This window comes from Spinacia oleracea, chromosome 3 (assembly GCF_020520425.1).
Source record: "Spinacia oleracea cultivar Varoflay chromosome 3, BTI_SOV_V1, whole genome shotgun sequence".
Lineage (NCBI taxonomy): Eukaryota > Viridiplantae > Streptophyta > Magnoliopsida > Caryophyllales > Amaranthaceae > Spinacia > Spinacia oleracea.
The window spans coordinates 6,087,813-6,231,991 of NC_079489.1; the positions used below are offsets into that span (position 1 = coordinate 6,087,813).

General features: G+C 35.2%; 12 protein-coding genes, 1 long non-coding RNA gene and 3 other non-coding genes across 26 annotated transcripts in view; 4 read left to right on the top strand and 12 right to left on the bottom strand.

Annotated features, from left to right (window-relative positions):
- The window catches only part of LOC110783144 (stemmadenine O-acetyltransferase), an 11,029-nt gene extending 8,170 nt beyond the window's left edge, over positions 1-2,859 (top strand). For 4 of the 5 annotated variants that reach the window (XM_056838457.1, XM_056838454.1, XM_056838456.1 and 1 more), the window contains one exon: positions 1,329-2,859. In XM_056838457.1, coding sequence (XP_056694435.1) covers positions 1,553-2,422 — 870 coding nt within the window. In that variant the 5' untranslated portion in view covers positions 1,329-1,552 and the 3' untranslated portion in view covers positions 2,423-2,859. The other variant, XM_021987447.2, reaches the window with a different exon arrangement.
- A 1,777-nt stretch (positions 2,860-4,636) lies between these two features.
- On the top strand, positions 4,637-6,952 carry LOC110783038 (F-box/kelch-repeat protein At3g06240). 3 transcript variants are annotated; one of them, XR_008931351.1, is made up of 3 exons: positions 4,637-4,822; positions 5,137-6,625; positions 6,724-6,952. XR_008931351.1 is itself a non-coding variant. In XM_021987333.2 (2 exons), exon 2 carries the CDS (start codon positions 5,160-5,162, stop codon positions 6,378-6,380), a length of 1,221 nt encoding a protein of 406 aa, XP_021843025.1. In that variant the 5' UTR covers positions 4,637-4,822; positions 5,137-5,159; the 3' UTR covers positions 6,381-6,952. The 3 variants fall into 3 exon arrangements, 1 of the variants encoding a protein (XP_021843025.1); XR_008931352.1 differs by having other exon boundaries at positions 6,745-6,952; XM_021987333.2 differs by having other exon boundaries at positions 5,137-6,952.
- A 1,620-nt stretch (positions 6,953-8,572) lies between these two features.
- LOC110783067 (uncharacterized) lies at positions 8,573-12,693 on the bottom strand. Its single transcript, XM_021987363.2, has 6 exons — positions 12,026-12,693; positions 10,274-10,376; positions 10,107-10,172; positions 9,395-9,550; positions 9,036-9,132; positions 8,573-8,939 (listed from the first exon to the last, which is right to left on the bottom strand). Exons 1-6 carry the CDS (start codon positions 12,516-12,518, stop codon positions 8,826-8,828), a joined length of 1,029 nt encoding a protein of 342 aa, XP_021843055.1. The 5' UTR covers positions 12,519-12,693; the 3' UTR covers positions 8,573-8,825.
- A 589-nt stretch (positions 12,694-13,282) lies between these two features.
- On the bottom strand, positions 13,283-29,141 carry LOC110783145 (separase). Its single transcript, XM_021987448.2, has 26 exons — positions 28,298-29,141; positions 27,483-27,645; positions 27,257-27,391; positions 26,657-27,159; positions 26,241-26,334; positions 26,011-26,145; positions 25,014-25,307; positions 24,815-24,940; positions 24,493-24,711; positions 24,281-24,391; positions 24,022-24,162; positions 23,552-23,920; positions 23,371-23,460; positions 22,828-23,088; positions 22,591-22,714; positions 21,808-22,479; positions 20,074-20,302; positions 17,804-17,906; positions 17,516-17,713; positions 16,704-16,750; positions 16,369-16,598; positions 16,048-16,282; positions 15,535-15,931; positions 14,506-14,742; positions 14,078-14,165; positions 13,283-13,963 (listed from the first exon to the last, which is right to left on the bottom strand). The coding sequence occupies exons 1-26, from the start codon at positions 29,002-29,004 to the stop codon at positions 13,443-13,445; spliced, it is 6,429 nt and encodes a 2,142-aa protein (XP_021843140.2). The 5' UTR covers positions 29,005-29,141; the 3' UTR covers positions 13,283-13,442.
- A 14,936-nt stretch (positions 29,142-44,077) lies between these two features.
- LOC110783146 (luminal-binding protein-like) lies at positions 44,078-48,461 on the top strand. Its single transcript, NM_001426353.1, has 8 exons — positions 44,078-44,414; positions 45,255-45,522; positions 45,626-45,840; positions 45,952-46,194; positions 46,290-46,769; positions 46,863-47,017; positions 47,419-47,501; positions 47,597-48,461. Exons 1-8 carry the CDS (start codon positions 44,357-44,359, stop codon positions 48,099-48,101), a joined length of 2,007 nt encoding a protein of 668 aa, NP_001413282.1. The 5' UTR covers positions 44,078-44,356; the 3' UTR covers positions 48,102-48,461.
- Positions 48,462-49,821: 1,360 nt separating this feature from the next.
- On the bottom strand, positions 49,822-56,389 carry LOC110783148 (acyl-CoA-binding domain-containing protein 1). Its single transcript, XM_021987450.2, has 6 exons — positions 55,523-56,389; positions 53,771-53,876; positions 53,566-53,669; positions 52,219-52,310; positions 51,300-51,397; positions 49,822-50,329 (listed from the first exon to the last, which is right to left on the bottom strand). The coding sequence occupies exons 1-6, from the start codon at positions 56,068-56,070 to the stop codon at positions 50,150-50,152; spliced, it is 1,128 nt and encodes a 375-aa protein (XP_021843142.1). The 5' UTR covers positions 56,071-56,389; the 3' UTR covers positions 49,822-50,149.
- A 5,577-nt stretch (positions 56,390-61,966) lies between these two features.
- Positions 61,967-62,050, bottom strand: TRNAY-GUA (transfer RNA tyrosine (anticodon GUA)). The gene has a single exon. It is a non-coding gene; the product is annotated as a tRNA-Tyr (tRNA).
- A 139-nt stretch (positions 62,051-62,189) lies between these two features.
- Positions 62,190-62,263, bottom strand: TRNAM-CAU (transfer RNA methionine (anticodon CAU)). The gene has a single exon. It is a non-coding gene; the product is annotated as a tRNA-Met (tRNA).
- Positions 62,264-64,052: 1,789 nt separating this feature from the next.
- LOC130470639 (uncharacterized) lies at positions 64,053-66,427 on the bottom strand. The gene is made up of 3 exons (XR_008931353.1): positions 66,002-66,427; positions 65,283-65,346; positions 64,053-64,278 (listed from the first exon to the last, which is right to left on the bottom strand). It is a non-coding gene; the product is annotated as an uncharacterized lncRNA (long non-coding RNA).
- Positions 66,428-71,008: 4,581 nt separating this feature from the next.
- Positions 71,009-74,056, top strand: LOC130469318 (uncharacterized). 3 transcript variants are annotated; one of them, XM_056838462.1, is made up of 3 exons: positions 71,009-71,229; positions 73,485-73,693; positions 73,767-74,056. In XM_056838462.1, exons 1-3 carry the CDS (start codon positions 71,091-71,093, stop codon positions 73,890-73,892), a joined length of 474 nt encoding a protein of 157 aa, XP_056694440.1. In that variant the 5' UTR covers positions 71,009-71,090; the 3' UTR covers positions 73,893-74,056. The 3 variants fall into 3 exon arrangements, with proteins under 3 accessions (XP_056694440.1, XP_056694441.1, XP_056694442.1); XM_056838463.1 differs by having other exon boundaries at positions 73,770-74,056; XM_056838464.1 differs by having other exon boundaries at positions 73,491-73,693.
- TRNAG-CCC (transfer RNA glycine (anticodon CCC)) lies at positions 72,585-72,655 on the bottom strand. Its single transcript has one exon. It is a non-coding gene; the product is annotated as a tRNA-Gly (tRNA).
- LOC110783149 (thylakoid lumenal 17.4 kDa protein, chloroplastic) lies at positions 74,045-78,139 on the bottom strand. Its single transcript, XM_021987451.2, has 4 exons — positions 77,946-78,139; positions 76,372-76,493; positions 75,285-75,531; positions 74,045-74,485 (listed from the first exon to the last, which is right to left on the bottom strand). The coding sequence occupies exons 1-4, from the start codon at positions 78,061-78,063 to the stop codon at positions 74,262-74,264; spliced, it is 711 nt and encodes a 236-aa protein (XP_021843143.2). The 5' UTR covers positions 78,064-78,139; the 3' UTR covers positions 74,045-74,261.
- A 592-nt stretch (positions 78,140-78,731) lies between these two features.
- LOC110783151 (uncharacterized) lies at positions 78,732-84,142 on the bottom strand. Of its 2 annotated transcripts, none has more exons than XM_056838461.1 (3): positions 83,949-84,142; positions 80,316-80,425; positions 78,732-79,525 (listed from the first exon to the last, which is right to left on the bottom strand). In XM_056838461.1, the coding sequence occupies exon 3, from the start codon at positions 79,511-79,513 to the stop codon at positions 78,965-78,967; it is 549 nt and encodes a 182-aa protein (XP_056694439.1). In that variant the 5' UTR covers positions 79,514-79,525; positions 80,316-80,425; positions 83,949-84,142; the 3' UTR covers positions 78,732-78,964. The 2 variants fall into 2 exon arrangements, with proteins under 2 accessions (XP_056694439.1, XP_056694438.1); XM_056838460.1 differs by lacking the exon at positions 83,949-84,142 and adding an exon at positions 80,840-80,981.
- Positions 80,645-84,364, bottom strand: LOC110783150 (shewanella-like protein phosphatase 2). Its single transcript, XM_056838459.1, has 2 exons — positions 84,192-84,364; positions 80,645-82,202 (listed from the first exon to the last, which is right to left on the bottom strand). Exon 2 carries the CDS (start codon positions 82,177-82,179, stop codon positions 80,992-80,994), a length of 1,188 nt encoding a protein of 395 aa, XP_056694437.1. The 5' UTR covers positions 82,180-82,202; positions 84,192-84,364; the 3' UTR covers positions 80,645-80,991.
- Positions 84,365-103,169: 18,805 nt separating this feature from the next.
- LOC110783152 (uncharacterized) lies at positions 103,170-108,196 on the bottom strand. Of its 2 annotated transcripts, none has more exons than XM_056838465.1 (8): positions 107,810-108,196; positions 106,089-107,204; positions 105,901-105,991; positions 105,649-105,806; positions 105,488-105,539; positions 105,023-105,102; positions 104,812-104,905; positions 103,170-104,721 (listed from the first exon to the last, which is right to left on the bottom strand). In XM_056838465.1, exons 2-8 carry the CDS (start codon positions 107,166-107,168, stop codon positions 104,177-104,179), a joined length of 2,100 nt encoding a protein of 699 aa, XP_056694443.1. In that variant the 5' UTR covers positions 107,169-107,204; positions 107,810-108,196; the 3' UTR covers positions 103,170-104,176. The 2 variants fall into 2 exon arrangements, with proteins under 2 accessions (XP_056694443.1, XP_021843147.2); XM_021987455.2 differs by having other exon boundaries at positions 106,089-107,252; positions 107,810-108,195.
- Positions 108,197-143,043: 34,847 nt separating this feature from the next.
- Positions 143,044-144,179, bottom strand: part of LOC110783040 (histone-lysine N-methyltransferase ATXR6) — a 4,006-nt gene continuing 2,870 nt past the window's right edge. The window contains exons 5-6 of the mRNA XM_021987335.2: positions 144,084-144,179; positions 143,044-143,389 (exon numbers count right to left, since the gene is read on the bottom strand). The exon at positions 144,084-144,179 is cut by the window's right edge and continues 117 nt beyond it. Of these exons, the coding sequence (XP_021843027.1) occupies positions 143,230-143,389; positions 144,084-144,179 (256 nt within the window). The 3' untranslated portion in view covers positions 143,044-143,229. The remainder of the gene's footprint in view (positions 143,390-144,083) is intronic.

The following is a 144,179-nucleotide window of genomic DNA, read 5'->3' on the forward strand; positions in this document are numbered from 1 at the left end:
TTATTTAAGAGATACACTTGCCATATTTAGTAACTTATCAACCCCACCATCTAATTAAATAATACATTTAATTTACCCTATGATCCACCATCCTATTAAACAAATAATTTCATAAACTCACCCCACCTCTCACCTCCCAAAAATGACATGGTCCCCACTTGTTTACTTATTAAAATATCTATCCAACCCCATTTGCTTTATTATTTTATTTCATTCAATTATTATTCTTAATACCCGTGCCCGGCCAAGTGTATCTCTTAAATAAATACGAAGGGAGTAAAAATTATAAAAAAAATAAAATATAAAAATATTTTTAATAATTATAACTATGATAATGATGATAATAATATTATACTACTAACAATAGTAATAATAATAATAATAATTATAAGATGAATTGAACTGAACTGAATTAAACTGAATATTACTGAAATTCAACTAAAAGGAACATGGTTGAACTCTTACGAAATACTCCCTCCATCCCTTTAAAGATTTCCATTTGACTTTTTACAATTTTAAACCCATGACTTAAAACGCATATATATATATCTAATTCTACACACTTAAGTAATAAAAAAAATGGTACTCCAATAAGATCCCACAACACTAAATTATTTATTTATAGATGAATGAGAATTCATTGTCAAACTTTTTAAGTTTTGACATAATTAAATAAATGTAAGGGAGCAGGGATTGAGGGAGTAAAAGACATCAATCAAGAATGGCAGAAGGTTTAATTATTTTTGAAGAACTTCATGGGGAGAGAGATGGCTAGTCAAAATTTAAAGAATAGAAATATGACCATTGGCTAAACGAAACGGTGAATTATTTAAGAAGGTTAAACGAAATAGTAACACACGTTTATTGAAAGATAATTGAATTTAGTTTAATCATCTTTTTATATTGGTATGATTAAAAAATGACTGACCACAAGGTCCTCAATGTACCAATCTACCAACCATAGATGACATTTTGACAATAAACTTTGGTATTGTGCTGCCAGAATTCTATATAATCGTTAGGAAAAAACAAACAAGAAAAATAACTTAATCCTTTGTTGATAAACCTTAAAAGGCTACAAATGGAGCATGAACCTGAAGTAAAAGTGAAAATAATATCCAAAGAAATGGTAAAACCATCACTTCTACCACCCTCTCATCCCACAACTTTCACCCTTTCCTTCCTCGATCAAACCTTCCCTGTGTTTCCCCCAGTACCATTGCTTCTACTCTACACCGCCTCCACTGCCTCAACACCGCAAGGTGTTGATATACGCGGCCTGAAACTTTCTCTTAGCCAAACACTTGACCGTTTCTACCCTCTTGCAGGTCGACTCCAGAACGAGTCTACCATTTCATGCAACGATGAAGGTGTACCCTTTATTGAAACTAAGGTCAATTTTCCTCTCTCGCGTATCTTAACCTCACCTCATAAATTCAAGTTGCTTACTAAGTTTTTCCCTTCTTCTCCGGATCTCATCCCCTTTTCTATTCAAGTTAATGTTTTTCTTTGCGGTGGGGTTGTTATCGCCTGCTACTGGCTCCACAAACTAATGGATGGAACTTCCTTAGGAACTTTCCTTACCCATTGGGCTGCACTTTCTAACAAGCGGTTTACAGACCTAGTACAACCTGACTTTGACGCTGCAGTCAATGCGTTCCCTCCGCTTCCTAGGACTGATCAAGACCTTGTTACTGATCTCAGTATGAATCCCACAATTATGCAATCAAATCCTACCATTGTTGTGCTCAAGAGTTTTGTATTCAGCCAAGCTGCTTTAACAGACCTGAAGGCCAAGGCTACAAGTGAACGGGTTCCTAAACCCACTCGATTTGAGGCTTTGTCAGGGTTCATTTGGGAGCAGGCCTTTGCTGCTGCTACACATAATTTAACCATCCCAGTTGAACATAAAGAACTCGAATTTGCTGTATGCATGCGGAGGTGGTTAACCCCGCCACTCCCTAGGGAATCAATGGGTAACCTTTTCATCCTAAATGTAAAAGCAAGAGCCGATAAAAGAAGCAGACTTCAAGAGATGGTTGAGAAGATCCATTCATCCCTCTCCAACATTCAGCAGAAAGTTACAACAGTTTATCAAGGGGAAAATGCAGGGGACCTTTATTTGTCAGATCTGAAAGCTGGTCCAACGGAGTATCACGAAGGTCTTTTTCGGCTTAGCAGCATGTGCAATATGGGTTTGAAAGAGGCAGACTTTGGGTTCGGGAAACCAGTTAGTGTTGTTCGCGCTGATGCCAGGGAAACTGCTTCAGCTGCTATGTTTAGAAATCATATTGTCCTCACTGATTATAGCCATCCTATTCTTGGTGATGGGATGGAGGCATTTATATACATGGAGGAGAAAGATATGGTAATTTTAGAATCCAACCCACATTTTATTGCTCTAGTTTCTCCTGTGTCATAATTCGTATTCCTTTGATCTAACAAGCGAATGGAGGCATTTATATACATGGAGGAGAAAGGAATGTGGGTGTGCAATATGAGGCCGGCAATCAAGGGCCAACAAGCAAAACATCAATTATGTTTGTTTATAATGGTTTGCGTCTAAAGTGGTATGTAAGAGCCAGTAGAGCTCATATTAAAAGCTTCGGATGTGTAAAGGTCTTAAACGGTCTTGAAGCTTTCATAGTTTGTCGTTGTAGTTTCTTAATTTCTTTTCATTAATGTATGTTTAAGCCGATTTCAAAAAAAAAAAATATAAGCGAACAGTTTGGTAATCTGATCTTTTTAATCGACTTGCAAAATGAAAATTGTAATCCAACTGTAGAACATATTACATGCACTTGGGTGCACCGTGTATCGTCTCACATTTCTCCTTATATGTGTTTTACATAAGTTCAATATTAGCAACAATTAGGGTAAATTAGCGGTTAATGACTAACGACGTTAGACTTTTGTTACGTTCAAGGGTATTTCGTGCATTTTTGAAAAAATAGGGGTGTGTTATGTTTTTTGAAAATATAAGGGGTATTCGGTGCATACCGTGAACCTCGGAGGCATTTCATGAAAAAAATCGTTGAATTTATTCAATTTGTTGTGATGAAATTGGCGACTTGTTGATTAACATGATTCCAATGAGTAGTTTTTTTTTTTTGACAGCTCCAATGAGTAGTTGATAGATTTCTCATCGAAAATAAACTTTTGATTGAAACTTATTAAAAAAACATTCTCAAATTCTCAACAAATAAATAAAAATTATTTTTGACATAGAATAAAAGAATAGAATCTACCCTCTGTCACTCTATATAGAACATATATTAAGGTGGTAGAAGGTGTGTATAAGTCAAAATATGAATAATTTAGTTATCAATTGATAATAATCTGAATTTGTTAGATGAAATTGGGACAAAGGATCTTAACTCCACAAAGCCCGTACTTTAACGGGGCTAAAAACTAGTTTTATCTTTATTTCTTACGTCTAATTATCTAAATTTGTTACCCAATATGGAATCAGTAGATAAGAGACGAATTTAGAACAAAGAATCTTGACTCCATAAACTCCGTGATCCACACGGCAACAAAAACTAGTTTTACTTTTACATTTCTTACTATTTACGAGTAATTATCTAAATTCGTTACTCAATACGAAAAAAAGTATACGAGAGACAAATTTGAGAAAATAAATCTTGACTTCACGAAGCCCGTGCTTTAACTGGCCAAAAACACTAGTTTTACTTACATTTCTTACCATCTACCATCTACTCCCTCCGTCTCTTAATACTCGCACCGTTTCGACTGGACACGCTTGCCAATGCACATCTTTGACCACCAATATCTTTAACTACATATTATAAAAATTTATAAAAATATTAATATTTTGAAAATATATACTTCCTCCATTCTTATTTAAATGACACAATTGTACTTTTGGCACTATTCATATAATATACTTTGACCATCAATTGTGATTTATACTTAACAAAAAATATAGTCATGTGGGGTCTTGTTATAATCGTCTCATCCTATAGTTTTATAATATCAAAATTTATAATTTTTAGCCATTGATAATAAAAGATATTAATTGTTGAAATATTGCATTGGCAAACGTGACAAAAAAATTGTGTCATTTAATAAAGAATGGAGGAAGTATTAAGATGAAGCCAACAATATATTATATACTAACATTTATTTTCATATACTAGAAATAAAATAGAGTCAAAATGTATTATGTAAATTGTGCAAAAAGTCAAAACGGTGCGAGTATTAAGGGATAGAGGGAGTACGTAGTAAATATTCTCTTTCCTCATTTTACCATCTTTAGTCTTTACTCCCTCTGTCCCGGAATACTCGACCCGGTTTGACCGGCACAGAGTTTAAGGGACTTGAATTGACTTATTTAATTTAATAGATAGTAGTTGATAGTGGGGTATTATTTTAATGTAGTTAGTGGGAAATGTGTAAAGGGGTGGGGTTGGGGGAGAGTAGGGGTTGAATTTTTAATTATTTTTTGTATGGAGTAGGGGGTAGGTGGGTTAATAGGGATGGAGTGAGAAATAATATAATATTTTTTAGAATATTTCCATTTTTAGAAACAGGTCAAGTATTAAGGGACGGCCCGATAAGGAAAACAAGTCAAGTATTCCGGGACGGAGGGAGTAGATTCTTAGCCACCCCGCATCAACGGAACCAACCGCGCACCACTCGAACAGTAAAACCCTAAGACACTTTATCAAACCACTCATCACTGGTGTCGTTCAGTCGCCGGCCACCGTATTCTCCGCCGCGTCACCGCAACCGGAACCCATCTATCTTCTCCCGCTCTCGGCTCTCCGTGTCTCTTTCCACCAGAATTGCAGATTTTGAGGTAAATTCTTCCCTTTTCTGAAATTCAACTCAAATAAATTACTTAATTTGTGACTTTTGTTGATTTCACCATGGCTAGGCGTAATTCTTAATCATCCAATTCTCTTTTTAACATTACTCATGCTCAAAGTTGAGCCGATCATTCGTGACGATTGATGCGCATAGTAACTTTTTAATACTCTTTTCATTGCACGATTATCTAGATTTTAATTTCCTTTATGATATCATATTGTAAAATTGCTGTGAAGTTGAAGTGGGAAATTGTGTAAAATTGTTCTTGACAATTGGATTTTATGATTTTGTGTTTTTTGACAGAAAAGTGCAAACCCTAATCTACTATGAAAAAACCCAATTACTATAAAGAGGGTCCATTAATGGGATTATCAGAAGATCTGGTTCTTGAAATCCTGTTTCGGTTGCCTGTAAAGTCATTAGGAAGGCTAAAGTGTGTATCAAAAAAATGGGATACCCTAATCTCAGACCCCGGTTTCGCCCTATCACGTCTCGAATTTTCAAAGTCTACTACTCCACCCTTAACCACTGCTATGCTTGAGTATAATAACATATGCTCGCTTAATTTTAGAAGTTGTACCGATATAACTAAGGGAGTAGACTTAATCCCATGGGACCAACAATTCGACGAAGCTCATATGTTCAAGAATCGTCGCCTTTACACGATTGGGTCATGTGATGGCCTTCTATGTCTTTACATTAAGGAGAAGAAGAGGAAGTTAGCTGAAGATTTGATCTATATTTGGAACCCTATCACCAAAGAATCCAGAGAAATCTCATTGCCTGTTGGAGGAAGTTCGACTTTTGCTCATATAGATTCTTGCTGGTTCGGCTTTGTTCACTCCTTAAATGACTACAAGATCGTCTTGATTTCTACAGTGCATAAGCCAAACCATACAACGTACATGTATGTGTACTCGTTGAAGCGTAATAGATGGAGACAGATACGTGTTAGTAATGGAGATTTGTCTTCTATTTCAGGATGTGACTCTGTTTTCATAGATGAAGCATTGCATTACCTTGGTCATCGCCGAAGCATACTTAAATTTGATTTAGTTACCGAAACTTTTAAGACGATACCCTTCTCATTTGTGCCTGAGCTGTTACCGAGTGTTGATCAAAAGTTGCTTGGTGTTCTTGATGATTGCCTATGTGTTATGTTTGTACATTACTCCAATAGGGACACTGGGGAACACTACGAGGAAGATTCTGAAGAAGATTATGAGGAAGATTCCGAGGAAGAATTCAAGGAAGAGGAATGGATGTTTGAACTCTGGGTGTTGGAGGAACATAACAACTGGAATTCTTGGAAGAAGATGTATAGAATTGTCTTGGAGGAGGAGATCTCTAGACATTTCACCCAATTTTTAAGTCTCAAATACAGTGGCATTATTTGCATTCGAGCTGCGAATGACGGGCTTGTGGTTGTTGACCCAAGTTCGGATCCACCTTCCTATGTTGTTGTGAGGAATTATCGTGCAAAGGTTTACAAGATGGCTGATTTTATGGAGAGTCTTGTTTCTCCTTTTTCTCCTTTTCCTCTTTGACGTTGCCGGTGGTGGTGGTGGTGAAGTTAATTTGAGTTTGAGTTTGAGTTTATAGGACTTCTTTGCTTTTCCAGTTAAACTTTGTAGTGTGCATTGTGGATCAATTAACTGCTTTTGTAGGATCCTTAACTTTAGAAGGGTTGAATGTTGCGGAGGAGGTTTGTGGTTCATCTTCCTGATTCTGGAGTTGGAATCTGATGCTCTTGCTGCTGAACATGGCGTTACAAGGATGATGTATACAGAAGGTAAGATCATGTTTTGTTCATTGTTCATTGTTCATGGTATCTTCTCTTATGTTTGTAGGTTTAATTTTTATTATGAGTAGTTTATGCATTTGTGATAGGAATCCCTTTTCTTTGGTTAGAAAACAAGGCTTCGGAAATTGTACTTTTGAACAAGTTGGTGTGATTCCTATAGAGTACTTGTGTTGGGGAAGATCAAAACAAAGCCTGCAGAAGCTTTTCTACTCAAATTGTACTTGTTAATCCACGTTTTCAAATAGATTAACAAAACAGAGGAAATTGTCAATAATTTGATAACAATTTAGGGAAACTACTTGAACTTTGTCTTTCTTGATATTTCTACCCCTGCATGTTTTAGATGTAAATCAAATCTAGTACTTCTCAGAAGAACTTCCTCTATCGTGGAAGGAAGTATACACCTCAAACTTCGCCACCAATATCGTCTTTTAAGTTTAAACGTCTACCGGTATCACTAAGGCTCCGTTTGGTAGGTTGTAAAACGTTTTCAGGGAAAACGACTTTGAACCTCTAATACCGTTAGCGGTTTTATGTTGATTTTTTTTTTAAAAAATTATACGAAGCATCTATACTATATATTAAAAGGCGTTTATATTACAGCTTTGATTATGTGATTAGTATGGAATGAATAGATGAGGAGTAAAATTTTGGTGGATACTTGAGCTTTGATTATTGTTTATTCATGTGTTTCGTTGTCCATTCTCAGCTTCTGCTAGTATGGTGACTTGATTATCTGTATGATATGTACGGTGAGCTTGATGCAGACATAATGTTGTTAACTTAGCTATCACGAGTCCTGTCATAATGTTAGTATTTTTCCTGTTGTTGTTGTTGTTGTTGTATGGATGTTCAAATATTTCTGATATAATTCTGGAACTGTAAGCTCAAAATGGTAGAGCGACCAGGTAACAACCTGGTAGGTTGGTGGTTCGAGTCCACTCAGGTCCAAAATAAAATGAAACATTTACACAAGGATAAAAGTCATAAATTTGAATATCTGATGCAACACTGGAATTACAGTATCTAGATTGCTGCAATAATAACAAAACTCATGACAAAAATCTTAAAGCAAGCAAAACAACATCTAAATTGCACGAACAATCCAACAAATTAAAGGGGTTTTGAAGTTTGGGGCATTTGGTGAAATAAGTTTTCCGAATAGGGCCGTTTGGTGAATTAAGTTTCAGAATAGGGGTATTTGGAGAATTGGAAACTTGGCTAACGGCGGACTTAACAGACCGTCATTAGTAAGGGTATGGTGGGTATTTGTACAGATTGTGAGGGGTATTTTATGAATTGTTGAAACTTGATGGGCGTTTGGTGAATTACAACAAAACTCGAGGGCATTTCATGAAATATCCGTAACTAAAATTATTAATTCAAAACAACAATTTCAATACTGATGAAAATGAGAGGTTTTCCCGTTCATGAACTGAGGTTAGGTCTTTTCAAAAAAAAGAAAACAAAAAAGAAAAAAACGAACTGATTTTAGGGCCACTTAGAGCATCTCCAATAGTAAGCTAATTTGATAATTAGCTTGTTATGCCACATAAGATTTCAAGCTATTTTATTGTTTAGCTAATTTGTGCTCCAATGGCTAGCAACTAGCTTGTTATTTAAATTTGTCCCACTTGTCCACTTGTCCACTTGTCAATTAATTATTTGGCAATTTTGAGAGCTAATTGTCAAGCAAATTAGCTTGTTTTAAGCTAATTTGCTTGGCCAAGCTAATTTGCTTGGCCAAGCTAATTTGCTTGGCCAAGCTAATTTATTAGTTTCACTCCAATGATCTAGCTATTATCTTGAAACTTTTATAAATTTCAAGCTAGTCCCTAGCTACAACCATTGGAGATGCTCTTAGGGGAGTAATTAGAAATCCTCTTGGAAATATTTTTACTCTTAAAATTCCTATTGTAAAATTTTTAGGTGTACTTAGAGTGCTCCAGCCTTGAGGCCAAAGGGTGTATTTATGCCATTAAACGAATTAATTTTTGTTGTCAGTTTTCAAAATCAACATGATTGCTATCACTCTACCAGTATGATTATATTTAGTTTATAATTCAATCTAAATCATATGACTTACAAAATTAAAAAAACAAAAACTGAAAAAATTGACAGTGATACCGGACAAGCCCTACGTTATCCTCATCTATATACGCAAAATTTAACAATGGTTAGCTAGGCTTCAAAGCTCATCATGGTCATCTTCTTCATCTCCCACATACACACTTTTGTAAAATTTATCTTCATGTTTCAAAATTTCACCGAGGGTTAACTTGTGATCATGATTATCATCAACCTAAAGAATTAAAGAAAATAGAGGTTTAGAGACGTACCATTTCATCTATTCCGAAGTACTTTGATCTTCATTACAAATATTATAGAAATATATTACCTCGTTCATTAAATAAGTTGCATAATATGAAGCATGATCTAATACTCCGGGAAAAAGAAGTTGTTTAATAGGCTTCAACTCTTGGATCGTCAAAAACCTATTAAAAGACAGTTACTATTAAAACACACATACTACAGACGTAGGATGGTCTATTCTATTTCACTTATTTTGGCTTATTTCATTTAAAATAAGTTTAATAAATTAAGTTTTTCAAATATTTTCACACACAAATATGTCTATTTTAAACAAAATATTTTTTTTCCCAGATAAAATAAGTTCAGACAAAAAAATGTCGAATAACGGAGCCGTAGTACAAAATACAAACTAGAGTACTGAAGTGGTAAAAGAAATTATGGTACCTATCTTTGTTTAAATCAAGGTTAGAAAATTGTAATTCTGGCGACGGAACATAATCATTGTCAAAACTGAAGTGATAGTAGCTCTTGAAGATATCATAAGCATTGTCACGAAATTCCTGGAAGTTTAGTTTGCCGTCTTTGTCCCAATCCATTCTCCTGATAATAGTAACACCAAAAATTTCAAAAAAAACAATGGAATTTCATTTAAATTTTGAATTAGAATCTATAAAGATGGTCGTGGATCGAGTTGGGTTTTGAGGACGAGCCCACAAATTGTGGGCTTAAACAGGTCGGGCCCACCCAGGCTCACTTGTAGTGTGTCGGGCTGGGTAAAAAAATTCGAAAGTGAGGCCAAGCCCATGTGGCGTGTGTCCTCGTACCAAATCGGATTGACTAGCATGTCTAAGCCTAATTTATTAAATTTTAACGTGTTTGTCGTTCCGGGACGAACCTTGTCGTGCTTTTCCAAACAATGTGGCTCGTGCCGTGCCCGATGTCCGGCCCACAACCATCTCTAATCACATGTTCTATATACAATATGTAAATGCACTTGAAACTAATATTTTCAATGCTAATATGTTACTCTGCATGCGTTACGTTTTTGAAATTTGAAACATACAACACTTGCATTTAAATCTAACTAGCATATAAAACAACTTGAAGAGGAACCATTCTAGAAATTCTAGTGTGGATTAACATCAAATTTACTTGCCTTATTTTCTCACGCATTATCCAATCTTCTACCTTTTCATTTACACTCTCTTCTGGGTGCAAGAAGCTGCATTTAAAAACAACTATTTTTTCTTAATATTATCCATATATGTAAAAACAATAAAATAAAATATTTCTAAATATAGAAAGAAAAAGGAAGAAGCATACTCTTTAAGCTCCTCTAGGCTTAATTTCCCATCTTGATTGGCATCGGCATTTCTGAATTGTTCCATCCACCAACCAGTTTCCCCATGCCCCGTCTTGTTTATCCCTGTGTGTGATATTTGATTTAGCAATATTACACTATGCGGGGTAACACAATAATTAAATACTTACGGACATATATATGTTCACAGAATGTTATGGCCTAGTGAAAGTGATTTCTATCTTCCAATCCAAAAGGTCGGGGCACAATCCTTACTAGCTAGGAGTACTTTGAGATAAGGGTGAGCATGGATGGGGTACCCTGAACTAGAGCTGTTAAAAAATGACCCGATTTGAGAAATCGATCAGAACCGACCTGTATTTTTAAGGACTCGAATCCGACCCGAGACCCGAAATATTTTGTTAAAATAGGAAACATGTAACCCGACCGTATCAAACCCGTTAAAACCGACGACCGATTTTGACCCATACGTTAATGCATTACTCGGACCCGAACGTGGCACCCGACGGAAATATAACCGATAACAGAACCGAGTCAGCTTACCCGACCGAAAAAAGACCCGAAACCAATTATAACCCGATGAAACATGTTATTAACTCAATTCGTAACAACCTGTTACCTGATTTTACGCGACCTGTTGACAACCCGATTTGTCATTGACCTAACTAAATAATAACTTAAATCAAGTTAATATTATTTTTTATAATTACCTAATCTAGAACAAGTGAAAAGCCCGAATTTATAAAAGTTAATTATAAGGTTAAAACTTAACTAGACCTGATCACTATCGTACCCGGTCTTAACCAGTGTCCGATAGTGAACCCTACTTGAATTTTAACTGACCCAGTAATTATCCGATCCGAACTTGGCCCGACTCGTTAAGACTCGAACCCGTAATTGTACCCGACTGGAAAAAGAACGCGACCCGAACCCGACCTATACCGTAATGAAAAAATAACCCGACATAACTCGACAAATTTTCAACCTGACCGAACCCGACCTGAACCCGCCTTACAGCCGGGTGATAAAATGACACAACACAACCCGATCAGATCATGACCCGAGATGACCAGACCCGAACCCGACTCGAGTAACCGTTTTGACAGCTCTACCCTGAACCATTAGCATTATCGGATCGGGTAACCGATAACCAATAATGCAAATATTGATATCCATGAACCGAACCGTTAAGTTCGGGTACCCAAACTTTCGAATCGGATATGGAATACCCGTTATGATATCCAATTAGAAAAAAATAGACTTTATAACTAGATTATTGTGATATAATTCAACACTAAATACCAATATTAGCACATGATTTTGACTACATTACTAATGAAAGTACAATTTACTAAAATTATACATTGATTATTAACATTTAAGATTTTAAACTCTTGGGAAAAAATATTTAAATTGAGAAAAAACTGAAAAAATCGGCTTATCGGATCGTTATTGGGTAGCCGTTATTTATAAAAAGATATCTGTAATCATATCAATAACTGAATTTCGGATCGAGTACCCTAACCGATAACCATATCGGTTCGGGTACCCACTTTTTCGGATCGGATACCGATTTGGGTTTCGAATTTTTGGTTTTAGGATGGTTTTACTCAGCCCTACTTTAAAAGAGGGTTTTTCTTACTATTCTCTCCACTCTTAAAGTGACCGGGTTTACCCGTGTGCAATATACGTACGGTATTTCTTACCAGCCGGTGAAAAGCAAATAAATTACCAAAAAATATTAAACAACTTACTTATTTCTTCCTCTGAAAACTGAGGGAATAACTCATTGAAAGAAATAAAACCATCCTTATTCTTATCATTGAGCTCAAGCTCTTTTCTTGTAGAATAATCCAACCCTTCTTTAGCTTGCATGATATTCCAAACCCCAAGCTCCCTAAACTCAACATAACCATCCTTTGGCGAATTATCAATCATGGGAAACAATGTTGTCAATCTCAACGTTAAGTTCATCTTCCCATCCTTCCCAAAATATACCTTATCCGCCTCCTCGACCTCCACGTCCACCTCCACGACTTCGTGCACGTAATCTCTGGATAAATGGTCATTTAACCCCTTTTCTTCAACCTTATGCTCAATTTTCGTGACAAGTGGGTCGAAATACGTGCCCTCGAATAGACGAACATGGCGGCTAGTACCGTTATGGGATCTACTCGAGGGAGGGAGGAGGATGAGGATGACGAAGGCGGTGGTTAAGAGGGTGTAAATAACCGCCCCCTTCGCCATTTTCGTGGAAGAGGATTCGGAGAGGGGAATTGAGGGGAAACAAAACAGGAAAGGGTTGGACTGTTTTTTTTTTTCTGTTACATTATTGTTTAGTTTCAGGAGATGATGATGTTAGGTTTCAGACAATATCTGGACAAGATAATGCAACCTCAACTCCCTCACAAAATGATTAGATCGATATGGTGGGGAATACAGTTATTTATAGTTAACCGTTAGCTTGGAAGGTGCAATGACAATGTTAGTTATATGTCAGCCTGTCAAAGGTTTTTTTTAACAGAAAAGTTAAAAAAACATCAACAGCTAAAATGACCATAAATAAATAGGAAAAACTTGAAAAAGGCTAGACAGATATTCAGGGGATGGAATAATTAAAAAAAAGATAAATTCTTATTTACAAGTGGGGTACAATAAATATTTTATATCAGAGTAAAAGTTAACTAAACTGTTCAAAAATTAACCCAATATATATATGTAAAAGTTATCTACTTTTTAGTGATAAATTTTTTTCATTTTAATATTGAGTACTCCTTTAAAATCATTGATAATGTATAAAGGTAACTATTTAACCATTTAAAATGTTTATCCGTCAACTTGTGATCTAACAATGCAATGACAATGTTAGTTATTGCCATCAGTCTGTCAGAAGAAAAAAAAATTAACAGAAAAGTTAAAAACATCAACAGCAAAAATGACCAGAAATAAATTGGAAAAAATTGAAAAAGGCTAGACAGAGAAATTCAGGGGATGGAGTAATTAAAAAAAAATTGTGGTCCATGTAAAAAAAAAATAATTAATTAATAACCTGTGATCTTTTTATGACTGCTTCATTTCTGTACAACTTTTCTTTCCTGTTTTCCTCCCCCTGATAAATGTGCTATATCTAAGGGTTACAGTGTGTTACACTGATCAACAAGATGTTGAAGACTAAATTATATCTGTCTTTTTCCTTATACCTGTAGGAACACCATAACAAACAGGTGCCGCCCCGATCAAGAACGGAAGTTTACATGCTTTTCGAGCTTGACTGACGAAATATCCAGCCCTTAACTTATGTCTGTAGCAATATTCACCTGAAACTTCAGGAACAGGATCAACTGTTTTCTTCTTTCCTCGACCTTTTTTAGGGTTTCCTTTGTTCTCGTTCATGTTCATAGACTTTAATTCTTCGGCTAATAAACTGCATTGAATGCAGTCTGTTGAAGACTTTGATCTTTCTTCCAGAAATGATTTAAGAACTGCTTTAGCAAAACGGTCAATGTCCAAATCTGTTACTTCCCACAGGTTGGCAACCACGATTGGGGCACCAGCTAACATATAGGAGAGAGACGTGCCAACTGGAGCGTAGCACCCATTTAGGTTTAAAGTTCCGCTGCTACATCCCATAAGAAGTAAAGCAGAACAACTCTCAAGTTTTTGGATCTTGTCTCTTGGCATGTATTGTGCCCCTGTTGTAATCACAACGAGCAGCAGCATAGTCAGTGAATATGGGAGAGTGGAAATAGGGAGTAAAAAAGAGTAAGTTTTACAGCATCATGATGTAAAAGAATATGGAAACACACCACTTCCATGGCCAAAATATAGGAAGAGATCATGGTTTTCCAAAGCTACAGTCAATTCTTCAGTTGACGGAACAACTCCAGCTTTTCCCTGAAAGCAAGGTAAAATATGAACTAAAATTGACCATAAAAACATGGAAAAAAGAAATATTTGAAGCTCATCTGAAGAAAACCCAACCCATTGAGATCTTAACACAATAGCACTTTCAGCGGAAAAGTTACTGCCTTTGTCCTTGTGCACTTTTTTTCTTTTCATGTGCACTTTTTTTTTTCTTTTTTTTTTTTTTGATAGTTTGTCATTATTGACTTGATCATAGGACATGAATGGAAATTCAAACTTGTATCTGAACTTCGGTGTCAGTCACTTAAGCGTTGCCTTATATGTCTTTCAATCATCTATTTTAGTCACTATAGCAGCAGCAAGAGCATACCTGTATATTCTGATGCCTAAACCACTCCTCAAATTCAGATTGTGTGCGACTTAAATCACCACTGGGATTCAGTAAAAAATATGCATCCAGTGGGTCTATCAATGGAAATTTAGTACCAAGCCTGGCAACGTTCTCTAGGACAGACCTCCTTTGCAGAGCCATAAAGATACTTGCAACAGAAGGCATGCGATACACCTCTTGCTCCCTCATAATTGGCATGTTTTCCCAAGGCAACATCTGCAAATAGTAAATTACACTCAACAAATGGAAGAAGAAGGAAAGGGGCAAGACAATAATCACCCAAAGTACACTTAAAACCACATCTTACGAGCAGATTTAGATTATATGTCATTGCAAGAAGACAACAAAATTTCCACACTCAATTGATTAGAATTAAAAAAAACAGCTATCAAATCATCGTTTTTCCAGCCAATTGATTCAATCACCAGAAATTTAAGCATGATAAAGGTCGAGATTGAGCAATTGAAGCTATTCCATGAATCCAATCTGTAATGATGTCGTCCCCTAACTAAACACTTAACCATTTTGTCCTTGACAATATTCTTCAGGAACTCAATTCTGATCAAAGTACCACAGAACTCAATTCTGATCAAAGTACCACCGAATAGCAAACTATTATAGAAGAAAATTGCAAACATATCACAATACAGGAAAACACAAACAAGATTAGATGTCCAATATGTTGTGATTAAAGTTTTCCTAACACTGGTTCTCATTGTTGTATATCAGAATATTGCTATCTTGGGTGCTTCTTTAAATTGTTTATTATACTCCATTCTTATTAACTTTTTTCCCATAGGTGAACGGATAAAGATAAACTGGATATTGAGGTATAGACACACTGGCACCAGAATTACCACAGGATCTTGACCCTTGCGTACAGGTCACTCATAAGACACAAGGTAAACACTTGACAAAAGATCCTACACTTCAGGATATTTATTCTTTTTAACACCAGACAGCAGGTTAAGAGAGAAATACATATAGCAAGATAAACAAAAGACATACCTGAACATTACTGTCTAGCACAAGAACAACAGGCTCTCTACGGGTGCAGTATTCTAGCTCAACCTTGTTTACTGCAGCAGTGAGTGAATCTGATACATAATCTACACCATCATATGCCTTATCCAATGTACTACATCTTCCTTGAACAGACTCTACGATGCTTCCAATATAGCAACCTTTCTCAAGGAACGGCTTTGGGATTCTCACTTTTTCCATATTAATAGACTTGATGCCCCCCATAACAACCTTTAAAATACTTTCATTTAAATCCAACTTGCATCCCTCTTTTTTAGTTTCATGCAAGAACTCCTTCACGGCACAATTGAGGGGGTCAGTGTCCAACCATCGACCTAGAAGCAAGTATTTCCACTGGCCAAACCATGTTTCTTCTACATCCCTAACAAATTGAAACCCAAAAAGAAATAAGGAATTGTTAATTACTTGCTTCGAGCAGGATGAGGCATGCTTTCATTTGAGAGTTCGATAAAAGAAAAAGTATATAAAAAAGCTCACCGCAGTAACTTATGCAGGCACTTATCAAGATTATCTCTCCAAGTCCACCACAATTCACGGCTTCTTTCAGTGTGTTCGTCAGGAAAGCTTGAGCAAGATAAGTAATTTCCTCGCAAAATCGATTTAAATAAAGGAGCTACATCGTCAACAAGGGCATTGGAGCCCCATGGTGAGTGCCATTCCTTTTGTACAATCTTCTCACCAAAGATTGAGCAGCTAGTACTTGTTTCCTCCTCTGAAAAAATTAGACCAAAAAAGCAATATGTTTAGAATCCTCCTATATAAAATAAAATTCTGTTGCCCTCTAAGTAAAGATATTACCTTGAAGAACTGTATTTAGAGGCAACACTATCACTGCCGGCTGACTGTCAGCATTCAAATGGGACAAGAGTACACAGCCAGAAACACCAGAGGGATAACACATCAATTCTTTTAGAAGGCTTGCAAAAGAAGCGTCCAGTAAGCTCACACATACTATTGTGGTATTGGGAAGGTTTTCAAAAAACTTAGCCACATACAATTCCATCTCTTTAGTTGATTCAGGAACGGTCCTGAAATAAGACGTTGCCACGAGGAAATCAGTTTCAGAAGTACTAGAAGGAACCAATATAAATATGAGATCAATCATGAATCATCCATAAAAGTGACATCACCACCTGCATGTATCTGCGATCATGCTAGTCGCATCAGAAGCTTTATAACCCTGCATTTGTAAAAGACCAAATTAATCACCTTTAAATACAACATGAACCCAGCTATAAAGACATTTGGAAAAGCATAAGCTCTCTGACAAGAACATGAAATTCAAATCAAACAAAGCACTATGAAAATGGTGCATATACCTCCTCAAAGCTTGCTTAGTATAGAACTACTTAAATAATTAATGCAACTGGCAACTACCTGGTTGTTTAGACATTATTGTATAGTTACCCATGTGTTCCGTCCACAGCTCTACTAACCACCAACAACACAAGTGACGGGAAATATAACAAACAAGGGGAATGTAGTTATCCATATCCAGATAGAACTATCAGAATTTAGAATAACCAGAATGTCCAAGAAAAAACCATGGTATTGGAAGCAGAGCATGCACAGAATAGGAAGATTAAAAACAAAGACTCTTCCAGTCCTCTGATTGTAAAAGAGAATTGCTTATAAAATAGATAATAAGCCATTATAATGCAAGAAATAAAAAGTTCCAAGTCACCTTATCCTAAGAAAAGATACTAAATTATCATCGGAAATACTTGTTGGATTCTATAGATTTGATAACTTAAGTACCTAGGTTTAGGACCTACAAGCTACATTTTAATCTAGGAATACAACAACAGAGAAATTATAATGAAACAGAAAAAACCATCATCACAAATCACCAGCTAGACCATTCATTGACAGTAAGGTGTGCGTTTATAGCACCCGAACACCCATTAAAGTGTTACCCTAACGGAGCTAAACCATGAAAACATACCTTTTTTTTAGATACCATCTGGGATCCGTGCTTCAGAGAAATAGCTGAAAGGAGCTGCAAATCGTGATGAGTTCCAACCGAGGCTTGATGAAAATAAGCAGCCCAATAATTTTCCGAAAGCACATTGCAAGAAATAAGAAATTGATTTTTTTCCCTGGAAGCTGAAACCACGTAAATCAAAGCAAGCAGCCTAGACACCTGTCATAGTTCATTTACACCCAATGGTAAATAAACACCCCAAAAAATGCAACTGCATCATATGTTTAAATAAAATGTTTGGACGCAAACCTTTTGAAATAGCAAAGGAACCTCACGACTCAGCACAAAAGATAGCTTCAGTAGGGAAGCTACATGTGATATTTGGATCGAGCACAAATCACAGCAAGTAGTCCTGGAATAAAAAGAAGAGTGGTTTACATAGGAGGACAGGACTGCAGATTTGCAGTTAGTTATTAATATTATTCCAAACATGCACACTTGGGCATCTCATAAATAAGGAATATGACTGAATACATTGTATGAATCTGCTTTTAATGCCATGGACTCGATTCCTTGGGAGTGCATAATTTTATTAATCACACAGCATAGCATTTCACGCTTACATAATAACATAAGACAATAACTAACAATACATGACTGGTGGCAACTGGCAAGCAAGGCTGATTGAAGTAATACATACAGAGTAAATAGCAAAAGTAGGAATAACAAACTCATGTACAAAATTAATTCAAACCTACTTTCTAGCCAATTTGTCAGATCATAGCCTGAAAAGTTTGCGAAATTTCGTCATGGCAATGGTATTCTGCTGGAAAGTAGCATGAGCCAGCTTGAACACATAAAGGTTGGCAAGCAAAGATGAATGCATGGATATCCACGGTAAACAGTCCAAGAAAAAAATATTCATTCAAACTCTGTTAGTAATTGATCCCCGTTCAGATGGGATCATGTGTTTGACTTTCCTGTTGTTTAGCATTAGTAAGTTAGTGGGAGTCACTTAAGGTTGATTGCAAGCTACGGAGTATTAGTTTCAATTTATTAGGAAACGTGGACCATGTTCCACTTAGGTGTTGCTATTTCTTAGTTGATTCAGTTTAATTGTAAAGCCTATATAATAGGCTCCTTTCATTTGTTGCTAGTTGAAAAAGAATGCAGTAACATAGTTTCAATTCAAACGTTTATTCTCTCTTGTTTTGCTTTCTTATTTCCAACACAGCCAGCAACATAACTTAATATTTTTACATTAGCTAACAACTAAACATCCCTCCATTCCTTAATGGTCTACACACTTTCCATTTGGGGGTGTTTCATAATGTTCTACTCACTTCTTTTTTACTATCTTACCTCTCTTTACCACAACATTTAACTGACTCTCTACCCTTACTATATTCACCTTTTTCTCTACTGACACACCTTTTAACTACCATGTCAGGCTGTGTACACCACTAACAACACCGTTCCCGTCAGCCGGTGTACACCAGTAACAACAAGGTGTAAACTTGAAGTTCATCCCTGCAGGTTTTTATAGGTGTAAACTTGAGGTTCATCCCTGCAAGAAGAAGTCACTAGACCAACTACACATCACCTCTCCTGTGAACAAAAAAGTCCAGCAATTGCTTCCAAAGGTATCTCTATGCGACCCCTAGAAAATGTAAAGTCAAAATTCACAACCAAGATCCTTGATACTTTAGTTGAAAAGTGAAGCTACCACCAAGAGCTATAAACAGGACATGCTATTAAAACAGGAAAAATACTAATTATCTAGTTCCCCAAAATCAAATGAAGTGTAATCTTCTGGATTCCAGCATCAAATGTAGAGGTATATGTAAGTCTAAACATATGTTTTCCAGTTAGAAACTAATAAAACACTGTGTCACAAATTCTGACTCCCACAATCTAAACAAGTGCTTACTAATTAGAATTACAAGTAAAAGCCATCCTGCCATCCTGTGTCAGGAGAACAGGGATTGGTCAATGGCCACCATCACAGAAGTAACACTTAATCAGGTCAGACAAACCCAGATCCATGTCCCAAGAATCAAGACACGTCTGCAACGATGGTCAAGTATAAGTCTAAGTGCCAACAATGGATGAAATGTTTATGACCTATAGAAACAGATGATAACCATAACCGTCAATGCGTCCAGTCCACTACCCATCAAACAAACTTGTGTATAATTTTATGGAAAAATCAAGCATGGTCCCTCAAAATAAAACTTGACATAAACCATGCAAAATTAAAACGCGGGTAAAATGGAGGTATCCCATTATGCTCTGAGAATCCTGATGACAAAAACGTGCTGCTTTAAACAAAAGAATAAAACAGATCAAATGCATATATAAGATGCAAACGCAAGATCATAGTCTCCTAATTCTTAAACCCTGAATATTTCTCTTGAATTCTCACTAACAACTAGCACAAAGCCTTCAAATCTTTCAATCACAAATTAAATGCACATGAACACAAAAAACAATTATACAAGAAATACAATAGCTGGTAGAAAGAATGCTTGAGCCCAAATGCATGTCTAGTCTATGAAGGATTAAAGCAACTGTTATACCTGATGTCCTCGGAATACAAGGCTTTGAGGGAAAGCAAGCACATACTGTAAAACACTTCTGCACGTTCGCTGACCAAAATATCCCCAGTAATTTCCTTTGTAATAGAATCAAAATCAAGAAGGGTAGAACTCGAACAGTGACAATCATTTCCTCCCAGAAAAATAGATATACATTTAGAGTATATAGTGTGCAATCTATGAGTTCCAGCCAAAGCTCCCTGACATTTTCCTAGCCACAGAAACATTTATAAAAAAGGAATAAATATAGAAGCTGTAGTTTGTGTTATGTTACATAAAGTACAAGGGAAAAAAGAGGAACTTCAATTATGTTTTCATAAAATAATACTCCCTCCGACCCAAAATACCTTACCAAATTGACTTTTTGCACTATCCATGTGCTTACTTTGACCGTATTATTTTTACTAATATATATTTAATAAATGTTATTATGACAATATTGTTGGATTATTTTCAATGTATATTTTCACAATATCAATTTTTATAATTTTTTGCAAATATATAATCTTAGATATGAATGATCAAAGTTGCTTGTAGGCAAACATGGCCAGCCAGACTTGGGTAAGGTATTATGGGATACGAGGGGGGTATGTGAAAGCAGCGGCTTTGGACCCTGACTTTTCCCAAAAGGCTTACCCAAGCTGCTAGCATGTTACATGCATTGGACTTAAAAATATACCAAGTACTGTATGTTTTAACTGTCACTTCGCCTTGTAAAGCATATATGCTATTACATGCTCCCTTACCAGTCCAGCCAGTTCCAGTTAACCAAATCCGTAACCATATTATAGAAAATATATTCACATATGAGAATTCTCTGCAATCATTTCCGTTATGTATATCTTTACAAAAATAAAAAAATAAAAAGGGAACGCAAAAACTCTATTCAAGACAACCTGACACGTCAATAGATAATGAAACACGTCGCCGCAACCAAGCATACATACATCCACAGGGAAGAGAACAGAAAGGAAATCACTGTTGCAACTTGCAAGAGAATGCAATACTATTATAAACCAGTTGTGGCGTAAGACACTAAGACTGTACGAGTACATATATACAAAAACAACAGAGCCCTAATCACAGAAGGATGGTGTCGATTAAATGAACCAAGATGTCATCCCCGTCAATGCTCATGTAATTACGTAAATCCTCCACTCAATTATTTCTAACACAATGTGACCCTCAAAACCCAATTCTTTTCACCCCTTCCATCCAGGTCATCCTTAGATTTACCTTGACTTCTTTAATATTTCCATCATTTCCACCCTCCATTCTTCAGATGAGTTGCCTACTTATGTCGACATTGGAAAAAAAATATTTTACTTCATTTCATAAAGCTAAAATATAAAGCTCAATCCACAACACCAGTTCATTCAGTAGGCCAAGACTTCTTAAAGGAAGAGAATCTAAAGTCTGAAATACTTTGCAAAAATACATACTGTGGTTATGCATATGATTAATCAATTACCATCTTAATTTGAATTTTTCAATCAACGACATTAAGTGAAACAGATAAAAAAAGAATCTCATGACATGGGTTTCTACAAGCTATAAGACCATGAATTGAAATGTAGCTAGGCCAATGGGTGGTCTCCGTACTTATGGCATCCTAATACGAAAGTATCAATCAACAACATAATATGAGTGTCAGATATTCAAAACAGCCTCAAGATGTGGGTTTCTAAAGGCTAAAAGAAATGAAATGAACAGTACCTAAGCCAATGAGTAGTCTCAGTATTTGTCGCCTGCGAACAAACTCCCACTTCATATGAATAAAACAAGCAAAAGAGCCAAAAGTATTTAGTTCCCTTGGAAAGCATTTCTGGCAAGTAATTCTGTTAGAAACAATCGCTGCTTCAGTTTCCAGCTGGACTGAGGTGTGGCTAGTAGAAGCATTATTTTCCCCTTCGACATAGGCGGACTTGTTTCCATAAGAAGACAGCTTTCTAGAACGAGTTACCCTGGAACTCTGCTCAGCTTCCCTGATAACAGTAGTCTGAGATTCTAATTCCTTTTTGGTCTTCCTGGACCCTTTAACTACTTTTTTAGTCTTTACATTTGCAGTCTTTGATATATTGTCAGTGCCTGAAATAGCTGCAGGACCTTCATGCACAGAGTAAGCTGCACTGGCTCCCTCAAGCCAGACAGCAAGATCACCCCTTTCGAGTGATATCAGACTCAGAATAGATGATTCATATGGATTTACTAAAGCATGATAGACACCCTTTCTGTACAAGTTACCAAATTGTTCATTAATATTACTTTCCAACATTAGTAAACACCTAGAACAAGTCACAAAGTTCCTTTCAACAGCCAACTCTTGCTCTGAAGTAGCTAATTCTTTGTGTGCTAAGTCCAAAAGGTTCATGCCGTAGTATACTTTCCCTGCATTAAGTCCAAGAGCCACAGTCAATATAGCACAAATTCCAACAACGATGAGGAACAAAGCCTATACAAGACATAAATTAAAAAATAAACACAAGTTTATTCACGTGCCTAAACAAGAGGAAAAACTGACAATGAATCGGGGCAAGCTCTGCAAGCAGGAGATACTCTTGCCTAATATGAACTGAGCTTCGGCCTCAGCTACATTTCCAAGTCTTTCATGGATGATACCAACCTAATATATTATTACCATAGTCAATACAACGTGGTGTAAGATCAATAATTGAAACATCTAGTAATGCTGTTTCAAATACTATACATACGCAGTCAAAATAAAGATGTGAAAACCTGCAGCGTGCTCTCTAGATAACAGCGGAGCACATTCCATGGGGTAAGAGAAAAGCTGTCTAAAGTCGGTGAGATAGCATTAGTGGGCCAAGCTGTAATAGCTACTTGATGTAATACCGAGAACTGACTCACAAAAGTTGATCGTTTCCTTATAGATTGCCCAACTTCATGGTTTTCTTCATGTTGTTGAATTGAGAGAGAAAAATGCTCCTGTAACAGCTTACCACGCAGCCGGTGAGCTTCTTTTGCACAAAACAACGCCTACAAGAAGCAAAAGAGCGTTAATGCAATGGTTAGACCAGGAGAAAGATAATTTAATGATACAAATATTATGAAAGAAAAGTTGAGAAAGATAAAGCTGACAGCCAAAATCCATTATAGAAGGTAAACCTAAACAGCAAGCAATTTTATCAGAACTGCTCGTCGCCAGAAGGGAAAAGGGAAAAAAAAAAAGTTAACACTAAGCAGCAAATAAATCTATCAGATATGATTTCCAGCACAAACTGTATATAATTTGGGAGAAATTATGTGTATAAAGCATACCTCAATAGTCCTTCCACTAGCACAAAGCCTTTCACTCAAATCATGATATAGATATCCAGCTAGAAATGCTGAGGAACGAGTTATAGCAACCTAAATGAAGTAAACATTTACGGGCAGTTACATATATGGTACATGCATGAAATCATAATTGTACACTGTTTAGCCACTAAATTAACCTTACATTTGAAATAAGATTTGATGCTAACTCTTTCACTTCATCAACAGAGATCTCTGATTGCAAAGAATGCTTGCACTGATTAAAAGCCAGGGGGAACAGAGAAGACAGAAACGAGAAGTTTTGCTGAAGCCCAACTAATAGTGGCTGAGAATCCTTCAAACTACTGATCCAGAAGTCAAGAGACTCCGCCTCTTTACCATAATTCTTTGAGAGAGCCGTAATTAATGTCTCATTGATAGGTACAACACAAAGTGCGTGGTTAACCCTACGTGACTCCCACAGTAATAACAGACACTTCTCAAATGAGACATTCATCTGTTTAAACACTTTAATGATCACATTTAGTGCATCTGAATGAAGAGTCGTGTCACCCTGGAAACGAAGCAAATTGCCATAATCAGAAGATAGCGTAATTGGAGCCACACAATCATAAATCATAATACCAGAATGCCATAAAAGATTTCTCAGCACACCTTAATGGATAGTAAGTCAGCAATGTGATTTAGAAGCAGCAACACGTAATCACATCCCATCTCACTATTTCCACTGGAAGAACAAGGAACATCAATCCTTAACCATAGGTCTACAGCTTTACGGATATCTTCGAACATTTCCTGGCCAATGAAGAAATCCAGATGAGATCATAGGAAGGACCCACGCATATCTTCCAATTTGAGATAATACTCTTGCAATTCTAGAAATGTATTAGTCAATTATACAAGGAAGACAGACCTTTGACGTTGGATCGGCTTCATAAGTGGAAAGAGCACGCAAGCAATACATAACAGCTAATTGATTGGACACCATGGCAGATGTATCAGTAGTTATGCCACAGGAGACATCCTGTTGAATAAACTAATCCATGTCAAACACAAAATAAGAACCAGAAAAAGTTCATATGCTTGATGATGGATCTGAGCAAAGAACTGAGTGAAGGTACTCACGACTGATTCAATTGCTTCGGACAAACAATGGATACAAGAGTCCAGACCTTCGATTCCAAAGGTCCTTGATAACATTGCTTTCTTAACTAGAATAGTTGACCTTTGAACACACTTCCTAGAGTGATATACTTTCTCCAAGAGTATATCAATAATTTTTATTTGCATTCTCTGACAAAACATGGGATACAAGTTGCTCATCTCCTGGTAAACTAAAAGTTCCTGAAACACAAATTTCAAGCCGTCTTACGCATTATAATATAGAGATGATCAAGAAGAATAGATCAGCAAATACTAGAAGGAATTCAAGGCAAAATGTCCAAACCTGCTCTAAAATGGTCCCAATAATTTCAGTTGAGAAATTATTTTTCACCAAGCAAGGAGCGCAGAGGAGATAACTACCCAAGATTGGAGCAGTACCTTCAATATTCTTATAGAATTTACACTGTATCTGCAAAAGCAGAGGGATTAAGTAGCAAGAACGGTTAACTGAAAAAAGACGCCAAATATTTTCCTATAATTACCTTAGCCCAATGCTTGATCAACATCAAAGGACAAGGAAGATGCCCTAAAAGGGTTCTGGCAAGACACCACTTTAAAAGTCCAAACTCTACTGCCTTCTCTACTATACAGCTATCAACATGATGGCCAATGTCCATAAGAAGAGTATTAACTTTACATGCCTCATTCACGGACTCAGCAATCATAGTTTCAGATATGTTGTCATCAAATCCCTTATGCTTGCCCACGAGTATCTCAACAAAGAGGAGACAACGATGCCATGATGCTCTACAACATAATTCTAGAGCCTGAGAAGCCTGCATAGATAAGTAGTAAACAGACCAGCACCGTGAGAGCAAAACAAATGAAAGTTCAGCTTCCCCCAACATAACCAGGTGCAATTAACACAAAAACATAACTTTGAGGGGAAATAAGTAGTTACATGGTACTGATGGTAGGTCATTTAACAAATGGTGATTGGTGAACTAGATGAAAACATCATCCTCTTTTGAAAATCCGAAATCAACAACAGCCTCAGGAATAAAAGTTAATGGTAAATTGGTAAGTTCGATTATATAGGCAATTAGAAAATTAATTTCCAGATTTTTTTCCGGTTGCAAAAATCAACAATAAAGTTACTTGGTTGGTTAAAACTTAAAATCATTACATAAAGTTTACATGCTTTCATAGGATTATAAATTTCTGATTATTTCCTGGCTAAAAAAAGAGGGCCCAGCAATCAGAAAGATGAGAAGACAACTGCACAACAAAACTGAAAAACTAAATCTCTCTGCATGTTACACCTTGGAGGGGGAAGAGGGGTTAAAAGAGGCAATAAAATCTGAACCTATCCCACAATAACTGCAGTCAACGAGTAAGTAACAGCAATACATAGACTTCAATAGAAGATGTTATCAACATATCAGAAACCAAATGGTAAAGCACAATAGAAATAGATAAACAAGGCAAAAAGAAAATGGTGGAACACCAGAATCAACACTACAAAAGAAGAAAAAGGACCTCTTCCAATCGTTCATGCCTGTAGAATTCGACGAAGTTGTTGTGAAGCGAGGCTACTATGTATTTCAACATTGAGGGCCGTAACAAGGAAATACATTTATCAGAAAGAATATAATTTACAAGGCTTGTACTTCCCTGAAATAACAGGGCAGAAGCAATTAGGTGATAAAAACAAAGAATATCAATATAGTATTTTACACAGAATAAGTTACAACAGACCATTGAGATACCTCGGTGCCGAGATTTAGCTTCAGGGAGAGAGTAAAACATGCCACGGAGATGCTGAGCACAATCATGTCAATTTCAACACGAGATTCGCAACTCCTGTGTTGTGTATGACCAAAAAATTTAGAAACAGAAAAGGCTTTACAAAACTCAATGTAGCTGGTTCTATAAGATGAGTTTCCTGTGGAGGAAAGTACTTTACTTTTTCTTCTCGTTTAAAAATTCAAGAGAAACAAAAAGAGTCAGAATCAAAGAGCAGATTTTTTTAGTAAGTTTGTCATAATATTTAGCCAATGTTTTAATGTGATTTAAAGCACCACAAAAGATTAAAGTATAATCCTTCTTTCCAAAACTAAAATGTTAATAGGCAACAGACACAGTAGAAATAAATAGAATAATCAACAAAATACCCGCTACTTACTGCTGACAGTGAAGAAAGAGATAGCTGAATTCAAGGAATGCCTCTAGGATACGCTTCAACGCACTTACTAGGGGAGACTCCATGTCTTCCATAACTATCCTTTTTCTTTCCGAAGTTACAAAGTCAGCAAGTGGCCAACACAGGCACTTCAAGGCATTCAGATAAAAAGATAGATTTGCTTCTCCATTGGCTGACTTACAGGATTTAGAAACCTTACAATCAGATCTTGAGACTATAGATGCTTTCTCAACAAAATCTTTGAAATCATGACTTAGTGGCTTGTCACAGAACTCTAAGTGGGAAGGGTAGTAGTTTCTTCCATCGCTCAGCAAAACTGATAAATCTTGTAGCCCATCCCAACCTTTGGGCATGAGTCCCGAAGAACAAGTACCTGTTGAGCCATCTGAAGCTGAAGACAAACAGATGTTTGGTTCAAAAGAGAACTCAAAGAAATACAGCCCCAAAGCATGAAGCCTCTGAATAAGAATGAAGTACACTAAATCCTGCCCAGAAAAATCACAAGCAAAATCAACATTTGTGCTAATATACGTAGTATAAAACATGATGACAATTTTATTTGAGAAGTTTCAAACATTGAACCTGAGAAAATTTGTCTGCAGATTTGTACAGATGCATAGCAATGGAGATGCGGATATTCTTGCACGCTGACCGGCATTTGGATGTACAATTGAATACAAATTTTACAAACTCTTCGATTTCTTCGTTAGTTGTGCCCTGGATAATTATAACAAAAAAGACTTTGTTCACAAAATCTGTAATTTCCAACAAAGGCGGTAATAGTAGATTAACTTTAAACAACAAAGACCTTATTCAATAATTGCATATACTCATCTAATACAGCTGCACAGAAACGAGGTACTAAATCCCCTTCGAAATGTGCAACTTCTCTAACCATAAACAGCACAGCATTCTTCATTTGAGCTAACAGCTTCCACTGCAGCTTACTGCGTACACTATTTTCCAGATGCCTGTACGCACCAACAGATAGCCAGATACTTCAGTTAAGGTACAAGTAATTATCTAAATCATCAATTTACACCATGTTTTGTACATCAACGTTTAAAAGAAATTTCTTTTCAAGACTCAATCCTGTCCACACTGTTTAATTGTACATGACAGTCAAGTCACCATATAACTTTTTAACTATAATCAACTTATGCATTCCAGTCAAATGCACTACCAGATACTGTTTCACAAAAAAAATCAATTCTGAAGCCCTTGACATTTTTCAACATTTTTCTGAATGCATATCCACACGGTCTCGCAATTTCAATCCTGAAATATTCCATCTTTTCTGGTTTCTACATCCAACATAGGCCTTGTTCCTTTCATATTCAAATTTAAGTTTCATAGTCAGATAAAATCAGTCCTAACTTCACGTTCCACAATCTACATGTAACTAAACTCGGTTTTTACTAGTAAACATTATTTGATTAGCAAAAATCAGCTGAATTCAGAAATATCAGCTCAATTCAGTAAATAGCAGCTGAAGAGAATACGATTATGGTGTTCAATAATTTAACAGTAGTAAGAAAATCAGCAAAATTCAGGATTCAGGTAGAACTTGGGTCAGAGAACAACAACAAAATTACCAAATTCTAGAGTAATCAAACAACAGACCTGAACCAAGGGCGAACTTCTTCAAGCAAAATCAACAAATCATTATATTTCTCGGCATCTTTATCCTTACTCAACGACACACATTGTGCAATAGAAACAGCCAAATCCACAATTAGGCGCACAATATCACCCTCAATTCCCCCATTACCATCACCATCAACGACAACCAATCGCGGAACGAGCTGGCCCATAGAAACCTTCCAGCCACAACCTTCAAGCTTAACCCCTCCAATATCCTTCAAAACCCTAAATCCTTCATTAATTGCATCCTGATACCTCTCCCACCTGATCAAGCAATGCACATACCTCCCTCTCTGCAAATGAACACAATACGGCTTACCGGAGATCTCAGAAGATAACGATTCCAAACAGTCCAAGCACAATTTGTAACATTCGAGCAACTGAGTCACGAATTCGCTAGTTTTCGGGTGCTTTGGAGATTCGGAGAGGCGATTGGGGAGGAGAGAGAGGGAACTACTGAGGAATGGTAGAAATGTCTTCGCGAGGGACCGAATCGACGAAGAAGGAGAGGATTGTGAAGGTTTTTTGCTGCGCGAGGGTTTTTTGCTAGGGTTTTGAGGTGTGGGGGAAGTGAGGAGGGAGAATGGTTGCAGGAAATCGGAGAAGAGGATGTTGATTCCGGTGAAATCGTAGGTTCCGGGTTTGAGTTTGGAGAGGAGAGATGAAGCTTGGGTTGCTGCATCCATGGCGGATGAAAGAGGAGGAGGGGTGGTGGAGGAATGAGTGAAATGGGGGTACTGGGGTGTTGGTTTGAAAAAGGTAGGAGCAGAAAACGAGCGCGAATTATTGAAATCAGTTTTCTACGATGGTGACGAATGTCTTGGCGTCTTCAGTACTCTTCCCAAATCTATCGGATAGGGTCATGGGTGTGACTGCGAGACGGTTAACTCGTGACAAATCGTCTGTTGGGTTGGTTTGAGTTGATTTTAAAGCCCTACTATTGAATCAATTATTGTATCATGCAGAAGTTATCCCGACTTAAACATTGGAATTCTCTCAAATATGGAAATATTTAAAATAAACTGGTCATTAATCAAGAAAAGTTACAAAATATGGAACAATAACTACAACACCACCCTGATAATTGTCATATCGAACAACATCTTACAAGACTTGTCAAGCAAATTTTGAGGTAATTATGCTTGAAAATAATGGCTAACTCAAGGTGATCGCAATTCTCATTTTTTCCATGAGAAAATGAAGATCAAGAAAAAGAAAATCTCAAATTTTTTGACTAAAATATGATATGGATCAATGGGCCGGGTGGATTCTCCCAACGCAATTTAGAAGGTGGACCATGGTGCACATAGAGCATGGTGCACCTTAAGAACACTAGTATATAATTGAAAGAACATCTGGTTACGAGAAAAGAACATGAATATTTTTTTTATTTAGATTTTTAATAAATAGTTAAATAATATTATTTTTGTAACAAAAAAGTGAAATATTATATCGCATGTTCTTTTGCCGAAGTGTCATGTTCTTTTTCTTATGCACATATGCTCTTTTGGTGCACCATGCTCTATGTGGATCACGATCCATAGTCCACGGATTAATTCTCCCAATGAAATTGCAAAGTTAATTTTTAACGAATTCTCTTCTAGATTTAAGTCAGACCATTCTCACTATCGTAACATAACTATTCCATGGATACAACCTAGTATTTCTACAGACGATAATATAGCCCTAACCCAACCGTTCCTAGATGATGAAATTAAAAAAGCATTTTTTGATATGTCACCCTATAAAGCTCCTGGTTCTGATGGTTTTGGACCTAAGTTTTTCCAATATTATTGGCCTATTATTGGAAATAATATATGTAAAGCAATTCGGGGTTTTTTTCATAACGGAATATTATTACGACAAATTAATCATACAATTATTACGTTAATTCCGAAGGTTGACCACCCAAATAAAGCACATCAATTCCATCTCATTAGTTTATGTACTACTCCCTCCATTTCTTTTTGATGTATCCATTTGGAATCTGGTGTGGTTTTTAAGAAAATTGGAATATTGGTTGGGTATAGGTGTAATGATTGGGTGTAAGAAAATGATTGGGTGTAAGAGATTATAATAAATAAAGGAGTGAGAAAATAATAAAGAAATAAGGTAAGAGAGAGGAGTGATAATGATGGGTGATAAAGGGGGTGAGAGAGTGGGTACATGGGGAAGGGAAAAGAATTAAATATTATGGGTGGGGAAAATTAGGTGGGATTATGGGTATAATCTTTAGGTATTTTGGTAATTAGATAGAAATGTAAGGTTATTTTAGGATAATATGTATGTCCAAAAATAGAATAGATTCTAAATGGATACAACAATATGAAACGCTTAAAATGGAAACGGATACAACAAAAAGAAACGGAGGGAGTACCATTTACAAAGTCATAGCCAAAATATTAGTCAACCGAATCAAACCTTACTTAAAGAAAATTATAGGTCCTTATCAAAATGCTTTTGCTCCAGATCAAGCTATTCAAGATAATATTTTGTTAGTGCAAGAGATCCTTATAATATGTATAATAAATCAAAAAATAAAACAGGTTGGCTAGCTTTAAAGCTAGATATGGAAAAATCTTATGACCGTGTTGAATGGGACTTTCTTTGGGCTACGCTACACGCCTTTGGTTTTAATGAAACTTGGATTAAATGGATAAAAGCTAGCTTGTGTCACAACAGTTTCATACTCTCCCACCATAAATAACAACTCTACGCCATTAATCACGCCCACAAGGGGATTGAGATAAGGGGATCCTTTATCCCGGGTTCTCTTTGTCATGTGTATGGAAGTTTTATCTCGAAAATTACTTTTGCACTCACGTGAGAGAAAATCTGGCATTGGCATTAAGAGAAAATCTGGCATTGGCATTAAAATTACTTTTGCAGATGATAGCTTATTATTTTGCAAAGCAAAATCTTCTACGTGTGATAAGCTATGAGACGTACTTGCAGAATTCTCGTCCATGTCAGGACAATTTATTAAATTTCATAAGTCTTCAATTGTATTTTCAAAAATGGTAAACAATGCTAGAAAACAACATCTGGCAAGTTATTTCAATATGACATCTAAAGATTTTTTGGGTCGATACTTAGGCGTTCTTTTCAACTCTACGTCGTTTACCAAACAGAATTTTAACCATTTAGTCATAAAAGCGGAACAAAAAAATGAATAATTGGTCTTCTAATTTAGTTTCAAAAGCAGAGAAAATAATTCTAATTCAAAGTCACTTAGAGGCCCTACCTTCTTATGCTATGACGACAACTCGTCTTCCAAATACTATTTCTAACTCTTTAGATCAAATTAATCGTAATTTCTTTTGGAAGCGATCCCCAGAAAAGAAAGGTTTTTCTATGATTTCGTGGGATAAAATTTGCCTGCCTAAAAACCAAGGGGGTCTAGGACTGCGAAAAACTGAAGTTGTTAACTCTGCTTTCTTGGCAAAGTTAGGTTGGAAAATAATTTCAGATCATAATAATTTGTGGGTTCAGACTATCCATGCCAAATATTTGCAACATAATACTTTTTTTGAATGTAAACCTCAAGCAAAGGATTCTTGGATTTGGAAAAAAATCCTCCAAATCAGACCCCTTCTCCTCAAGGGTCTCAGGTGGAAAATAGGCTCAGGATCTAATGTCTTTTTTTGGCTCGATAATTGGTGTTTTTCTACCAATTTAGTCAATCATTTGAACTTGGACATTTCTGTAATCCAAAATCTAGATCTTACAGTCTATCATTTTATCACAGATGATCGAACTTGGGATATTCCTGCCCTCTCGTTGATTCTCCCTCCTTATGTTGTGCAAACTATCAAAGGAATCCCTTTACCAGTAAGTGACTTACCAGATGAACCTTGTTGGGGTTTTTCTAGTAATGGTGATTTTACAGTTAAATCTGCTACATTGCTAGGACATACTCCCTCCGTCCCGGAATACTCGACCCGGTTTGACCGGCACAGAGTTTAACGGACTTGAATTGACTTATTTAATTTAATAGGTAGTAGTTCATAGTGGGGTATTATTTTAATGTAGTTAGTGGAAAATGTGTAAAGGGGTGGGGTTGGGGGAGAGTAGGGGTTGAATTTTTAATTATTTTTTGTATGGAGTAGGGGGTAGGTGGGTTAATAGGGGTGGAGTGAGAAATAATATAATATTGTTAGAATATTTCCATTTTTAGAAACAGGTCAAGTATTAAGGGACGACCCGATAAGAAAAACAGGTCAAGTATTCCGGGACGGAGGGAGTAATTTTTGTTCCCCCACTAAGTGGGAATTTTCTTGGATATGGAAACTAGATATTGCTCCAAAGTTAAAAATTTAATTTTGTTTGGCAATTATTGCATAACAACCTCCCGACCCGGGATAATTTATCCTATCGTCATATAAACATTCATAATAATTGCCCTTTTTGTACTACTTCAAGAGAAACGCAAGACCATTTATTTTTGCATTGTCCCGTTAATTGTTAGAGAATATTGGGATGCAAACGCCTCAGTTCGATGGATTGGTACTCATCTTCGATCTTCTTCTGTTCTTTCTCTCTTCCGTGAACTTTCTACTAATGTAACCTTACCGGCTAATTAAAAGATCATAACTTCCATTTGGAGTATTTGGAAAACACGTAATGCTCACATTTTTAGACAATCTCATGTCTCATCAATGGGAATATACAGTAGAGCTTTCAGGATCCTTATGGAATGGAATATGCGTACACGTCTTGATTCTTTGGATGTGATAATTCTCTTTCAAAGTCTCCACGTACCGCGCAAGTGGCTTGGACACCTCCGACACCTGGTATTATGAAAATTAATTTTGATGGGTCAGTTCGTAACAACTCTGGAACAGCTGGTGTAGTAATGAGAGACCACTTAGGAAATAATATTGTTAGTCGAACCTACAATCTTGGAACTTCCTCTCCGATTCTTGCTGAAGCAACAACTCTTCGTATTAGTCTTATATTAGCCATTGGACAAAATATACGACATGTTTTCATTGAGGGTGATAATTTATTAATCATAAATATTTTGCAGGAAAAAACTCAATGCCCGTGGAAGATAAAAGTATTGATGAATGATGTCAAACAACTTTTGAAGAATTTTGATAGTATTTCTTCTCGCCACATTTATAGGGAAGCCAATTGCGCTGCAGATTATGTTGCCGCATTATGTCATCACATACAAACGCATCAAGAAGTTGACAGATAGTAAATTTTCTTATTTTTTAACTTTAGATAAGTTAGGATACAGTCTTGAGAGAAGACTGTACTAACTTTTATTGTATCTTTCTGTTTTAAAAATAAAAAAATACAAAAAAAATTGAATTTAATTTAATACTATTGAATTGAAATAATTGATGAATAATAAATAAATGAAAGATAATATATCATAAATAATTACTTATAAATTATAATGATAGTAAGTAAATAAATACTTTTTATATCTTGATTGTCAGTCTTTTCTGAACTCTAAAACAATCCAAGATAAATACGCTTGTCATATGAATCGAACCTATGTAGGTAGGTGAGAGAAATAATGAAAAGGTTTAATGGGGATAAAGGTTTACATGGGAGTAACCAAGTGGGGTATTTGAATATTTTTTAGGGTGTAATGGAGAAATGTTGGACAAATAAGGAAAGATTCCAAAATGAACTAATAAATAAAAACAACCCAATACAAAAAGGGGACTAATATTCAAGAACACATGGAGTACTTACAATTATTAATTAATTACAATAATAACAATATTTTTCAACTTGACTTAACTGAAATGAAATGAATGCAAAAGAACAAAACTAAATTGAACTGCGCGCACTATTTCTGAAATTCAACCCAAAAGAACAACACAAATTCTTATTTAAAAGTGGGTAACTAAAATTGCTTAAAAGTTACTCCGACATATGTAAAATTTATTTATTTATTTGTGAAAAAAATTTACAATTAAATAATTATTCCTTCAAAATCACTAATCTATTACATTGTACTAAAAGATATACCAAGAGCGACACGTGTCACTTCCTGGTGTAAAATTTTCCCTCCAAAACTTTTCTTTATTTATTTATTTATGTATTTATACATCTCAGTTAACTTTTATGGAAAAGATTCAGTATTTTGACTAGAATTTTATCTTTCCCTATTTATTTGATTTGCAATATAAATATTCACCTGTAATTAATTTTATTCTCAAAACAATATTTGTGAAATCATAAACTATATCATAACTTTATTAATCTTTTGAAAATTTGCAACATCGTTTGTACTTCGTACTACCGATTTATTTTAACAATTCTTTTGTTATTCATATATTTTTCAAAAACAAATGGTACTACGTGCATGTATGGGATCTAATTTAGTAATGTATAAAGGTAACTACTTAACCCTTTAAAATATTTATGCATCGACTTTGTTTTAATGACATAAAAATTAATCAAAACACATTAAAAGTTACAACAACAAAAACTAGGTAAAAGTTATCCTCGTGTACATTAAATTTATTGTACACCTGTTCCATATAATATCTTTTTAAAAAATAGAGTCTGCCTTGGATGAGAATATTACAAGTGTAAAAGGTTTGAAACTTAAGAGTGAACATTTATTGTTTTGAATTCGGTACTCGTGTATATTCGGGTTAATTTATACTCCCTCCGTCCTTTTTAATCTTTGTGTTTGGTATCATGTACACGATTTATCAAATAATTATTGTGGGTAAGAAATTTTTTAAATTCTTTTGGCTTAAACAATGAAAATTACATTTATTAATAATATTACACTTGCATTCAAAATTTGACATCGTAAAAGTGAGAAATATATAATGTCCCACTAGGAAAGTTGAGCGAATTTTTAATGGCCTAATGAATTTGATTTATTAAAATAATCAATTGTCACAATCATTGCGAGAATATTAGGGGCATTTACGTTACAATATAAAAGAAAATATTAAAAAAATGTAAAGATTAATATGGGACTCAAAGCATAATACCTACGAGAAGAAAAAAGGAAAAGAGAGATTTAATGCACGAAATGTATTGGGATCATGTCTATCATTTATTAATGTGGTTCATGCATGAGTTGGCGTATGCGTCATGTCAATTGACCCTTATTAATTAATTGTCTTTTGTTATATGATTAAAAAAAATAAGAGTTGAATCAAATGATGATCGGTCGTGCTCGTGTCAAATTTCAAAATTGATGTACATTGATTCATCAGTGTGACCCTCATGTCTTGCCAGATTACAAGTCGATCTTATAATTTAACAGGCTCCTGTCATGTCGAGCCAATTTCATGTCAAATTCGAACAATCAGTGTGCCTAGTCAACCATGCCCTATAGGGCCTACATTTCTTGGGTTCAGTCTACTTTAATTTTATTTTGAAATTGCATTAAGTCTGGCTTGGTGTGCATTGCACTCGGCCCATGACGCACACTTCGTTTTAGTCATATATACTAGGCAAGAAGTTCGTTTGATACTTTATCAAAACTTAAAAGTAAATTGAAAGTCTAGAGAGAGAAAGTAGTGTCCAAGGTTTATCTATTATTGAATTGTTATTCATGTCTAAGTGATTTAAAGAAGTAGTTTTTGCATGTGATGAATATTATTTAATTTTGGAGTGATTCTTTGCTGATTACAAGTTTTATTTGTTCTTTGTCATGATCAATTCCTTAACGACCTTATGACCACACATCTTTGTATTTACGATTATGGTGAGCAGTCACGTAGGATTATTAAATAGAAGTTAAACTTCGGCGAAGTCATGAGTCAACATTTGGGATTGAGATGATGATAGTTTTTATTTCCTACATTAGCTTAAAAATTTCTTTTAATTACAGTAGGTTTTAAAATAATGCTTGAAGAATGTTGTATTTTATTTAGGGCCAGTTTATGGTTCTAACTTGTACGGATGTTTCTGAATTAATCCGCTGCGTAATTTTAATACAAGACGTAATCGTTATCACGGGGCGGTAATATTCTAGTAATTATTTATAATTTTAGTAAAAAAAAATTTAAAAAAGAAGAGAATTACTCCGTAATTACTAGGGTCTTACGTCCAATCCATAAATTAATGGGTTACGTAGTTCCCATATAGGAAAGGAATGCTCTTGGGCCAAGCATATATACAATGCTTCTACACCACCTGGGAAGTACAGATGATGATAAGATCGAGATCATCGATGTACATGACTTTTCCATAGTGAGTTTCTCCATTGACTTGGGAGAAAGAAAAAGTTGTGGCATTTGTGATGACACATTGAATGCTGATATTATTTCCACCATACTCAACAGAAGGACATGGAACTTGCATGTTGGAGATTGGACCTCTTGAACCTTCTGTTAATTTATTGAGAGTTTGTGATTTAATTTAATTAGTGAAAGTATATGATTTATATATAAGTTAAATTTAAAATTGAAAAATACTATATAAATTAAACGGTGAATTAATATTTAGTGTTAAAGAGAGAGATAAAGTGAAAGTGGTTGAATGAATATACAAAAACTTTTGTGTGCCCCCGATCTACGGTATTTTACTGTACATCCAAATATAAAAGTGAACCAGACCAAAGATATAAGTGACCTTATTCGAGTACTAAAGTTACCTTATTCAAGGATAAATGTGACCCTAGCCGTTGGAAAAATGTGACCCTAACCGTTGAAAAAATGTGACCCTAACAATAAACAATAAAGTGCCCTGATCAAGAGTGAAATGCTTGTTACAAGTTATAGCTATGACCAATACAACACCAACAATGAAAATATACACCAATACACAAGTGTAATATAGGTAGTAGGGTACTTGGAGTTTGACCCCACACCATGTACAATATTATACATTGCTCTACTCTTTGATCTAATAGCTTTGAAAATAAGGTAACTTATAACTACAATAAATAAAACTTATAACATCAATAAGGGTAACTAAAAGAACAGAACATGTGCGGATAACCTTCCTCTTTTAGGCCGTCACACAATATATTATCGTAGATCGGCCTTTCTGAAAAGTTTGTGATGAACATATATGAACTAAATGGTTAATTGATGTTGAATAAGGATGATTAAGGGTTCGTATAAAAACTGAAAAATTGGGAAAGAAAATTAATATTCCATTTTACTTAAGATGGCATTTTAAATAGCTAAAAATTATAGATCATGAGATTTACATCAATTAATACTTATTAAAATACATATAACAATACATCACTCGAGGCAATAATTAGTAATACCAAATCTAAAATAAATTATGTTAATCACCAACTTAAAAAATATATAATCACCAAATTATATTAATCCCAACTTAATTAGTACCAAATCTAATACAAATTATATTTTAAAACCAGGTTTTAAAAATGATTCAATTAAAACATTCAATTACAGGAAACCATTTACGAAGTTAATAAACTATTTACGAATTTACATAAAAAGATTTACGAAATACAAAACAAAATCAATTTTACATGCAAGTTTGAAAATCCAAAAATAATTTTTTAGCTAAAAATACTTGTCTCAAATTATTTTATATAGTTTCATGTTTTAATTAGTTTTAATTAAAATTAATCTTCAAATTATATGAAATATCCCGATGAAACGCTTGAGTCAATAAATCGTTTTTGTATTAAAATAAACTTAATACATGCGGCATAGCATATTCAAGAATGCAAAAAGGTTATTATTATGAGGCCAAAAAATTGTGATGATCGATGCGCAAGGTTAAGGTGGATTTTGACACGGGACTCGTGCAAACTTTATCAATTTGCTAATTCATTTTATTAATCAAGTTTACATATTTTTGTTGAAGTTATATTTTTTCATGAAACTTATGATAATAAGTCGAAGACGACAAATTTTTATCGTTTTTTTTTTTTTTTTTTTTGTATGTTTAACAAGCAACAACCTATGATATACTGCATTATCTCGAGGTAGATTTATGTCTTTGTAATCAAACAATTATATTTTGTCATATATTCTTATCTGATTTTAAGTAATTAAACAATAACACTTGGTTAATTAACTTTTTCATTTTTTATTCATATTTTTGTTCGTAGTATATTTGGTGATTTTAGTAAATATATTTTAAATTGATTCTAAAATAGAGATTTTTAAATTATAACTTTTCATAATTTTTTCTCATACGAAATTGAATCTAATAACGATCAAATATTGCACTGGATCCCTTTAAAAAATGAAACAGAGCTAGTACAACAATTAACGCTTTATATCCTTTAAACTCATTTACGAACCCCCATCAATTAATGACAAAAAATGGTAATTACATGAATTTAATTATGAAAACAACAAATTACGCTAGACTATTTACGTGCTACAAAAAATAAATTAACAATTATATAAAAACCATATATGAAGGTATATATAAAACCAATCGATTTAATAAAAATAAATTGCAAGAAAACCATTTGAGTAATAACTATCTAATGTAATCTAAGTATATATATTTTTCATGTCAGATACGCTAGAAACTCGTCACGAAATCTTACTTTGACGGATAACCGATGAAAATTGGGGATAAATATATAACAAATCGTATATTCCTTGTGCAAACAAGCTCAAAAACACAGTTTCTAGGAAATATATAAAAAGATGCTCATATTCAAGATTAATGGTTGGAAATAATTATATAAGTTCAACAGCTTAGGAAATAAATCATAAAATTTGGCTTTGCGTTAAGTTATTACATTTAGTGTTTTGATCATTGGTTAGTACATGATGGTGTACCCAAACTCACGTGAAGATTTTACATTAGAGAGACATACGATACATAATTTTGCTTCAATTCATTGAAGGCTCCCGCATTTTCAAGTCAAATAACATGTATTGATGAAAGACAAACCTCAAATGTAGAATTATAATACCATGTAAAGTATTATTGGTGTGAAAGCTCGAGTTGTATCTTTATTCATGTCAAAGTATTTATAGTGTACATAAGGAAATTAATTATGGTAAAATACAAAAACTAAGAAACAGTTATAATGGTTATCGACTACTTCTTAGATTGGATACAAACATATCTTTTGATATTTTGCCATATCTTAACCGTTTCTATGTTAGTTTGGAGTCATTGAATTAAGTGAGTTGCAAATATATAAAGTCTCTTCCCCAGCTTCTCGTGTAATATATGTAGAATGGTTTTTTTTTTTTTTTTTTTTGCTTAGGTTTACCAACTGATCCATTGAGGTGGTATACGTTTGTGTAGGATATGATTGAAGAAACAATATATGGATTTCGAGACGTGTTTTCTCAACCACGGATTATATATATTTTTTTTAATTATTTATATATGTGTACATCTAAGAAAACAATGTATTATTTGTAATTATTAAAACATTTTTGTGTTTGAAATTTAAACTTTATTTAATAGTTAAACACATTTGATTCTTAAGCTCCCCTCAATTTTTTATACTAAAACAACTTTGCAGAATTATTGAAGTGGATAGAGAACAAGGGTTGGATTCTTAGTTGCTTACAACTAGGGGTGTGCACGGTCCGGTCCGGATCGGAAATTGGATCGTAACCGGACCGAAATTGGACCGGACCAGACCAAACCAAGAGATTCCGGCCCGGTCCTCGGTCCTTTAAAATATACGATTTCGGTTTTTCGGTCCGGTCTGGTCAAAACCCGGATGTAATACCTCGTATTTTTATAATAATTATAAATATATTTTATTTTATTTATAAAGCATTTTATGATTTTTAGAATTTATTTCGCATTTAAATATTATTTAAATGTATTTTAATTAATTAGAATATTTATTATTTTAATTAATTACGAAACGAATTTAATTTTCGAGTCGGGAAATTTAATGGGTCGCAAGTAATTTTAAAGGTTTGGGTTTTTAAATAAAAGTCCAACTCGTTTTATTAAACGAGCCCAATCAAAAGAATTTAATTCCAAACTCTAAGCTAGCCAATCATTTAATTTCCAAGCCCAATATCAAATTCCCAAACCTAGCCCACTAGGGATTTGAGAGCCTATAAATAGGACTCTGCACATTAAACGATCCCCTTATTTTTCATTAAAGCCTTCCTTCCTTTCTTGCCCCACACTTCACTTTTCTCTCTCCCTTGTGCCCGGCTCACTTCACCCGCACACGAGCACTCGTCGTGCCATGCTCGTGCTTCCGTGCCGTGCCTCTTGCACACCCCTCGCCCCACACTCGCCCTCGTTGCCCGCGCACCCCCTCCCCCTTGTTGCGCGCTGCTGCGTGTGTGTTGTTTTTGTGTGCGTTGCTGCCTCTCGCCCAGCCACACACCACTCGTCCCTCTTGCTCGCGCCCAGCCCACACTCCCTCGCCCTCTAGTCCCGCGCCAGCGCCCTGCTGCTGCTGCCTTCGTTCTCGCCCGCGCGCGCACACGCACAAGGTGTGTGTGTGTGTGTGTGTGTGTGTTCTTGCTCGTTCATTCAATTCTTTCGCCCAATCACATTTAATTCGTGGTTGTTCCGTGCTATAGGCCGGATTGGTATAATTCTATTTTCCTTTATCTATTTTATTTCAATTCCGTATTTCAAATTATATTATTATTATTGTTTTGAATAATTTAAATGTTGGGAATCAGTTGTGAACATCGTATTGTGATGATTTATATGTTTTAATTCTTGAGGTGTATTTTAATTATTAAAGCATGAATTTTCAGATTCGTTTATTTAATAAAGATTTGATTTTTATGATGTTAAATTCGTTTTATTGGAAAATTAAAGTTAGGGTTTTAACCTAGACCTAAATGGTCCATTGATTAGCATAATTAGGTGATTAATTTAATTATGATAATCAATTCTATTTTCAGATTTATAAAAAGGTTTAAAGTGTCGATTTTTATTGATTTTAAGGGTGGAAAAAGTATGTTTTCATACTAGGGATTAGTTTTGCAAATTGAGACGATTATTTTATTAAAGAACGATTAAATTCTAATTATTATCAAGGTTTTATATTTCATAAAGTGACTGGAAATTTAATAAACATGGAAATAATTAAGGTTTCATTATTTTGATGATAGGAGGTGATTTCTAAGTGAGTGATCGTGTTTGCGAAGTGGCCCATACGCTTAGATATTCAAGGTACGTACAAGTCTAGGGTGACCACATTATTTGTCAAGGGACATGACATGATTGTTTATTGATGTGAGTTATGTTATGTGAACTTGGTGAATTCATATTTGATTGAGGAAGTCATTTCGGCATGCTGTGATGTGTTTCAAAATACATCACATGGGCATTTCTGTAAATAAATTGAATTTCAATGGTACATGTTTTAATCGTAATGGTACATATTTTTATCGTAATGGTACTCTGTTTAACGAAATGGTACTTTCTTTTTAATAAATGGTACACAAAATGATCTGTGATGTACATCACAGCATGCCAAAATTTCACTCCCATATTTGATTTGGTGGACAATCATGTGAATTATTATTATTGAAATTATTAATTTGTAGATTGAACAAGCATGTTGGGACTATTGTGAGTATGGATTTCATTGTCAATCATATTGTTCAGTATTTTTGCATGTATGGTTTGTTTCACATGCAAGGGATGGATTATTTATTGTTATGCTATTGTACGGGATGTCTAGCATACTTTTGAACCAATTATTCGTACCTCGTGGTACTATTTATTTTACCACATGTGAAAGGTTAGCTCACGTAAGCCACCGCACATGTAGGGTTCAGTTGGGAATATTTTATATGACCAATAAATTAGGACTTGTCGTGCAAGGGCACAACCCTCATGTTAACAGGCATGATGTGGAATCTCACCTTTTGTGAGAAGGAACCTGATCGATAGTAATTTCACTCGTCTTGATGTATTGATCACAACCTAAAGAATTAAAATGAGATTGTTTTGGTTGTCGTTTATTAAATGTATGTATTTATGTTTGTTCGAGTCTCGAGTTCACCATTAATAAAATATTAATAAACGTAAAGTGCAACCAGAACAAACTTCAAAACTCTTGGAACGTATATACCTTGAATATGAACAATGGGGGGAGACTTGCCGGAAAACTCGTTCTCCTACTAATGATACAAGACGTTGTTTCATTTAATATATGCGCTGGAATTCCGTCGGTATGACCCGACACTCGGTATGGTCCGATATTCATTATTTATTATGGTGTTTGGTGGGCTCCCAACACCCTTCCTTTTAAGGAATCTTCTTTTGGCTCGTTCGAAGCTTATTCTAATTAAATTGCGAGTCAAGAGTCGAGTCTTGTATTCATGATTTGTTTGTTAGTTATTAAATGGCTTTTGCATGTGGATTAGTATTTTAGCGAGTGATGCATGTTTATAGTTTTATTTCACTCTAGCCTTGTAAGCACTTAGCTTTTGCTGACTACGTGCTTTGTGTCTTTTGGTCATGGCCTTCGCCTTAATGATCCTATGATGATCCATCATTGCACTTGCATTGTTGGGGAGTAGATTAATTTAGCAGGTTGGTAGAACAAAGTACGATGGAAATCATGTAGCTTGGGATGATTGAGAGAGTTGCATTCTTTTGTACTTTGAAACTATTTTAATACTTTAATCATGTTTTGGGTTTGTTGGATTTTTAATACTTTGGTTTTGGGCCGTTATGGTTCCAACTTGTAGGAGGCCTCAATAATTATTATTTATGTTGGTTTGAAAGTTAGTTAACATTAATTTCTGCTGCGTAATTCTGGTACTAGCCTTAACCGTTATCACGGTGGCGGTAATACTTTAGTAATTCCTTTATTTTAAGTAGGAAAATGATTTTATAAAAGCAAGGAATTATTAGGGTGTTACACCGAAATTTTTCGGTCCGGACCGATGACCCGATATATAATTTTAAAAATATAAATATTGAATAGAAGAGCCCAACTTGTAACCCACATACATTAATTTTCCGGTCCGTCCCGGACCGAATTCTTTCCGGTCCGGTTCTCGGTCGATGAATTCTAACAATTTTGGTCCACCGGTCCAACCGGTTCCGGTCCGGTCAGGTTTTGGACCAGTGCACACCCCTACTTACAACATTAGCCAAATTTGGTTTCCTTTCTCTTTATAAATTTTTCTTATTTTTTTTGACACTGACAAAATACACTTAGATTCTATTACTAAACGTGAGACCTTCCTTCCCGCATTTGTTGGCAATTTTTCTTTTTATTATGGTGTGTTTTCTCTAACTTATAGAATATGAACAAACTTATTTAAACTTATTAGACATGAAACTTATTAAATAAAAGTCATGTAAAATGAAGAGAAAACACCGTCACTTAGTTATGTACTAATATATTTATTTGTATAACAAAAAAAAAAAATGAATAAGTTTTAATTAATGCTATCAATCGTTATTGAATAACTGAGCTTAGGTTGCTATGATCAAAAGATATATGGATAGTTTTTTTTATGGAGAAAGTTAAAATTTCACTTATAAATGGTAATACAACATTTACAAAGAAGATTACAACCTAAACATAGTAGTAGATCTTAAATACAAAAACAAATTTGTAGTCAAAGCATTGCCTCAAATTTCCATCCTTAGTTATAAACTTATAACTTCCATTTGTGGGTGAATTGATCCATTAAAGACTCAAGTGAAAACCCAAAATAGAAGCTCAATTGCCATCCTTCAGATCCAAAAATCAACGGCCAGGATCTACCCAACCTCAAACACAGCCTAATTGGTCCACGTATTCATTACACGGAATATCATTGGTCCACGTCATTAAATATGACGCTTTATTTCTTTTTAAAATTTCTTCTTTGTTGGAAACTTAGAACTCAATTCCCACTAAAAAAAGTAAAAACATCGAACTCCAAACAAACACTCCCCAAAAATCTGATTGGTTAATAACATTAGCCTCACCCTCTCATTGGTCCACGTCATAGTTTCTGACACGTCCCAACCTCAATCTCTCTCCTCTTCTCTACTTTATAAAAGCCTTTCTCTCTCTCCTTTCAAAGAGGAAGAGCTCTGTAGAGAGAAACACGAAGCAGAAGAAGAAGGCACAAAACCAGGAGTTAGGAAGAAGAAGAGGAAGCGTCGGTAAACCTACGTCGTTTTATATCACCGGCGGAGATAATGGCGGTAGCGTGGAAATCACGCGCATCTTCGATCGCATTCGGCATCGTTTTGCTCGGTGAGTTTTCTCTCTCTAGATCTTCATAGTTTTACAACGTCTTTGAGTTTTAGCAAGATCATATTGGAACTGCATTTGAATTTGAATGATGTGAGTTTGTTCGTCTAGTTTTATTTTCTTTCTGTGATTTCGGATCGTTTTGAATCATGAGCGGATAGTGAGAGTGAGACAGTGATTGTTTATCATTTTATGTAATTTGCGCTGTAAAAGTAGATCTGGTGTTTTTGTTTTCAGTAATTTGTATGTATGATTAGCTAATATATAGATATGAACTAAAAATCTCGAATCTGTATGTTTTAATGAAATAATAGTTAGTTTTGGAGTTTGATTCTGTGATTTGTAGCGAGTGTGATTGGATCTGCGAAATGTTAGACGCGATTTGGATCTAGTTATGTGTGTTGTTAAGATCGAACGTAATGTAGTTAAATGTTTTGCAATTGTAATTGATTTGTGACTTGATTAGATCAATGATGGATTCTGTGTAGTTGCAGTTCGTGATAGTTGAATGGTCAATTTGATAATCGGAGCCAGTTGAATGTTCGATTGTTTCTTACGTCTGTATTACTGAATTAAAGACGTCTGTATTACTGAATTAAAGAGCAATTACTCCAGTATTGATTAATTTGATAATCAGAGTTCAGAGGCTAAGCTGCATGATTAATTGAAGATTTTGTTAAAGGAAACATTTCTGTATAAACTAGGAACTGCGATTCTTGATCGTTTTCGAACTGATAATAACCTTGTTTTAATAGAGTCACTCAATTCATATTGGTATACAATAATAGGTTCTATATACAACCGAACTAACATACTTTCCCACTTGTTTTAAAAATTATTCAGGTAGTTTGTTTGCTTTCGTTAGCGCGAAAGATGAAGCTCCCAAGCTTGGGACAGTCATTGGTATTGATCTTGGTACCACCTACTCATGTGTTGGTGTGTACAAAGATGGTAAGGTTGAAATTATAGCAAATGACCAAGGTAACCGTATCACCCCATCATGGGTCGCCTTCACCAACGACGAGAGGTTGATCGGGGAGGCTGCTAAGAATCAGGCAGCTGCTAACCCCGAGAGGACTATCTTCGATGTCAAGAGGCTCATCGGAAGAAAGTAAATTTCTCCCTCTTTCCTTGCAGTATAATCATGTTACTATTGAGCTAGATTATCCTAGATTCCTAGTTGTGTGCTTATCTGATGATTTGTTGTTTGATAGATTCGAGGACAAAGAGGTTCAAAAGGACATGAAGCTTGTACCTTACAAGATTGTAAACAGGGATGGAAAGCCTTACATCCAAGTTAAGGTTCAAGAAGGTGAGACCAAGGTTTTCAGCCCTGAGGAAATCAGTGCCATGATTCTTACCAAGATGAAGGAGACAGCCGAAACTTTCCTTGGAAAGAAAATCAAGGATGCTGTTGTCACTGTTCCTGGTTAGATTCTGAAACCATAACCTCTTGATCAATACTTTTACTGATATGAGTTAGTTATTTTTCCTTCTAATTGAGTGATTACTTAAAATAACGATGTAATACATGTTGCAGCTTACTTTAACGATGCCCAGAGGCAAGCTACCAAGGATGCAGGAGTCATCGCTGGTTTGAACGTTGCTAGGATTATTAATGAGCCAACCGCGGCAGCCATTGCATACGGATTGGACAAAAGGGGTGGTGAGAAGAACATCCTTGTCTTCGACCTTGGTGGTGGAACATTCGATGTCAGTGTTTTGACCATCGACAATGGTGTTTTTGAAGTTCTTGCAACCAACGGAGACACTCACTTGGGAGGTAAGATTGACTCATATTATTTGCTCAGTAATGTGTAAATTAGTCACGTCATTTGATTCTCGAATTGACATGCTTTTTCCTGTTTGTTTCAATAGGTGAGGACTTTGACCAAAGGCTCATGGAATACTTCATTAAGTTGATCAAGAAGAAGCACACCAAGGACATTAGCAAGGACAACAGAGCTCTTGGAAAATTGAGGAGAGAGTGTGAGCGTGCCAAGAGAGCTTTGAGTAGCCAGCACCAAGTCCGTGTTGAGATTGAGTCTCTTTTCGACGGTGTTGATTTCTCTGAACCACTCACCAGGGCTCGTTTCGAGGAGTTGAACAATGACCTCTTCAGGAAGACCATGGGACCCGTCAAGAAGGCCATGGATGACGCTGGTTTGGAAAAGAACCAGATTGACGAAATTGTCCTTGTTGGTGGAAGTACCAGGATTCCCAAGGTTCAACAGTTGTTGAAGGAGTTCTTCAACGGAAAGGAGCCCAGCAAGGGAGTTAACCCCGATGAGGCTGTCGCTTTTGGTGCTGCTGTTCAGGGAAGTATTCTTAGTGGAGAGGGTGGTGAAGAGACCAAAGGTACATAACTTTCTCTTCCCATATCAATATAATTATCAGTAATAGAAGTTGTTTTGAACATTGACTAAAGTCGAGTTTTGGTTTGACTTGCAGAAATCCTTCTATTGGATGTTGCACCTCTTACCCTTGGTATTGAGACTGTTGGTGGAGTCATGACCAAATTGATTCCAAGGAACACCGTTATCCCAACCAAAAAGTCTCAAGTTTTCACCACTTACCAGGACCAGCAGACCACTGTCACCATTCAGGTATATCCGCATATACATGTTTAGAATAGCAAAATTCTAACTTGTGAGCTGTGAGTAGACCTGTTAAACAAATTTATTTATATTTAGTATAATTCAACCATAAAATGGGGTATAATTAAAATCAAAATCATATTACACCCAATAATAGTAACACCCAGCGTTTTTATTATGCTTAAAATTGCTCATAATCTCATTTATTACTATAAAATATAACGATTTTCAATTAGTTGGGTCAAAACGGGTTTGGTTGGGTTTTGACCCATTATTTTTTGGATAAAATCGGGTTACGAGTCCCAAAATGTTGTTCAAGACCCAGTAATTTCGGGTCGGGTTGATTTTTGACATGTCTAGCTGTGAGTGCAAGTTGTGTTCTAACATGACATTGATTTCTATTACAACAGGTCTTTGAAGGTGAAAGGAGTCTCACCAAGGACTGCAGACTTCTCGGGAAATTCGATCTTACCGGAATCGCACCAGCTCCAAGGTTTGTTGAAAATGCCAAAATAATATCTTCCCTTTATGCTAGTCTGAGTAATCTATTTTCGGTTGCTAAATGTTTCAAATCTTGCCGCGTACCAGGGGAACCCCTCAGATTGAAGTCACCTTTGAAGTAGACGCCAACGGTATCCTAAACGTAAAGGCAGAAGACAAAGCCTCAGGAAAATCCGAGAAGATCACAATCACAAACGACAAGGGTCGTCTAAGCCAAGAAGAAATCGAGAGAATGGTCCGGGAAGCCGAGGAGTTTGCCGAGGAAGACAAGAAGGTCAAGGAAAAGATCGACGCCCGTAACAGCTTGGAAACATACATCTACAACATGAAGAACCAAATCAGTGACGCAGACAAGCTGGCCGACAAGCTAGAGTCTGACGAGAAGGAGAAGATCGAGGGAGCTGTTAAGGAGGCCCTCGAGTGGTTAGATGACAACCAGAGTGCCGAGAAGGAAGATTACGATGAGAAACTCAAGGAAGTCGAGGCTGTTTGTAACCCGATCATCACCGCCGTTTACCAGAGATCTGGTGGGCCCTCAGGTGAAAGCGGTGCTGATTCAGAAGATTCCGAGGAGGGACATGACGAGCTTTAAGTGATGACTTGTGGATTTATTGTTATTAGGTTTAGACTGATGGATCTCCTTTTGTTTGGGGAGGTTTTGGCAGGGAAAACTAAAAAAAAGATGCATTATTTAGAATGTTACAAGAGTTTTAGGGGGAAACTAGGATGGGGAAGTGCTTTTGAATTTTCGGGTTTCCCCTTTTCCCTTCATCACTAAGTTCAATTTTTGAGGGACAGTGTATAGGATATTTCAACTGCTTATATCAGCTGAAACAACTTCTTTTTTTTTTGGTTATTTATGAATTCATAAAAGCCTCTGTTTTGACAAATCTGATGTAGTGATCGTACATTACTTGTCCTAAAAAATTCCTTTTGTGAGTTCAAATGGGAGGTAAAAGCACACGTACAAGTTGTACCGTGTCACAAAAAGATTGCGTCACAAAAGTATTGTACCATGTTTGATCGTCATTAATACATTATACTATGTACATGATAGGTATAGGTCGATAAGAATGGCAACCTGTGTTATGGAACTTATAAAACATAAAGGAGTAAATTGAAAGGGGATATAAACATGATTGAAGTATTTCTTATCACAAGTATAATAACTGGTCTTATGAAACCTACAAAACATGAGGAGTAATTGAAGGGGATATAAACATGATTGAAGTATTTCTTAGAGAGTATTTTAGGAGAATAGGAGAAAGGTGTAATGGAGATTCGATATTAGATCACAAAAGAAAGGAAAATAAATATTTTGATTCCCAAAAAAAATATTTTTATTTTCATTATTGAGTGAAAGTAACCGACGAAGCTAAGTATAATATCTAAGTTAAAACTAGGTAACATTTCTTGAATTAATAGCAACTTTAATACTCCGTAGTACATTAGTAGCAAAGCAACAATGTTGAATAACAAAAACAAAAACTATAAATTACCTTTAGTGGTGGATGCATTATTGGAGGATAAAATGACATAACTTGACAACATACTACGAAGTATATGATATTATTTGCACATCTTAGCCTAAGTTTGAGAAGTAACTTGAATTTTGTTAGTTACTAATTGGAGCTTGCAATTTTGTCGTGAATGCAGTTCATTCATACTCCCTCTGTTATATTTGTTCTTTTTTATTAGACTTTTTTTTTATCTCACAAAAAGATTATAAAGAGGAATAACAAAAAAATACGGAGAGAGTTATTAAATTCTTCTTTGATAATCTAATAGAAGGCCAATTTGAAAAACGCGAAAAGATCAAAGGTGAATTGATTCTCTCCTCCTCAAAGAGAGTTGTTTTCTCTCTTCTCTTTTCTGTTGGAACTCGTGGTTGCCTTCTCCTCTGTTGTTTAAACAATTTTCTTCCTTCTATGTGTAAATTTAGCATGTGCGAAAGCTCGTCCTACAACAAGGCTAATGTAAACCCGAGGCATGCAAGGCTTTTTGCTAGAACGTAGAGTGTAGTTTATTATAGACCTGATCAACATGAGCCGAGCCCGACCCAACCCAAAATTTGGCAGGGTTTGGGCAGATGTTTAGGCCCGATTTTTGGGTCCGACCCAAAAATTTAAAATTTTGACGGGTTTGAATAACGCAAAAACTACATTTTGGCACATTTTTAAGCTTGGGCCCGGCCCAAACCCAGCCCACCCGTTGTTCTTTTAGTCCGTATTTCAGAAAGAAATACTTCTACAATGTTGAAAAACCATAAACAGTGCATTTGAGAAACCAATGTACGGAGTAGACAACAGGGCTGGTGTAAATGAAATGAAATAAAATTTCATCAACCAAAGTGCAAAATCCAAGCAACTTCAGGAATGGCAAATTACCTAAACCAGAGTATACATACTTAACTTCACGAATCCGAATTGAATCTTCCTTCCGATATTGCAGACAAAGAATTATTTTACCACTTGAAGCGACATATAATAATAATAATTACCTATTAACAAATCTTCAAGAACAAAACAGGACCATGATTAACACACTTCGTAATACATAACATGTACAAATCCACATGGAAATTCCCTAATCGATTTAATTAGCAGTAGTGGGAGTGTAGGACAACCAAAAAAAGACCCATTACTCAACCACTTTATCAGTTGGTAGCATCCATGGCCAATTCTTCTCACAGAGCTCATTTGGGGATGTACCGTCGTTATCTTTTACATCAACTTCTGCATTATGCTTCACAAGGTATTCGGCAATGGCTTCTCTATCACAAACAACTGCGTAATGCAATGAGGTTTGTCCCTCGTTGTCCTGCAATGGCAATTTATGGTTATGTTAATCAGTAGCTGCTCAAATAGTCAAATACCAATATACTGAAAGTAATTCCCCGTAAAAATGCTGACTTAACTCGAACAAGTTTCCCTTTTTTCAGAAACACACAAAAGATGAAAGCAATTAAAGGTAACACAACTTCCACAGTAGGAACAATCCTCAACGCAGCATGATGGGTTCGTAAATCATTCTCGCAACAAAGATCTCAACTCACATTTTAACATTGAGGACCGGAAGTCCAGAATTGAATATTGTGTCCACGAACAATTAGAAGTATTGAAGCAGCAACATATATAATTGTGCATAAAAAACTAGAAGGATAAACTTGTGTCCAAAGAAAAGCTTAAGCATTCTCTGAAGAATTTGTGGCCAAGTTCTAAAACTCCACAAACAGGAGTAAGATACATGGGTACATCCGTCACTCCGACTCCCCAATCATCTTTTCCTGTGTGTTCAGAAAGATCCCAAGGCCGATACCTGAGTGTAGTCCCGACGTGTTTTAGAAAAACACAGGAACAAAAACTTTTCCATAATGATGTCGTAAACTTTCAAAGAGTCCGAGTAACATGCTCTAATACAGACAACGGGACAAGGTATCAGGTCGCCAATTCTAGGAACAGTTGACAGTCATTTTGTTGGAAACCAAAGATCCCAGAATCAATCATGTACAGTGCCCTGAGGGCCCTGGCCCATAGCACAGAGATACTACAATTTGGGGAAGGGGTTTGCAACGGGATGCAGAAAAATAGAAGTAGATGTTTAGTTGGAACTGCTTACTAGATACTGTAAAATTGGCACGAAAACTAATAATTCATCATTGGGATCCAGGTTCGTCCCAGAAGTGAAGGCGGAATCTTTCCATATATAAGGCCGTAAATCCCCAAAGAGACAAAACCACTGATGAAACAAACAGAAAACACTACGGAGTATTTTGTAATGAGTAAATTACCTTAGCATTCACATCTGCATCCTTGCTACAGAGCAGCTCTATGACAGGAAGATGACCACGATCAACTGCCCAGTGCAATGGAGTCCGGCCTTCACTATCTGGAGGGGAAAAAAATGTTAGCTGTTCAGCAAAAGTGATAATGATCAAAATTCAAAACAATCAAGGAAAAACCGACAGCAAGAAATCATATTCTCACACAGATGACAGCTGAGAACAGTCCTGTAACTGTACATGAAACCATATTTGGAGATCTGACAAACAGTTAAAATGACTAAGCATTCCATTAACAATGAATGAACGAAGCCATCTACGGGTTTCTTCTTTACCCACACTATCTTACAGGAGAAAAGAGATGTTCATCCTGTTATGCAGCCATGGTGCCCCCCCTCGAGAACTTTCCAACACATCTACCAACCCAATCTATCTAGAACCTCCAATACTCATCACCTCATTGTCTCATTCCATCACTTAAACAAAGAACTGAAAAATCCCCAATCTATTCCTGTCGAAGGAAAACCTCAATGATTTAAATCATCACATTACAGTGATGGTCAAGTGTCTACTTGATCCCTGGAAACAACCTATATATGAAAAATACTCATCACCTCATTTGCACCTTCCTCAGACTCTGCACTAAATAGCGGGACCTTTTTCACTAGATACGACCTTTTTATTATAGTACATATAAACCCTACATGTTTAAGTATGTCCTTATAAAGATTAAAAGAGACACGGACACCGATTACATATCTATCATGGCTATGCTCCAGAATAGATTCACTTAATTCCCATGATACTTATTGTGTGCAGACTTAAAGAGTAATGTAAATTTAAAGAATTCCTCTGATAGAAGTCAGATTCTTCTACAACGTCATAGTGAAGCTTAACCTCATGAAATGCTAATATTAAAAGAGCATACCTTTTAGATTCACTGAAATGCCGTTCTCAATGCATTTAAGCAAGTTATCTACATCACCTTCTCTGGCAAAGCCATGTATAGCATCCATTTTCCTGAAGAGATATAATAATGTAGCAATATCAAAAACCACAGTTGATTTTGTCGCCCAATCCTTATATTATATTCAAAATGTACACATAGGGTGATGGGATATTCAACACATATAGATATCCTAATTCCTAGAAAGTCCCAAACTAAGACGTATCTGGGTATCACAGAAGAAGGAAAATTCAGTCTATGAAACAACTTTTATGTCAGGTGTCTGAAATCCGTACATTTCATCTGAATAGCCTATGTGAAATTGCTTCATGTAGAGCAATGTATAAAAAGGCTCAAGGCGCAACAAGGCGATTTGGGGTTCCCAGCGCCTTAGGCGTGCCTCGGTGCACCTCGGTGCGCCTCATTGAAGTGAGGCGCCCTAATAAAAAGTAAAAAAAAAAGGTGAAAAAATGGTGTATGCCTTGGTAGGTGCGCCTTTTTGCGCCTTTTTGCGCCTTTTTGCGCCTCAAAGTGCGCCTTTGTGCGCTTTTTTGCGCCTTGGTGCGCCTTTTTGCGCCTTAGGTGCGCCTCATCGAAATCGCCTCGCCTAGACAATAAAAGGCGCTGGCTCCAATCGCCTTGCGCCTCAGAGCCTAGGCGCGCCTTAAGCGCGCCTTTTTATACACTGATGTAGAGCCAGACTTATTCAATCATATAAAGTAATTATGTTCTCCTAAGATAATAATAACCTTCTAAAACTATCCTCCCAGCTTCACATATCATAAATATGTGAAACAAACAATTTATATAACTAAAAATATAGAACATATATGAAAAAAAAAATATATAAGCTGTGGATCACATTAGTGTCATTTGATTCTAACACCCTAGGACCAAAACACTTTCATATTTACTAATTAAAATGTTTTCTCACAAGATTCAAAATCGTGATGCAGGTTTTATTTTTTATCAGCATAGTTTTGACCTTATGCACTCCAACAGAAATATGATGGGAAGATGATCAAATCATTCTATAGCTAGAGGGTTTTTTCCTACTTATAGAGAGATATTGTTATACAGGAACTAATGAGTAAACAAAGCAGCCATAGAAACATGTCAGATTTGTCACAAAACCCATTTACTCCTTCACGCATTTATTTTTAACAAACAGGATCAATTGAGGATGGAAGTATTACGGCATTACCTTCTCCTAGCAGAAGAAATTTAGCAGAAGCCCAATTACAAACAATTGATACAATACAAGCAAAGGAAATACAGATCCAAAAAATAATAATTCATAAACAGAAGGTTCGTGTATGGCAAGCTTACGATTCAACTCCAGATTCCTCCTCATGAATAAAGCTGCTGAAAACTGGTCCCATGGGTCCCTTTGAATCTGAACTATGCTCCTCAGCATCTCCACTTTTGTTTTTCTGTCAACAGTGTTGAAGAAAAAAGGAACTCGTTAATTGAAACCAAGAATCATAAGCAGCAACAAGGGTTGGGGGGTGGAACATCAAAATATAAATCTCACATCCGCGCCACCACTTGCCCAGGTAGGAAACACCTCTGTCACAATATCAACATACTTCTGCATTGCATCCTCAGGAGGCATAGCGCCCATTTTCTGCCATGCATTCCTGTATAGTTTCCCAAAAAAAATACGGTTGGTCAAAAAAGATCTTCCTCGAGATAATGGGGGTCAGTTCTAGACTTCTAGTTCATCATATTCTCTTAACTACATTATTCCCGCTGCTTTTATCATGAAGGACGAGATGCAAAACTCATTTTCACCTGGAGATATTTTAATCCTTAGTCATACAGCATGAATACTAATATCTATTATCAAGCTTACAGAAGCTTAAAAAAAATCTACTTCAAGAGAAAGTAAACTTAAAAGTAGCAATTCTAATGATTAATACCATCAATCTGGATCACAGTTCAAATATTGGCGTTGCATGCAACTTTGGCAAAGAGAACAATCAAAATTCTCAGTTTCTGATTTTCAAGCAGTCTGCTGAGTTATCGAGGTCATTATCCTTTTAGCTACATTGGAACCCATCTGTTGACACATTCCTAATGTCTTCAATGAAGAGGTAACCATCCACCCAATCAACACAGAAACTAATTTCCTAAGAGCGTCCAAAATATGCCTATTTGGACAGCTTAAAGCTAAATTCCCACGGACGTTTACTCTTGATATTCACCAACTTCCTCAGACGACTTAAGTTTTCCCATTTACAAATATAAGTATGCAATGCAAGAGCAATTTGATTCACTTTTGAGCCCATTAACTCTTACTAGCATTACACAGAACTTAGGAAATTATTTTATTTCCTATAGAAACTGTAGTTTCCACATTTAGTATGCTTGAAGTGTATGACGCTTGTCAGTGATAATAACATCCACACTGCATTAAGACCTTACTTAGAAGCACACCAAACGAAGGGAATCGTTTTATCCCGTACAACTCAATTTATCAAATCACAGAGCACGGGATGTGCAAAACTTTCGTGAGTTTCGTCAACTTCACAAAGGATATAGAAAGCTTTCCGACAACATATGTCACTAAGGCTAATGCTCTTTCACAATAAAAAGTGTCCACAAAGACAACCCGAGATGTTACCATGAAAAATATTCAACTCGTAGGTGTTCCCCAGTTCAACAACAAATTTACCCCCAACAAACTACAGGTTCAAGAACCCTTCATTTTGTCATGATAACTCTTGGACTTGGATAATGACATTAAGAAGGTAACCTTTTAGAACAAACTAGAACCAATCTTCTCTTCACTAAAATAGAAATACAGAAAGCCTAATCACCTTTATCAAAATTTTCAACAAGATACTAAAATAATGCTTTCTATCACATTTTTTTAATCAATCACCATCAGCAGCTATTCTTTCAAGACATTCTTCACATAAATAACTTCAGGTAAGTTCCTGAGAGTAACAAAAACCATACTTCCTACAGCCCAACTCTAATCTACTCTCTCCATCTAGGAACAATAGTCACGCATACTATTATCAAATGTCCCAAATAATTACTTAAAGTAGTATTAAATCATGATTGCATTAAGCAAAACATCTAAAGTTACATTCTTGATTGGTGATAACGTGAGAGTCACTCAACAATCATATCGGCTTTTGTAGTGAAATCATGCCATATAAGGGGTTAAAGTCAATGTGGCAATAAACAAGTCATTCCAAATTAACCAACAAGAAATAAACAAAAGTATAAACAAAACCACAATTAAACGAATCAATGGTGGCAGAAGTAACTATACCACTTCGCTCGAGCTGTCATCTTAAAGGCAGGAGGCGGCGGGGTGCTACAGGGACCTTCAGTGGCAATCTTATATAAACCATAAAGCTGAAGCTGCGCATCATTACCGACTTTCTGAGCCAAAATCTTATCAGCCGCAGACGCCGCCACGAAGGCGGTAGCAGCACTAAACGCCTCATCAAGCTCAGTACTCTCCACACCTTCCCAATCGTCATCATCATCAGTAACATCATCCATAAACGCATCACCAGCTGTAACACTCCCTTTCTCAGCCAAAACCGAATTATTATCATCACTAACTCTCGACGCAATCTCACTCAATTCTCCCTCCGACACCGTCGATTCAGGCTCCGACATAACCGACGATTTCCGGACATGTCGCGAACTCGGAGGCGGAGCAACGGCGTCGGCTTCGGCGTCAGAAGAGCGAGAAATCGATAGATTTTCATCACGAAATGCGGTAACAAAAGAGATCAGCTTCGCAAGCAAAAAAGAGAAGATTAATCCTATGATAACTGATTGTAACAGCTGCTGCCAATCGCCTCCCATTTTCCGTAACCCTAACCCTAAAAATTAACCCTAGGGAGCCTCAAAAAAATGGCGGAACAGAAAATGGCGGTGGATGAGATTGAATCGAAATCGCAAAAACCCTAAGATACGACGAAAATTGATGGAATTCTGAACTTTAATCGGTGATCGAAGAGAGAGAAAAAAACAGGAGAGAGAAAAATCGGAAAAGGATTGGAAAAAGAGGGAGAGATGTGGAAGAAATAGGGGGAAGGGAGGTGTCAAAGAAGGAAGATAGAGAAAAGTGCAGTATGAGACATGAGGACGATGAGCTCTTTGTACAATTGTTGTACCACGTTTTTTTGTTGTGTCAAATGTTGTTTTTTTGTGACCGCTTAGATTTTCGGTTAATAAATCCAACAAGAACAAAACGTTTGCAATTTTTTTCCATTTTTCTTGTATCAAGCCAAGATAAAATCTTAATGGTTTTGTCTTTTGTAATCTTACTTGAAATTTGAAATTAAAGTTTGTCATGTTATTCATGTTTGAACTAATTTCATTAAATTATTAGGGTTGTAATTATAGAGGTGGCAAACGAGTTGTTTAGTTTGAATATTCAGAATGTCTTTGTTATCTTGTTAAAGTTGTAATTGTAGAGATGTCAAACGAGTAGCTCGGTTTGGGACGGGGCCACGACGTTCAGGTCATATTTAGGTGTGGAGAATTTCTAGTCAAGTACTCGTTGGATCCATTATGTTGAGGTTATTTTCTGGTACAAGTCAGTCAAGTAATTCTGGGTCTATTAAAAAATAATTTCTTGTGAGGAACAAATCAACTACAACTACCGGGAGTATTTTACTACAACTACCGGGAGTATTTTACTACAACTACTAGTTCAGGTCAATTTCGAGTTATCTAGTTTTGAGCTATTTAGGTCAAGTCGATTTTCTAAGTGTAGTTGTAAGTTGCAAGTGTGATTGGATAACTAGTCAAATTTCTTTGTGGTATTTTTTTTATTGAGTCAGATTTACGACATCTACGACATCTACAGAGATAACGATTTTATTTTTTATTTTTTATACAAGTAAGAAGAAATCTTTTAGACTGTCCTCGCACAGGGCCTCTAGATAATGATTAGTATAAGTAATTTTAATTGGTCATATTTATGACGATAAATTATTCATATATACACGTATTTCTTTTAGGACGACAAGTTATTTTAATCGATTAGTTACGTGATGACATAATTCTTTAAAACCCCTTTTGTTATGCTCCTCCTTTGTATTTTTGTTAAAGTCCTAGATTCTTAAAGAGAGAAAGGAAAGCAAGGCAAATCAACCAAAATATAAAGGCAGAGATGAAAGGGGAACATAAAACTATAAAAGTTGAAAAACATACAAAGCTTAAACGAAAGAAAAATCGCAGTCATTGTTGCACTTTATATTGTTTATCATGAATATGTGGTCCTTTTGAGATTTGATGATGACAACTTTTATTTGTATATCTTTGTCCAACGTACCAGTTTTTTTACTATCTCAATTATTATTTTTAAAAATCTCAGCGGATTACCATGAAAATAACATTGTTTGCCATAGCAACCTTCAATTACTTTCGCGCACCCCTGTAAAAAATCAGAAATACCCTTTTTAATTCTTTGGTTTCTGTATGAAATAGTTAACTATATTTTGTTCAATCTGTATGAAATAGTTAACTCTATTTTGTTCAATCTGTACGAAATAGTTAGTTCCACTATGTTCAATCTATACGAAATAGCTAATTCTGTTTTGTTCAACCTGTACAAAATGGAAGTGTATATTTCATATAAGTTACATGAAGTGACTCGAAAAAAACAGAAAAAAACGGATATTACCTCAATTCCAAGGTTTTCCAAGTCAAAAAAATCGTCTATGTCAATCCAAATACGTATTCTAAATTTATCACGTACACGTTACACTAAAAAAATTCAAGTTTACGTGAACAAAAATAATAGGGGAAAAGGTTGAGAGAAAACAATAAAAGTGGGTGTTAGGTTTTTTTTTCAGAATGAAACAAATGAAAGAAAAAAGGGTTGCGTCAAGTAAAATCATGCTGCATTTAGCAACCCTATAATTTAGGAGGCTCTTCTCTTCTTTTAGCTTAAGACATGGCCCTCTGCAATAGCCTTTTACTTTTCATATGCCATAGAACATAATATTTAGATATGCGTATTTATAGAGGGAGATAACCTATTGTTACGAATGTTTTGCAAGGTCAAACTCAGTGTCCCTGGAAGATCATGTTACCTTTAAATGACATCAAGCAGTTGCTGATTCATTTCGACATTAGAGATTTACGACATGTTTATCGAGAAGTCAATCGTACAACTGACTATGTTGCAGCTTTAGGTCACCTGTTCAGATACATTAGAATTTCGGCCCCTTCTTAGATACTACCTCCGTTTTAAAAAGATCTTTACAGTTACTATTTGCACGGACTCCGATACAATATTTAACTATTAATATATCCTATTTTGTATGTGAAAAATTTATAAAAAAATTGATATTCTAAAAATACATTCCGATACCAATCTAACAAGATCTTACATGTAACGTTTTAATGTATATAATGGTGAGAATTTACGGTCAAAGTTTTTATAATTTGGACATATTTTCCAAAGCGTAAAGAACTTTCTGAAACAGAGGTAGTACATAGTAGTAAATTCTCTTATTTTATTTCTTTAGATAAGTTATGTTGTAATTTTGAAATAAAACTGTCATAACTATTGAATTTTTCTATTAAAGAAAAAACTACGTAGCATAAACTTTTACAACTAAAAGGTTTGATTTTTTTTTTTCCCATGTAATCTAACTTTCAGCTCAAATGAGTTATATATATAATTCCAAGTTTGTAGACCATATGGATTTGAAGAAGTTAGCAAGTACTTTTATACAATTATGAGATTTATAAGAAAGAAAAAAAGGTTGTAGAACTTTTAAAAATATAATTGGATTGGTGAAAGCAATTGTTGTTCCGGTAGTGTCCGAAAATGCAACCAGCCAACTATAATAGGAGCTCACGAGGTACAAGCATATACTTTAATATGCTTTTACTAGTTCATTAAAGAACACCTTAAGGTCCAAGATATATCATGTACGAAGTCCCTTGGAGTAATTATATTCCAATCTCACATATCAGATCAAAATAAGTTCAAAAATAGTATTTATAATCTCAAAAAGGGTACTCAGAAGTTCAAAAAGGGTACTCATAAGTTCTAAAATGGTACTCAAAAGCTAAAAAATGGTACTCAGAAGTTCAAAAATGGTGTTCATTTCTAAAATATGGTACTCAAAACTCAAAAGTTTTCAAAATAATAGTGCAATTATCATCGGGCCCTCAGATATGTGTTTGGAGGCACATATCTGGTATGGGCTTCTCCGCCCTCAAGTAAGAAGTAGTTATTTTCGTGCCAAATATGGGCTCAATATTGAGTTATTTGCTTCAACATCAACCTGCCAGAGAGCCATTACAAAAGCCATCAACCTAGAAGGCTAGAAGCCAGCCTATATGATCATGAAGAAACACATGTAAGAGGACTCGAAGCCATATTGACTTTGGGCCGAATGGGCCGATAGAGCCCAATATCGTAGACTGGCATGATGTTGGCCAAAGTGCCACTCACTTGGTGGGCCTCCACTTCAAATCTTTATCAAACAACGTAAAAAAGTACTTCGTTGGAGTAGAGAGGAGGAGAGTTCGGTCAACTAGTCCAACGAAGGTTCCCCACATAAACCAAAGTCTTAGAGTTTAAGTCCTAGAGTTTAAGTCAGATTTAGATTACTAAGTCTTAGCAATTGTATTAAATTATGACATCACGTTATCCTAAGTCAATCAGGAGTATTAATTAATTAGTTTGTACTATATATATATATATACAATTCAAGGGGTTACAATCAATATTGCCTCCCAATATATACAAACTAGTTTAGGGTTTGCGAATTGCAAATACTATCAATGTCGATCACTCAACCTTCTGAAAACAACAACCTTGGCAACGAAGATAACAATGTTGTTTGTCGGATAGACGAAATAGATGATGACTAGACCTGGTTATTGGACAGGGTAGTCCAATGGATATAGGGTTAGGGTCAAGTTAATAGGGCTTTTATTGGGCAGGGCCTTTATTGGACAAGGTCATTATAGGGTCAAACTTATACTACAATTAGTTTGAAAATAAAAATAGTAATGATACAAAAAATTACATGCATAGCTTCGTATTTACTTGTACTTGCACATGGCTCTTTTGTTTTTCATTGCTCGTTTATTGACCCGCCCAATAATGACCGCTATTGACCCGCGACCCGCTTTTGACCCGCCCATTATCGACCCTCTAAAAATAACCCTTTCAATACCCGACCCTCTTTTGACCCGCACCGACCCTGACCCGCCCCGCCCGATAACCAGGCCTAATGATGACATATTATCGTTGATCTTATCAAGGTTAAACACATGGAATCTATTGGTTCAATGCCGATCCGTTTCGAAGCGTTGGAATATCATCACCTCTCAACCGGAATTCCTTCGTCGTCTCCCCTCAAAGTTGTTCCCATTCACCCTTTAGGCTTTATTTGGTTGGGAGGAATTGGAAAGAAAAGAAAGGAAAGGTAAAATAAGGTTTCCTGTATTTGGTACAAATAATTATATAGGAAGTGGAAGGAAAGGAAGGGAATCGGAAGGAAAGAGAAAATTAAAAGCTGTCATTTATGTTTCCTTTCTCTTCCCTTCCTTTCTTTCCCTTAAACCAAACACAGGAAAATAAAATCTATTTCCCTTCCCTTCTTTTCCTTTCTTTTCCCTTCCTTTCTTTTCTCTTCCTTTCATTTACTAATAATGAACTAAATAGGGCCTTACATTCAAACCTATTCGAGGAAAATCTCCATTATATCCGAGCACCCCTTTTTCCAATCTCAAAATCTCCCTCTCGGATTCGATTTTATCCCATCTTATAATAATCATGAATACGACTTCCTTTTCTTTGGTTCTTACTCTGACCTCTTAATTTTTTATCATTATTCTGGAATTGAAACACCTTATTATATAATCTGCAATCCAATTACTAAAAAGTACCTCAAATTAGTTGAAGAACCCGATTTGTTTAGGGGAACTTTGAATGAAATCGTACTCGTGAAGGCAGTTGGACTTGCTGGGAATTTGGAGGGAGTTAGTAGTGTTAAGGATGATGCTCATAAAGGTTGTTTCAGATTGGTGCGAATTGGAGCACCAAAACAGTATTATCCCGAATGCAAAGATACAGTTGAAGTATTTTGTTCGGAAACCGGTAAGTGGAGCAGATACCCTAACTTAGATAACTTCACATTTTATTCCGGAAAGTCTGTTGTAACTCTGAACAACAAGCTTCATTGGATAGGATTTGGTGGTATTCTAGTGATTGATCCATTTAGAAATGACAATGACATTTCACAGTATCGCATAATCCACAATGACTCCGGTGATGACAGTACCACAATGACTGTGTGGGACCTCGAAGATTATGATGATTATGATAGTAATTGGGCTGTTGTGTACTCCAAGGTGATAAATAGGAATATGTTACACCCTAGGACTACATTTCAATGGATATGTGGGATCAATTGTATTTCATTTCATCCCTGTGATTGTGATGTCGTATTTCTGCTTACCAACAAGAACAAAGTTATTCGTTATAATCTCAAAAGTGGGACTTTCAAAGTGATGTTGGACTTTCAAGACTCGCGGCTCAACTTAGTCCCGCTCGTGAATCCTGTGATCTAGTGATTTGATCCATTTAACGACCATGGAAAAGTGGATGTTCTATATATATATATATATATATATATATATATATATATATATATATATATATATATATATATATATATATATATATATATATATATATATATATATATATATATATAATTATTGGGCCGAGCTGGATTTGAACCAGCGTAGACATATTGCCAACGAATTTACAGTCCGTCCCCATTAACCGCTCGGGCATCGACCCAGGAAGAATCGATTCAATTTTAGGCTTATTGATAATCTAGGATCAACTTCCTTTTGTAGTACCCTACCCCCAGGGGAAGTCGAATCCCCGTTGTCTACAGAGCCAATTCCAATAGACTTATTGGAGGGTCCCATTGGCGTGCATCCAGTAGGAATTGAACCTACGAATTCGCCAATTATGAGTTGGGCGCTTTAACCATTCAGCCATGGATGCTTAGCGGGGATCCTCGTACATGGTGAATAACCAAATTCCAATTGAAATGAAATCTTTAGGATAAATCAATGCAATTTAGGAGGAATCAATGAAAGGACATCAATTCAAATCCTGGATTTTCGAATTGAGAGAGATATTGAGAGAGATTAAGAATTCTCACTATTTCTTAGATTCATGGACCCAATTCAATTCAGTGGGATCTTTCATTCACATTTTTTTCTACCAAGAACGTTTTTTAAAACTCTTTGACCCCCGAATTTGGAGTATCCTACTTTCACCCAATTCACAGGGTTCAACAAGCAATCGATATTTCACGATCAAGGGTGTAGTACTCTTTGTGGTAGTGGTCCTTATATATCGTATTACCAATCGAAATATGGTCGAAAGAAAAAATCTCTATTTGATAGGGCTTTTTCCTATACCTATGAATTCCATTGGACCCAGAAATGATACATTGGAAAAATCCTTTGGGTCTTCCAATATCAATTATATATATATATATATATATATATATATATATATATATATATATATATATATATATATATATATATAACAGATTACTTATTTCTAACTTTGTAACTGATGAATCTCCAACACTTTATATCTATCTTTTCTAGACCATAATTGTTGGAACGCGCGCTCTATCAAAGCTAATTAAGTAAATCGAAAGGTAAATTAATTGTCAATTACGTTAGTAGTAGCTTATTTTTGTGAAAAGTTAGAAAATGCACTTTCGCACCAAGTTATTATCCAAATCATTAAAATAAAGCATTATATGTTATAAGTTGGCCTAAATAACTGAATAATGAACTAAATCAACCAAATCTCGAGAACATCTCGAATGAATATTACCTCAGGCAAGTCCAAATACTATTGCCTTTACAAAAAATAGTTAGAGAAAGTCAATATAGACATTTCCTTAAAATTGACACATAATACATCAAGTAAATTTATGTTGTTCACAGAGTATGACAATTGACAACCTAAAAGGTGTTGTGCTCCTATATACTTGTCAAATGACTCAAATCGGTATAGGCCTGAATTGCGCTCTTAAACATGAATATGGTTGACGAAGTACATACCCAATCAACTACCGTGTTTAAGCTGCAACTAATCTAATACAATTACATTGAATGAGTAAATGTTATACTCCGTATACATTAAAATGCTCTAGAGCAATTTGCTTTAGTTATACTCTAGGATGAATACACTGACAAATATTATACCATCGCACAAGTTATCCATTAAAATTCCTAACTACGAATTTCATATTTACAAACTGAATATAGAAGTATAGATTTCGTGCTTTGGAGACAAGCTCAACACTCCTAATCAAAGTTATGGAACGGGATGACAAAAGCTACATCTCAAGTGCCCTGAACTTGATACTGTTGTTATACATCTAAAGGGTCGAGGGAATATGTAGCCAAATCACATTCTAGATATTGTTCCGGTTTCTTTTCATTTGATATTCACCACAGTTGAGATGGGCCGTAATTCTTTATGCTTGAGGCGACCAGAAACTCTCCATTAGTCTCCATCTTGGGATTTCAGGCTGCAGTTAGACATCATAAGAGCACAGAAATAAGAAATGATGTGAAAGGAACCATGACGTTAAAGAAACCATGATGAGAAAAATAAAAGCGTCTCCCTCGATGCCTAATTATGTAACACCCCGACAATTCTCTCTTTTCTAAAATAACCTTTTAATATAAACGTAGAGAATTATCAAGGCATTATCGCCCGTGTGAAAACGTAACGGCTTATTCAGAATTTTGCAGCGGAAAACATAAAACTAACTTTAGGTTTATAAATAATCGATTACAGGTTTAGTCCCAAAAATCAACCAACGAAAATAAGGAAATATAAATAGTATGACAAGTTTAAAGTCCAATTAAGCAAACCCAAGTCAACTTAGCAAATCAAAACTAAATACAAGCTCTCTATTCCCGATCCCAATGATGCAACATCTTCAAACCTGTAGATGGACAATGCTTATTGATCCTTAGAGACTGCTCACCAAAGATTGGGTCATCACAGGATCAATAAGGCATAGCCATGATCAACATGCACAAGCAAAAGCACGTAATCAGCAAAGCTGAGTACTACATACTAAATCAATAATAATCCTAACATGATTCTATTAAACGAGCAACCCTAACATGATACTAATGAACACAAACAAGGGCAGATAAAACATGATAGTTTGACGACCATACTTGACCAGACTAGACTAGGCTAGACTTTTAGCAATAATATTATTTTAGTTGAAATAGACAATGGACCGAGTTGACCATCCAGAAGACCAGAAGTCTTCACTAAGGAAGACGAGGTACGGGCGCGACTCCGTAACCTCAGTGACCTGCGATATCGAGGAACGTTTAAATAAAAATAGGACACGGTGATCAATCCGGTCCCAGAAAAGGCCATGGGCTACCACCATGAACCCCAACTCCTGTTTGTCCGTCACTTCAGACGTGCACAGTCTAAAGCTATTGCTATTCAGTTTCACTTTACATGATTTACAAATTGAGATTCCGTTATGACTCAACCATTACATAAGACAGACAATTCACATTTGTTCACAACTATTTTTATCTTGGAATTAAGTAAGTGATCATAAAAGCATCAATCAAGACTCATTCCAACTTAACCAACCTTTCCTTTAACCATGAGCAACCCTGTATATGGGCATAGAGTTTCAACTTACTAAACAAGGTCCTCCGCCCTTATAAAGTAGTGAAAAGATAGAAAGGGAACAACAACCAATTGATCCAACCCAATCATATAGAATAATCTAGTGTTCCCAACCAACATATTTGTATCAAACATCCATACTAACATGTTACAGTTCTTATAGTGCAAAATAAGTTCAATAAGTTTGTCCAACAGTATTAAACATGCACATTCCATATAACCAAGTTTGTCTATAATATCAACATCACCAAGTTCAACAATAATATCAACATGATTTCAACAATTAGCACACATTCCAAGCACGCAGGTATGTACGTACCTTGTGTAAACAAACTGCAAGACCACTTTAATAATTCAAAAGTCGCCTACGGAGAATTCTCCACCTAACAACAACCAATATAGACTCATATCAATTCATATTGAATTTTCAACAACATTAGGGAGCTTCAAACCCTTCCTAAACATAATTAGAACATTTTTCAATATCGAAACTTGAATATTTGGTTTCCTAGCATCATAATTATTATATTAATTATTGAAATTCGTTGAAAACTTTCAAAGCATCATACTTTAAATTTACAGCAATCTAAAATAATTAAAAGCTTACTCAAAATATATTCGACATCTTTAAAATCATAAAAATAATAACTTTAATAATATATAATCTTTCTATTATGATTTAAAGCCTTTAAAACCTCAAAAGTCACACTTTACTACTTAAAAGCACTAATTTAACCAATATAATATAATCTGAAAATTAGTAACTTTATTATATAATTCGTATAATCTGAAATCTATAATTTAAATCATAAAACTATAACTTTAATTCAAGAAAATATAATTCGAATTAATAAAACATGATTAAACCCTAACTTATATTTTAATCAAAAACTGAAAATTAATTCGTTTATAATCTCAACCCAAATCTGAAAATCATGTTCAAACCATAAAAATTATAAATTTAATATCAAGAACATAATTTAAATTAACAACTATATTTAATTAAAATAATTAGTTACTTAGGGTTTAAGAAATAACCAAGAATTAAAGAGGAGAGAGGAGGCTGGCCGGCGGAGCACAGGCGGCGCGGCACAGGGCGGTGGTCGCGGGGAACGGGCGACGCGGCTGGAGCCTGGTGGTGGTGACTACGGTGGTCGCACTTAGTCGTGCTTGGCTGCTGTCGTGAAAATGAAGAAACAAGAAAGAGGATGATGGAAAACGTTGGTTGGCGAGTTGGGCGGTGCAGCAACAGTGCACGGTGGCTGTGATGGTGCGGCGCAACCAGTTGCGCAGTGGTGGTGGCGGCAGAGAGCAACAAAAACAACCAAGAGGATAAGAATAAGAACGAAGGAGAAGCAAGAACAATGAAGCAAGAGATGGAGGAGTTACCGGCGTTTGAAGCTGCGGTGAGGGACAACGGTGGTCTCCGACGACTGGTCCGGCGGCGTGGCGGAAGCAACAATGAGGTTGAGGGTTGAGGGTCCTGGTTCACGTGAAAGTGAAGGAGAATGGAAGGGTTTTGGGTTTTGGGTTTTCACGTGAAATAGAAAGAGGAGGGAGTAAAGAATTTGAGTTTTTGTTATTTGGGATTTATCATTTTGGGCTAGAACTAGGATTGAGTTTAAGTGTTTGAATCCAAAACCCATTAGGATTGTTTTCCAAATTCAAACGGTTTTGTAATTCGATTTCTTTTCAACAAAAAGTTCTAAAATAATTTTAATTTCATAAATCGTTGAAATATTTAAAACGTATAAAAATAAATATTCGTTACTTAAATATTTATTTCAAAATTCGTAAATTCTATTTTAATATAATTACTTATACGTTAAAATATATTAATAAAATGTATAAAATTACGGGGGATTACAAATTAAAAGAGTATTCTGGGTGGTCGATTTGCTTTAGAGAGCTTGGGGAGTAGGCGATGGCCTTGTAAACCATTCTGGCTGCTGCTGAGCCCTTTTCTGGGTATCCCATGTACTTTCCACCCACCTTGATGTTAGATGAGTCCTTGACATGGGAGGAAGTGCTCGGTTAGGTCTAGCAACCTCTTCACTAGGGTGCATATTCAGTCGTCGCCTAGTTCTTCTTTCTTCACGGCGGTCATTTGCCAGACCTTGCTCCTTCTCGTTGAAGAGGAAGTTTTGCATGATGGTTATGGTCGCGGTGAGCTCTTCCCGAGTAGGGACTGGAGGCCTTGCGGTCACGGCGGTCGTAGCCCTACTCGGTTGTGACCTCGCCTCTGACCGTGGTTGCACCTCCGCTTCGGATTCTGAATCCGTGTGAACGATGACATCGTTATGAACGTTGTTGTTATTGTCGTTGTCCATTTTTGGAGAAAAAATGGTTGATTTTTCAAAGCTTTGAAGTGTTCTTCCCCACAAAAGGCGCCGAATTGTTCCGGTGTTGAAACAATGGGATTCGTATGAAGGCCTTTTTCGTTGATGTGGAAGATCTTGCTTGCCCGGTTGAGTTGTGTCCGAATTTACCTGCACAATGACAATGTCACTAGCCTCGGGGGTGTTTCCGAGGAAAGCCCCTCCGATGCCTAAGTAAGAACAATGCTCGGATTCTAGAGAGAGTTCTCTAGAGAGTAGTCTTAAGGCAATAAATTGGACGTACCTTGAGGTGTGAGTATTGACGGCTTATTTATAGTGTTTGTGTAGTAAATGTTCTCATAGGTCATTTATTATAGTTGGGCCTTGGGCCTTGGGCCTTGTTGGTGGCTGACAAGCCAAGTAGGGTTAGAGTGGGTTTGATGTTGTTGTATGGAGCCATTGGGCTTTGGACTGCTAGCCCAATTGATGTCCAATTGAGAGCCCAAACACATACAATTATGAGATTTATAAGAAAGGAAAAAAAAAGGTTGTAGAACTTAAAAAATATATAATGGATTGGTGAAAGCAATTGTTGTTCCGGTAGTGTCCGAAATTGCAACCAGCCAACCATAATAGGAGCTCACGAGCTACAAGCATATACGAAGTATAATTTAATATGCTTTTACTAGTTCATTAAAGAACACCTTAAGGTATCAATTGTATGTTGGTTCAGTGGTGATTGAGGCTGAATTTGGTAGGGATGACCCCGTGTTCGATCCCCCCAACAACAATTGGGAGGAGACTAGAACCTATTCCCTCAGAACTCGCCCCGAATTCGAATTAGCCCTAAGGTGAACCGGGTGGTACACCAAAAAAAACAACACCTTAACGTCCAAGATAGATCATATACGAAGTATGGAGTAGTTATTTTCGTGCCAAATATGGGCTCAATATTGAGTTATTTGCTTCAACATCAACCTGCCAGAGAGCCATTACAAAAGCCATCAACCTAGAAGGCTAGAAGCCAGCCTATATGATCATGAAGAAACACATGTAAGAGGACTCGAAGCCATATTGACTTTGGGCCGAATGGGCCGATAGAGCCCAATATCGTAGACTGGCATGATGTTGGCCAAAGTGCCACTCACTTGGTGGGCCTCCACTTCAAATCTTTATCAAACAACGCAAATGGCGTGCACCATGCTTAGGCTCTGTTATGTTCGACTTCTTTTGACTTATTTCAGATAAATAAGTTCAAATAAGTTCAGTTAAGTTCAGATAATATAAGTTTAACAAAAATAAGTTTTTTCCAGACAATTTCACATACAAATAAGTTTGTTTCATACAAAATAAGTTTTTTGAGATAAAATAAGTTTAGATAACATAAATTCAGTCAAAATAAGTCCAATAGAACGGAACCTTAGTATGCAGAACATGCACTGAGCACCACGATAGATGTGGAGAAGTATTTCAATGTGGGATACAAATACTCAATAGCACATTTTATTTTATTTGGGATTAAACTATATTTTCTATTATACTTTATAATTCAAGCTAATATTGGTGCTTTAATACCAATATTGGTGCTTTAATACCAATATTTATCCTTAATTGATTAGAAGTATTTCTATTATACTTTATAATTCAAGCTTTTCTTAACCAATGATATGAAGGTGAACATGAACCATTGTCCATTGGATGTGTATATCATCAAACATCGGCACATAGTTTCTAAAATAACCAAACCCCGAAGTCCAAACAGCAATTAAAAACAATTCAAATGGTACAAAAAATTATACTATAATATGAAAATGGTGCAATCTAATAGGGAGGAGGAGAGTTCAGTCAACTTATAAGTCCAACGAAGGTTCCACACATAAACCAATACACTATGGGGTTGTTTGGTTGACATCTAAACAAATTGGAAGTAGAACTTCCTGGGAATTTAAAGATTGATTAGTTGTTTGGTTGACATAAAAAAGTAAAAATTGAGGAAGTTGAAATCCATGAGAAGTTTGAGATCCTACAAAACATGGGAAGTAAATTACCTAGTCTCCCCTTGGTCAATCAGAGTTCATGGAAACTTCCAAGTTGTCAACCAAACAAGTTTAAGAATTCCCAAGAATTTAATAAAGGAACTTATTTCCCTTGAATTACAACTTCCTATTGGACTTAAATTCCCATGTCAACCAAACAAACCCTATAAATGAGAGTAACTACTCCAGCTTATAAGTCAATATTTTCTCTCCACTTTCTTTAATATAGGACAACACAAATGCATATACCTTTGGGTTTCAACAAATAGCCATAATTTTATCACTTACCCTATCTCATTAATCTCTATTCTACAAGGGAACACCTAAATTGCATAACAGGACAAGAAATTGCTAATAAATCAACTTGGCCAATTATTGAAAAGGGAAAGCTAATTTCTAGGTAGGTTTTAATATGAATTGATGTATGAATAGAAGGTAATGTGTGGTGTTGTTGTATATTGTGGTGGGTAGATTATTACATGGGGTTTATAAGTTCCTTATTACGTGGGAGCTGCCAGTCCAAGGAGCCCTCTAAACTAACACCCAAAATACCCAACAAACTACTAACTCTCTTCTCTTGTACATCATCAAACTTTCCAAAATCGATCACTTTCAATCGTGAACACTTTGCTCAACTACTCCGTATCAAACATTACTATATTGTCACATACCGACGTTGGTTCCTCCCATCCCTGTCCTAGATCAACAATTTCGACTTTTGTGAGGGGCGTTTTTGTCATTTTTCTTGAACATGATTAGGCTGTAACTCTACTGGGGGCTCTGATACCGTATTAGATGGTGTAAACTGTGTATTGCATTGATCAATATTTATATGTGTTTCAATTGATCACAATGAATGAGTTGAATTATAATTATACAAAATAAATCATAAGCACAATACTTTGTGCTAGCTAGCCCCGTTTCATAGTGTTCTTAAAATTGTTTGTTTTTTCACTATTTACAAACTCTACTTTGACTAGCGTTTGTAGTTTATATATACGTAGGGAAAAATATAGTCAGGTGAGGTCTTATTAAATTCATCTCAAATGTATTTGTGAAATATCAACTTTTATAGTTTTTACAAATACACAATTACAGATATAAATACCTTAAGTTTCACATTGACAAATGTACAAAAGTGAAATGTTAAGAACATTTGAAGAAATAGGTATTATGTTGCAAGCTACATGTTACGTACTTGTGTAGTATGTATTACTCCCTCTGTTCCTAAATGTTCTTCCTATTTCACTTTGCCACATTTTCCAATGCATATTTTACATCGTTAATATTTTTAATTACGTATTATTAAAAATTATAAAATTTTCATATTATTAAAGTATTTATTGATACGAATCAAACAAGACCATCACATGACTATATTTTTATGAGTAATTCAAAAGGTTCCCTTCAATAATGAATAGTGCTAAGATTCCAAATGGGAAAAAAAATTAAGGAACGGAGGGAGTACTACATACTAGACTTTTGTGAGGGACGGTCTTGTCATTTCACCTGAACTCCGCGATAAATTGCAAATTTGCAAGGTACATGAATATCTATAAATAGTAACTCAACTTCTCATCAACACACAAAACCACATATTTCTATTAGATATTCTCATATTCCTGATGAAATCCAAAATGTCATCCAATGGCCTCTGTGTAATGTTTCTTGCTCAAATGAGTATTCCAAAATTATGTTTACAATTTTTAATGATGTACCAAAAAAAGTGTTATTTTTAGATCAATTTTGAATTATTTTTTTGGTCTTTAAAAAATGTTTTCTTGTTCATTTCATCATATGATAAAAACAGAAAAAATTGTTGATAATTTTTTGGATGCTCATTTGAGTAAGCAATTTTATGGCAAGAGGCTAACAACTCCACAATTGATCTACTCCGTACGGTATATCGCAGGTGATTGATCATAAACTGTTTTTTTAACATTTCAATTCTTTAGAAAACATGCATGTTATATAGTTATGATCAATTGATCATAACATGATTTCTTATTCTAGTGATGATTACTTTTAAAATCGATAAAATAAATTCCATCGTTAAAGCTTGTTTTGTGTTGTATTACTTTTGTGAACTCGTTTTAAATTCATGCATAATGAATTTAGGTCAAATTGCACCTAAAAAAATCGACAATTTTTTTTACCACCTAAAAATAAATAAATTAAAACTTGGATTTTACCACCTAAAAAAATTAAAACTTGTTTTTTACCACCTGAAAATAGTAAAAAAAAAAAATGAAATCATTATGTGGGGCTTACTAATTAAATTTCCCTCCAATTTTATACTCTTCCTCTGCGATTTTCTTTAACTTTTTCACCCTAATCTCTTCATTTTCATTGAATTTTGTTAATTTTGTGAATTAATGAGAGAAAAAAATCATGTGAATTCATAAAAAAAATGAAGTAGGAAAAGAGAATGGAGCTAAATACATGAAATCGTGTAAGAAGAGAAATATTAGATATATATCCGTCATTTTGACCCTCCACATAACGGTTTTATCTATTTTTTTCATTTTTAGGTGGTAAAAAACAAGTTTTAAAATTTTGTTAGGTGGTAAAATATAAGTTTTAGTTTTTTAGGTGGTAAAAAAAATAATTTTTTTGATTCTTTTAGGAGGTAAAAAACAATTTGTCCATGAATTTATGTAAAATAATACGGAGTAATAGTTAATTGTTAAGTTTAACCTTGTCAAATTTGGTCATTAGTATTCATTGACTACAAGATTGGACTAGATTAATAAAATGACGCTCTTATGAAAATTATTATTTATGGTCTGAATTCTAAATTAAATACTTTATGATTTTTATTTTGAGACGAAATTTATGTAATGTGTTGGACTAGTAAAATGGGTATGAATTAATGAGAGCATGAGAGTTGTGATTTTGTGAGTAAGGAATGAATGTTGTGTCCACGAAACAAAAAGGGATAAAATACACGGAAATAAAGAATGGAAAAAATAGAAACAAAAACATGTGCATCTTAGTATTCCTTGACTACAAGATTGTACTAGATTAACAAAATGACGCTCTTGTGAAAATGTACATTTATGGTCTAAATTTTAAATTAAATACTGTATGCTTTTTATTTGAGACGAAAATAATATAATGTTTTGGACTAGCAAATGGGTATGACCAATGAGAGCATGAGACTAGTGATTTTGTGAGTAAGGAATACCGTGTCCACGAAACAAAAGGGACAAAATACATGGAAAAAAGAAGGGAAAAAAGAAGGGAAAAAAATTGAAACAATAAATGTGCGCATCCGGGGAATCGAACCCCGGTCAGTACCGTGGGAGGGTACTATGATACCACTACACTAGATGCGCTTGTTGAAGGAAGAGGACTATTTAATTTAATTGTTTACAAACTTTGAATAACATAATTCCATACAAATGTTCCATGATGCACCAAAAATCCTCACCACTCAAACTATTCATTGGGTCTGACCGTCTGAGTCCATGCATGAAATGGTACATTCGATCGTTAATATTTCGTACATAGTGTATGGGGGCGTTCCAACTTTTTATCAGGGGAAGCACAACGATCTCAATTCTCAAATAGTTGTACTTACTTTAAGGGGCTAGTTGTACGAGATATCTATCAGCAGGTCGAGAGGAACCTTTGCAAAATAGAACAAGGGGGAAATTGACCACAACATCCCAGTCAGCCGACAGGTGATCAGCCCAACAAACGGTGGTCCTGTTGCAATAGCTTGACCAGGCCGTCAAATAAGGGTCATCGGGTCACTATCCTACGTTTCTTTCTCATAGCCTCCATACATCAATAGGGTACCCTGTTAAAATTTCAGGAACCGAAACCGATTGCAACAGGTTCCTTAAAATGAGAACTGAAATCGGAACCTATTGCAATAGGTTCCTGAAAATGGGAACTGAAATCGAAACCTATTGCAACAGGTTCCCGAAAATGAGAACTGGGGTTGCAACCGGTTCTGATTCAGGGTACCCTGTCATTTTAAAATTTTAAATAAAATTTTGATATTTTATTGAAAACTATCTAGTTGATTGTTTATAGTTTGGGCTTAAGTTATAATTCTATATTTATATTTTTCAAAAATTTACTTGGATTGTTTAATATTTTGGGCATATGAAGCATTTTTATATGGCTCGGTTTCTTATTTTGGGTACTCTATGTTAGAATTAGTGTGTACAGCCGTACAGGGTATCCAACAGAGTACCCGTTCCATAAAATTGAGAACCGGAATCGGAACCTGTTTCTACAGTTTTCCAAATTTGTTAGCCGGAACTGCAACGGAACCTACACAACAAGTCCCGATTCCAATTAAGGGTACCCGACATTTTGCTCACCCCTATTACGCTATAAATGTACCTCATTTATTAAGAAAGGTATGTAATCTCAATCATTACACTAAGCACTTATTTGATGATACCTTTTTAATCTCTGACTTAAGCATCACAGAAGGATCATCAAATCACCCCGGAGGGAAGCTTAACATTCATACCTCTGCATAATCTTACCAGCATACGCGATACAAGATTAAGAAATGGAGATAATGATACTGATACAACAATCAGGGTTGAATAACAGATACATCTGTAAATGTCTGTATGATAACTGGTAGTTATAATTTGGATAAAATGATAGGTACAATCGTACCAAATAACATAACCCGTGCTAAAAACACTAGCAACCACCAAAATGGTGCACATTTTGTTCAAAGAATGACAGTATAAGAATTAAGAAATGGAGATTAATGTGAACTTCTTCATTTTATCAGAGATAAGTGCATCACTATTATACAGAACAAATCATCATAAACTGTCAATTACAAAATATACATTCGAGTATATGAATTACCTCTAAAACATACTTGTTTTCTTCACACAAAATTGTTGAAAAGAGAACGGGGTAGAGACTCTCGGGAGAGAGAGCATAGGTAGGAGGACATTAGCTTCATCGACACCCAAGTACATCTCTTCCTTCCTCACTGATAGATTTATTAAGACAGATCTTTTGAAGATCAACATAACCAATAATGGTGTCCTCAAATATGACACCGTCTAGTTTAGCCTCCTCGAAAGTGGACCCTGATAATACGGTATTCTTAAACACAGCTCCTTCTAGATCGGACTTGCCAAAATTAACGCGATCTATGACTGCATTTGTGAAGTCAGTACCTGCATATAAATCACCCTTGATCAGCCAAAAAAAAAACATTTTACATAACATTCTACACCACCAGCATTTGATTAATCAACAAATACTCCCTCTGTCCCTAAAACAAGTTAACATCATCCGATGTCCGTCAAAGAAGTCAGTATTCCTCCGTTTTTTTTTTACTTGCACCATTTAGGTTGGGCACACACATTAACAAAGAAAGTAAATATCAAGAATGCCCATCTGATAACAAACAAATTAAGTAGAAAAGGTTAGGTATTAATGGTAAATATAAAACATGTATAAGGGTAAAATTGGTATTTGGTGTGTGAACACACCACAAAGCATGTGAATGCATACCATAAAACGAAATTGTGCAAATAATACGCAACTTCCAAAACAGGAAAATAGTGCAAGTATAAAAAAAAAACAGAGGAAATAGTTATTTTCAGACCCATGATCTATTTCCCTCTCCCTACTTTGTCACTCTTTTGAATCTCGGAGCAAAAGTAGATGTTAACTAGTTCTAGGGACGAAGGAAGTGGTTCGCTGCAAGATGACTTCAGAAATTAAGTACTCCCTCCTTCCCAAAATTATAGTCATGTTTGACTAAAAGCACGGGTTTTAAGAAAAGTGGAATATAGTGTATGGGAAAGTGGGAAAGTATGTGGGAAAGTGTATGAGAAAGTGGGAAAAGTAATGTCCAAATAATGAAACAGGACTATAATTTTGGGACACCCGAAATAAAACATGACTATAATTTTGGGACGGATGGAGTATATCTGATCAGTGATCACAATAAGGGAAGGAGTATTATACCCTTGAAACTAGCTCCAACAGCATAAGCCTTGGACATGACAACTTCGGTCATGTCAGCACCATCAAACTTAGCATCTGACATGAGAGCAGCTGTAAGAGACTTCCCCTTGAGCTTAGACTTTTCATTTGTATAGTCACAAAAGCGGAGATCTAAGGGCTTGTCATATACACCATTTGCTTGACCAATTGTGTTACCAACGAATGCACGCTCACAACGGTCGGGATCGTTCGAAAGTGGAGGAAGTCTCTGCCAGGAAGAATCATGTAGTGGTTAGAAATAGGTCGAGAAGATATACTAGCAGTATGTTAAATGTAAATATTATAAATTTTTATAAGAAGTGTGCTTATTTTGAGAGGCCAAGCAGAAGAGCTGTTTGTTGAAGATTTAAAAAGGGAATTAATATGCATGAAATTCAGAAGTTAGTTTAGAGAATTAGTGTGTTCACCCACTATACTAGAAGAGACCAGCTACGTGAAGTTCTAAGGCAAGGAAGCCGCTATTTGATTTAAACGGGAATAAAAACAAGTATGGTTATCAAGAATTAAAGTACAACGGAGCCTCTAATCTGATTTTTTTAATGAAATTTTGAGTACTGCCAAATTGACGAGAGATAGCTATATAGTAGAGCTTAAGAAAATAAGCTAAAAAATCAATATAACAGCTTGAACTTGTTCAAGATCACCTAGTAGGTGAGCACTCAGCAGCTATGTAGTCTAGACTGTAGAATTAAAGAACACAGAGGAAGCATATCGTTTTGAGCCCTTAGGGAATGGAGATGTAGACAGAGTCAAAACTCAAATGTGAACAATGATAAGTCACATTTGAAGCTGATTTGGTTTTCATCACGACAATCATGAAACTTGAGATTTCTTAGCACAAGATAGTCACCTATTTGGTTAGCAGATCATCATGAAATGCATTTTTTTTTTCAACTAGTAAAGTTTAAGAAAATGTGGATCAATTCACTTGGATAATCTGATGTAGTAGATGTATCTACAAAACTTTGAAGCATGCGAACATATTACGAAATTCTAAATTGTTTTAGAAGGATCTGCAATTGAACTGTAACAACGGCAAATTCCTGACCTGGTTAGCAGCTATTACAGGCGAGGCAGCTGTGACTGCCAACGTGGCCAGGAGGCCAAATGCAACATTCCTAAGTTCTTTGAATTGAGACGAGTTTTCTTTCTCCAATCCATTCCCAACAGCTACAAAATGACAATATTTATCAGTTCAACTTAAACATCAGAGTTAGTCCAGGATGAAGAACAAGAAAAATACAATCTCCTGCCTTGGTTAAGGTAATCAAGGAGGATTAAACGTAACAAACAACTTTACTCTAATATGAAAGAGAAGTTTTACTCAAGTGATCTTTGCTTGGTTGCGCGCACTAGGGTAAGATGCATCATGTATGTATGCAATGATTGTTTGTTACTTCATACTCTCCCCGCTTCAACATAATTGTCCCATGTTCCCTAACTCGTCATAATTAAGAATTTAAACATGAATTTGCAATAGGGAAACAAAAGCCCTCTGTCATTATGGTGCTTCTCCCACCTCACTCATTACTTCATTAGTCATTGAGAGAATGTGACCATTTTTTCCCGGACACCCTTAATTTATCAATTATCACTACTCACAAGCAATTTATTCAACCGCTTAATTTAAGTCCATCAAAATTCAAAAGTCTAAAATTAATGATCTTTTTTACTGTTGGAATATGAGATTAATTAGGTATTACCTGTGCAAGACTACCTTGTGAGTTGTGAGTTGTGACGCCCCATTTTAGAAACAACAACACCCTTGTTCTAGAAATAATGAACTACAGATAAATGGTTTATGATTGTTAAATACGGGCCTGGGCCGCACCCGTCACCAAGAGAGAGAGTCCACTTAACAAGACCGTAGGAGGTTCCACCTTAAAACCATATGGCAATAAGGGGAGTAGCCCCTTATCCTTATTAATTTGGGAAGGCTTTCTTCAACACTCCCCCTCACGTGTGAGGTCCACTTTTTAGTTCGGTCACATGTGATGTTTCGTGGGCCAGAGTGCGTTTCTCGACACTCCCCCTCACACGTGCCATTTTAATTTGGCCCAGAATATTAACGGTCCAAGGTCCAAGTTGTGGGCCCGGCTATGATACCATGTTAAATACGGGCCTGGGCCGCACCCGTCACCAAGAGAGAGAGTCCACTTAACAAGACCGTAGGAGGTTCCACCTTAAAACCATATGGCAATAAGGGGAGTAGCCCCTTATCCTTATTAAGTGATTAACTCTCTCATCTCTTCTCAATGTGGACACTCACATGTGTTCTTTGGGAAGGCTTTCTTCAACAATGATCAATCAAAAAAACAAGTACAGAAAATAGCAATTTGTAATGACAAATGTCACAAATTAAACCATCTGTAAGAACTAAGAAATCAGTGATGGGTATTGTTACCCGCAAACCAAATGAACACACCACAAGTCATTACTAATTGAATTGGCCTCTATAGAAGCTGTTCTTGAATGCTAATTCAATTGCAAATGAGCTAAAGATGAGAATTTCAAGTTCAATTAAAGCAACAAAACAACAGCATTATCAACAATAATTTAGATTTCCATTGAAATTTCTAGTTAATGATAAACAAGAGTGAGTGAGAGAGAAAGAGTGTGTACCAGAGCAGTTGATTGGGAAAGATAACTGAAGTTTTCGAGCAGAAAAAAGATGGCATTTAACAGAGGAATTTTTCAAGGAGATGCCATTTGGGTGAATGGAAATGCCAATACTCGCCATTTTGTCAAATTATGTTTATCATTTGCATTTCCTATCTTTTTCTCTCTCCCTTCTTCCTCCCTCCTTGGGCAGCTTATCTTCTTACGTGGCACTCAAACTTCTTTTCTTTTTCTTTTTTTTTTATTTATTACTCCGTATAAGAAGATCTTTTCCCCCTCAAACTTGATAATAAATGGAGAAGTGAAAAAAAAACCACTCCATATGAGTGTTTCTTCAATTTTGTTGAAAAAAAATATAATGTGATTTTTTATGACTTGTAAATCAGTGTAAACACTAATGAAAATATCTCTTTCTAGTCAAACAAGAAGAAAGTGTAACGTCTCTAAAAACTCGAATCGAGAGTAACGATAAATCAGCCTCTGATAGTGGTTAGTTTCCCAATCTCAACGACATTGATTTTTGTAATAACTTTACCATACAACAAAAAATATTATGACTACGTTTTTTAAAAAAAATAAAAACTTCATAGGCTATATTATTGTAAAAAAAATACTAAATTGCTCAAACTTACTAATATCTCTACTATCTCAAGATCGTCACTACACACATTTCAAAAGGATGATTCAGGTTGTCTGCCCGATTATCTTCTCTAATAGAGTAATTAAAAAAAATGACCAATAGGTTACTCCTCAAATGGGAACCTGAAATTTCGGTAATAACTCCAACTGTAATAGGAAAAGGACCAAGAAATCTCCATATAACCATTAAAACTTGCCCCCTAACCTGGGATACAACTCATGCTTCAAGATATGCTATATAGTTACTCAGATAACCAAGAAAACAGGACCAAACTCAGTTGACTTCAAAATTCACCAAATTACATTATGAGGGATTGACATTGACATTCATCAAATGGTAAATACTGAGAATTCAGAGTCAAACAAGAAGAGTTCTGCAACTTCTAAAGCTTTATTCTGCTATCGGTGTTGATCAATAAGCGAATTTTAAGCGAACATGAACAGCAGGGAAGAATCACAGAACCCGGCAAACCTTCAACAGCCCGAACAGAAATCTCATCCTCGGGATCCCTACACAGCTCATAACCCATTTCTTCCAACTCAGGCCAACTAATCACAAAGTAATCACCACATCGACATTGATAACAGAAATCCAAATCTTTCCTGTTATTATCCTCATCAACCATCATGTCTTCCAATGCAACATCATCTGCAACTAATTCATCACATCTCAAACTTCTTAACTTATCATCGTAGAGAGCACGTGATCGTGAATCACCAAGAGTTTCCCAAGCCTTTTGGACCTTCATGAATCTATCTTCTAAATTGACTTCACCTGAAGTTGGGATTTCAAATGATTTATGAACTTTATCAGGGTGGGACTGAAGTAGGGATAATCTATAGCTTTGCCGGATCTCATCAAAGCTTGCATCGTCTTTTACATGAAGGATATCATAGTACGTTTCCAAGGTGGATTGCGCATGAAGAGTCATAGAGGCAAATTCCTATGATACATAAGGCATTGTAGAACTTTATTAGCCAAAAAAGAGGTAAAAGGGGAAGGGTTGGATTTCAACAATCTGCAAGGCTTGGAAAAAAATCAGCAGTAAGTGTTTAGAACTTGGTAAAAAAGATACACAGAGGTGAGAAATGCCACAATGCCATGATGGATTGATGGCATCATTTGAAAGAACATGACAATAAGGTACCCAACAAGAAGGATCGGATTCTACGGGCATTGTAGTATTACAGTGTGTTTGGAAACCATGTTAATGTGGAAATGTGAAGAAAAGTAAAACTATGGAAACCTATAGAAAAGTAAATCTGAAAAAAAATGTGGAAATCTCTAAATTTTACATTTGTTTGGCTAATTATTATGGAATATTACATATTTTTCACTTGTTTATTTTTGTTTTCCACAGTTTTCCTCAGTTTTCCATCACTTTGAGGGGAAAAGTATGGAAAATAAAACAGGCAAAATATAACCAGTTAATTTCCACATATTTCCACACATTTCATTTTCCTCACTTTTCCATTAAAATTAGCAAACAAGCTAAAATTAAGAAAAACACTTATTTCCACAATTTTACCCATTTTTCCTCATTAAACTAAAGTTCTCAAACACACTTTCATGTTAGTTAAGAACCGTGCGTGCATGGATATTTTGAAATTAACCGACAAATACAACAAAGCATCCTAGTCGTCAATCCCCAAATGCAACATTTTCATGTTCAATGTTCAGTATAACTAACAAAACACAATTCCACTGAGCTCAATCATGAAAGCTGGACTCACCTAGTTGGCTAGGCTGGTAGCCTCCCTCCCCTGCCCCTGTCCAACCAACAACTTCAAGTTCCACAGGAAATGGATTGCTTGGAAAGTAGATCTTAACAAAACACCTATAACTGGTAACACCAAAAAACAAAGGAGATTAATGCAATACCATAATCATGTCTTCGACATTAAAGCTTGAGATTATCCACTGCCAACTCAACTCACTTTTTTAATTATTACACGTGTAATCTAATTGAGGATTGTATCAAACAAAATGGAAGAACCCCAATCATCTGTTTTTAGCCTTTTGTGCACAACAATAGCCAAGATGGATCACAAAAAACTTCAAATAACATGATAAAGCAGAGACAGAAGTAATTTACTGGAAGAAGCGTCTTTACATCGATTCTTGGGACTACCAAGTGTTAAAATCAAGATTAATACCACAGAGGGGGAAAAAATAAGTTCACTGAGTTAGCAAATGCTCCCTACTTTGAGCAATCATGCGAACTGTGTTAATCACCAAATGAAATTTGGAAACTTACAAGAACGATCATTATTCACTAGATAAATTATATTGCATATGCTCGCCCCTAATTGAACTCTAAAGTTCTTTCATCAATCTTCCTTTTCAAGCAACGCAGACTTCCGCAATGCAGAAATTCAGCTCTTTGAGAACATAAAAATAATAATAAAATCAAGCTCTAACTTGAACTTGCTTGCGTTTATCATTCTCAAGAACCACAGCAAGTCCTTCTCTTCCACCAACTTCCACACCTCTAGCACCATCACTATCCTGATAAGCAGGATTAGCTGTCAAAACCCGTGCCTCTGAATTCTTAGCAATCTCCAAAACCTCCGGCAATCCATTAATACACCCCTTTGACATACCCACGTCAATCCTAATCGCCTTGCCCTCACAAGCACCATTAATCCCTTTCCATTGAATGGTATGCCCCATGATCATCCTCTTCACTCCAGGAATCGTTGAAAGAACATGCTCAAGTGCTTCACAGTCACAACTCTCCGCTAGCTCATGCGAAAACTTCCTCAACCATACGACAGAGTTGCTACCTCTCCCAATATCTCTCCACAAATCTCCTCTGACCCCATTAATCCAATCTCTAACTTCCTTATTAATCCTCTCTAATCCATAATTCACATGGCTTGCTAACAAACCCCCGTGAACAAACACATTCTCTCCCATCACCAGAACTGTCACATTATTCGCAAAAAATCGGGTGCTCAATGGCCCATTTGGCTGTAATGCTGCGATTCTAGCCCTAAATCCTTCATGAAACTCCCTCCTAATACCTTTAAATTCAATGGGAACACCACAAAATGGATTACTCGGCAAATCCACAATTCCAGAACATAATGCTTTCATTGAATTACCAATATTGTACCAAAAGGCCCAATTTGAAAATTCTTTCAAAGAATCAGCCGTAATAAATCTGAAATCACGATCAATGTTCATTATCTCGTGATTCCCATTCATGGTGATGATCTTCCCACCAGATTTATCTGCTTGTCGTTTCAATCTCTCAAGAAAGTAAAGGATCTTTATTTCATCGCTTCCACGATCTAGGACATCACCGATTTGCACAACAGTAGAGGAGCCACCAGACCAATTTCCTGTGGCGTCAATCAGTCCAGCAAGGAGGAGAGATTGCTTGCATTTTTCAAAATCCCCATGAATATCACCAACAGCAATGAGGTGGTCCGGTGAAGGGTGGAAGGTGTGCAATGACGCATTGGGGTCAGGGTTTGAAGGGGGTGGAGGAAGAAAGAGGCCACTAACGGAGAAGTCAACAAAGGTGTCAACAAAGGAGGAAAAAAGGCTTTGGAGGTTTTTACAGGTTAACGCGTCACTATCCCCTGCCATTGTCGTTTTCTATGATGATTGATCTGAAAAAAAAGGGTAAATGATGAGGTTTAGGGTTTTCGTTTCGCAATCACATAAACTTATCATTAAGCATATCAATCTAAGCTTAAGTAATCACTACTTGCATCAAATTAAGGTTAACTAAACAAACTGGGAAAGTTGTGATGACAAGCAGTAAATGTATATTAAATATTTAGTCAAGAAAAGATTATAGTTGTGGCCCAACAATAACAAATTATTGTATAAGCTGATCAAAATTTAAAAGGTAGAAATTCCCTTATTTGGTAGATTTACACATATAACTGTATAAAAGAAACATCGATACTATTTTCTTTATTTCGGTGTGTAAACAGGATCATATGTGCAAATATATGATACAAGTGTGTTTACTTGTTGGATTTCTTTAGTTTTCCATAATAAGGCCCGTCCTTACAAAGAAAACCTGCCCATTAGGGTGTTCCATAGGTCACATTTTGAAGGAAGAACTATGGGACAACAATAAAAGACAGTTGGTAATAGGGAGCTATCCACAAACGCAGAAATATTTTCCCACACTCTTCTTCAACAAACCAAACATCTTTACATTTACACGTCACTGTGGCTTCCTCGAAGCATTGTGTTTTTATTGCCAAAAGGTGATCAACCAGCCACTTCTCTAATGTGAGCATGCTCAACCCATTCTTTGATCACCTATGAGAGTAATTTAGCTTTTGGCCTCCAACTTTAAGAGATCGAAATCATGTGGATTTGTAATTCTGAAGTAGTGTAGCGTAACTATAACACACGTTCATACATACATCTTTGAGGCTACAACCTCAACTTTGCCCACAATAATATAGTATCACACGTTCATACATACATCTTTGAGGCTACTACTAAATTCTTAACTCCTAAGAGTCATTCAGGCATATTTCGAAAGAACTCAAGCTTTTATACGGCGTAGCAACTAGCAATCACCCAGAACAAACAACCCACGTTAAGCATTATAAGCAATTCCCTCAACAACAAAATCTCTTAAAATCCAAAACTAAAACCAGCAAGTGGTTCTCCCCTAATACCCATTTAATAACAACTCTAATTTGTCATCTGATAAGTATAAAATTAAGGCAACTCAAAACTAGTCCTGTCCCTGAGCCATGGCAAGAGGGGCGTCCGCCTTCAGATCAGGAGAAAAGGCCCATTTTTCTATCCTAACATAAAAAGGTTATGAACAAAAGCCTGTGAAATTAGGCAAAATGGTTGAAGTGGTCCAATGGTACTGAGGCCTTGTTAATCATCAAACTTCTTAAGGCATCAGGGTTCCGACCTAACCTAATGGCTAATACACTATCTTCTCATGAACAAAACCACCACCACCTACATTCCCTCAAGCTCCATAATTCATTTTTCTTTTAAGTGCACAAATTCTTACAATCAAACTCATAGATTATACTACTATTTCAATCAAACTAAACATTATTATGCCTTAAATTATTGCTTTTTTTCTACTTTGCTCCCTCTTTGCGAAAAACAAATCAACCCCCTAATCATAATCAAAAACAGATTGAGAAACGGATACCATGATTTTCAAGTACAATTATGAACTGGGTATAGAGGAACTAGACACGACAACGCCAAAACAAAGCAAAAAAACGCAACAGAATATATTTAACAGCAACATTTCATCATTTGAAACATCATATCAGGCAAAATACATCTTCCCCACATGAGATTAAACACTTTTTGGATCTTTATAAATCCCAAAAAATCAACAAAATTCGAGTTCGTACCAAGAAGATGAAAACGTTGATTGACTTGATCGCTAGTGTGAATGTAATGGGCTTGAAGAAAGAAGAGAGAGAATGAAAGGAAGAAGACGAGTATTGAGTGTTAACAGTGGCGTTAGGTGGAGAAACACTTAAACAATTCAATTTTTCTTAGCATTACCCTAACTATAAACAATTCAATTGTATTACAATATTTGAAATAAATGAGAAATTTATAATGAACAAAGAAAAGGGAAATCGACGTACCTTATTTCTCCGGCGAATAGAGGGGCGAGGGATTCCCGTAGATGTGCTCCGGCGTCCTCTTTTATGCGGTTTTCCGGTGGGGTATTGTGATTTTTTGAAAAGAACTGGGAAGTAGAGGAGAGAGAGATATGGGGTAGGGTAGTTGACTACTCCGTAGTTGAGGGCAATCTAGGAATGTTTTTAAAAAATAAGGCAAGATGATTATGTTTAAAGTTGTAAACTCGTAGAGATGGCTAACGAGGCGGGTTGAGGTCAGAGATGTCGACACACGATTAGCACAAGGTGGATCGGATTGTGTGGTTTAAAGAGTCGAGACTCTTAATAACTAGTCGGATTTGGGTTCGGGCTCGACGGATGCTCGTTCATGTTCGTTTATTTAATATTAATAAATGAGTCGAGCTTGAACAACTTTTGAAACTCGATTAATAAACAAGCTTGAACAACTTTTGAAACTCGATTAATAAACAAGCTTGAACATGAACATATGGATGCTCGTTCATTTAAATTCATGAACAACTCGTTTTATTTAAGTTCATGAACAAACTTGTCTATTTATGTTCATAATCAAATTTGTCATAAATAATTGTTTTGTGATAAGCAAAAATTATATTTTGATTTTCAACCTCCAAAAAATATAACAGAATAAATTTTTTAAAAAAGTTGAATTTTAAATTGCTAAATTAGTGCACATTTAAATTTATGTTTTCAAACGTGTTAAACATTTAAGTACAAAGATCGTTTATAAAAAACTCGTTTAAGAAAAAATCTCGTTTATAAACTCGGCTCGATTAATAAACGAGACGTTCATGAGCCGTTCACAGACACGGAATCTCTTATACGAACCGAGATTGAACGAATTTTTCAGCTCGGTTGAAAGCTCGAGCTCGCATTAATTGAATGAACAAGAGCATGAACAAGGTAGTACTCGGCTCGGCTCGTTTGCACCCCTAATTATTTGTGGGTTGTGTCGGGACAATACGTGTTGGGTCGTGGGTCGTGATGAATTGTACGAGTTGAGTGGGCTCATTGGATTTGGTTGGCTTAGCTTGGTTTTGGGACTGATGTGAGTCTGGTGGGTTTGGACAATTAATGAAGCAGTGAAGTATAAACAAAATTACAAAGTTTCTATGAACGTAAATTAATTAATTTTTATATTATTACATACTTACATAAATATAGTTAATGTACATTCAAAAGTTTAAATTAAGATGGTGGGACAGGTGTGTCACATAGTCAGTTGGGTTGGGTTCGTGTGTTTGGTGTGTCGGACGGATTGTGTCATGGATCATAATTGGGTCCGATCCACGTGACTAGGGATGTCAGTGGGGCGGGTTTCGTGGGAGACCCGCCCCGCATCCGCCTCAAGTAGGCGGGGATGTAGGTAGGTTTGGCGGGTGATGGGGCGGGGATGGGTATAAAAGTCGTAACCGCCATGGGTGATGGGGCGGGTGTGGATTTTGTGTTGAACCCGGCCCATCCCCGCCCGCTCCGGCCCATCCCCACTCACCCCGCTTCATACCCGCCATGGGTGATGGGGTGAGTGTGGATTTATTTGCATGTCTAGGTGATAATATGAATTTGGGTGAGATTTTTAAGTTTCTTGATTGGATTATTTTGTTATGACGGGTATTTTTTCGATTATATATGTTACTTTAGCCATAAGGTATTTTTTTTTCTAAAGTTAACTTTCATTACTCCGTATATATGGCAAATGTTTGGTAAATAAGAAAAATTAGGCGGGTATTGGGGCGGGTATGGGGTGGGGATAAGAAGGGGATGGATACCCAGTTAGGTGGTGGGGCGGAGATAGATTTTAATTTATACCCGTTGGGGCTGGGATGGAGATGAATTTTGTACCCGTCATGGGGATGGGGCGGGGATGGGATGAAAATTTTAGGTGGAGATGGGGATGGAGGGACCTACATCCGCATCCGCCCCGCCCTATTGACATCCCTACACGTCACCCCCTGTGGAAGCATTTTGATATTTGGCATGATAGATATGGATAAGGATATGCCCTGTTTGGTTAATAGCGGATTGAAGAGCTTTTAGCGGATTAGAGCACTATTAGAGGTTTGACCACTTTAATCCGCTAATACACGTGTTTGGTTGTAAGCGGATTTGAATAGCGGTGATCCCAAAATTCTAATTTCAAAAAAGCTGCATATATGAGCGTTTACACTTAGAGGATTGTTGAATTGACACTAAAAGACAACTTTGCCCCCAACCTTTATATATTATGTTCCTCAGCCCTCGTCTATGATTTTTTCCTTCCATAAGCAGGATTTAAGCTGCAACTTTTTTTGGGGCAAATTACAAGTTGCAATTAATTAGACATACTACAATAAAAAGTCCAACAGAAGGTTGTAAAAACTTTTTTTTTAAAAAAAGAAAAAGAAAAATGCCCACCTAGCAGAAAATGAAAAATGCGAAATTAATTTAATGTGAATTAATTATCAGGGAGTGTAAAATTAATCTAGTTAATTAATAATTATTAGAGAGTGTTAAATTAGTTTAGTTTGTATTGACCACTTGTTTATTTGATGGTCGTTATTGGTTTAGTGGGTGGGGAAGGTATAGTTTGACAAAACTTAAGTAAACATTACTCCCTCCGTTCCTAAATAAGTGTCACATTTCCATTTTTGGCGTTCCCTTATAAGTGTCCCATTTCTATTTTTGAACATGTATTTTTTCCACTTTTCCATACACTTTTCACACTTTTTCATACACTTTTCCCACTTTTCTATAAATCATAATTACTTTTACTTACACATTCTACACTTTTCCTCTTTTCAATCCCACATACACTTTTATTTGTACTTTATTCAATTAAACAATTATATACTTTATCCTTTCCCCAAAAAAAACATTCTCAATCATTAACTCTTACACACTTTACAATTTTATTAATTACCGTGCCGGAGCCCAAATGTGACACTTATTTAGGAACGGAGGGAGTACAAAGTTTTTGTTTTTCGGTTAATGGCGTAAAATTAAAATTACAGAGTGCTCAAAATAAGTAGTACTCCGTACTTGTTAGTACATATAATAAACTCATTATAAAATCTACTTTATTTTAATAAAATCCAACAACTAATTAGGACAAGGTCCTTTTTGGTCATTTACACAATCAAACAGCTAACATGAGTCAGCTATTTACCAAACACTTTTATAAAACCAGCTAACATAATCAGCTAGTCAAATCAATTAATAGAAAACAGCTAGTCAAAACTGCTAATATAATCCGCTACAGCTAATAGCTAACCGCTGATTGCCAAACAGGGCCATAAACTATTAAAATGCATGATGAGGGCAGATAATTGCTTGGCTAGATAAGAATAAAACAATGATATTTTCATGTCTTTTCAGAGATAAAAGTTACGTAAATACTTTGTACTAAATTTCTTTCTCCCTCAAACTTTTTCATCAAAGGGTAAAATCGTATTGTTCGATAGAATATGAATGTTTTTTTTTTTTAACATAACAAACCCATTTAGGTTAGAGTTTGAATTTGAGAGTAACTAAAATAAAATTACAAGTCTTCCCATCTTAGATACTTATTAAGCAATCTCACTAAAATATATTCCTTAATTTGTTTGACGTACATAAATCTATACTACTCCGTAATAAAAAGGAGTTCGTAAGAACGTATACGTGTCAGATATACCTCGCCTTATTACGCCACGTTACCACTAATCAGCATCATGACATGTCGTTGACAACCAAAAAACATGTAGTAACTAGTAAGGATCGAACACTAGACCTCTTTGTTAAAAGTTCAACATCCAACCATCTTAACAAACTACAACTTATGTTATACATTTCTATATAAACATTTATGTTCTTTTTACAATAAATAACAAATTGAATAGAAGTGAATGCAAAAACAGGGAATGGTTACTTCATTTATAAATATACAGTTATTACTTTTCTAGATTAAGCCTCAAAAAAAAAAAAACTTTGGGTAATAGAATGTAATATATAACGAGTAAGTGGTTGAATAATTATAGAACATATTACATGCACTCAGGGTAATAGAACATGGAGTTTCAGCTTGAGAACGTTGTTAATCGGAGGCTAATCTTGTGTGTAACCCCATAATTCTATGACGACACCATCTACACGGACACATATTTACAACAAATAAAGCCGAATAAAAAGTCAAACATGGGGCAACACCCGGGCCACACACTAGTTAAACACTATAAGATGATACAAGTTTTATTAATGAAGGCTTGACCTAATGATAAAGATCGATGTAGGGCTTTTTTTATATATAATAACTAGCTTTTGAGCCCGTTTAAAGAACGAGCGGTTATATAGTGGTTATTTAATCGCCTTTTTAAGTTTGAATTTTATTGAGTTTGTGATTTTAGTGAGAATATATGATTTAAATAGAGGTAGAATTTGAAGATTGGAATAATACATAATTAAATACTAAATTAATAATGAGGGATAAAGGGGGATATGTAATGGAAGATGTTGAATGAATAAATTGGTGAATTGATGTTATAGGAGGAAGATGAAATGGAAGAGGCGGTTGGAGTTATAAAACCAAGCAAACAACAACAAAAAAATTGAAAACAAAAACAAATTGATGAAGGAGAGAAGAAATGGCACGTGTCATCTAATCAAACATGTTTCACTTTTTAAATAGGGGAGTACTATACGCAGCCTGATTTTACTTGGCGCAACTTTTTTTACTTTCATTTTTTTCATTCTAAAAAAAAAATCTACCCTTACTTTTATTATTTTCTCTCAACCTTTTTGATATTATTTTAGGTCAAATAAATTTGATTTTTTTTAGTTTCATGTATATCTAATAAAATTAGAATAAATATTTAGATTGCAATGGACAATATTTTTGACTTGGAATTGAAGTAATTTTCATTCTTTTTCGTTTTTATGAGTCTTTTCATACAACCTGTATGAAATTAAAACTTCTATTTTGTACAGATTGAACAAAATATAGTTAAATATTTCGTACAGATTGAACAAAGTATAATTAATCATTTCGTACAGATTGAACATAACAGAACTAAGTATTTTGTATAAATTGAACAAAATATAATTCCGTTCAAAATTGAACATAACAGAAATAAGTTCTATCATCACTACTAACGTTTAACAAACAAACAATACATGACCAGTCGACAGCTCTTTCATTATAGACAATAGAAAGAACTAGTATCACCATTTTGTTCAATTTGCACGGAACACTTAGTTTTGTTATGTTCAATCCGTATGAAATAGTTAATTATATTCTGTTCAATCTTATCCAATTTTTTTTATCTAAATAAAATGAAATAAGTCAAACAGAATAAAACCTAAATGGTCCGAGGCAAGTAAAAAGAAAGTGAAAAATAAATCTTGGACCCTCACAAACTGGTTTCGTCAACATCAAACAAAAACCCAAAACCCCAAACTCAAACAAATCCAAAAAGGCCCAACAAAAACAAAAACAACCAGCCGTCTCATTTGTCATAGTTGTCAGTCGGCCACATAAATTCTCCCCCAAAATATCATCTGAACTAATCAAACCTTCCTTTAATTCTCATTTTCCATTCCCAATTTCTCCTCTCTGACTATTTCAATTTCCCTTTTCAATCTCTCCAACTTCCCTTCTCTTCTCTTCTCTTCAAATCCCCCATTTCCCCAAATTCCCCCAACCCTAAACCTTTGACCCGTCATCAATGGAGGAAAACACCGCCATGACTACCACCCCTACCCCAACCGGCAAGCTCTACATGGTGGCGAACTATCTCGGCGCAAGCGTGGTCTCCGCCTTCTTCACCTCCTTAGAACGGTGTTCCTGCATCAATCTCAGCACCTCCGACAACGACGATGAAGAAGACGCTATGGATCGCGGCTTGATCTTCAACCATTCCACTCGCCACGATGATCTTCGATTCGTTCTTCCTGCTCCTCCTTCTACGATCAAACCTTCTCCCTCCGTCGATTCGCTTCCCGTTTAATCTCCGCCGTTGAATTCAGATCTTTCACGGAGGTGAGGTGAGGTGAGGGGGAGCTTGTGTTCGTCATATGTGTATGTAGTTCTTTCTTTCTCTTTAATTTCCAATGTTGAAGGTTTGATGTTGAAGAGAGAATTCGATTAATTTTTTAAGTGTTGTGATATGTGGATTAAGAACATGATGATCTGAAACCTGATCAGTTGTATCTTACTATATACTTCGTATGTGTTATCTTGAATGAAAATCGTAGATATTTCCTCGATCAAGGTGTCTTGTTTAGCTGAATCTTTGTTCGTTTTGCCTCATATATGAAACGTGATGTCGAGTAAAGAATTCAACCTTTTGTTTATCGTTTGATTGTAATTTTTGTGGATTCGGATCAGGATGAAAAGTTCAATATGATTCGCCACTTACTAGATTCCAAATTACCCTTGTAGCAAGGTAGAAGATAATATTAGTATATTACAGAGTGACTCATCATTTAGGAACCGAGAAAGGACTTTATCATATGTGACCTATCATTTAGGGACCAAGAGAAGACTGTATGTACTTCTCTTAGGGTAGGGATGACTTATCTATGTTTGATTTCTTGGCTATGCTATTCATTGTAGAATGACGATTGAGTAAGCTCTTGTTGAGATTAAATTCTTTATCTAATTGGTGTTTAGCTTCTATTGCCTAATTTGACATGCTCCTAATTTGCCAAATAGTTTGTGTAAATATGGATTTCGTAGTTGAAGGCCTTGAAGCAACTATGACACCAAAGGAAATTTTTACGAAGTATTTGTTCTTGTATTGCTGCTAATGATGTAGGATTAGTCTAGGGGTAAATCCAGGGTAGAAAATTTGGGAACATGATTCATGATGATGGTCTTGGAGCTGTTGTACCCTGTGATCTACTGTACATTATTTGGCGATCCTCACTTTTCTTTTCCAGTCTTCTTCCTACTATTAGCTCTATTACTGCTTCATCAAACCCTATCCGTCCATTGATTCTCTCCCTCTTTGATTGACACCTTCGATTTAGATAGTTTCTGGAGGTTAAGTGAGATGAAGTTTATGCTCTGTCCTGTGTATGTCTTCTTTCTTGTTTTTTCAATGTCGAGGTGTGATATGTTACATTCAAGAAAGAATTCGACTAGTTTCTTTTTCAAGTGCATGTGGATTGAGAACACGTCGATTTGAAACTTGATTGCATGTTACTATATATGATGAACCTTTGTTTGATTTTCACCCAAACATATCAATTAGATAAGAAACAATTTTGTGGGCGGTTATTTAAACTAAGAGCAATGTGTTGTTCCGACAAAATATTCATCCCTTGCTCAAATCAAATATAGTTGTTGAAATTAGTCAGTCATCTAAATCTGAATTAGTTTATAACTTTATATTCAGGACAAATATACGATGTATTTAACATTTTAACTAATGAAATCACAATTAGTACAATAATTGCAATTACATTATCAATTAGTGCAACAGTTGCAATGACATCATCAGCGTGTACATTTTGGTTAACTCAAATGTTATTTAAGAATATAAAAGCTAAGAAAATAAAAACGGAGAGAAAATTAAAGTAAAAATACCCAAAAATAAGAAAATAAAGAGGGTGTTGATGAAGCTTGTGTCGAAGTGGGTGAGAGTACTGTTACATGGTTCGCTAGTATGAGATTGGGTGCGGGTTCGCAATTCGTTACCTAGGTTGCTAAATTAGACCAAAATTATACCATTTTCATGTTGTAATTCGCCTTTTCAGTTTGCGGTTTGTGGAGTGATTGGAGGATTAGGTAACACTGGTTGGGAGCTTTGTTCTTCTCTTGGTCCGTGTTGGGTTTTTGATTTTGGTAATCCTAGCATTCTTTAATTTCAGAAATGATCCTTTTATTGCATTTTGAAGGACTAAATTTTACTCCCTGTACAAAAAAAAAAGAACTTATTTTACTCAGACATTACGGAATACGGATACAACTTGCTACTTAGTCTTGTTCTTTGGGAAATAAGTCACAATTTATATCTTCTCTTACTTCATCTTCCTTGTTTTTATAAGAATATACCTCAAATGTCATTCTTTCAATATCCCTTCCCGACCTAAGAAAAAAAGAAATGTTTTAACTTTTAAGATAAAGCAATGTGATCCACTTTCACACAAACTACCTCATTGACTCTTCAAAAGCTTTTTGGAATAATCTTACTATCTGTTTATTTGTCCTTTAATTCATTTGCTTACTTTTTTTAATACTCTTTATGTTCTGATAACAATTTAGGTTAAACTTAAACTGTTAACATTGACAACGCACTACATTTGCATGGACTTATGTTTGTGCTCAGTTGTCGTAAAACTTTCTTCTATAATCTTATGCTTTGATGACAGTTTAATCGCTTGTATTGTACTCAATAAAGTACTTCTAATTTGGATGTCTAAGTAACGAATTAGATTTAAGGAATTGGCTATAAATATCACAATTCCTCTTGACAATTCATAAAATTGTTGAGAATAAGGGAAAACTCATAATTTGACTTGCTAAAAATTTCGTGTAATGAGAGGCCTTGGGATATTCCAAACTAGAAACGTGACCTGTGAGTCTGTGACAGACTGACAGAGAGAGTATATGCAGTACTTAGTTGTTTGGTTGATGAGTTTGGTGAGACAAACAGGGGGATCGTCGTGTAGATTAAAGATTGAAGAGGTACTTGTTGAAGTTAATTTCTTTATCTGTCTTTTTTTTTTTCCTTTCGCTAAGCTCTGGTGTCTCACTGTCTTCATTAAACGTATTGGATGTAGGATGTATTGAAAGGTAAATCTAGGATTAAAATTCTGGAATTGTGGTTGTATTTTTGGAGCTGAAATAGCCTGAAACTGTGATCTAAACGTGAATGTAGGATGCAAAATTAAGCTCTTGAGAGTATTTTGGTTATTGTGATTGTCAAGCTGGAGCTCATGTAGGAGTAGTCTTCTGAATAAAATTTGGGAAGAATTTCACTTGGTCTTCAGGTTGTAGTTGTTTTAAAGTGGTAGTCTTCTGAATAAAGTCAAAATTTTAGGTATAAGATTGTGTTTGTGTAAGATGGTAGATTTGCTGCAAGTGTGCATCTACGGGGATTTGAATTGGACGTTTTCTTAGGTATTGGCTAATCCAGCTCTAATAGGAGATTAACTAGCGATCATTTTGTTCTAAATAATGCCCGAGTAGACTGATTTTTGGTGGCGTTGCAGGCATTACCTTGTGCTGCATTCTGTTTTGTTGTCTTCTTCTCAAGAATGTGACACAGTTGTTCACACCCCTTTCCCTTCAGAGTACGGAGTAGATGGTACACCGCAATATTATTTCTCCAAACTCTTGACATATTAGAATCTTGTCTCTATTCCATTTATCAAATGAACGAATGATCGACTTTTTGTGTGTGTAAAACTGACTTCCTGTGTCAGGTTTCTGAAACTGTGTGTTATTGGTATAATTTCATTGCAAACAGGTCATCATTTCTCAGCACGTTTTTCCTCCCAGTGCAGTGTGTTTTATACCTCTCCGATATTTTTGGTAGATTTGCAATCCCACTCTGTTTATTTATAGAGATGAGTTGGAAAGCTTGTACTACATGTCTACATTGTAGAACGTTGTGTTGCCTTGCATGATAGGGGTGAAATTAACTGGTAAAAATGGATGCGTTGAATTTATGCTTACTGAGTTACCGATCTTTTAAGAGGGCAAGACTTCAATGGCTCATTGGCTCTGTTTACTTGGACTAGTTTCCATTTTTCAGAGTTTTGATTTAATTCTGCAGATTGTTGATGGATTACTTTCGATCTGGCCGCTATATTATTGCAGAAGATTATGAAAGCAAGAGTCACATACTTGATGGAGTAGGTGAGACTAGGGGTGAGCAAAAAGTCAGGGTACCCTGAATCGGAATCGGAACCAGCGGTGTTGCAACAGGTTTCAGTTCCGGTTCTCAAATTTTTTGGAAAGCAGGGTACCCTGTACATACTAATTCTAACATGGAGTACCTCAAATAAGGAATCACGCCATATAAAAAATGCTTCATATGCCGAAAATATAAAATAATCCAAGCTAATTTTTGGAAAATATAAATGTAGAATTACAACTTAAGCCTGCTCAAACTATAAAATAATCAAATCCCAAACCATAAAGTAGTAGTTTTTCAATAAAATATCAATAATTTATTTAAATTTTCAAAATGATAAGTACCCTGAATCGGAACCTGTTGTAACAGGTTTCAGTTCCGGTTTTTATTTTCAGGAACCTGTTATAATAGGTTTCGATTCCTAGAATTTCAACCGGGTACCCTCATGTCCTCCCCTGGTCACCCATATGTTAGACGTGAGATAATGGGGAAGTTTGGTGGAGGAAAAACTGTGGAGTAGCTTACAGTGGAGAGCTGAGAGAGCTATTCATTGCCCTGTTAAAAGCCTGCCTCGTTAAGAGTTTGGCCCAGAAATGAAAAATACCGGGTCTGGGTCTGACCTTGCAACAATTGGGGCGGGTCACGGCCTTTATTGAGTTCTGCCCCATTGAATACAAACTTACAATCCTTCGTCTATTCAAGTACAGTTTCAAACCAAGTATAGTTGCACACTTGCACATATGTAATGTGACCAGCTTTCAAGATTGTCTTAGCATACATTATTGCTCTTATCATCTTATACGAGGCTGATGCATCTGACAAGCAGCGCATGCTCTTTTACTGTTTTACTTTGGAGCTGTCTTCATTTACATAACTGCATGTTCCGGATATGAAACAAATAGCAGTAGCCTTGATTAAGGCTTGATCATTGGATGAGGAAGACCTTGCTTGTATTTTTCTTGGGCTCGAAAGTATCTGCACAGAAAGTGGGTTAACGGGCCCTAAGGGTGGATCCGAAGATAGTCCCTCTGATGCTTAGATCGCTTGATGGTCGGGAGTAAGAGTTATCTTACTAGGTTAAATTAGCGTACTTTGAGAAATACCACACACTGAATAAAGGTGTTGGTTCAACATTTGTTTACATAGCCTCGGTGGGTCTCTTAAGTAAGCAGGCCAATTAGGCATTCAAACATTACATATTCACATAAATTACGCTATACGTGTACATTTATTTGAAAGATAAGGGCAAATGCATTTAAAAAAAAGGAGGTAGACTTGGTTATCGAGCGGGTTAAAAGCGGATCGGGTAGTGAAAGAGGGTTTTTTTTGTTGTTGTTGTTATCACCCGATTTACCCTTAGGGCTATTTGGAATTCGGGGCGAGTTCTGGGTAGACAGGTTTCATTCCCCTCCCAATTGTTATTGTGCGGGATCAAACACGGGTTATCTTTATCAAGTTCAGCCCAAACACCACTGAACCAACAGACAATTGATAGAGTCATTTTTATTGACTCAATAGTAATACGGAGTAAGACAAAATGTTTAGACATTGACGTACCGTTTGCTAATTGCTAGGGACATATGGTTATGGACTTATGGTAAGACAAGAAGTGATGGGTTTCCTATAGTCAGAGAAGTCAACAGTAGATCTAATAACAGGCCATTATCCATCTGTGGCCCAATTATAAATTTATAACGCGTTCTCGTCCAATTGGCCTAATCATCATTCTTCTTGGACATCTCTGTCAATCTATGGCCATTCTTCTAACCCAACTGTAACATTAGATTTTCTAAATTAACTACGGACCATGACATTTAATGGCCATTTAGATATTACTGATTTACTAATAAACATTAAATAAAAGATAAACCGATAATGAATAAATGATAATGAATTTAGTTTTGTCTTTTAAAGGTGCAAATTAAGTTCCGTCAAAATAATAATGCTTTGAGCAAAAGTTATTCACACACTATTTCCGTACCTTTTGTGTCTTATTTTGTAACCAAATTTGCTGCACGTTTAACGGTTTAACCTAAGTTGTAATAAAAAGCATTAAACATTGCACTAAGCTTGCTATATCTTCATATAGAGTATCAAGTATAGAGTGTAAATGATGCTAACAGTGTAACTGTTTAACCTAAGTTATAATAATGAGTAATATGTACGTGTAACTTTCTAAATTAATTCAAAACAGTGTTCGAAGGAATAAAAATCTTTGTAAATATTTTTATTATTTTTATCTAAAGTTTTCCATTTTTTATGCATACTAACTGTAGGATTTTCAAGACAGAGCAGCTCTCCAGTCCAACAAGCGCACAAGTTGACTCGCAAGTTGGGTTGTGACCTACAACTCTTTGTCTTCAACTTTTGATTAATGCTGTTTTTCTCTTTGTAAATTTCAGATGTCAAAAAGTATTTAAATTAATAAACATCTTACTCCTTAAAAGTCTTCACATTGGGTCTAATATCTAAATCACATGTACGGAGTATTTAGTGTACTAGTGTTGATCGGCTTTTCTGGTACTTGTATTATTTGTGAATTGTGATGGTGAAGGATGTTATACAAATGTTTTCTTGTTGCGTCCAAAAAAGTTTCTCTTTATTGGTACAGTAACAATGCCTCTCGAGCCCCATGACAATGAATAGAATATGTAATGTTTTTCTTTTCAAATTTAAGTTTCATCGTGTCACGTAAAAGTTTTATCGAACAATCAAAATATCTTTAGAGAACATATTTCAAGCTTTTATTATTTTCATATTAATTTTAAGAGCCCGTATTAGGATCTATTATTTGAATCCGTAAAATTTATACTTCATAATAAGGCCCTGTTTTTTTGGACTTAATTTCAGTTCAGTTCAGCTACATTCAACTCCGTCCAGTTAAGTTCAAAATAAGGGCACTCTTCATCTTATTATTTAATGACCTTATTTTATTATTATAAAGTTTAATATTACTATTAATTACTATATTGTAATGTTCATCTTTGTTTACTATTATAATAATAATAATAATAATAAATTATTATTATTATTATTATTATTATTATTATTATGGGAAACCACCAAAACGTTACAAGCTTAACAAGCTACAAAGATAAAGTAAACTACAAGAAGTTGGTGGGGAGCCGAGATACAATCTGGGCCCCCACTCCTCTAGCTATGGCGAACCCGATCCTGCTGAAAATGTGGGCAGCTGCCCGCGCCCCTATGTCTTGAGCCCTGGAGTACGTCTGGACCCGCTTCAGCAACGAAACAGCCCCTTTCTCTAACTCCCCAAAAGAAGAGAAGGAAAAAGGAAAGAAACCGTAACCCAAAGCCCTACAACGTGCCGCATACTTAACCTGCTTCCGCTGCGCAGCAACCGCCACAACCCGACCCGGAACGAAGTCTGACAACCCAGATTGCGTCATAGGTGAAGACCCAGTCAAGTCAACACACACATCTACACCGCCATCCCAAGAATAAAGCAATATATCTGCAGGACGAAGAGCTCCATCACTCTCACTAGTCAGCCCAACATCAACCTCCTTACGAGCAGAAATCCCCGACCGATAGCAAATATCCAAAAGGGTATCACGAACAACATTATGTCGATGTTTGATACCCACGATCCCAGCACAAGACACGGCATGATCCCCATAAATATCCCCATCGAAAACCCGAGAGCAAGCAGAACACGTCGTCGAATCAGAGAACAACGGAATACCCAACCGATAGCAAAGAACCGAACGATAAGTCTTACCGTTCATAGTCTGGCCTAAACCCGAGATGGGGACTGCCCGCAACCAAGCTGAGGAGTGATCCCCCTGCTGGGATTTCCAAAGGGCAACATGACGCGAAGATAAGGAGTAGGCGGGTACCGCATCAGCAGTAACCTTCGTGAAATATATGTCTGCCAATTTCTTCATGAGAGTGGGGGCAGCGATTTCACTAGGGCTACTCATAAGGTCGCTCTCCACGGTCCTATTGAAGAACCAAGAGCATCATCAAAGGCCGACCCCGGACCATCAACACCTGAAAGCCGAAGAAGCAAATCCTGCAAACCAGAAGACTGCAAACGGGATGCAAGAAAAGCATAATGCCGAACATCACCAGCTGAATAAACACCCAATCCTCCATACGAATAAGGCAAGGTAGCAAGACGCCATTGCCAGTCACCGAACCCAGGTCCCGAAGCAGTCACGATACGCTCTAAAGAAGCCCGAAGAGCCACATCAAAAGATACTTGGGCCGCTTCAAAAAGATGAGGTGGACAAGTGCGCATAGCAAAGTAGAGTTTAGAAACTCCAGTGCACGCACGAAGAAGCAACAACTCACACTAGGGATCATTAAGCTTAGCTACAGCATCCATCAACACAACAGTCTTCGACACCCGTCGCGAAACCAACTCCTTACAAAAAGAGGAATCCGTACTGACTGGACCACCAAGCAACTTAACACCAAGCGCAGGACGAGCAATAACCGTAGGAAAGACACCCTCTAGACGACTGTGTGGGTCCTCCGAAGGCCAGAAAACCTCTGTCTTCTCAACATTAACATGGAGACCTAAATGAGGACCCTCCTCCAAAATCAACTCCAAGACCTTTCCAACCACCAAAGTGTCACCAACGATAGTGCCATCATCCAAGTACCACGCCTGCAGAGATAGATCAAAAGAGTCCCTGATTCGACACACCAATGGATGTAGAACCAAAGAAAATAGCAAAGGGCCGAGAGGATCCCCTTGCTGCACACCTTGACAAGACCACAAGGTATGCTCCCCATAATACAACCGTGCTGGAGAAGAGTAGCAGAATTCAACCCAACGCGAAAGAGCAGGACAATGTAGCCGAACCTCACGCAACAAAGCCGAACGATCAACCAAATTGAATGCATTCTGAAAATCCACCAATAACATAGAGAGGCCAACATCGGCCCCACGAGCCTCAACCAAACGATTGACAGCATGGAGAATAGCCTCACCACCTGCTGGAACCCCAACTCCAAACTGAAGCCCCCCAAAGTAGTTCCCTAAACGCGGACCAATCATAGCAGCCCCAACCTTAGAAACAAGACGCCTCCAAATAGTGCCCACAGCAATAGGCCGAATACCACCACCCGGCTTAACAAGTGGCGTAAGAGGAGCACTAGCAATATATCCACCAAGCTCAGCAGGACACTTTCCAGCAAGAAAGAGATTAACTACCTGAGTGATAGAGTCCACCAACTCATCAGAAACAGCTATAGCAGCACCACCCAAGCAATCCAAAAGGTGTTGAGCACGCAAGCCATCTCTACCGCACGAAGTACCACGCGGAAAGCCCCTAATCTGCTCCAACACAACAGCGGAGGAAGCAGTAAGGTGATGATCAACTGGGATATCCGGTAAGGTAGGTTCCGGAACTGAAGGGTGCTTTGCTTGCAAATCAGCAAGAGTAGCATCATTGTAAGGGGCAAGACCTGAGGACGAAAGAACTCTAACGGCAGCCGTGTAGTGACCGTCAGAAATTTTTCTCTTGCATTGCTTAATATTACGCTCCGCCAAATCATGGTCGTCGTCAACATCCAATAGAGGGGGAGACACGCTAGCCAATGTGTCCATAACAAGCTGCTCAGAACCACCAGGCACACCCCAAGAACGAATAGCGGCGGTGATACTCTCTTCCTGACGACAACGCCTAACACCAGATGAACACTCACGATTACTCCGCGGAGAAAAAGTCGTGAGGACACAAAGAGGTAACACGAGCAACTGAACCCAACAAGCGATGTCATCTGATCTGCAAATCACCTTATCAAGCGCCCCTTTCAGAACTCGCGAAAAACCCAAACGACATTTGGGAGGGATGGATTTCACAGAACGCAACCGCTTAGACAACAAAGAGTCTAGAAGAGCAGCATCAAAAGAAAAATGATGTTCCCGAGGCGCATCAGAAGAAGGCAGCTCGGAAGTAGGAGCTAGGGGTATTTGAATACCATAGAGAATAAAACGAAGAATACCATCCCCAGAATCAGGAGGGTCCACAAAAACAGTACTAGAACCACTGCCATGTCGACACCTAATACGATGAGTATGAGTCTTGAAACAATCTCCACATAGCCAAATTCCCATACGACGAAAGGTCACTTCAGCCGAAGTAAAAACCTGCAAATTGGTAGTAAGGGAATGACGGGTAACATCCCGCACACCAAAGCAACAATGACGATCCCGTAAGTGAGTGAGCAGAGAACTCCTCACCAAACCACGCCCACCACCATCCTGGCACCCGCTAAGACCCACAAAAGGGCAATGAAACTTTTCCACGGAAGCCGCCATATCAAAGCACTTCCACCAAAAAGTAACTCCAACGTCACTGCACCGAAAACTGAAACTGAACGCACTGAATCTGAACACCGAAACTGAAATCAAATGCCCCAAACAACCAGAAACTCAACACCCAAAACCGAAATCTAGAATATTACCACGGATATGCCGTGGCGGATGGCTGAAGACGCACCACCCAACCACAACGCACACAACACCACAGCCAACACCACTGCCACACAACACCACTGAACCAGAAACACAACCCACAGCAGAACCGCAACCCCCACTGTCGTCGCAACAACCCCACCGCAATCGAGCCCTACAAACAACTGAGAAATCGAGCCCACTCCAACCCACACTGCCGTCACAACAAACACGCCTGAAACCGCCCAAAACGTCGCACCGAACAAGCCTGAAACCACCCTGAAACACGCCTAAAACAAGCCTGAAACAAGTCTGAAGCCACCGACCAAATGCGAACAATAACCACGCCTGAAAACTGCCCTAAAACACGCCTGAAACCACCGACCAAATGCGAACAATAACCACCGGAAACCGATCAATAGCCAGCCTGAAACCACCGGAAATACGAACTAAGAAACTGCACCAATGCCGCCTGAGAACTGCACTCAAAACTCGCTGCGAACTGCTCCAAGAAACCTGCAAACTGCCCTAAAACCACCCTTAAAATACCCGAAAACCACCGACCAAACTCCGGCAACCCTCACCGCCGATACAACCACCGGATTTGACGTGGAACCGACGATCGTGAAAGCCCTAAACCCCGTCGAACCTGCTGAACCGCCGCACAAAACCCCTGTCGAACCTGATGAAACGCCCCACAAAAGCCCCACAAAACCACCACGAAACCACCACGAAAGCACAAGTGAAACGCACACACCCCGAAACCACCGCGACCTGCCTGAAAGCCGGAGAAACTCGCCGAAACTGACTGCCGGAATAGTGAGAATTTGCACCGATGTCGAACCAAAACTGCACCTATACCAAAACCGAGAAACTACTCCGAAATCACAAAACCAACGCTTAAAACTTCCTGAAAATACGCCGCCTCACCCTGTCCTTCGCCGGACACTCTGCCGTACATCCCTACCGTTGAAACTGCCGTTGAAGCTGCCGTTGAAGCTGCCGTGGAAACTGCCCTAATCAGCCATTATTATTATTATTATTATTATTATTATTATTATTATTATTATTATTATTATTATTACTATTACTGTTGTTGTATTATTATTATTTACTTTATTATTTTCAATTCAGTTAAGTCTAGTTCAACCAAACAAAGTTCAGAAAAATAGGGTCTAAACATGAAATAAAAAAATAAAAACATTGTAGTCGAAAACAAGTATGGACTAACTGAGCCACGAGGGAGTGGAGATTTGAATCTGCAACCTATTATACACAAACTCTCGATCTTAACCACTCTACCAAGATCTTATTAGTCATTGCTAATGACCGATATGAGATAATTATCCCTTAATCACTTGTGCAATTGTGTAGCATTGTGCAATTATCACGCTCAACCTTCTACTCTCATATTCAAAATTACATACACTCATAAGAGTTGGGCCGGGTTAGCGCCGGTCCGGGCCTAGGTTAAATGGGTTGGACACTGTCCAGTAAGAACGATATAACTTGGTGCTTGGTGCTTGGTGCTGCTCCCATGCTTCTTCGTCCATTGACATTAAATTGCGTCTAAAAGAAGGTGTTTACAATTTCTGACACTTTTTTTTTCCCAATTTGGCAATAAACTTAACCATCACCTCCTCTGTCTCATTAATAAACAAGAATAGTCTAAAAACAGAGTATGGTTTAAAGATTAAACAGACAGTTGCTGCAACTTTTGGTCAGAATGTTTTCAACCTCCAGAAATATTTCTGTATAAAGTCGGCTTAGTGAAATTGAGCAAAGTTTTCCAACCTGTTTTTTTTTTTTCATTTATTTTATTATAACAATAGCCTGTCTTGGGTATTACAGACCTGTAGCTATCTTTGGTAGCCTGATATTTTTTGCATTACGAACCCATGCAGCCGTGCAGATAATGTCTTGTGCGAGGCTGCTATGTGTTTCATTAAATTTTTTTTCCCGGAAATATTTGGCCCTTTCTATATTACTCGTAAAACACATAGCTTGTGGCTAGACTTGTTAAACGGGTCGGATTATAAAAAAAACGGATTCGGGATTAAATCAAGTCCGTCATTTTTGGATTCAGGTTTACAATTGTTTGTTCAATAAGCATAACTTTCGGATTCGGGTGAACCCAACGGGTTGAAAGATGTTAAAACGCATACTTCATTTTCCGATATCGGTAGCCGGTATCCGATCCAGAGTTGTAATTTGAAGTGGGGGGATGAAATTTTGGGTTGTAATTAACAACAATAAAAGTTTGAGGTTGTAATCCGTAAAGAGCGAAGTTTATGGGGTTGTATTTGGCAAATTTGTCTCTTAAAAAACTAAGCGCATAAAATAACAAATTTTCATACTCAAATTTATGTTTAGGTAAATTCAACCATAAAATAACATATAATTCAAAATCAAAATCTATACCATAATACACCCAACAATTGTAATAGCGTATTTATTATTCTTAAAGTTCAAAATAATTTGATATATTACTATAAATACAAGGATCTTCAATCAGTCGGGTCAAAACAGGTTCGATCTAGCTTTGATCCATTACTTTACAGGTTATCTGGTTCGGATAAAATCGGGTGACGGGTCACAAACTCGTGTTCAAGACCTAGTATTTTCCAATCGGTTTTTAATAGGTCTACTTGTGGTCGAGTACTTCAGACAATAATCAGCGATGAACAAAATTTTACCAATGCAGAAGCGAGAGCATACCAAATAAACCATCACTGGTGTTTTCTTTAAGAAGAAAAAAGGCGATACAAACAATCCAAGTACACATTCTCATCTCCATATATAGATTATAGACCAGGATACTGAATACATAAGACCAGGTATTCGAATCACCCTCCCACATTCTAAACATCGTATTGACCATTGCGCCTTTACATGGCGAACGGGCCAAAAGACGAAAAGTGGGGAAAAAAAAGAATTTCATTTACATAAGGATAACTTACAATTTACTTAGACTGCAAGATCTAACCTGATAGATCTAGTAAAACCTAAAACTATGGGTGTTAGAACATAAAATGTCAGTACTAATCCTAAATTTTAACCCAGAAAAAGGGTTTATATTTACCAGCAAAGAGCAAAATCACCATATGCTGCATTGCATTACTCCTACAGCATGAAAACTGTCACTCTCGCTGCTTGTTCAAGTACTAATACTGGGATGTTGACTTGTAACCAAACAGGAACATGGGTTGATCTCCACTTTTAGCACCGGGCCGATGAGCCCGAGCCCCATTGAACCCCACTGGGGCTAACCATGGGGACAAAATTCAAATGGCGGACAGAAGAATTCAAATCATTCTATATAACACAGCCAATTTAGCATAAAAGCTGAGAGATAGATAAAACCCACCACCCTTTGCTTTCACCTTCCACACAATTTTAAGAGGAAGATATCAAAAGAGGTTCCACTCGAATACGACCCCACAAAAGCTTATTTGTGCTCCTATCACATGGATATGCAATCCCCAGATAGCCAAATTCAAGCACATGAATTGCTCCTTTTCTGGGCCACTTCGCGCTAAATTCTCAAGGAAAATGAATGGAATTATGTTGGGATTTTCCAAAAATTAGCATTCCATATTTCCATCATCGGATAGATAACCTCAGCAATCGCATTATAGCGAGAGGCTATGCGAGTATGTGGGCCCACTGATTTTTTTTGTTTTCCAACTTTCCCTGAAAGAATGGCTAAAAAACCAGGAATTTCAATGGGGTACCGGTAACCCGTAATTATGGAATGATCTGATTCTTCCATCCCATCCAGCAGTAACAATAACCATACCCCATGCATCAGAATTTGATCTGCTCTGACAAGTTTTCAGAAATCTGTACTCAGATTTGTGCATTGATGAAGAGGTTAAGCATGAAGGGTTTGAGGAGACAAGTTTTTCCTCGGGCCATAATGCCGAACCTTTAGGGTAATACAACTCTAAGAAGAAATCTTGCCTACATGAGAAATGGGGTGGAGAAGAAAAGTAAGGGCGCGAACCGTGAGGTAAACCGTTGAATGCACCATCGTGCCATTCAGTTCTGTTATTCCCGTTTTGTAGCCCGGGCCAAGGTAGTGCTACAGAAGCGTTGGAAAGAAACCGTTCAGAAGATTTTATCTTCTTTGTTTGTTGTGACGGCTTAGCATAGTCTTGTTCATTGCATTTCCAAATATAGACATTTGAATCTTCAGATGCAGCAACTATATGCTTTCCATCAGCAGTGAAAAACGCTGTGCAGTGTGCACCAGTTCTTCGAAGACCTAATTACAGGGTTAATTATGATATGTTAAAAACACTGACAAAGTGACAAGTCTGGTGTGAAAACTGGAATCTATGGAGAAAGAACTCACCTTTATACTTTCCGATCACATTCACCCCTTGAAGAATCCTAACTTGTGAATCAGCACATGAGATCATCACTTTGTTTGGATCTTTAGGAAAGAACTGCATACAAGGAAACTTTTAATGAGTACTGCGAAGAATTTTTCACCAAGAAATAAAAAATACTCTGTAAAATAGAAGAGAGACTTAGTATAGAATAACCAAAGGAAGGATGAATACCTGAAAGCCGGTTATCCGTTTTCCAGATGACTTTTTCTTATTGTGCAAAAATATCTGAGCATCCAGTTCCAATTGATTATCTAAAACATAGAAAGGAAACACACTCTTCAGTACATTTCTTTAAAAATAAAGTAAATTCTCCAAATCTAACGAAAAAACTAAGCAATTAAACTCTGGAAGTAAATGAAACCGCGTTCCACCCTGTCACCGTTACATGATTATTAACAGCATTTTATAACAACCTTCCCTTAAATATCTTATCCATATGCTAATTAGAAAACAGTAAAACGAGCTTCTATTTGATTTCCTTTAAAATAAAATATACTCTTTATTTTTATGGTGCATAGTTGTGCACTATGTGTAACCAGATATTTACAAGTTTTATATTATCTACCAAATTGAAGAACATAATGACTAGAGATGCATTAAAAGCAACCAGGACAGGTATCTAGCAATATTTCGTACCTGATATGCTGTAAAAACGGCAACTTCCAGCAATCGAACCAATGATTCCTCCCTGAAAAAGGAGCACAATTTTTAATGTTACTAACAAGCAAATCGCTAGCATTTTGAGATTAAATACTAAGTTTGAAAAGGATTATAAAGACAGCAAACTGACAATGTACCTGGCCATCAGGGCGATAACAGACAGCGGTAACTATATCTTTAGTTTCGGTCCAATTAACAACTTTGCAATCAGATATTTCCCAAATACGAACTTTTCCATCTATTGACCCGCTAATGAAGCAATTATCATCAACAGGGTTAAACTGAACACATGTTACTGCAATTAACACAAATTAAATCAATAAGCAGATTTTTTTTAAAAAGTAAGGCTTATTTTGATAGAGTACATAACAAAACTCTTGACAGCATACCATAATTATTATGTGGAAAAACTTGAAGGCAATGGTTGGTTCCCACTCGCCACAAACGAACAGTTTTATCCACGGATGCTGACAAGAGACACTGCATTACAATCAAAATAATTGATATTAGACTTTAAAACGGGGGGTCAAAACAATGAAAGAACATAGAATCTCAAAATTATGCAATAATCACTTACATCATTGTTGGACCATGAAAGATCCAATACTTCACTAGTATGACCTTTGAACTCATGTAATGGCTTTTCTGATATCCGAAACACTTTTGGAGGAAGAACAACACAAGCCGAATCAGAAGTTCTCTTCAATTTACCATTTTTCTCTTTTTCATTATTGCTGAGTGGTTTCAATTCAGAAAGATGGTTCATTGTGAAGTATACACATGATGGATCCATTTCTGGAATGTCCATTTCAATTGATCGATCATCTTCCACAACTTGCCACACGCGCACAACTCTGTCTTCCCCGGCACTGGCTAAAAACCGTCCATCTGGGCTGAATTTCATTGCCAAGATCGCACCTTTATGAGCTTGAATGTTTTGGCCATAATAAAGGGCTGAAAGTTCCTTTGATTGCTTCTTTGTTTGATGAACTTTAACTCTCTGAATTCCTCCCTTTGCAGATGAATCACAATTACAAGGTTCGGGTTCTCCCTCCATAACACAATTGAAGCTTCGTAATTTGTTCTGCCACCATTTCTTCACCTTCTTCGTAGGCCCCGAAGAACAGCTCATTGCCGTGTTTTTAACAGGCGAGAATCCTTCACTCGATGAAGAACTCAACAAATGTGATTCTCGGTTTTCATCCACCACATTGCCCTTCACTTTCACTCCCCCAACTGCATTTTCCTTAGAAGCAAAATTTCCAGAATACTCTGTATCATCAAACGAACAGAACGATACAGGTCGCCTACTCGAAGAAACCCGACTTGCAAAACCTGTATTTCTCAACACACCACCAGTAACATTTGCATTGTTTTGAGACTCAATTTCTGAATCACAACTTTCTTCAAAATCATCACCAGAAATCCTATTTTTAACATCTAACCCCAACCAATTAAAGAATTTACTTCGACGGGCTTCAACACTTTCTGGGTTTTGTATCCACACATCAAATTGAGCATTACTAGAGACAGAACTACAAGCTTCACGGGCAGAACTCGAACGGGAATAATCGGAACAAAAACCCGAACCGGAATCAGTAATCTCTTCAAGGGCATCAAAAAACTGGTTTTCAACAGGATCACTGCAAGTATCCATTGTTTGCTTGAACAAAAGCCTCAACCCATCAAACCCCTACACAAGTAACCAACTTTATATATCCCCTCGGCAATGTGCAAACTCCTGAATTCCCTCCAAACAAGAAACCCCCAAGTGAGCAAAAAAAAAATATGAATACTATATAAAAATACAGAAATGCATAATATTCTCCATAAACAACATACATACACACAAATTCCAAGACCAGTATTTTAGCACCAATATTATTTTATTTACTCCAAATAAAACAATTCTAGTAATAAGCAACAAAAACACAATCAATCCTAACAAAGGATCCCGATCCAATAAAATCACTGAACCTAGTCTCTTAACACCAAAACACTCAACATTTGGAAATGGTCAATTTCCCAACAATTTTGAAAATTCTAAACAATTTTTTAAAAAATGAAATCATATAAACCCTACTTGCATTTCCAGCAAATAACCCCCAAAAAATTAAAAAATTAAACCCATCAGATGAAAACCCTTTAAAAAAACCCATCATCGGAAATTCAATCAAAATTGTACCCACTTCGAAAAATCTATAATTCAATTGAATTTCACCCAGAAAAACCCAGAAGAGACAGAATTAATTACAAAATCAACAAAAATTAAAAGGGGGGAGAAGAAAAGAATCTTACAAATTATAGTGGATTTGCCGAGAAATCAAATGAGGGGAGTGAGTTGATCCAGCATTTAGAAGTTGAAAATTGGAGCTATGTAGAAACTCGATGGCTCCAGGAAAGAAGAAGATGGAGCAAACCAAAGCAAAGCATGATACAGAACAAACAAGAACTACCAGGAAAAAAGAAATTATAGTACATGGGAAAAATAAATTAAAATAATAAAAAATTAAAATAAAATATGGTAAAAAAAATTTAAAAAGTAGAAAATCAGTACTATTTGGAGAAAGAGATTTTTAATTTCCTATTAATTTTTGGGTTTATTTGGGGAAGTTCTTCCTACCGTAATTTTGACAGAGAGAGAGAAAGGGAGAATATAGTGAGAGAGAAAATGGAGGGTCCAACAAACGAGAGAGAGAAAGAGGAAGGTTTGTGATTTGTAATTTTGTATATTCAGTAAAAAAAAATCTACTGTACTTTTATTACAAAATCATTTTTGGAAATAAATTATTTTTCTACCTTTCTATTTCTAACCTCCGGTGAACTTTTACCTTTTGGAAAAATTGACGCCACTAATCTCAACTACAACCGGTTTTCTTTAAAGGTCTTAACTTTTGATTTATCCAGGGTGGTCTTAACTTTGGGTAGTCGAGTTTTCGTTATAATTAGTTGAACCCAGTCTAATAAATGGCTTTTCGTTGATTTTTTTAAAAAAAATTGTTTAGTTTTTAGCTTTTGCGTAAATTTTTTTTCAATATCCCTCAACAACTGATTTTAGTATTTTACCAAATATGTTTTCGAACACATAAAAAGATTAATATAATTGTCCGATTAAATCAACCAAGTAAATCACCCGATAATCAACCTGCAATATATGGAAGGGCTAATTTTACAAATATATACAGACAAAAACATTATGGTACCATGCATTGTAATTATGTTGTAGTGTAGTATAGTGTGGTACTCAATTCCTTTCTATTTTCACTTTGGTAGGGTTAATTTTGACTAACAACTTATCTTGAAATGTATTGATAGAAATTACAAAAATGGTATATTGGTAGATTCATTTCAAAAAGAACTCCTCAAACAATTGTGTTCTAATTCTTTATTAAGCATTTTGAGAGAAATAGGCGAACAAAATTAGATTTCAATGAGTATGAATATAATTATAGGTAATTGTTTGTCGGGGATAAAAAAAATCAAAAACACCGCACCCACTGCAAACTCTTTAAACATGAAAACGGGTAAATCACCATATATCCTAATTATAGGCAACGAACAAGGTATATAACCAAAGTCTATGTTATTCTCTATTGCAATTAATTCTTGATAGGGTATTATGGAAAATTGATATACTAACACAGAATATTATGTTATAGAAAAACACTTTAAACATGGTATCAAAAAGTCGAAGAAATTTAATATTTTTTAAAATAGTTTACGAAGTTTTTATAAAATTAACAATGTCCTTATGATTTATTCATACCAGAAATAAATTTGACGTTGTGAATAACATATATGAGTAAATCATGGATGAGATTGGAGAGATAAAGCAAAGGATCATCAATTTGTTGCTAAAAATTGAGAGGAATTATAATTTGAAAATGAAGAGTAGGTTGCGCTAATTTCCTTTTGTGAAGTCGTCGGTAAACAAATTTGACTTTGAATTTCTATGTTTGGACGGTCTTACTTATTTTGGTCAACACTTCTTGCGGGGGACCTAATTTTTCCCACTAAATTATTTCTTTTGATTTTCATATTTCACCAAATTTGTATAAACTTCAATGTTATCCTATTTTAAGAATAGTTTAATACATTTTTTTATATATTTAAAGTCCTATTTTTCTTCTATGAATGCTCGCACAACCTTATTATCACATTTCTAATATACAAATTTTTATATAAGGCGGTCTTACTTAAAATACCACTTTGGTGTCATATAAGTTAAGGGAATGAAACCAATTACTTAAACACTGAAACCAATTAGTTAAGCAATAGAACTAATTAGTCAAGCAATAGAACCAATTAGTTAGGCAATGAATCGGTATTTTCAGTAAGGCGGTTTTACACAAAAGTTGTTGTTTCTAAGAAGTCCTATTTTTTTTTAATTTCGTTTTATAGATTACTGCTTCGACTTACCATATTTGATAAAAGTGGTAATTTGAGAGTCACAGTCTTACACGATCTTACACATCACATTTTAGGTTGTTTGACTACTGAAATAAAATCACTATTTCAGCGAGGGCGTCAAAATCGCAGCCAGGCATGTATTATGTTATGAAATACATGCCATGGGCTTGTTTGTAATTTCCCAGCCATTTTGAAATTGTTGAATAGTCAACCCCGTTTGTCAACTTGGATCCCGTTACTGAGGTGTGTTTGCCAACGTGCCATCAATAATCATTAAAATGAATACCATATAGAAAAATTGAGTACCAATTTTGTAATATGAATACCATTTAAAAATATTTAGCACCATTTTTGTGATATTAATACCACTTTATTAAATTTAGTACAAAATGAGTACCATTTAAGGAAAAAATGAATTTCATTTAGAAAAAGTTTAGTACCATTTTTGTAATACCAATACCATTTTTCTAATAATAAAACCAACAAAGGTAGGAAATGAATTTGCCAACTCAGACTCTCCACATCATCACCCGTTACAATTATTTACTGTACCGTTTTTGTTTCCCCCCCAAAACCATATTCTATTTACTTTTATCTTTTTTTTGGGGCTGACATGTTTTTGCAAATACATGCCAGCCATGTATTTGGACTTCCTCCTACTTCAGCAGGTTTCAATTCAATACTCTGATAACATAAAATTATCAATTAATTAGCTCGTGTTGTTTTACATCTTAATATATTTTTTAACGTTCATGCAGCCTAATGGACGTAATCGAGTGATGGAAAAAGTATTTTCATGTTTCAGAAATAGACTTTTTTCATGGGTGCTACATCCACCAACTGGAGATTTTAATCCTGAACATTCTTATACGGTTGGTTGTGTGTTGCACATCGATTAGGCGGAGGAGTGCATGTAGTTAAACAAGTATATTGCGAGCAAAAGAAGAAAGTGATACTTACTATTTTATATGTTTAATAACTTTACTTCAATACTTCTATTTTGATTTCTCAATGTGATATGTTAGTTGTAACAAAATAATGTTAAGTTTTTTAATAGCTTTAATTTGTCATAAGATTCAATTTTTCGTCATGTAAGGTTACGAGTATTGTATGACCTCAATATCGCAAAATATGGACTTTGCGAATGATTTTTACTGCCTAATATTTATAAAATTCCGCACACATCGCGTGGATAAAATACTAGTTACATATAGTTGTATGCCGTACCCCAGAATAATTAGTGTGCACTATGTTACGAACTGTATTAGAAGATCATACTAGATATCTTGTAAATCCAATAATTAATTACCAAGATTTTGTAAATCCAAAATCAAAAAGGCTTAAAGAACATGTTAAACACAACTAATAATCGCATAATTGATGTAGTGGAGGGGGGAAATTACTCAAATAGAGCATAAAATGTGAGCATATATTCAGAAATAATAAGGGCCATACTCAAATAATAATGTGGAGCATCTCCTCCTAAATTATTGGGTTTCAGTTGTGTTCATGTGCTCATTATGATTTGGTTAGTTGTTCTTCAGAAATTAGCCATGTTCATCATTTTCCATTTTATTTTTAATCATTTCCTCGTACAATTTTTACAGTTGAGATTTTCAAGGATGCAATTGGTTTTCTTGGACAAAGTACCCACCATTTTATGACAAATTTATTGCAAAATTTGTGTTTTATAATTTGAGTATAAAATAGTATTTTTACTCCATCCGTTTCTAATAATTGTCGTTTTAGCATTCAAACAGTAAGTTTTTTTTGACAAGAGTTCAATGATGTATAGTAGGGGGAAAATGATTTTTTTTTTTTGGTTTTTGTTCATATGCTCCATAACTTAAATCAATAATTAATGACTCGATTCAAATGCATCGCAATTGTTGATTTATTTAAAACAAATATTGTTCCTCCTCAGTAGCGGATCCAGAAATTTGAGATAGCGGAGTCACTATTTAAAAATTGATGAAACTTTCACTAAAATTATGTAATTTTTTTAAAAAAATTGAAATTTTAACTATAAAAAGAGAAAAAAAAAATCAAGTTGGGTCAAGGACCCCACAAAGTGGTTCGTGGCTCCGCCACTGTTCGTCCTATATTTTTCTTGGTATTACTTCTAATTTTATTTCCTCTTTTCTTCTGCATATATCTTCATAATTCTCACACAATTTTATAATAACAACCAATATTTTCATGCAATTATTTAAATTATTAATATAAAAGTTACATTAATCTCTATTATATGAAGTGAATACAATTGTACTATTTAGGAACATATGGAGTACATTTCTCATGTCAATTTATCCAAATTCTTATATGTGACTGTCCTCACCATCAACTAATGGTGAGACCAGTTCACACTTGCGAATTTAGGTATGTTACTTCTATAGTTTAGACATGTTACTTTTTTTTATAATTTTAGAGGAGATACTTTTTTTAGTTTAGGTATGTTACTTCTATAGTTTATACATGTTACTTTTTTTATACGGAGTAGTTTTAGGGGAGATACCTTCTTAGTTTAGGTATGTTACTTCTATAGTTTAGACATGTTATTTTTCTTTTTAATAATTTTAGAGGAAGTACTTTTTTTTAGTTTAGGTATGTTACTTCTATAGTTTATACATGTTATTTTTTTTATACGAAGTAGTTTTAAGGGAGATACCTTATTAGTTTAGGTATGTTACTTTTATAGTTTAGACATGTTACTTTTTTTAAAAATAATTTTAGAGGAGGTATTTTTTTTAGTTTAGACATGTTACTTTTTTTTATAATTTTAGATGAGGTATTTTTTTAGTTTAGGTATGTTACTTCTATAGTTTAGACATGTTACTTTTTTTTATACGGAATAGTTTAAGGGGAGGTACATTTTTAGTTTAGGTATGTTACTTCTATAGTTTAGACATGTTACTTTTTTTTTTTTTTTTTTAATAATTTAGAGGAGGTACTTTTTTAGTTTAGGTATGTTACTTCTATAGTTTAGATCTGTTACTTTTTTTTTTTATAGTTTTAGGGGAGGTACGCTATTGGTTTCGCGCTCGGTGTGACTGGTCTCACAGGAGACGCGCTGGTCAATTTATACTATTTGTAATTAAAGGAAAATAATTCAAAAAAAATAATTAGTTAATTATAATTTGTTACAATAAGGTCAACAGATCTAAAAGTTTATGTCTCCAAAAGAACCCAACAATATGATACCAATTAGGACAAAGGTTAATTGTTGTGTTTGTTTGCAATTTACATAGCAACTTACCTTTAATTAGGTATTGGTCGTTTTAACTCATTTAATTTCTTCTGTTTTTATGATTATTACTGCTCCTACTTAAAAAAAACCTACTATGCATGTCCCCTAATTCAGAGATTAGTCTACTACTAGACTTTTTTCACATACACGTACAACATGTTTTTAAACTTTTACTGATTTTGGTTGTCAACTTTGGTTTATGTGCATCTCTCTCTTTCACCTTGGCTCGTTAGATACAACTAGGTTAAAGCTCCGTTTGTTTTGACAAAAAATACTTTTCGGAAAAAGAGTTTACCCTTTTTGTTAAGAGGTGGAAAACAACGTTCCTAGCGGTAGAAACAAGACTTTCTAAATGTGGAAAACTCTTCCCTTGCATTTTCTTTTTCTTTACAAGCATATCTGCACATACCCGATATAAGTGTATAATAGAGTAAAAAACTAATTTGGAGCTTCAACCATCAGCTTAAGCTTTTGATTGAGTTGGTCTTTTGACAGTGTATTGCATACAATATTTTTAAATGTTTAATCATACGACATGTAGTGATTGAGTTACACTCGTCAAAAAGTTAAACTAATTAGTATTTGGGAAAGTGAATTGGTTGAGGTTTCGATGTTTCACCTTATGACATTAAGACAGTAGTACTGTAGTTGTAGTAGTTCGATCTCTACCATTTGCAATTCTTAGGGGTAATGAGAATGCATAATCAATCTACTCAGATCCTATAATCTCATTCTAAAATACATGACCTGCGTAACTGGACTGATTTACATGTGAGAATTCATTATTTAATAAGATAGTTTTTTTTAAAAAAAAAAACACTCTTCAGATCCTATAATTAGTAAGCCAAAGTTTATTCCAATAGGATAACTTTTCATGTTCTATAACACACAAAATTAACAAATTAAGAGAATGATTATGTTAGCCATTGATGTAATCGGTGGGACACCTAAGGATTAAGGTCAATTAACTCAACCACTAAGCAACATAAAACAACCCCATTCCAGGAAACAAACCAAGATGAACATGTAGTACTTAATTAATTAATTTAGATAATCAAATCACCTCAAATTAAACATATAATATGAGATGGCACATGTCCAAAATCTATGTCTCTACCCTACACAGTACAGTTGTACTGTAATATGGAGTAGAAAGATTACCTAGAAAAGCTTGAAAAAGAAACACTTCTACTTTTCTTTAATCAAACTTTGTTTCATTATAAATGGGTAGACCTAGGCTAGCTAAATGCTTTAATCAAACTTTAATTTGTTTCATTACCATGGGTAGGCCAATGGACCTAAATGTGTGTGATACGTATTTCACAATTTATAAAAAAAAATATATAAAAAGAAACTGTATACAACAATTTTTAAGTACTCGTATATTCCGTCAAAAAAAAAAAAAGTACTCGTATATAAATATTGAAAACATTACAGAGTACTTTTTAAAAGAAAAATGTGTTAAAAAGATTATTTCATGTGTTTTTTGGTGAAAAGTAAACTTTAAGCTCGGTTTGTTTCAATGAAATGGGGCTTGATTTTTCATTGAAAATTATTTCAAGGGAAAACACATTTGTGTAATAGTATTATTTATTTGTTTCTTTATAAGAAAAAGTTATAGAGAAAAAGAAAATTAAAGGAGAAGGTCAGAAGGAGATGATGGATGGGAGTGAGAGAAAAAAGAATGCAAGAGAGTCGCTAGAGAGTAAAATGCGGCATTTCTTATATCAGAAACGAAAATACTTTTCCGTATTGAGTGTTTAAGTTATTTTCCACCCGTTAGCAACACAGAGAAACTTATGGACAAATCATTTTCCGAAAAAGGTATTTTCGTCAAAAGAAAATGAGTCAAAGTAACTTAGGGCGTTCGCTATTATTTTTCAACTAAAAACAAAAATGTAGAAACCACACACAAAAAAATCATTTTTTTTTTGTTGTTGATCATGCAACTTCAAAACCAATATAATTGTCAGAGGACCAACTCAACCAAAAGCTTAAGCTGATGGTTGAAGCCGCAAGATTAGTTTTACTCTATCACGCCCCCTCACATGAAAGCCCTTTGGGCTTGAAGTGTGGAGCAACATAGGCCTCCTCACACCCAGCGCGAAATATTCCACATTGAAAGAAGGGGTGGATGAGATTCGAACCCGTGACTTTTGCATCACGTTGGCTCTGATACCATGTCAGAGGACCAACTCAACCAAAAGCTTAAGCTGATGGTTGAAGCCCCAAGATTAGTTTTATACTCTATCAATAATTATTATATATATAACTAATTTTAAGTTCATAATTCTATGACTTCCTAGCTAGCTAATTCATAAAACTGAAAATTGAAAATAAATAGTGAAGCCGACCAGTGATACCGAACAAGCCCATATAACCTGGTAAGAGATGCGTTGTAATACAATTTCAAACTATTTAATCATCCATTAAATATCTCACTATCATAGTACGAGTAATATCCAAAAAAACCACTGCCCTATAAATAATTTTTGTTGGATCATTATGAAGAGTGTCATTATCATTGCCTTACAAAATAATGAGTGAAAATGTCATAAAAAAACGGATGGTAATTGGTAAATGTTATCATGCTGCTTTGAAAAAGGCAAATAACGAACCGTGTTAGGAATATAAACATCTAATAGTGTTAAAAAGGGTTGTCTCCTTCCTGCCTCCCTTAATTTCCAATTATTAATTTTTAATTAATGGTTAATAAATAATTAATAATAAAATGAAGTATAATCAGACAAAAAGGACGATTATAATGTGGTAGGTGATCAAATTCAAGAAATGTCCAATCAAAACTTCTTAATATTTTTTGTATCAATCATGTTATATACGGAGTATGTATGTTAGTTGTAGCTAGGCCCTAAATTAATTATGTGTATATAAACAAAATTAATTTGTTTGGATTATCAACGAAGGTGTTTTTGTTTAGTCGATCTAATAAAAATGACTTTTATCTCACAGTGTCGTATTATCTGTGTGAAACAATCTCAACTATTTTTTTTTTGGGTGTTAAAGATGATAAATTCCATTAAAGAAAAGAGAAAATTACACTAGAAAACTATAAACATAGTATATTCACTCGCATAATTCAAAGTATGGAGTTGCTCCTTTAGTTTTGCATTTAATCGTAACAATCAATAAGATCTAACATAATCAAACAATTGTTTTAAAAAAAACCATTAACGTTATATTAGAAAAACGGTAATGTTATAGATAATCTTAGTCTAACATAATCAAGTTGGTTAAAGAAATAATAGATTGTATGAGTTTAATAAATCATGATAATTTTGATTCACACAATTCTCAATTTTAATTAAATATACATGACACGTGATGTACTCTGTAGAACATGCCTAAAATAACCCATATACTTCGTATCATTGATCTTTACTTGTCTATATGCTATGTTGGATTAGTATACGGTAAATTTATCATTTTACTTAATCGACGAACCTACAGATAGAAAAGTGATGATAAAACCTAGAAAGCAAATTCTTCACATTCATGGAAATGAATTGATCGAATTGAATAAGATCACGTACACAAAAAGTAATTAAATGCAAAGATAGATTATGTCACAAAAAAGTGAGAAAATATGATTTTTGACAATAACGCAAGTAATGCATAGTAGTCCTAGTCCTTCTAGAATAGCTAAGATAAGTATAGAATTTTAGAGCCAAGTAGGCATACATGCATTATACATTATCCAAATTGTTGGAACCAATATCTACGACACGTGAACCACCTCTTTTTAAAAAAAAATCGATTATAAGATTTATAACCACATAATAAAAAAATTAAAAATAAAGAGGTAATATTTTTACGTAACATTCACTCTTACAACAACCAGATTACTAATTCTATGTATATATGTTTTGTTGATGTCATGGCTTAGGTGCCTCACTATTTTGCATGCTACGTACTTGTCTCCGGTCCACAATACATGCACTATTTTGATTTATTTCGTACAATATATTGTAAAGTGTTAATCAATATTCGGGGCAGATTGAATTTTAACACAAAACTCATGTCCAAACTCGTAAATTTGGAGCAAGATTTTCGAGCAAAAACATGTTTTTAAGACCTGTCAAACCGGACTCGGGTTTGGCTCTAAAACACATTTATGGGGCTTTAATTTCCAAACTCGCAGAATTCTCAGTAGGGGCGAATCGGAAAATAGGGTCGGGCGATAAGATTTGGCTTATCAAAACTCATATTCGACCTACCGAGTAACTTTATTTAGAGCAACTCCAATGGTGAGCTACAATTAAGATGTTGTGGCTAAGTTTGCCACATCAAATTTCTAAATACAATTGATTAAAACTACAAATTATCACATTGGCGGGCTACAATACTTTGTAACTCTCTATAATTTTTAATTTAAATAATTTATTTATTTGAGCTATATTTTTTTTGAGCTACGTATCCCAAAATAGCTACAAGGTTTTAACAGCTGATTATGTCATTGTTGTACCAATGGTGGGCTACCTGCTCACATGCTCAATTTTTTTGTGAGCAGGTCCATTTTGTAACCATTAGAGTTGCTCTTAATTACTCCATGAATTAGTAATATTCATTTAAAAAAATGGAAAATACACTTAAAAGTAAAAACTATTATAACCGCATTTTACATATTACTTAAGCTTGAAAATTTTTATGTTAATTATCAGTAAAAAAAAAAGAAGTTAAAGTTGCTAATATTGCAAAAAGTCAAAATAACATGTATTATATGGACGAAGTATTTCTTTACTATCAAGTATCAAGATTTGACCTAGTGGTAAAGATTTGACCTTATAACCTCATCAAACCTCACTACGAGTTCTTTAGAGTGAGGATTTCCCATGTCATCCCCTCTCATTTCAATGAGTCTGATCTAAAAAGATGGTTGAAAATACATGTGCGAGATACCAATTCATTATTCTGGTCATTTATCTTACCTTCTTAAAAAAAAAAAATCGATAGACATTGACACGTGACTTTCGTATGGTCGGCATTTACAATAAGTAACTAATTTAAAATAGAAGTTAGCCCAACCTACTTGCTTAGTATATCTTAGTTTATAAAATATTTAGTTGTATTAAATTTTCACCGATGAAAAGGGGAAAGGGAGTTGGTTTTATTAGTTCAACGAATTTAGAGGCTCATTCTTCATGATCATCTAAACAACAAACGCTCTCTATAAACCAACCTCAAAGAAACTTGTAAATATAGTTGTATGATATTTATCGCCATATATTAGCAATAATTTTTTTTTAGATGTTGATTATGTTGAAAGTTCTTCAAAAATAATAATCATATTAGAGATCTAACCTCAAAAGAAAATCATAATTAACTTCGTCTAAACACTCCATCTCTACCCAAAATAACAAACAAAACTACATATACATAATAATATATATACTAAGATTATAAGTTGTGTACCATGTGTTGTCAATTAGAGACATAGCCTCAAAATCAACACGTAATTAACTTCATTTAAAATACTCGATCTCTACATGTAAGTTATTGTTATCAGTTTTTAAAATCAACGTGATTATTATATTATACAGCAGTACGGCTGTTTTAATTCATGATTTATTCTAATCATATTTTTTGTGTTGATTTCCATAATCAACTAAAAACTAGCAAAGATATCAAACGGAACCTAAATGATTACTTTATACTTGTATAAGGCTATGTTTAATTTGATTTAGAATAATTAGAAGATGCCAATTGTTTGATGGCATGAGTTGTAATAATTCAAAAGCAGATTTCCTTTTTAATTTAGGGAATGAATAGTATAATGTAAAATTGGTCCAATGGTTGCCTGTTTATTAAGCAACAAATCTTCCACACGAACAACCCCATGATCCTAGCAAACCCTTAATGATATAAACCCATCATTTACAGATAATTTGCTACCATAGATTTCCATGTATATATGGAATGTTTTATTCCCTTTGCTATAAATAGAACCAGATTCTCCTCATGTTGACTCATTTTTCTTAATTTATTTATTTTCCAACTTTAATTGTTTATAATTCTACCCCAATTACAATATGAAAGCTCAAGAATCAAGACATGCAATATCATATCAATGCAACTCATTTTAAAATTCAATCGTATTTAATTAATTTACATGATTATTTGGGTTGAATTCGTTGCATATGGATGGGTATACGTTCTAGCTTCTTAGTATTCTATTTTCTGCACGTAGAGGGAGTCATAGAGAATAATGATGTAAACGAGATTTAATTTTAAAGTTATGAATAATAACCAATTGTTTGTTAATTCAGTGGTGATTGGGGCTGAACTTTTTTTTTTTTTTGCTAAGTAAGAAAGGATAATATTAATCACCAAAAACAGATTACAAGCTAGGCTAACTCCAAAGGAAACGAACCAACTTGGTTGGACCCTTTCACAAAGGAGAGAGCAAAACAACTAAACAACTCTTAAAGAGTTAAAAACCATAAGCTATCCTTTCGACTTACTTTTCAAGGCATTACACTCCTAATTCGATATCTCACAATCTGCTTGATTCTAGTAACCGTGTTATGCACAGTTGGGATACACTTATCCCATAAACTGCCATCCCTACTCCTCCATACAGAATACACAGTTGCTGCTAATGCAGCATACCAGACTTGCCTTCGAAATTTGGTTTGATGACTATTACCAATTATGCTAATGAGAATCTGAAGCCCACTGTGAGTAGTGTGAAAGCCAACCCATCTCTTGATCTCCTCAATACACCTCTTGCTATAAGGGCAAGCAAAAAACAGATGATCATGGACCTCTTCTTGCTGATCACACAACAGACAGTTTGGAGAGGAGCAAACACCAATTCTAGCTAATCTTGCAGCTGTTTGTAACCTATCCTGAACAGCCATCCAACAAATGAACTTGTGCTTAGGTGTATTCAATCTATTCCAAACCATATGATCCCAGTGCACCAAGGGTTTTGGACCTGTAAGTTTTTTATACACATCTTTCACAGAATAACAGGACATACTGCTAAATTCAGCAATAGTGTAGTATTGCTTCAGAACTTCTTTTGTTTCACAAATCTTTCTCCAGTACCAGCTTGCAGGGAGGAACTTGGTAGGGAGGAACTCGTGTTCGATCCGCAACAGCAATTGGGAGGGGACTGAAACCTATCAATCCAGAACTCGCCCCGAATCCGGATTAGCCCTAAGGGTGAACCGGGTGCTAACACCAAAACAAAAGTTATGAACAATACCCAAGACTTTAACCAACAAACTAAACCGATCACATTCACCGCACAATCGGTTGTTATTGTTAGACACATGGACAAAAAAACAGCCTTGATTGTATGATGTTCATGGTACAACCAGTTGTACACTTGTACATGATAAATTGTTATAGAATTGAGGATTATTAAGATCTAAACCATAAAATATCACTTGTGATTAATTGTCGCATAGAGAGGTGTCCGCTTAATAAGTATATCAGTATATGGGGTTACTCCTCTTATTGTCATGTAGTTTTAAGATGGAAGCTCATCATACTCGTGAATTGGATTCTTTCTTGACGACGGGTGTGGCCCAAACCCATTAAAATTTGAATTCTCATTAACCAATATCAATGCAACTTAACAACGATAACATTTAATTTGTACTTCATAACTTTTGAGACTTTATTCATTGCATATGTAATTAATTAATTAATTAACAATAGTAATTAATTGAGAAACGAAAGATCTTTACCCTGAAATCTATGAAAATGATCAAACCTCAACATATTATAAATAGATAACTAGTGTGTAGCCCGGGCGATGCCCCGGTTGCTACTTTGAATAATTAAAATTCATTTTTTTTTCAACTCAATATTTGACTAAGATACGTGTAGACCATAAAAGTGAAAATATTTATTAAGTTCATCAACTACACATGTACATTACCTGCACCATGCAAAGTAATTTTCCTAATGTTTTAATTGTTTAATTCACGGTTTTCCTAATATTGTAACAGTTATTTTTATTCTAATATAGTCCATACGAAATAAGAAGTAACATAAAAATTTAGTTGTTTTAGACTTCATGTTAACATGTATTATAAATTAACGTGCATGGATAAACAACAATTAGTGGTTGGTTAAGATGGTAATGAGAGTTATTCTCCAAACTTGAGGTCTTGTGTTCGAACCTTATTGTATTGATTTTTGTTTGTCAATAACATCACATAACCTTGGTGAGTGGATGATGTGGCGTAAGCAGGAGACACCTAAACATTTTTCGCAACGCCTTTTAATATATTAGTATAGATTATAAATCAAATAATATGTCCCGACATTTTAAAAAATGTACTCCGATATTTTAGCTTATATAATTAATAATTTTTTAAAAAATTATCCGGGGTGACTCTAAATGATACCGGTGAAAGATCCTCCTCTGGTTGCATAGAAAGATCTTTACCCTAAAATCTACGAAAATGAACAAAATTCCCATCCATAGGTTGGAGAAAACCAGAGAGTTGGGTAATTATAATTGGTTAATAATTAATCTAGGTTAATTTATACAAAAAATTATATAGTAGCAGAGACAATGCATCTCTTTTAACACATGCAACCCTTATAAATTGGTTGTGTTTGTCTGCTAATTATATTCCTTAATCATTCCGTAAGACTATAATTGCTGCCGACATTTCTAAGTTGCTATCACCACTAATTCGTACGTGTTATTTTTTACTCCACTTTAATTAAACGGTGATCCATGGAATTGCCTATTCATGATTATAGACTCATTAATCCACCTACATATATATATGTGATCGAATATGTCACACTACATCTAATTCAGATCATGGCGTACGTCATTAATTAATTAATATATCATTATGATTGGATTTGGTATGTTGCAATTGTTACTCCGTATGATATTGTCGTACTGATTCTTAATCGGCTAAATGTACCTGATTCATATTTCAGTATTACAAATAACATGTATGAATATTTGTTTTTATCAGGCAAGGAAAATAGACTCTACTAAACCAACACTTATCAGTTATCACATAGTTATTGTAGTCAGAGTGTCAGACCCAATTATGCACTACACTTGAACTATCCCTACGCATTTCGCAGGGTCGCAGATGATGGACCTCGAACCTGTAACATTCAAATCACAAGATGAGTTCTAAGGAATTCACAAACTTATGTTGATTCAGTAGTGATTGAGGCTGAACTTGGTAGGGAGGACCCGTGTTCGATCTCCCAAAACAACAACTGGGAGGGGGCTGGAACCTATCCACCCAAAACTCGCCCCGAATTCGAATTAACCCTAATAGTGAACCGGATGCTAACACCAAAAAAAACAAACTTATGTTGGTTTATATACATGAATATGACAACTCGTATTATAATTTGAAAGAGTTGGGTATATATTAAAAAATAAATAAAAAGGTACTCGTATTCTAAATGGATGTTAAACCCTTCCATAGTGAGATAATTTTCTGATTTTAATTATTGTGGGCAAGGGTACGAAGTTTTTTTACACAAATTAGATTAACTATCTTATAATATGATCATTGGAATTTGGACTAGTATAGTGTTTATACTCCGTATTTTATCTTAAGAGACAGTAAGAAAAGCAATCAGACTATAACTTATGCATTTTGGTTGAAGTAACTGTACAATTCCATATCTTAGGGTCCATTTGATTTAACCGAATTTGAATTTAATTAGTTTATCTGAACGTATTAAATTGTTTGGAAAAAACTATTTTTGTTAAACTAGATTTGTCTAAACTTAGGTCTTGTTCTGTTCATCTCATTTCCACTTATTTCAGGAAAAATATATAAGTTCAGATAAGTTCAGTCATAACTAAAATAATTTTTGATAAGTTCAAATAAATTCAGTTAAGTTCAAATAAATTCAGTTAAGTTCAAATTAGATAAGTTCAGAAAAGATTAGTGAAAGTGAATAGAACGCACCCTTATACTATGTAGAAACTTATTTTTAACTGAAATAATTAATATATAACTTTTAAAAAAATAGTTAAAACAAACAAAACCTTAATACTTCGTATTAATTAAGTTTTCTAGCCATTATAAATTGCAAATGAGAATGAGGAGATTGAACATGTGATCTACGACTATTATGCAATAATCTTTAATCTTTATCACTAGGCCGATACCGGGTCATTATCAATATTTTGAAGTTATATTACATTTGGGCTACAATTATTGGGCCATGATGTTAAGTACTATTAGAGGATGAACTGTTATTAATTGACAGTTAATAAGCGGCACCGAACTATTAAAGCCCGGTGCAAATTCCTAATCTCCCAACACTCCAACAGTTATGGGCTTAACTACCTGTGTAAATTTTGTAGCTGGGTCCCAATTTGGTTTGGTTAGTTGTTACTCTGTAAGAGTTTAGGCTCAACATTTGTGTCCCTTTGAAAGCTTGTAGAAACGCTACTTATTTTGTTCACATACACTCATACAGGCTAGTTGTACAACTCGAAATCATTAAACTATTAGGGGTTTAATAAAGGAAACACGTAAATCCGAGTCTTAACTTGTTTGATGGGAGTTTTTTAATATGTTTTTTTTTAAGTAGGTAAGAAAAAAATATCATACTGAATCAAATCATATCTCAGGTCATCAGCTCAGCATGTATGTCAACGCTTGAGCCACTTCCAAACATAACGCTTTAGAAGGATGATCGACCTTGTGACCTTTAAGTCACAAGATGAGTTCCCACTCAGGTTGTATTTGTTGCTGGGAGTTTTATATATTTACTATCTAGTTGTGTGCAACGTAAAATTATTATATTTTGGGTTTAATAAAGAAAACGCGTAAAAGTTAATTTCAAATCCGACTCTTAAGTTGTTTGTTGGGAGTTTTGTATATTCACAATCCGGTTGCTATTGTATAGTACTAAAAAGTATTGGTCCCAATTGCCCTAATTTCGTCGTACCCTTCTCCTCAACGGTGTCCCCCCCTTGGCCCTCCCCCTTCATTCCCCTAGAAATGTCCCAAACTAAATTGATGGGGTAGATTATCAACTTCTTGCTACAAAAGTTCAACAGTGCATTTATATTTGGACAATTTAAGGGGTTTAAAGAGTATTTTCTTTTCAAAAGTTGAGAAAATGGACCGTTTCTAGCTTATCTACGTTGTATAGTCCAAAACTATTGATTCGTCTTTATAATGTAAAGATTAAGCATAAAAATTAGTGTCTTTGTCCAAGAGAAAAAGAGATAAAAAGAAGAAACGAAAAAGGTGTAAGAGCATGTCAAATTGTCTATTGATTTATAGTAATTGCCAAAGAAAAAAACATGTCTATTGGTTTATTAATTAATTTATAATATTAGAAAGATTAAGGAATACTTCTAAAGCACGGGTGATACAAAATAAAAAATATTTAGCCATGTTTTTTTTCGTGATAAGCAAATAATATACGTAGTACTCTATTGTGAAAATACAATGAGTGGCGTATTTATCAACTAGTTCAATTGATTAAAGTATTAGGCAATGATGCCTAAAATCAAAGATTAAATCTTGTCTATTTTATTGCTTAATGATTCTCGTTACATGACAAAAAACACAATGGAAAATGATGTACTCCATATCATCTAACAGCTCTAACTAGCAGTGGCATATCCTAAGTCAGGCCAACAAGGCCATGTCCCTTTAACCAAAGTTACTAAGATGAGCTCTTCACGATTAACAACGATCTCCGTTAAAAACGTAAGTTTTACCTTTAAAAATAAAAAAATAAAAAAATAAGTAACATTTGGGATGGGGGGATAATTGTTAGTAGAATGTTCTACCAAATAAATGTCCAACTATTTTGAGACATGCATGAGCTAACTACTTGTCATAAAAATGGAACAAACATCACCATAATAAAATAGTATGTCCCATACTAAAGGAAATTTCCCCTTCAAGGAAATATCTTATGAGTTTAAGTAGAAAAATGCATGAATGTAAGACATATCATAAGTGGTCACAACCAAAGGGAAAATTACAAATAAACTACAATATTTATTTACGTACTATCATAATTCATAAGTATAGTTCATATCATGTGATCGATTTTATAGATATTTCTTTCCTCTAATCTACACCAAGTACTTCCTCCGTCTTTTACTAATTGTCCCGCTATATTTTTTTTACTTTGTTAATAATTGTAATAAGTGGAAAGGATAAATTAGTTTTTAAAAATTCTTATACTACGTAAAAGACTATATGACGGTTAGTAAATTGTTAAATTATATACGTGCTACGTAATCCATCAGTTACGCATGTGTTAAACGCGGGGAAAGATCCTTCCCTTTGAGGTCTGTTGTGGGAAAGGAGGGATTCGAACCCCTGACACCGTGGTTTGTAGCCAGTTAGCCATGTGACTTAATCCTCTGGTCAGCTACAGGCCCACCCTGCCTCCACTAGATCTGTTTCCTAGAGTGTCCTCGAAAAATAGGAATATTTTTTCTCCACAATTGTTTCGAGTTAATTAAGAAGTTGTGAAAGCACGTTTTTCTCTATAAGAATAAGAATGCTTCATTCCGAAGTGTGAAGTGGGAGAGAAAGGATGTCATAATTGGGTTTGCACCTAGCCCGTCGTGTCCCCCCCCCCCCCCCCCAACACTGCAAAACTTAGACGTTATTCTTTTGAGTTGAATTTTACTGAAGTGCATTGAACTGAACTGAACTGAAATGAACTGAAATTCAACTAAAGTAAACATTAATTTTTTTTTAAAACATGTACTCCGTAATCAGGTAGTAAATAAAGTAGAGATGATTCAATGAATGGTTATTGGTCGAAGAGGAAATAAAAAAGAAAGACGGGGTAAATCTTTTAAGAACGAAAAATGTATCTTTTAAGAAAAGGTTGGACGGCTTGGATGAAAAGAACAAGATACAATGAAATGTAAAAATTGATTGATTGATATCTATAGTACTACGGCTAGGCGGCTATATCTAGCTTAAGAGGTTGATATTTTTTTTGATAATGAGAGTGAAAAGGTTGTAATGGAAGGTGGAAATTGCACATTTTCCACCAAGCAAAAAAAAAAGCTTCATTTTTATTTATTTATTTTTTAATATAATTTAAAATTAAAGAGGAGGGACTAGGAAGTGTGATGGTGGCGTTACACCGCAACAATGTTTTTATTGCAATTATCAGAAGTTCGTCCTTCTTACTATGCCCACCACTACCACTACCACTACCACTACTACCACTGAAACTCTATCTCCCTTTCACCCTTTGTCTTCAACTATATACAAACTACAAAGTTGCCAATAGGCCATATATATAAGTATAGCCGTATAGTACATAACTTAATAACTCCGTAAACATTTACTACTCATAGGATCGTACTACCTACTCTACCACGTACTATAACTAGGTAGTACGAATTGAAGTATCTTTCTAACGTTGTAACATGTTTATTTTGTGACTACCTAAGTTACATTATGTACGTTCACAAGTTCACTTGATACATAGAACTTGGCTTCAAGTTGGAATAAGTGGGGGACTGTGTTGTATTATTGAGATATTTGTATTACATAGTTGTTTCATAAGTACGTGGGAGTGTAAGTATTAGGAGGAGATAAGGGAAATCCCTTGATCACTAAACTACAGAGGTCTGATGTGAGAAACGATACTACTACTCATGTACTAGTACTCCACCCCCTCAAGTCCTCAATCTCGTATCGTAATTAGATGAGTGTTACAATTATCAGAAGAAAAATCTATGTGTACTTACGTACGTTATCCAACATAATAAACGAAGAGGAGCGAGAAATACTAATTGTTTTTAAGATGGAATTCACCGGTCAATTTTTGTACCCAAATGATTTAAAAGTTCGAACAAACATTTAAGCAACATTAATTTATCCAATTTAGTTTTTATTGGTCTCGGGTTCAAACCCTACTAAAACATTTAGCTAGCCCCTCTAAAAAAGGGTCTTATTATTGTACTCCATATTTCTATCTTATCTCTCTCTCAAAAAAGAAGAAGCATCATATAACATGAGATAATAAGGGATTACGTATGTTGTGACTTGTGAGTTTGTGAGTTTGTGAGTTGAGCACGTTGCGACTCCAAAACCAATGCAATGATTGGAGTATAGGCAATAGACAACACAACGAGAAAATAAGGAACTTATAAAGACGGATAGCAGTTTCATCTCCAACATTATGATTAACCTCAAGTCTTATATGAGACCAGCCACACCATTAATTTGATGGTGTGACGTACATGTTCACACTTATAAATAAACCCAACACGTTTAAAGGCATAAAATAAAGTAACATCGGCATAGAAAATAAAGTAACATAAGTACAGAAAACAAAGTAACATCAACATAGAAAATAAAGTAACATCAGTATAGAAAACAAAGTAACATCAACATAAAAAATAAAGTAACATCAGTATATACAAAGAAACTCTAACATGAAATTGAAGAAAACGCAATAAAACAAAAAAAGTAACCGCGAATACAAGGTATAAGTAACATCAGCATAGAAATTCAAGTAACACCAATTTATACAAGGAACCTCTAACATGAAATTGGAGAAAATGCAATAACTAAAAGTAACATCATCATAGAAAGTCAAGTAACACTAGTCTATACAAGGAACCTCTTACATGAAACTGCAATAAAATAAGAAAAATAACGACGAATACAATGTATAAGTAACACCAGCATAAAGTATCAAGTAACACTCGTCTATACAAGCAACCTCTAACATGAAATTCAATAAACTGCAGTAAAACAAAAAAAAGTAACGGCGAATACAATGTATAAGTAACACCAGCATAGAAGTTAAGTAACACTCGTCTATAACTTTCTCCATATTAGTTGCACGCGTCACACCATCAAGTTGATGGTGTGACTGGTCACACATGAGACGCACTGATGATTAAAGGGTTTTACACATATGGTTTAAAATAAATTTATTACATATCGGGGTAAATTTACACAGTTTTTGTTAACTTTATGAAAAAGAATATTTAAGGGCTGAATGGTTGGTTTTAGACATTATTAATGATTTTAAAAGAATATATTTTATTAAAATGAAGAAATTTATCGTTAAAAAGTAATTAACTTTTAAAAATATATTGGATTGACTTTTAAGCATTTTAAACTACCTTTATTTTAATTCACAATATTTATTATACACTGTCTTTAAATAAGAATTTTTGCATCACGATTTATCGCAAATTAAAATAAAAAAAATACACTCTGTAGTTATTAAGACTAATTTGAAACGTACCGATTTTGACTTATTAATAACTAAAAGCAAGTAGCCTAATAAAAGTGTTATAGACGGAGAAAATAAGAAGGATGCTCCGGAATATTGTACACACTTGTGCCAAAATAACTTATCCCACAAAATCTTCATGATTATTATTTAAAACGCAATATCGAATCTCGTTTACATCATTATTCTTCTTAAAAAAAATGACAACGATGTTTTGAAACAAGTTCGGAGTATGTTGTCCTGGATCAAATTTGGATTGTGTGGTTGTGAATTAGAGATGTAAGCCGAAAATGTAAGAAAAAGAAAGATCAAAATGGCAGCTAAATTAAGCACGCAAAGTTATTGGTAGGAGCAGGAGACCAGAATGTATGGTTGGAAGGAATCCTTTTGCAGAAAAATGTAAGACTATTGTTTCTTGCATTTTCCACAAGATAAGGGGAAATATTAAACCAATCTAGCTGTTTTATTATCTAGGAAATTAAAATGGATTCGAATTCAGGGTTTGTGGCTCAGAGGAGTCAGATAATGATTTATGGAATATGCAATGGATTGTTTACTAAACTGTCTACTCAATGTATTACATGATCAAATATGACTTATGGAGCATCAGATTAAAGATGGTTGTGGGCCAGGTTGAGCCTCGTCTAGGGCCCAACACGGGTATGAACAAAACAGGGACAGACTCCGGCACGAAGTTGTGGCCGTGGTGAGGCCGGGCATGTGCCGTACTTTTTGGAAAATCACGATAAGACGTGGCACGACCTGACATGACATAACACGGTAAAGCAGACCAGACACAACGTCCTAGTTCAAACGGTTACAAACGGGGTTTGGCATGGGCCAACCCGTTCAAGCATACGGCCCGTGGCTTGGCACAAAGCCCGACCCACGGGCCACGACCATCTTTATACTTCCTCAGTTCCAAAAATATCGCACCATTTAGTTTTTTAAGCTATTCATACTACGACTTTGACAATTTTTTGTGATTCATACGTAACAAAGTTGTAGTCATGTGGGTCATGTTAGATTGGTATCTTTATATATTTTCTAAATATCAGTTTTTTATAATTTTTATTTACACACGATTTGAAATATTAAGAGTCAAAGTAATGTGTTAGAGGAGTAAAAATCAACCATGGTACGATATTTATGGAACGAAAGAAGTATCAGATTATACATTTCTGAGTTGCCCATTCTTATATAGATTTATTGATAACGATTTATCCAGGTTAGCACTTCCATACATTGATAATATTATGGGTGTCAATTTCAATTCTCTCATCCTTCTGCGCCGGCCATATTTTGATTTGATTTGATTGGAAAGGGGACTTATATTACTGTAGATTATGGACATTGTAGATTTGTAAATGGTGGTTGTTTTGTGCAATTGAATAAGTTAATACTCTCTGTCTTTTAAAAATTGCTCGTATCTTTTTTCAGAATGTCTTTTATGTTTTGCCTCATACATTAAATGATAACTTTTTCCACTTGTCCTCTCTTTTGTCATGGCCCGTTATTAATAAAGTGCAGTATTGTTCGTTGGGCAATGTTTTAAGTACAGAAGGAGTAGCTACAAGCCTACAATTAATTATCGATAGAACTTCACGAACATATAGATTAAACAACTTCGATAGGTAGTTGCATCCACAAGGGTCTCGCGGTGTTTGTTGGAAATAATAATGCATTCCAAGGGTATTTAAGTTGGGCTCGGTAGGGAAACTCGACCCATTGAACCGACATGACTTTAAGTCAGTTTGTTTCGGTTAGTCCGATTTATTTTGTTTCTTTTTCCCGTGAATCATATAAATACTCTCCTATTAATCATTACCCTTATGATTCCATTATTTAGATATACGGAGAGAGATTAAACCTAAACACGAACGCTAAAATCTCTATTTGAGACATGAACACTTCAACAACTCCAACCTTTGAGTTCATGGTGTAGAAAGTGAAGATGTTGTACAAACATGAGGGCGTTCATAACTACTCCGTATAAGTATGCACCAGTAAGATTAAAAATTCGCTTAATAAGACAGTGGACGCGCAACCTTATTATTTTGAGACCTACAACCAACTATCATTTCTCAATGTCTATTATCATTTCTTGGTATCAAATTTTATCGAACAATATTGACTACAAAACATGCTCAATTGCTCAAACTCACCAAACCTTGACCCATGGACTTAAATAGACTTTAAAATAGGAAGGTGTACAAATTTATTCCTCAAATTGGTGCTCTATCCTTGAATTTATTCACACTAGCGTCCGAATAAATAATGTATCTTAGAATCGAACCTTGCTTTTGTTGGATATATCAATTTTCACTAAAGACACTTTAAAGGTGAGAGTTTTCTATATCCTTTTTTAGTGCGAAAATGATAAAGGTCGCAACATGCGACCTTTAAGCCGTGTCACAATGATGACATGACATGCTTATATGTCATGATTTAAATTGGAAACTAAAATATTTAACTTATATAATCTATTATATACCTTTCAATAAAATGTAGGAAAATCTTAATATTCTAATTTGCTTCCTTCTTTACATTGATTACCTTATTTATATATTTTTATAGTAAAAATATTTAATTGATAGTAAAAATATTCTGATGACGCATAACCTACGTGGCGCCTATATGTTGTCGCAACTTGCGACCTTTATCATCACCCCTTTTAGTGTTCTTAAGAGGTTTTGTCCTCTACCCGAGTCGGGTAAATCTGTGCGAGTTTCTAGCCATTTTACGCATTGTAACATACTTCTCCGTTTCTGAATATTTATAACACTTTGTATTTTGATACGAGCCACTAATTATGTATCAAGTCTCTCTCACTAACCCTACTTATATCCATTCTATATTGTTACTCTCTCCTATTAACCCCACTTGTGCTAATTTTTTTACTAATTTTCTCTCCCCAAAACAATTAAAATGTTCATAATATTTCCACGTGGATATTAGTTTATTCATTTTTATGTACCACTCAAAATTCACAAAATTTACTAAAAAAAAAAAAAAGCAAACTTAGGTATTGAGTATTTGAGAATGGAGGGAGTACAAACAATACAATTGATGGCTTGAGGTGTGCAAAATTTGGTCCGGACCAAAAAATAGACCGGACCGAAGGCAATAGACCTGGTTTTCGGGTCGAGATATATCATTTTTCGATCTTCGGTCTGGTCCGGTCCAAAACCCTTTAAAATCGGGTTTTGGACCGGATCGGTTTTTCCTTAAAAAATATAATATAAACTATTTAAAAATTTAATTCTCTCCTTTTATATGTTGTAAGTAAATACGAAGTATTAAAAAGGGCTTAAACAACTAGTTTTTTATTCCCTCCGTCCCGGAATACTCGCAACGTTTTGACTGGGCACACTTATCAATGCACAACTTTAGCCACCAATATCTTTAACTACATATTATAAAAACTTATATATTATTAATATTTCGAAAATATACATTAAGATGAAGCCAACAATATATTATACTAATATTTGTTTTCATATACTTGAAATAAAATAGAGTCAAAGTATGAATAATGCAAAAAGTCAAAATTTGCGGATATTCCAGGACGAAGGGAGTATATATATTTGTTCTTTTTTACCATATTTTTTAGAAAAAATAATAAAATGTAGAAATAGGTCTACAACCGGTTCAAACCGGTCCGGTCCGGGTTTTGGACCGATTTTTCCGGTCCGATCCGGATCACTGTCCTAGCATAACCGATCCGATCTCCAGATCTTGAATTATCAAAATTTCGTCTTCAATCCAAACCGGGTTTAGACCGATGAACATCCTAATGATGGCTAGCCTATTAACCCTCTTTGTACGGCAAGTATTGTTCGTACAATCGTACAATTTGATGCCCAATCTCCAACCATGTGGCATATATATAAATGTATTACGAGTATTCAATATTAAATTTCAATTGATATAAGATCAATGGATTAATAAGAAAAAATAAATTGAATGGATAACAAATAAATAAAAAGTAAAATAAAAAAAATGATTAGCCAAGAAAAGCAGACATGCAAAACGAATCCAATATCAAATATGCATCGTTTTAAGGTTGCAATTGAATTCAGTGGCAGCCTGGCAAGAAACAACCCTAGAAGCTAGGCTAGAACTACCACAAGGACACACTCATCCAACAAGTAACACCAAAAACAATCAATAATAATGAATCAACTTGAATGTATTTTTAGGACCACTATAACACTAGATCGAGGAATGAATAATAAAAGAAAGAAGAAACTAGCTCTTATATGTATATTACGATCGTCATCGATTAGTTGACATGTCAGTATCTCCGTCCCTAACATTATTAATCATATTATATACGCGTATGTAAATTAGTTATTTTAAAGTCTGTATTATCCATGTAATGTGTGTGAAAAGTCATTATATGTCCTACAGTTCAATTGAGTGTGACAAACTCCATCCTGTCATATGGAGAGTAGTTGTTGTCCAACTCCCTGAAGTTATTAATCATACAGATCTGAGTAGTTAACAATGCTAGCTTATGGATGACACGTCAATTTGAATCGCAGTATCGTACAACACTTAACATACGCGCATGTAAATTAATTCTTTTAAAAGCTGTATAAATATATATATATATATATATGTAATAGGTGTGAAAAGTTAATGCATGTCCTCCGACTTAATTGAGCGTGACAAACTCCATCCTGTCATTTGGATTGTAGCCGTTGTCCCACGCCCTTTTCCCATACGTTAAATCCCCTGGCATTATCATAATAAACAACGCTACCTTACGGATGACACGTCAATTTTTACTTACAGTATCGTACGACACTTAACATGCAAAACTAAATAAAGAAATGGATATTTAATTATTTATTCCAAATAGCTAGGGACCAAATGAAGCACACACAACCGTTTTGTTATATATTTCAGAAACAAAATCTTTGCCAAACACAAGTACAATATCACAAAATATACACAACCTAGTGATTTTAAGGTAGGGGACCTAATTTTAAAGCCATTAGGACCATTTGATTAAGATCAAATGGTAACCATGCTTCCAGCTAAGAAGAGAGGTGCATTGGACCACAGTTTGTGGGGATACATCTGATAAATTCCCAAACATCAAAGCTCTCTGGAAAGATGGTTGACAAACTAACCTCAATATTCAACAATGAAATGAAATGAAAATACCAATGTTTTTATTTTTTATTATTTTAGTAATTTTTATGTAAGTTTTATGGACTTTAATTTATGGGGAGACCCAAAAAAAAATTGGACCACCCTAAAGTGTGAAGTCTGTGTTTTTACCAGTTAGATCTACAAGACTACAATACATTATTTTTCATAGGGTAGGATGGTCCAATAATAATTGTATGGTGCAATATAACCAGAAGCAAAGTGAGCAAGTCAAGCCCAGACTAGACTGACAGTCCTTTTTCTTGTTACTCTGAATTATTTTTGAAATGTTTTTTTTTTTTCTTTGGAAAATGGAAAACGTTAACGGTTGCCTGTGTAATCATTATTATGTTTAAATAGTTTTATTTAAGCGATAGTTCTATTCACCTTATTTTGAGTTATTTTAATAAAAATAAGTTTCGCTAATTACCTCAAAAAATAAATTAAATTTAGCTAATTTTAGATAAGATAGATTAATAAAGAAACAAGTAAGATGATCCGGGCTTGTGTTTTGTGTCAAGCCCGTATATCATGGGCCTAAATATATCAGGCCCATGTCAAGTCCACTTGTGTCTGACCATGCTAGGAAATTTCAAAGTGGCAGCTCAAGAATGGCCCAAAGCTCATCGATATGTCTAATTTCACTCAATTTTATATATCTGGTCGTGTATTTTTCAAAAAAGTGTGGATTGAGCGCAACCCAACCCACAACCCAAGACCCACGTCTTCGCATTTGTGCCGAAGCTAAGTATGCTTTTTTCGTGTCCATGTCGTGTCGTGCCATCCGTGCTTTTCTGTGTTGGCCCATGCCTTGTATCGAGGCGGCTAGGCCTAGTGCCATCTTTAGAATTTAGGCATTATAAATTCAGTTTATAACTAGATAAGTCCAAATAAATTTAATATTTTTGATTTTAAGAAATTGATAAAATAGATGTACAACAAATTTAATGCCTAGGCCCTGATCTCTTGGACTTTATTTCAGTTCCGTTCAATTCAATTAAGTTCAGTTTAATTCAGTTCAGTTCAGTTCAGTTCAGCACAGCTGTGTCTGTGTTCAATTTAGCTCACTTCAATTCAATTTCATTCAATTTAATCCATTTTAGATCCATTTAGTTTAGTTAGCTAAATAAAGCTAAGAATAACATTATACTTCCTCTGTTCTTTTTAAATGACACAATTATTTAGGCACGTTTGCCAATGTACGATTTTAAATATAAATATGTTCTGTTATAGATAAAAAAAAATATAAAAAATTGATATTAAAAAATATTTATTAAGACCAATCTAATAAGACCCCACACGACTATGTTTTTTCTTATTTAAATCACAAAGGCAAGTCAAAGAAGCTTGTGTGAATATTATTAAAAAATCAATTGTGTCATGTAAATAAGAACAGAGAAAAGTATATAAACGTTATTTTGCAGTATTGCAGGTCGGCCTTGAGTAGCCATTGAAGTGATGACAAGAACAAGTCTGGAATTTGTAGTTTAGTAGACAGAGATGATGATTTGAGAGACATTTGGCGTTGAGATTTGGAATAGTGTTTGGGGAAATTGGTTCAGAGCTTTGTCAACATATACTTGGACAACATTTTCAGAATCCCATGCAATCTACTGTTTTAAAATATCGGAATCACTGTGCTGTTCTTTTTTGTTTTGTTGTTAACGTAAGAGGCCCAACATAGTAGGGAGTATAATGGGCCTTTTTGCCTTCTAAATATATGGGCTTTTTTAAATTCCAAGTCCAGCCCAAGTTAAGCTGCATCATGTTTCTTCATACTCCCTCCGTCCCGGAATACTCGCAACGGTTTGACTTTTTGCACTATTCACATAATTCATTTGACCCTATTTTATTTATAGTATATGAAAATAAGAGTTAGCTTATAATATATTGTTGGCTTCATCTTAATATATATTTTTAAAATATTAATATTTTATAAGTTTTTATAATATATAATTGAAGATATTGATGGTCAAAGTTGTGCATTGGCAAGCGTGTTCAGTCAAACCGTTGCGAGTATTTCGGGACGGAGAGAGTATATCCATATGTAGTGTTCTAGTGTACAAGTATCATGTATATCTTGTATTCCGGGTATGAAATACGGAGTAAGTAACTTACTTCATTGTATTGGAGAAAATCTTACTTGATTTCGGGCTTAAATATTGTACCTCCACAAAGAAGACGTTAACTGGCGTCGGGAATGGATCCGAGGAAACACCTTCGATGCCTAATTCAGTCGTAAATTCATGTAAGAGAGATCTTACTAGGTTTGTGTGTGAAGGCAACAAAAAAACCCTTGGAATTCACCACATTGGCATTTTTATAATGTTTGATGATAAAGGTTGTTGGGCTTTATCATATTTCATATTGGGTATTTGCCATATAAAAGGAAATAATTCACTTTACAACAGAATAACGAGAAACCTAGTAGGCTTAAACCGCGCAATAGGGAGCCAAATGAACACCCAAACATCTTGCATAACTAAAACAATAACACTTTGTTCATCTCTTAAAAGATTGTTTAAATGGACAATATGTGATGGTGTGATATACATTGGTGCCACTCTCAAACTGCAGTAAAATTTGGCTCCCTGAGCCATAAAAAGCAAAAGGTAATATGTAATAGCAGAATCATATAAATTCAACAGTATGCAAAAGGTTTCTGAATTGAGGCTGTGATTTGTTGAGAGGAATTTCAGTGATTATCTACTGAGTGTAGTAAGCCTAGCTTAATGCCTGATAACAGAATCATATACAAACTAGTTCAGACCAATTTCCATTGAAATTCAGTACAAACTAGTTCAGACCAATTTCCATTGAAATTCAGTTCAAAGTGTATTCCTTTAACCAAACATAACCTAATCAAGGCCAATTGCCATTGAAATTCAATGCAAATATGTAAAAAAAACATTTAATTATATGAGACCACAAAATTAATTTCAACAGAAAAAACCCCTAAGATCAATCACTCTACTACGTACTACGTATTTATTAGTACTACTACGTACTACTACCTCCGTTTCAGAAAGTTCTTTACGCTTTGGAAAATGTGTCCAAAGTATAAAAAATTTGACCGTAAATTCTCACCATTATATACATCAAAACGTTACATGTAAGATCTTGTTATATTGGTCTCGGGATATATTTTCAGAATATCAAATTTTTATAATTTTTTCACATACGAAATTGGATATATTAGTAGTTAAATATTGCATTGAAGTCCGTGCAAATAGTAACTGTAAAGATCTTTTTGAAACGGAGGTAGTACGTGTTTCCATCATATCATCAACCTTTTTCTATTACCCACTGCACCTACAGCCCCATATTATCATTATCAATACCCAGTGTCTCAAAGAGATTCCCGTGAGAAGCGGGGTAAGGGGGGTCGGGTGTACGCAACTTTACCCTTGCAATTGCAAAGAGGTTGTTTCCAATAATTGAAAATGAAAAAAACACCTTTAGCTCCATATACTGTATTAAATTACTAATTAACACACTAATTGATTATAAATTAATTAAATGAAGAAACAATAAAATTAAAGGACAAGACAGTTCGGTCAGTGTGACCTACATCCACGGGCGAAAATGAATCAACGATCGATCATCCAATTATCCATTATAATGCTGCTGTCAAAAATATGTACAACGTGCAATCAAGCTAATTAAGAGTAGGATCTTTTACCAAAATGGCTATTTTTATAATTTTATTTACTAAAATGGCTATTTTTTAATTCTATTTCTCAAACTAGCTACTATTTATTTACCATAATAGCTACTTTTACAATTTTATTTACCTAAATGCCTATTTTTGAATTCTATTTCTCAAACTAGCTACCATTTATTTGATGAAAAAAAAAAAAATATTGGTTTGATTTTTTTTTTTTTTTTTTTTAACAAGTGAACCGGGTTTTGGAGTTGTTTTTAATGTTTTTTTATACTTTTCACTAAAAAGCAAGTAAAATTATTTTCTTTCGTTTATGTTTTAGATGAATCATTCCCTTATTTTCCTAATCCTACGAGATGTCAAGAGTTTGGGCAAATATAATACTCTTCCACCTAACTCTTTATTTTACCTTTCCTATTTATTCGAGCTGATTTGAAGACAAAAATTTCAGAACATTGAGTATATAATTGAGTCTCAGATATATATATATATATATATATGTATGAAAAATAATCTTTAAACGTTCAAAAAGAAAAAAAATTACATCCTCTTGGAATCTTCAATCAGAAAATATCAGCGTTTACGAATATCGATAGACAATTGGAGAAATTGAAAAACGCCGGACTCCAATGACGTTTCTCCAATGACGTTTATAGTTTACTTAGGTATTAGAAAAATAAAAAGAACCCAAAAGATATACATATAGAAATAAGTCTCTAAAAAAACCACATTGGCTCCCTATTAAAAAAAAAAAAAAAAAAAAAAAAAAACTCAAACCAAACCCGTTCACTATTAAAAAAAACTCAAACCAAACCGGTTCAATATAAATAAATAAATAAAAACTCAAACCGGTTCACTAATAAATAAATTAATCAATAACTCAAACTGGTTCACTTAAAAAAAAACTGAAGCTGGTTGATTGATTTTTCTTCAAAGTAAAAACAATAGCTAATTTGAGAAATATAATTTAGAAATAGCTATTTTGGTAAATAAAATTATAAAGTAGCCAATTTGGTAAATAAAATGGTAAAATTAGCCAATTTGATAAAAGGTCCTTAAGAGTACAACCTTAGCTAAATTTGATAATCAACGATAATAATGTAAGTATTTTCTTCAATCGTCGTCGTACGTACATCCTCAAGAATAAAGAGTTATTCGAATTTGATCGTCCCTGTTAGGCCATTCATCTAATCAATTGGCGTTAATTGATTGATCCATCCTCGATCAATTCTTCTTCTTGTTCAACAGTTGAGGGCGGTATGCTGGTGTGTATCATTGACGACACGACGTACGTCCAGTAAACATGTTCTCTTCCTCAATTCATTGCTTTTTTGGTACCCTTGTTGTAATTTTCTCTTTGTTATTTCCAGTTTTGATTTTATATCATCTTTCTTTAGAACACTCGGCACCAACTTTACTTCTTGTTCTTCAGATTTCTTGGTAGTAACAACTGTACATGTATCTTTAGAATTCACACCGACATTGTCGACAATTTTGGTGCAGCTTTTGATTACTACTCTCGACGACGACGACGACGGCGACGGCGTTTCATCTCGTTGTTGCGTAGAGGGAGAGTTTTTGACGACACTAAGCGACGATTTAACGTTCTTGATTTGTTGCTGGGGAGAGTTTTTGGCGACATTACAATCTTGATTTGTTCTTGAGGAAAGTCTTCGACGATAGTTTGCGACGATTTCATGATCTTCTTGTGACGGCGTGGAAACTCCGGCAGAGACGACACCATTGACGATGACTGGTCAAACAATCCAGTAATCAGTTGTAGTAGTTGATTGTCGGAGAGGAACCAGGAGTCACTGATAACACCGTCAATATCCAAATTATCCATAGGGATCATATCACAAAGAGGAGTAGCATCATCATCCATTGGCAACTCCATCACTATCCAACATTTGTTTATACCGTATATGTATTATGTAAACAAATATTTTCCTAATTTATACGGAGTAATGTAGAAGATGGGTAGGTAACTTGACAATCAAGTTTCCTAATTCCTGTAGAAGTAAGAAGCAGGTAACTTGATAATCAAGTTTTCCCAATCCATATTTCCCACAAAAAACTTCCTAATTTCGAGAAAAAAATAGGAAAGTTCTCTAGGTATCATTGTACATTTGCAAATTTTCGATGGTAATAAAAATTTTGTCGCTATTTAATAATATATATTCTCTCTAATCTAACACTATTCGGTAATTTCGACCCAATTAACCAATGTAAAACTCAATTCAGTTCCAGGCGTATTATGTCTTGAATTCTCATTATTTCTCCATATAATTTTTCTCGTTATATTTTATGACTTAACATGATATATAGCAGTCAACAAGTCTACATTGAAGCGCAAATGCCACAATTAATGTGAGAATTTAGATGATCATACGGAGTATTTGACACAAGTTCATGTGAGATGAGGGATATGGAGGTTGTTCATCATAGTACTGCAGCAGTGCTGTGAACCCTTGCGAGTAAAGACGAAGAACGTAAATGGGAAAATGAAGAGCTGTTGGTTTTATAACGTAGATTTTTTTTTGGAGGGGATAAGTTAACCACTATTAACTCTAATTAGGTTAATTAGGTTAAAATTACTAAAATAATGTTACATTAGAGAGAATGTATATTATTAATGCTATTTTAGAGAAAGTGGCAATTTTTTTTTGTTACTATTGACTATTGAGAATTTGTAAAAGTAGAATGCTATCATAGAGAATTTCTCAAAAATATATGAGTACTTCATAGTCTGTTCCGCTTATGGGTATTGAAAAGCGAATACAACTAACTAAAATTGAATAATAAAAAATTATAAAAAATTGAATAATAAAAAATTATAAATTTCGCGTGCGTCCTCAAATTTCTATCATGGTACCAGAGCCGAAAAAGTTATTATGACAAAATTGAAGACCCAAGTCCCAAGACATGAATGGTTACACGATTTGAAAAATATAAAGAAGAGAAAAGGTAAGTTGTAAATCTAAAATTTCTTGAAGAATAACAAATATGGAAAAATTAAACTAGAAGAAGAAATTCATGGAGGAAAATGGAAAAAAATGGAGAAAAATAAAATTGATGATAAAAATATGGAAGGATGAAAAAAAAAAAAATTGAAGAAGAAAATATATTTAAAGAAGAAAGTATTTAAAGGATGCTAATGACAAGGGCTAGCAGAGTAGATTGGTGACAAGAAAAAAAAAAAAAACATTCACAAAGAGAATTTTTGAGTTTGCTAATGACACGAGCATTAGCAGTGATGGGTTGTGACATGAGCATCACAACAAAAGAAAAATTTGGAGAAATTAATGTCAATGGAGAAAATGAAGAGGAAAATATTTTGAAGAAAATTTTGAAGTTTGCTAATGACAAGAGCATTAGCGAGATGGTTGGTGACATGCGCACCAATAACTAAATAAAATTAGAAGAAAAATTTCAGGAGATAATTGGTGACATGTGCATCGGTGGGATAGTTGGTAACATGAATACCAACGAGAATATCATCAAGATTAATAAAAGGTATCGAGAAGATGGAGGTTGGTAACACGGGTGCCAACATTAATGGAATTCAAGCGTTTATGTTGATTGGTGGTTGGTAACAAGTGCATCAACGAGATTTTCGAAAGAAAAATATTTTGGAGTACAAGATTTTTCAAGATTAAGGGGGAGTGTTGAAATATTAATCTAGAAAAATCTAGATAATATGTTTGTAAAAATATAGTAGAAAAAATTCTAGAATTATCCTAAGAAAAATCTAGATAAATGACAAGTGTAGAAAAACGTAGAAACTAGGATACACCACTATAAATATGTTGTATGCATAAGTTGAGAGGTGGGCTAATCAAGAGAGCTCCCACAAAATATGATGGGTAGAAACAAGTGTTCTTCCTAAGCAAATAATGTTGTACAATCTTATTAATGTAACCAATGATATAAAATACAATTTTTTTATATTATTCGGGTCCATCAAAACTTTCGCGTGCCTCCTCAAATTTCTATCAAATTATCCATAGAGATCATATCACAAAGAGGAGTATCATCATCACCGATTGGCAACTCCATCGCTAATTCACTATCCAACGTTTGTTTCCTAGTTTGTGTTTTTAAATTTTTGGTTTGTTTATACCATATATGTATACAACTATACAAGTACTTTCCTAATTCATAATATAGAGATGGGGTACGTAGGTAATTAACTTGACAATCAAGTTTCCTAATTCCTATAGAAGTACGTAAGAAGTAGGTAACCTGATAATCAAGTTTTCCTAATCCATATTTCACAAAAAAAAAAGACAAAAAAAAGCTTCCTAATTTCGGAAAAAAAAAATATGAGTAATTCATAGTCTGTTTTGCTTCTGGGTATTGAAAAGCGAATACAACTAACTAAAATTGAATAACAAAAAATCATTACCGAGATAAACTTATCAAATTAATGAAACTTGCACCATGATCAATTATGTACAAAGAGCACTTGGTTGGTTAGGTGCACCCAAGACCGGTAACCGTATATAGTTATTCAATCGAAAATTATTACTCATTTTTAACAAGTAATCCCTCCGTCTCTTTTTATTTTTTAAGTTTTTCTTTTTGGGTATTTCAAAATGTTCTTTACATTTCCTTTTATATTATCACATAAATGACTTAGTATTCTATCAAAATTTGTGTCCAATTATTATTTTAACCAATTAAATTCATTAGATCATTTAATTTTTCACATTTTTTCATTGGGACATTAAATTTTTCTCATTTCCCAATATCAGAATTTTGATAAAAGTGAAAACAATATAAATAAACGTAATGTATCTTGTTTAAATAAAAAAATTGAGGATTCTCGATGCAAATTAATTATTCGTTAAAACGCGTGAAAAATACCAAACGTAAAAAACAAAAAGAGACGGAGGAAGTACTATAACTAGGCTAAATTTAGTACTCCGTAAATGAATAATTCGTACAGAGTATCTAAATTTAATACGTATTATTTCCGTTTCAAAATGATCTTTAATTACAATTACTATTTGCACAAAGTTTAAGACTAAAAAGATAGTGTATAATACAGTAGGTTAATATAATACGGAGTAAAATATGAATAAAGTATGAAAAATGTGTAAAAACGTACGTAGATGAGTGTGAGGAGAAAGAGAGGTTACCATATACAAACAGAGGGCTGAAGTGAAATACTTCATACCCTCAAGCCACTTCATTTTATATGTACATCATTTACCATCAATTGCTTCGTTTTTGTTACAATGAAACAGTTAACCTATTTTCATGTCATGACATAAACACTCTGCATTTAACCATCAAACCCACAAAAGTAATGTAGTGGTAGACTGGTAGTTGCCTCTGCACTAAATTCCTGCTTTGGGGAAGGTCATGGTATCAAATCGCCTTCGACATGATCATAGTATTTTTCCCTTTACCGCCATTTTGTTTTTTTGTTTTTTTTCTTTAATTTTTTTAAGCAATTCCTTTAATGAAAGTTCAAAGTCTACTAATACAACACAAAAAGTGAACTAACCCGAAAGTAATTTTTTACAACCCAACCCGACCGACCTGTTTCATAGGTCTACTTAACTATTGTTTCTATCTGACTTTTCCGTCCCTGAAAAGGGAGTACATAGTAGTTGATTCATGGTAAAATATTATAAGCATCTTAGTTTTCTTGTTCATTCAGTAGATTTGGCAGCAAAAGACCTCTCATTGTTGCACTGAAGAAGTTGGCATTTCCCTTACAGTAGGTTTAGTCAGTATGTGATGGTGTGATCTACATTGGTGCCACTCTCAAACTGCAGTTAAATTTGGCTCACTAAGCCAATAAAAAGCTATGAAAAATGGAAGAAATACCTATCCATTTAAACTTTGAAAATTTCTCAAAGAGAAATACAATTCTATATCATGATCTAAAATGAGTAAGACCCTGGCCTGAGGATTACATATACAGCTTACAGATTGAATCCAGCACATCAGGGAAAGCCAAAAATGGGGGTTAGGTAAAAAAATAACAAGGGAGAAGAAATGTTATACAAAATGCTCAGTTGGGTATTCATTCTCAAGTCCATTATAATCGTAATAGAGTCTTTCTCCTTTACGTATTTCCCTATTTGCAATCAGCAAAACTCTGCATTCACCATTGATATTATATCTTACACACTTTAGATTCTGCTTCCTTCTTCCCTCCCTGCATTACAAGCAAGTAAACACTGGTTATTTCGAGCTATATGTAAGGGGTGATGCCTGATAGCAGAATCATACAAATTCAACAGTATGCAAAAGGTTTTTGAATTAAGGTGTGATTTGTTGAGAGGAGTGTAAGTGATTATCTACTGAGGCTCCATTTGGTTTGGTGTCAAACATTTTCGGTGTAAAATGATTTTCCAAGGAAAAAACACAATTCCACCCTAGTTTTCCTTTGTTTAGTTACTTAAAAGAAAATGGAGAAGATGGTGAAAATTGAGGGAAAGAAGGGAGAGGGAGGTAAGGAAGAAAGGTGGAAAAGTGGGTCCCTCTCTTTCAAATGGAAAAAGGGTTTTCCACTTTTGAGAGAGTTTTGGAAAATTATTTTTCATCCCTTGTTAAACCAAACAAGGTAAAATGATTGGAAATAGGAAAACAATTTTCCATGAAAACGATTTACACCCTACCAAACAGAACCCGAGTGTAGTACGCCTTAATGCCTAATAACAGTATCATATACAACCTAGTTCAGGCCAATTTCCATTGAAATTCAGTTCAAATCAACCAAACATAGCCTGATCAAGTGAAGTTATTTTCTTTGCAGTATGTGATTTGCAAATGCAGAATGTGTAAGGTTATTTACAGATTACCTAAACTTATAAACAAAGGCTACAATTAAGTATAGAAAGAGAGCTTACGGGGTGTAGTTGTTAATGCCATTGATAAAGCGTGCAATGTTACTACGCTTGTCAGGGCAGACAACGAGGTTTTGTGAAGGATTACTAGCTGAAAGC

What these genes read in the sequence shown, in the direction of transcription:
- LOC110783038 (XM_021987333.2), top strand. Translation starts at nt 5,160, where the DNA reads ATGAAAAAACCCAATTACTATAAAGAGGGTCCATTAATGGGATTATCA.
- LOC110783067 (XM_021987363.2), bottom strand. Translation starts at nt 12,518, where the DNA reads ATGGCGAAGGGGGCGGTTATTTACACCCTCTTAACCACCGCCTTCGTC. An exon ending in CTTGATTTAAACAAAGATAG is followed by an intron (nt 9,133 to 9,394) that starts GTACCATAATTT and finishes GTCTTTTAATAG; the next exon opens with GTTTTTGACGATCCAAGAGT. An exon ending in CAACTTATTTAATGAACGAG is followed by an intron (nt 8,940 to 9,035) that starts GTAATATATTTC and finishes TTAATTCTTTAG; the next exon opens with GTTGATGATAATCATGATCA.
- LOC110783145 (XM_021987448.2), bottom strand. Translation starts at nt 29,004, where the DNA reads ATGGATGCAGCAACCCAAGCTTCATCTCTCCTCTCCAAACTCAAACCC. An exon ending in GAGACTACTCATTGGCTTAG is followed by an intron (nt 20,303 to 21,807) that starts GTACTGTTCATT and finishes TTCTGTGGCTAG; the next exon opens with GAAAATGTCAGGGAGCTTTG. An exon ending in TCTAAATACAGTTCTTCAAG is followed by an intron (nt 16,283 to 16,368) that starts GTAATATCTTTA and finishes TAATTTTTTCAG; the next exon opens with AGGAGGAAACAAGTACTAGC.
- LOC110783146 (NM_001426353.1), top strand. Translation starts at nt 44,357, where the DNA reads ATGGCGGTAGCGTGGAAATCACGCGCATCTTCGATCGCATTCGGCATC. An exon ending in TGCTGTTGTCACTGTTCCTG is followed by an intron (nt 45,841 to 45,951) that starts GTTAGATTCTGA and finishes TACATGTTGCAG; the next exon opens with CTTACTTTAACGATGCCCAG. An exon ending in GGGTGGTGAAGAGACCAAAG is followed by an intron (nt 46,770 to 46,862) that starts GTACATAACTTT and finishes TTTGACTTGCAG; the next exon opens with AAATCCTTCTATTGGATGTT.
- LOC110783148 (XM_021987450.2), bottom strand. Translation starts at nt 56,070, where the DNA reads ATGGGAGGCGATTGGCAGCAGCTGTTACAATCAGTTATCATAGGATTA. An exon ending in GGGCAAGTGGTGGCGCGGAT is followed by an intron (nt 53,670 to 53,770) that starts GTGAGATTTATA and finishes CACTGTTGACAG; the next exon opens with AAAAACAAAAGTGGAGATGC. An exon ending in GAGGAATCTGGAGTTGAATC is followed by an intron (nt 52,311 to 53,565) that starts GTAAGCTTGCCA and finishes ATATCTCTTCAG; the next exon opens with GAAAATGGATGCTATACATG.
- LOC130469318 (XM_056838462.1), top strand. Translation starts at nt 71,091, where the DNA reads ATGTTTTCTTGTTCATTTCATCATATGATAAAAACAGAAAAAATTGTT. An exon ending in CTCCGTACGGTATATCGCAG is followed by an intron (nt 71,230 to 73,484) that starts GTGATTGATCAT and finishes ACTCTATGTTAG; the next exon opens with AATTAGTGTGTACAGCCGTA. An exon ending in TACCTCATTTATTAAGAAAG is followed by an intron (nt 73,694 to 73,766) that starts GTATGTAATCTC and finishes TAAGCATCACAG; the next exon opens with AAGGATCATCAAATCACCCC.
- LOC110783149 (XM_021987451.2), bottom strand. Translation starts at nt 78,063, where the DNA reads ATGGCGAGTATTGGCATTTCCATTCACCCAAATGGCATCTCCTTGAAA. An exon ending in TTTCCCAATCAACTGCTCTG is followed by an intron (nt 76,494 to 77,945) that starts GTACACACTCTT and finishes GTCATTTTGTAG; the next exon opens with CTGTTGGGAATGGATTGGAG. An exon ending in TGTTGGAGCTAGTTTCAAGG is followed by an intron (nt 74,486 to 75,284) that starts GTATAATACTCC and finishes ATTTATATGCAG; the next exon opens with GTACTGACTTCACAAATGCA.
- LOC110783151 (XM_056838461.1), bottom strand. Translation starts at nt 79,513, where the DNA reads ATGACTCTTCATGCGCAATCCACCTTGGAAACGTACTATGATATCCTT.
- LOC110783150 (XM_056838459.1), bottom strand. Translation starts at nt 82,179, where the DNA reads ATGGCAGGGGATAGTGACGCGTTAACCTGTAAAAACCTCCAAAGCCTT.
- LOC110783152 (XM_056838465.1), bottom strand. Translation starts at nt 107,168, where the DNA reads ATGGATACTTGCAGTGATCCTGTTGAAAACCAGTTTTTTGATGCCCTT. An exon ending in TTTCATGGTCCAACAATGAT is followed by an intron (nt 105,992 to 106,088) that starts GTAAGTGATTAT and finishes ATTGTAATGCAG; the next exon opens with TGTCTCTTGTCAGCATCCGT. An exon ending in CCGTTTTTACAGCATATCAG is followed by an intron (nt 105,103 to 105,487) that starts GTACGAAATATT and finishes TCTATGTTTTAG; the next exon opens with ATAATCAATTGGAACTGGAT.